Genomic DNA, 144179 nt, shown 5'->3' on the forward strand with positions numbered 1-144179 from the left:
TCTCATTAACATTAACTGCAACTGACTAGTTAAATCCCTATTAACCCTTTGTTCTATATGATACATTTTCATGTGGATTATAGAAGTTAACTTTTTGTTTATGTCACTCCAGTTAAAATGACTTTTAATTTTAATATTGGTCATTTTGATAGCAATTTCTCTTGGTCAAGAGAAAAACAAGAAGGGCTGCAAGTCATCTACCTTAAGCTGTGTCTAAGTGACAGGCAAGTTTTGCTATGCTCATCCCATTAACACAAATAACACCTTTAAGATATAGGTCTACTGTTCAAAAAGAAGTTACAAGTATTCAGTAGCTGGATTCATTTTCAGGACTTACTCCAAACCTTGAGGAATTTTAATTAAAATAAGAATAATTACAGTATTTTTAGAAAGGCCTTTCACGCATTGCCTAGATTTTTTTTTCTTTTGTAGCTACGGTAAACCATCCAGTTAATCTCACGTTCAATTTCTAAAACTGATTGCTAATATGAAAAAAATGAACAGTACCTACAAGCACTTCTAATTGTAGCACCCATAAATAAAGATGCAAGAGAAGCTTGGTAATGCAGAAATTGCTGGGAGGTAGTATTTTTTGTTTTTGTTGTTTTGGTTTTTTTACCAGAAAGTAGATCATTTAAATCTCTTTTGCCAAACACCCAGCCAGAGAAGACAAGTTGATTTTCTTTTCTTTAATGCCATCGTGAAAGTAAGTAATAAATAAAAAGATCTATGTGAGAAAAGTACTCAGAGTTTACTCAAAGTCCTACTTCTGCAGGATACCCTCCTAGAGACAATGTACATTTTTAATGTAACTTTTATGTTGTCATGACAATGGTATACAGAAATAGGAAAACTAAACTGAGTGATTATATGGATGTCAGGGAAAAGTTTTGTGATTTTTAAGATTCTATATATATACAATTTATAAGATTCTATATATAAATGATTAATGCTAAATAGATCTTAAAAGCATATTATAAATATACATAGATTATGTGATCAGTTAAAATTATTATCAGTGTCTGCAAGACATGGTTATAGATAGCCTCTTCAGCAGTTGGACATTAGGCCTGTGTGAAGCAGTTAGTATTCGCTTTGGATTCGGCCAATTCGGGGGACAGTGATTCAATTTGGTGATTGGAATTACTGTCCCGAATTGATTTGGCTGAATCTGATCCAAATCACCCAGGCCCATCTCCCACCCACTCTCCCAGCCTTGCAAATGGCTGCCCCAACCACACCAGCTCCTGGCACTTTGGAAAAAAAAAAGCCGGATGCTGCCGGGGGGGGGTCGATCCTGGCCCCCGCTGGCCCACACTGCATAGGGGGCTCTTCACAAGCCTCCCAACCCTGCTCTCACTCTTCCAGCCCCACCTGCCCCAGCTGTGTGCCTCTAAGAACCACCCCCAAATAATCCCTGGATTTACCGGATCCTGCCTGGCAGAGTGCGATCACCACTGCCCTGTGCCATGTGGGGGACTCTGCACAAGCCCCACCCCCCAAGCCCCAAGGCCACTGCAGGAGTAGTGAATCCTGGAGTTTTCCTTGTTATATTTTTTTTCTAAGGGCCAGAGCTGGAGTGGGTGGGGCAGCCATGGGGGGAGCTGAGGGAGCGAGGTGGGGTCAGGGGCTTGTGGCACAGCTCCGCATGCAGTGTGGAGCAGTGGAGGGCAGCAGGGATTGCCCCCCCACCCAGCAGCACCAGGTGAGTCAGGGCTGTTTTTTAAAGGGTCAGGAGCTGGGGCAGCTGGGGCAGCCATTGCAGGGCTGGGGGAAAGAGGAAAGTGGGGCTAGGGCAGCAGGCACAGGATCAGGGCTGGCAGAAGTCTCCCCATGGCTCCCTCCCACCTCCTCCAGCCCCCACTCCCCCGCCCCTACTTACCAGTTCCAAATCTGGCTGCAGCAGCCTGCTGCAGTAGGCAGGGCCTGTCCAAATCATCATAGCTCTCTGAATCTTTTCCAATGATTCGGAGAGCTTTGAATCAATTTGAACATTTTTATTGGTCCCCTGATTCAATTCAGATTCAGAGATTCAGCCACTGAATCCGGCCAAATCTCCTCTGAATTGAATCAGCACCCGAAGCTTCACGCAGCCTTATTAGACATCATTGTAATCTGTACAATTTGATGAATCACTGATTAAAATACCTAGTCCTCATTAATTATGGTTTATAAATAGAGTGACCATACATCTCAGTTTGGCTGGGACAGTCCCAGATATTGTAGGCCAGTCTCAGTTGGTTGGTGAAATTCAAACAAAAGTCCCAGAATCACAGAGGTGCAGGGTACAATCTGGTGAGGAGGTGGCACAGCATGGTTCACCAGGAAGGCTAGCAGGCAGACACTACTGTTGTTGTGCAGGAGCTAGGCTGGCAGATTGGATTGGCGCCCAACCCAGTCCACCACCCACCTCCAGCTGCTGCTCAGGAGAAGCCAGGATAGGCATTTGTAGGTGGGGTGGTGGTCTGGTCAACCCACCTTGGTCCTACACAGCAGCAGTGGTGTTTACCTGCCTTCCTGGCACACAAGGCTGCTTTGCCTCCCCACCAGACTGTGCCCTGTGCTCCTGCCCACCTACTTCTGCCTGCACAGTGCTGCTGACTTGGCAGGGGAGGAGGCAGTGTCCTGGATTTCCATAAAAGTAATATGGTCACCCTATTTATAAACTAAATACCAGAACCTAAATGTAAAAATGTGACCCAAACTAGCATACATTACTTTTCAGTGTAAAAACTTCCCTGGCTTAGATATGCAATGTGCTTATAACAAGGTTTAAGAGGTAGTAAGGTTCTAGCTTCAGAAAATAAAAAGATGTGTTTCCATAAGATAAACAGGGCTCATCTATCATGTGTACTGCCATTTTTTTTCTTCTTAGCAACTCATTTGATAGGTCTTCCAAAGTAACATGGATGTGAAGATAGGATCCCTTTGACTAAATCTATAGGGGATAGAATACTTGTCTCTATCAGAAAAAAAAAGTACATTTTGTAAGGTAAGCTTGTAATGCCTTTTAAAAGTTTGGCAAGATGCCCAAAAAGCAGGAAGTTCCCTTAATTCTGCCTGGAAGCAACCATTTTCATTCAATGAGCTCTAATTCAAAAGGGCAAGACCCTGGCTGAGAATGATATATTTTCTTCTTTGAGAATATTTATTCTAAGTAAGGTCTACCTAAAGATTGAAAAGATTCAATTTTGATTTCTAAAATTTAATGGCCAATGACTTGAAATTTTGGATAGGCTAACACTGTAGCCTATCACTATCTATTTATTTATATATGGAGTTGAGCTCTTTTTTATATCGAAGCATGAGGCTTGGAAGACAAAATGTCCAATCAGATTTTGAAATGTACATATTTGTTGCAAATGACCCTGAAAGAAAGATGGCATCAGGACAAAAGTATCATTAAAAACCATCCATTAAATGCTCTTGATAAAAGAATCAATAACCAGGGTTCGCATGATTCCACTTCTCCTTATAATCTGTAGAATAAATGAAAGTTTTGTGACATCCATGAGTGATAACAGAGTTTCCAGTAGGATGTATTTATTTATAATGAGTAGGCTACAGATGTCTAATTACCTTCAAAATAGGTTTTGGCTAGAAAATAATTTTGTGCGGATTAAACTATCTAAGACCAAATACTGCTCCAGGGTACTGGATAAAAGGAAAAAGAAGTGACAAAGTGGACAAGAGAGCTATGGGTGAGTGGAACTAGGTCTGATGGCATCTCTGCTGCTAAGCTGGTGGCAGTTCTACAAGATGTTTGTCGCAGTAGACAGTTAACGTGCATAATCGTGAAAATGTTAAATGATAAAAGTGATGAAAAATAAACACTGCTATTTTCTGTCAAAATTATTAAAAAATAAAAATGGAATTCTTTCAAGCCTAATTATGATGACATTTAAATTACCTAATTACATTCCATTGTTTCTTCAGGTTCAATGCCTTATTCATAACCCTTATTCTCAGTCTTAAGCACGTAAGCAGAACCACTGACAATCCCCTATACATCTACATCCATGCAAGAATCTAGAATCATCAAACACTGGACAGAAACACATGGATGCCTATCTTGCTGGGATCATTTGACCCCTGCTGACTGCCTACCCTTTGAGCAGGGGGCTGCACCCAATGATCTTGCGAGGTCCCTTCCAGCCCTAATGTCTATGAAATCTATTAAATAAATGTGTTGCCTCATGTACAACTTTAACATTATCCTCCTAGAGACATGCATTATAATACAGTAGGCCAGAACCACATAACATTATTTCTGCAGAGTACCAGATTTCAGTGAAGCTTCTGATACTTAAACATATGCTTAATATGCTGGTTTAATGCCCCTTTGAGCTTGCTGAACAATGTGCAGTGAAAAAGAAAGTAACAAATGAAGAGAAACTCTCATTTGTGTCCAAAGTGCATTTGTAATTACACCTCTGTGTATCTGGGGTATGTGGTCCAACCTTAGTCTTATGCAACTGAACAAAATTTTCCAACCAGAAGGTGTACACTAATTATTTTAATTTCCAAAGAGAAATTAAAAGTACATGTAAATATTGATAAGCCAATAGGAGTTGTATTGTATGCAGTCTTAGTCTTCATTTCTTTTTCTTAAGAATGCGCTTTCCTCCTCTTCCACATACCATCTAATAATGAGCAGTGATTGACCACTACTCATTCTATAGCACTATATAACCACCTAGCTCACTACTGAATTGATACATATGTACAGAGGGAGAGAATTATTATGTGACTTTAATCTTTGCTGCTTTTTCTTGCTTGCATACATTTACAGTCATAACATTCTCTTCTGTTTCTATGAATGTAGATAAAGAAATACAGAAATACAGATATAATTAGATACAGATTATATTATTAACAAGTTGTGCATCACAGCAGATATTTCATTAACGATCACCTAAGACTAAATGAAACTTTTCCTGACTTTCCAATCTAGTGAAAGGATTATGGGATCAAATGTAATTAAATCAGTGAGAGAAAGAGAAATTAACAGCTCCTGCTGGGTCCCTATCACAAAATTTGCTTCAGCAATTTATTTTTCTTTCCATTTAATGGGTTTAATTATTACACTGCAACTAATAAGAAATTAATAGATTTTAAAGTCCTGCAAGCATTCAAGATCTTATATCTATGCATTATTCTTAATTATAAAAGGTTACAGTTGAACTATTTTTATGAGTGAGTACAAAAAGAGGAAAGCTAAAAAAGAAGGTAAACTCTTCAGCAAAACAGAAGACAAAGTTGTTAATTTCTCAATGACATTTTTAAAACTTAAGCAAAAGAAAGATGAGTTTTGGGCAAAAATTGTAAGACCATATGACTGATAGAGGTGTTCATTTGTATACCTATATTTATGTGAGCAGATTATGGAGTTGTACATATGTGCTATTTAAATGCCACATTTTGTGCATATATATTGTAACTATGGCATAAAATTTTCTCTTTTTAAGATACAGGTATAGTATTGTTGTAGCCAGGATCATCTGGGAAATATGCAAGAAGCAAGATTTATTTGAAATCTTTTATTGAACGAGCTATATAAATGAGAGAGTTAAAGTTTTTGAACACAAAATGCCCTCCGCTTTTTCTATAGGCACTTAATATTCATTAAGAGCCACTGCATAAAATAATAATGCTCTTTCCATTGCAAATATTACAAACATTTAGACATTTGGTTCTGAAGAAAATGTGAATAAAATAATATGTCTAAACTTTTTCTTGCTTAGGCCCTACATCACAAGCAGTTGTGCACTACCAACTTCCCACTGACTTGGGAAAGGTTCCCAGCACACTGCAGAAATAAGGTATTTTCTGATAGGTTCAGCAACTGTCTTTTTAATAATTTTGTTGACAGCCATATAACTGGTCCTGATGGCTTAAGGTTTAACTAAACATTCATGTAAAAAAAATCTAACACAAAGTTTATAAAGATCAGCTTCAAAATGTAAATCCAACAAAGTGCAATTTTTGTATTTTAAAGATATGATGTTCAGGATACTTCTGGAGTCTTTACCGGATTAATTTTTAGATGTTTTCTAACTGCTTTCACTGTAGGTTAATGGGAAGCTACACTGTAGAGTCTGAAATGGTAGTTTCTTAGCTGTCAAATGCATATTTTAATGCTAGTGTTCTTGTGTTGTAGTTTAAGTGTTGACTCATTTAGAAACACTTAAGTAAAATGTAATGATGTGTTTCCCAAGGACTAATTTTTGAGTATATGAAGCAGAGTTGTTGACCCTTTCCATTATGGGTTTAGTCTGTAGAGACTCCACCAAATTCACTTAGACTATACATAGATTGGACCACAGGTTGGTACTTTCTGTAGTTTGTGTTGTATGTATCAACAAACAGAACACTGAATATATAATAAATAAATAAATAAATAAATAAATCAGTTACTGTGCATATTGTCTGTGCTCTGTTTCTGACAAGTACCATAAAGCTAGATGACAGAGAAAGAGAAGGAGGGGGAATTATTATTATGTGAGGCACCCACATGCATCAAACAATCGTGACTTCCCTGTGCTAAACTTGGAACAGACTCATAATTAAAGACCATCTCTGCCCTAAGGAGCTAACAGTCAACAGAATTAGACAAACAGAGGAGGTCTGGATCAAGTTGGCTCATAAGCAGGAATCCTGCTTTTCTCTGATTTAAAAAAATCCCCAATTTTCGGTTACAAAAAAGTAACCCCAAATCTACATTTTTCCATGATTAAAATGGAACACTGCTAATATATATAATGTGGGGTGGGCAGGGAAGTGGTCTGATCTAAGCTGGTGGAGGCTAGGGGAGAAAAGTGGACTGATTAGCAGGGGCACAGTGGGGCAGTGGGTCTGATTCGGGACAGCAGGAGAGGAAGGGAGGTGGGGTGTCTACCCTAATGTGTGTATGTATACATGTACATACATATGTATATATGTGTTTACTCTAATGTATACACATACATGTACCCTAAAGCACCACTGTGTAACGCAGGAAATGAGGCAAGATGGACTTATGGTCTGACCCAGTAAATGGCAATTCTTATGTTCTTAACATGATCTGGATAACATGGATCAGAGTTAAACCTGCCCTACAGTGGCATAACTTTAAACTGCCTAAAGCAGGGGTGTCCAACCTTTTTGAATGTGGGGCCGGATCATGAACTTTTTATCACCCAGTGGGCCAGCGAGCCATATTCAAAGACCTCACAGGAAGTGGTATCACATCAGGAAGTGATGTCACATGACTTTTGACACCAATGAATTTGCAGGAAGTGACAATGAAATGGGTCTAAATAACCAGTTCAAAACTCTCCCTCTATAGCATCCACCTCTGCCACTGTTCAGGACAGGATACTGAGCTAGATGAACCATGGGGCTGACCAAGCATGGCACTTTTTATGCTCTTATGTTCAGAAGCTCTTATGTTCTTTGGCTGAGCTTCCAAACTATGGCTGAGATTTGCAAAAGGGGTAGATAGGCATGTTACAAAGTTGTCATAAAAGATTTGGAGCCCTCTAAATCCCATTCATTTTAATGGAAGTTGGCCTTTTGACTCAGCTTTGAAAATCTCAACCCAAGGTGCCAACCAAATAAGTCAAAATATATTTTGCATTTCTATGCAGTGCATCTATGTGGGGCTCTCCAAGCATTTTACAAACATGAAATGAACCTCAGGATAAGCCCAGCCAGAGGAGCAGGGGCTCAGCTGCACTTTCCCCCTACCTGTGCTGGTCAGTCCCGAGTGGCATACAGCTCCGCCGCTGCCTCTGCTGACTGGTGCTGACCCGGGTGGGTCTGTCCCATCCAGAGCAGCACGCAGCTGAAGCCGGCTTCCCACATGCTGCCGGGGATGGGAGGAGCCCAGCCGGGTCAGCACCAGTCAGCAGAAGTGGCGGTGGAGGCGTGTGCCGCTCAGGACAGGACGAGTCCAGCTGGAGCGGCAGGGGCTCAGCTGCATTTTCCCCCTGCCTGCGCTGGTGAGTCCCAAATGGCACACGGCTCCACCGCCGCTTCTGCTGGCTGGTGCCAACCCAGCCAGGCTCCTCCCGGCCCCAGCAGCATGTGAGAATCCAGCTTCAGCTGCATGCTACTCCAGATGGGACAGACCCGCCTGGGTTGGCACCAGCCAGCAGAGGTGGTGGAGCCATGTGCCATTCAGGACTGACTAGCGCAGGTAGGGGAAAGTACAGCTGAGCCTCTGCTGCTCTGGCTGGGCTCATCCTGTCCTCAACAGCACATGGCTACTCCTTTTCCCACACACACCACGTCAGCAACGCCAAGCTGACGTGGTGCGTGTGGGAACCTTGTCCCTTCCCCAGCCCTTCAGCAGCCATTAGGAAGATGCTGAAGGGGAGGGACAAGGAATGGGAACAAAAGTAAATAGTGTTTACTTTCATTTCCCGTCGCAGCACCACGGGCCATAGAAAATGGCTTGGCAGGCCGCATGGCAGCCCACGGGCCCTATGTTGGACAAGCCTGGCCTAAAGGGTGCTTAAAAGTAGTTTCACCTGTCAATGTGTGGATAATCCAGGGGTTAAGAGCCCCAGAACCCACCTAAAATTAATGTGTACCAAGGCTCTAAGCTACCATTATACAGTCCTATTCTGATTTTTGAGGGCTTCTTTGGAAAGTAAAGCATCCTTAGGGATGTTCAAACATAGAGTCATAGAAACATAGTGCTGAAAGGGACCTCTATAGTTCATTCTAGTCCAACCTCCTGCCTGAGGCAGGATCATCCCTAGTTGGACATCCCATAAAAACCACAATCTAAACTCTACATAAGACTACTGTCATGACACAACATAAACCCAACTCTAACCTGCCACAGGTAAAACTGGGGAACCACGGCAGCAAATGTCTTGTTCCTATAAAATGTTGTCAATATATATTCAAGAGGTCCCAGGTAGAGGGCCATGCCACCCCCTACAGAGGATGGTAAAAACCCCCACAGTCCATGCCACTCTGACCATGGGGTAAAATTCCTTCCTGACCCCAAATATGACAATCAGTTCTGAGCCTGAGTGAAGAGGCAAGACCCTCTAGCCAGAAAACTCCAGCTTGGGTCCCAGCTGGAGTATTGACACACCCCAGTCAAAATCCCAAGCTTTGGCTGAAGCTAACACCTAATGCCCCTGGAAAGGCTTAAAAAACATCCTGACATATAACAGAAAAAGCAGGGGGGGAGGGGGAAAGCAATCAGCAAAGCCCTGAAACAGAAAATATCCATGGTAGAACATAAGCACAGCTACACCTAAATCATCCCCTACTAGTGGCTGGCCAACCTCTTCTTACATAACTCCAATGAAGGGGAGTCCACAACTTCTCTAGGCAGTCTATTCCATTGCCTGACTATTCTAACAGCGAAGACGTTTCTTCCAGATATCAAATCTAAACTTACTTTGCTGAAACTTCAAGCCACTAGTCTACATCCTCCTCTCTGCAGCAAGAGAGAAAAGGTGCTTTCCCTCTCCTTTGTGACAGCCCTTCAAGTATTTGAAGACTACTATCACGTCCCCTTTTAAGTGCTTTTTCTGCAAGCTGAACATGCCTGGCTCCTTCAGCTTCTCCTTGTATGACTTGCTTTCCAAAACCTTTATCATTTTTGCTCCTACCTCTGGACCCTCTCTAACTTATCCATGTCCTTTTTAAATGTGGAGCCCAGAGTTGCACACAGTACTCCAGATGTGGCCTAACCAGTACTGAATACAGAGGCAGTATCACCTCCAATGTCTTGCACCTGATGATTCTATCAATGTATCCCAAATCTGCATTTGCCTTTTGTGTAGCTGCATCACACTGCAGTCTCATACTGCGTCCATGATCTAACAAGATTCCCAAGTCCTTTTCCATAGTGCTGCTATCCAGCCAGGTGTTCCCTATTTTATATTTGTGTTTTTTATTATTCTTCCTATGGTCTAGCACCTTGCATTTGTCTGCATTAAACTTCATCCTGTTAACTCTAGCCTAAATTTCCAATCTGTTGAGATCTTTCTGCACTTACATTCTCCAGTGTGTTTGTAATCCCAGTTGCAGTCATCTGCAAATTTGGTCAAGAAGCTTTCTATGCCAGCACTTAAATAATTAAGAAACTGTTGAACAGCACTGGGCCCAGGACAGACCACTGTGGAACTTCATTCAAACCCTCCTGCCATTCTGATGTGGACCAGTTAATAATTACCCTTTGCTTGAGGCTATTGAGGCAGTTATCTATCCACCTTGTAGTGGTTTTATCCAGCCTACATTTCTCCAGTTTGTTTATGAGATGGTCATGTGAGACCTTGTCAAAAGCCTTGACACCGTATCTACAGCATTTCCTTCATCTACCCTAGTAGTTACTTTGTCAAAGAAGGAAATCAAGTTTGTTTGACATGATTTGTTTGCTGGTTGCTTGCATTCTGCTTTTTCTCCTCCAGATGCTTGCAGGTGACCTTCCTTAGGGTATGTTCCAGTAAATTCCCAGATATTGAGGTGAGGCTAATCGATCTGTCGTCCCCCGGTCCTCCTCCTTGCCTTTTTTAAAGAATGGCATTATATTGGCCCTTTTCCAGTCCTCTAGTACCTGGTCCATCTCTTACAACTTCATGAAGAACATTGCCAAGGGCTCTGAGATCTCCTTTGCCAGCTGCTTAAGGATACTGGGATGAAACTCATCTGGCCCTGCTGACTTGAATTCATTCAGACCCAACAAAAACTCTCTGACTGTCTCTTTTGTTATCTCCTCACTCAGCTTGCCTTCTTCCTTTTCCAGATAATCCCTATTAGGTGTCTGGCTGAAGCTGAACCTTTTTGTGAAGACTGAGGCAAGGTAGCTGATGGATAGCACTACCTTCTTTACATCTTTGATTAGGAGTTCCCCCTGCACCAGTTGGTAATAAATAACCCCACTTCAAATGGGTACTTTGAAGGGGTAGCATAGCACTGGGAAAGATAGTTTTCTGTTATTAACCTACTTCTCCGTGATGGGATAGTTTCATTGGCCCTCTGGTCTTTTAGGAAATTATTATGCTCTCTCACAAGGAAAAGGCAACACTCCCCAGCTTTTAGATAATAGATCCTTCCAAAAACCTTAGGAAACTAAACCACAAGGAGTTCCTTTCTTCCCTTTCAAGGGAATTATTAGAAGAGATGGTATAGCCAATAAACTGAATTGAATAATGATTGACTGCTCTCTGATTCTGCAAACAATTATAATAGAATTGCATGTTTTACTTACTTTGCTTTTCCAGTCCATATTCTCTCAATTTCCTTCCATTTTTATTAGCTATCTCTTTTTCTTCACAACTTGCACAACTCCATTACCACGGAGACTCTCACAATCTTTATGCTTACAACTCTCTGCCCCACCCCAGGTAAAGAGGTACTGAAAAGGAACTGAGGCAAAGAAAGGCTAGGGACCACAAAAGTAGAGGGGTACCTAACTCTCACTGAAATCAATAGGAGTTCCAGGCCTTCATATTTTGGTGAATCAGGCAAATTGCCTAAGAATGTCAGTGGCAATGTGAGGAATTAAACCCATGCTCCCTGAGTCCGTAATTTGGTGCCCTCATTGCTTCCTGATAATCCTTCTTATCATTTACAATCCATGAAATAAATCCCAATAAGAAGTAAAGCTAGGTAAAATATTAGTTGCAGGCACAAAGGGAAATTTAGACAAGACGACAAAGAAAAAGATGAAGACAATAAGGCAGTAAATAACGAAAAGCTCCAAGTTTACATCCATGTAACACTGGAACTATACCAGCGTATCTCCATTATATAACCCTGTAAAAACAAAACAAACAAAAAAACAAGTAGAGAGTCAGATTTTAAGGGATTTACTTTTAACAATAGAAGCTATAGAGTGCTTATCTATACCAGTGGTGCCCAACCTTTCAGCCTCTTGGGTCAGATAAGGGGTGCAGCCCCCAGCCCTCTGAGTCAGATTGGGCCCACCACAGCAGCCCTGGCTCCAACCCTGTGTGAGCACCAGATCAAGCCTGTGGCCCTACCCCAGTCCCATGTGCCCCCATATGGATTGGGCTCATCACCCCAGACCCATCCCCAGCCCTGAACACAGTGGATTGGGCCCATTGCCCCATCTCTAGCTCCACATGTGTCAGATAGGGCCCACTGCCCCAGCCTTGGCCCCATGCATACCAGCCAGATGCCATGCACGGAGCCATGTCACCTACTCCACCCACAGAACTTGGAAATTTGGTGGTGGGTGAGCAGTGGCAGCTTTCATTGCCACCTCTCCATCACCATCAAATTTCTGAACCCTTGGGGAGCATTGCTAGGTCACTCCTGGTCTATACTATTTCATCAAAGGGTTTCAGGGTGCAGCCTTGCTGGTCCTGCATATCCCACCTGCCAAAAACCACAGGCACACTCCAGAACCAGAAGTTCATCAATGAGACCGCTCCAACCTTGTTCCCAGTGGCCATTCTACGGCCTTCATACCTGGCATGTCCCATGTCCCTTTCTTACCAGGAATCATCATTGCAGTGGTATAGACAAGGCCAGAGAGGAAATCTTAGAGAAGGGAAACTGAAAAGCTAAAGGAATAAATATGAAGAGCTTCAAGGAAAGAGAGGCCACTTAACTGCAGTTTAACGCTGCTAGCATAGACAACAAAAACAGTGAATATGCAGCTATGTAGATGTCAGTGCAGGCTGGACAAGCCCACAGGGAACCACAGGGAACCCTGGATATGTATGCAGGTCATTAGAAAATGCTGAAGCTCATACTGCTGCACCTTCATTGCTATCTCAAAACATCCTTGCTAGATTAAAAATAATGTGGATACACCTACTAATGCTATAATCACACCTTTTATTGCAATGCAGACATACCCAGACAGTGGGAGAAAGAAACTGTATTAAGAGAAGATGAGAAAGGAAAAGCAATTGAGAAAAGCAGGAGGGGCGTTAATTTGTATGCTTCACTCTTTACATGTATGCATCTTAAAAGTTGAGTACTAAAGAAATGTTCTCTCTTTCTTCTTGAGACAGATGTCCTCATTTTAAAGAATCCTGTTTTATTTTCCCCCTCCCCTCCCCACACACACCTTTCCTTCACTAAAACTAAGGACTAATTCATATTGATGAATAATTTTTTGAAGTTGCATGAAAGATTCACATGAGTTGCTAGGACTTTCTGTGTCATTTACATTAATATTGTGGGAATGTAAGATACTTCCAAATAAAGTTCCTGAGAGAATGAAGAATCAATTATTTAGGTGGGTAAGAAGCTAAAATGCATGAAAGAAAAAAATATTTTTTATTCAGATAGTATGGTCTTATTTTTCAGTTATTCCTAATTTTGATCAGAATACATGGAAAACTAAACTTGTATTCTCACATCCTCAACATAAGAATCATATATTGATATCAAAATAGTTATGTAAAAGCTCTGATCTAATTAGGTTCAACATTTGTTTTTCCTGCTTGCTTCAGTGCATTTCCAGAACGTTCATAAAGGCAAAGACGACTTTAAAATCCAAATAATACAAATATCTGGAATTTATTGGGTAGAATTTTCTTTGTGCTTTTTTTTTTCCTTTCATGCAATGTGCAAAAACATGAAACCTAAGGAATGCATATAACTTTGACAAATTTAATTTAAATGTAACAGAAGAATAATTTTTCAAGAATGCGACTAAGAGCTGCCCTTCATAATAATCCTATCACAAATGTATGTTTTTCATAGGATAAATAAATAGTAAGTTTATGTTAACTTTTTTTTTTGGTAGGAAAGAAATAAAAACAAAACTGATATATTTCTTCCCTATTTTGATGAAGTCCTAAATAGTCATTGAATTGTATGCTTGGAAGAGTGCTCAAGGATTAGCTGTTATTCCTAAACCATCCCATTAGACATCTATCCAACATATCCACTTCCACAGTGAAAAGGCTGCTTTAGACATCTTTATTCATGTTGTCAGTATGCCATGGTACTATATACTCTAAAAACATAAATAGTCTCTGCCCCAAAGAGCTTGTAGTCTGAATAGAAAATGCAAAGAAGAGATGAATTTTGGGGAGAGGTTCAATCTGAAAAAAAAAAATCATAAAACACATTCATTCAACACATTGAGATTATGTAGATGAAATGGGGGCCCTAAATTGAAGTGGTGGATTTTAAAAAGCACTACTTCAATTTAAGGTTGATTAAACCTCCCATGTCAAGCTCACACCCCACTGACTTACCTGCATGTCTGGTGGGGAGGGCAAGCTACTGGTGGGCAGAGCAGTCCCTCAGTTGGGGGGGGGGGGTTGGGTTTTCCCAGGGGGCACTGCAGCCATGGATGGAAGCACCCAGTGCCACAGAGGGAAGCACCAGGCCCCCATGCAGCTCAGGTAGGCAGGCAGGCAGGCTCAGGGGGTGGTTGCGAGGGAGGGAAGATCAGTCTCACCACTGTTCTTGAGCAAAGCCTGCTTTCCCGGGCTGCTGCCAGGCTGCCTGCAGGGCTTCCTGAAGAGCCACGGAGCTGTACAGAGCTGCACAGAGCCCAGTGCTTCACTACGCGGCTGTAGGGGCATCAAACTAAAACTCTTTGAAGGAGTTTTAGTTTGCTGTGCCCCAAGTCATTTAAGGTGCATTACACTGCTGAATTTCCTACAGTGGCTGGAATTAATGCACAATAAGCCACCAAGGCATGGAAACACCAACACCATTAATGTGGTGCAAAAGCATTTAGCCCGCTTTAAAGTGTTGTGCACACACACCTCTCATTTCATCTATACATAGCCATTGTTCCATAATTTCCTATACTTACATAAAGGGGAGAAAAGAACAAAGAGGGTAAGATAAAAAACACATAAGTAAGCAAATGGGAGCAAAAAAGAAGGAAAGCCAAATAATGGTTTCATTTTAATATTTCATAGATTTCATAGACATTAGGGCTGGAAGGGACTTCGGAAGATCATCGAGTCCAGCCCCCTGCCCAAAGGGCAGGAAGTCAGCTGGGGTCATAGGATCCCAGCAAGATAAGCATCCAGGTTGCTCTTGAAGGTGTTTAATGTAGGTGCTTGAACCACCTCCGGTGACAGGCTGTTCCAGACATTGGGGGCTCGGACAGTAAAGAAATTCTTCCTTATGTCCAGCCTGAAATGGTCTTGTAGTAGTTTATGACCATTCAACCTAGTCGTCATCCCTTGGGGTGCTCTGGTGAACAAACGTTCCCCCAGATCCTGGCGGTCACCCCTGATAAACTTATAGGTGGCCATCAGATCACCCCTGAGTCTGCGCTTTTCCAGGCTAAAGAGCCCCAGGGCTCTCAGCCTGTCATCGTAGGGTCTGCTTCCCTGACCTCTGATCATGCGCGTGGCTCTTCTCTGGACTCTCTCAAGCTTCTCCACATCCTTTTTGAATTGTGGAGCCCAAAACTGGATGCAGTACTCCAGCTGTGGCCTCACTAAGGCTGAGTACGAGGGGAGAATGACGTCCTGGGATTTGCTTGAGAAGCATCTATGGATGCAAGCCAGCGTTTTGGTCGCTTTACTAGCCACAGCATCGCACTGTAGGCTCATGTTCATCTTGTGGTCAATGATGACCCCCAAGTCTCTTTCTTCCATAGTGCTAGCCAACATAGCACTGCCGAGCCTATAAGGATGCTGCGGGTTTTTCTTCCCAAGGTGGAGAACCTTGCATTTATCAGCGTTGAACACCATCAGATTCTCATCCGCCCACTTGCTGAGCCTGTCCAGGTCAGCCTGGATCACCCGCCTGTCTTCTGGTGTGGATGTTTTGCCCCAAAGTTTGGTGTCATCGGTGAACTTGGCCAGTCCGCTTCTGACTCCTGTGTCCACATCATTAATGAAGATGTTGAACAGTATGGGTCCAAGGACAGAGCCTTGGGGGACCCCACTGGTCACAGGACACCATGATGAGTGACTTCCATCAATTACTACCCTCTGGGTCCGACCACGGAGCCAATTTTCCAGCCAGTGGATCGTGGAGGACCCAAGGTGACAATAGGCCAGTTTCTCCAAGAGGTGGTCATGGGAAACCAGATCGAAGGCTTTTTTGACGTCAAGATATATGACATCAATCTCTTCTCCCTTGTCCAGGTGATAGGTCACCTGTTCATAGAAGGAAATGAGATTGGTCAAGCAAGACCTACCCGCAACAAACCCGTGCTGGCTATCCCTTAAGATGTTGGCGTCGGCCAGTCCATTAAGGATGGCATCTTTAATAAACTTTTCTAAGATCTTCCCCCGGGATAGAAGTCAGGCTAATGGGCCTATAGTTAGCCGGATCCACTTTCCTCCCTTTCTTGAAGATAGGCACCACATTGGCCTTCTTCCATTTAACCAAATTGAGTACCAAAGTAATGGGAAAAGGCACTGTCCTAGAACTTGAGAGACCTAGATTTAATTCTCAGAAAAGGTGCTTATGTGAGGACATGATAACAGTCTTCAAATATGTGAAGGTCTGCCATAAAGATGAGAAAAACAATCTTTTCTCTCTTGCTGAAAAGGGGAGAATGAGGACCAGTGGCTTGAAGTTGCAGCAAAGTAAAGTTATATTGGATATCTGGAAAAACTTCTTCACTGTGAGAATAGTGAGGTAGTGGAATAGCTATGCCTGTTTTCTCCAAGTATTTCCAAGCTTTTGGGCTTTGCTGGTTGCTCCCATCTCCACTCCCTTTTTTTCAGCTATGTGTGTCAGAGTGTTTTTAAGCTTCCACAGAGGCATTGAGTGTTGGCTACAGCCAAGGCTGGGTACTTTCACTGGGGTGTGCTAATTCTCCTGCTAGGAGGAAAACTGGAGGCCCTTGACTAGGGGGTCTTGCCCTTCCACTCAGGGTCAGAATGACTGCCATAGTTGGGGTCAGGATGGAATTTTTCCCCGTGGTCATATTGGTATGGACTGTGGGGGGGTTTTGCCTTCCTCTGTAGCAGAGGGTGTGGCCCTCTATCTTGAGCATATATTGACAACATTTTATAGAAACAGGACATTGGCTGCAGTTGTTCCCCTGTTTTACCTGTGGCAGGTTAGGCTGTTAGGTCTATGTTGTGTTAGAGTTAAAGGTAGTTTTATGTAGAGTTTAGATCATGGTTGAATGGGATGTTTTGGATAGAGGTGATCCTTTGTCAGGCAGGGAGTTGGACTAGATGACCTCTGCATGTCTCTTCCAGTCCTACTTCTCTATGACTCTGTTGTGCCACAGACTGACATATGAACATAAGAAGTGCCATGCTGGGTTAGACCAGCAGTCCATCTAGCCCATTATCCATTTTTCCAACAGTTCCAGAAATGGATGCTATACTTGGAGAGCACTGAACTGGATAGATCTAAAATGATCTATCTTCTATTCAATATCCTCCCTGGCATCCACCATTTATAGGGTTAGATAGGCCAAAGGAAACATCTCCAACCAGTCTGTTCAACAGTCATTAGTAGATCTATCAACTATGAATTTACCCAGTCCCACTCTGAATATGGCCTCCACCACCTTCTGCCTCCACCTGCTTCTGCAGCCCTGAATTCCACAAGTTAACCACACATTGCATTAAAAAGTACCTTTTGTTATTATTTTTAAACCTGTCACCTACTAATTTCAGCAGGTGCATCCTAGTTTTAGTTTCAGTTTCCTGAGATTTGCTGAACAGTTTCCTATTCACTTGGTCCACACACTTCATGATTTTATAGCCCTCTATCATATCCCCCCCTCAGCCTTCAACTTTCCAAACTGAAGAATCCTAGCCTTTTTAGTCTCTCTCTCTTAGTGAAGCATCAGAAGAGATGTGCGGGTAAATACATAGACTGAGAGATACTCAGACGGATGGCAATGAAGGACAGATAGCTAAGTCGATATTTTGAATGTGTAGTTACCTGATTTAGAGTTGCCAATGTTTGTTTGGTCATGCAAGGTTTTGGAGCTCAGCATAGGCCTTCCTGTTTGAAAGTTTGTTTTCAATAGTATATAATATATCTGCAGTATGCAAAATGTTGACTTTACTCTTTAAAAGCTTTCCAATTCCACCTTTGATATCCTTGTGTCTATCCTGTATTGAAGGTAAACACTTTCACTCCTCAAAATATACATAATAGCAACGTGGGATGCATTATCCACTACTGTGTATTCTACATTCATCATCATTCTACATGAATTATGTTAGGGCTTAACAGTCTATTTACTCATCTGACTAAATTGTGATTAATTGGTAAAAAAAATAAATAAAGCCAGGTACAGAATTGTACTTACCACATGGGTGTATTGCATTCTAATGCTGACTTGCAGTGGTTGTGATTGTTGTTTCTTGGTTTCACTGTTTGTTGGAATTATGTCTTGACCACCTTATCTTTTAGTCTCTGACAACAGAGAGTGACTAATAGTTCTGAATAATTACTTTATTAATCATCATGGCAGGACTAGTAACATTGCAAGTTCCTTCTAAAATATCATTGACTAGTATTGCTTCAGTGTACTCCATGCATTCCTTGCTTTTGAAAAACACATTATAAAAATGCCTAGAAATATAATTAGAATGTTTATATTCAAAACTACTAAAAGATATTATAAGGTGTACCTATGTTTTCCAATGTAATAAAATATTACTCTAAATTTCTGTGAAAAAAATGCAGCTTTTATTAGTCAGGACACAAGTCTCATTTTATAGTCTAGAGATATATTAGAAATACCTTTAAGGAGAAACGTCACATGCCATAACCCACCAGTCACTTGCTGCTTGCCGAGAGCAAGCAAGCACATACTAAGCCATCAATTCAGAAAGAGAGGATGATGAACTACCTAATAAAAAATAGAATTCAGATAATAAAACCTTCATGTCAAAATGCCAGTGAGTTGGTAACCAGTGAAGGTTGACTAACAAAAGGGTCATACAATCTGATTTCTTATTTTTAACAAGGACACAAGCACCTGTTTTTTGGACGAGTTAAATTTAATAGACCCTATTCTGGGCAAGAGCCATATATTATGGTATTCTGTTTTGATAATATAAAACTACACAGACTGTGATCTAGGAGTGTTATAAAATAAGTGTGAATAAAATGACATAGGTAAATGCATTTACGTGTACATAACAGGTGTACAAAAACCTGAAAGGTTTTCTGCCTTGAAAGGAAAAAAAATGTTAACATTTAATGAAAATAAATATAGTTCTCACAGCATCCTGACAGAAGACAGGAGATCAGACGAGGGCACAGTAAAAAGAAATGATAGAACTGAACTTCAGATCATGAATCTGTCTCCGGTTCTGTACTGTGTTACATGCATATCAAGACTCCAAAGCCCAGAAACTTCACTTAAAAACTAGGTAAGATTATTCAGGGATGACAGTGGACTTAGCTAGTACATCTTTAACAAAATCCAAGCACCAAAGCAGTGTAATCAAGAGTTAAGGATAACATAAATCTCTCACAGTAAACATGCACATAAATTGTCACCTTACATCTCCTTTAAAGTGCTCTCCCAGCTTAAAGGGAACTTAAAACAAGTAGAAACAGCACTCAGATAAGATAAGTACAAAGGGATTCTCTGGCTGGCATGGAGGCAGGCAAGCAGCTCAATGATCAACCTAAGAGGTGCATCAGAGGAGGGAATCAAAGGATGCTGCGTGCTTTTCTTGGCTGCCTTTTGCCCAGGGCCAGTGGATGAAGTAGCAGTGAGTCCTATAGCAACACAGGACTGGAATAAAGCCTCCCAGGTCATTGAGTCCAGTCCCCTGGAATCACTGCCAGCCATGCAAAAAAATATCTGATGGTTTCATCTAGGGCTGTGCAAAGCTTTGGGTGTTGATGCGATTTGGAAGAGATTTGGCCTGATTCAGTGGCTCAGAGGAGGGAGCCACAGCCACTCCGAGCTTGTAAGTACTAGAAGCAGAGGAGGGGAGGCTGGGGGAGGGGGGAGGGAACCATGGGGGGACCCCTACCAGCCCTGCCAGCCCCCCCACTGCCCCAGCCCCCTGACTCCTGCCCACTCCCCCAGCCCCCCCCCACATGACCCCCCTAACCCCCACCCACCCCAGCTTGGTACTTTAAAAAAAAAGCCCCAGTGCTCACCAGGTGCTGCCGGGCAGGGGGTGATCTCCATTGCCCCCCACTGCCCCATGCTACATGGGGGGCTCTACACAAACCCCCTCAACCCCCCCCCATGCTCCCTCAGCCCCCAGCCTGCTGGGGCTCTGGCCCTTTAAGAAAAAAAAGCCGAGAAAAACCCTGGGACATCTTAAAACCCAGGTTGTTTTTTTTCTTAAAGGGCTGGAGCTGGCCCATGCAGGGCACCCATGAGGGGGCTTGGGGAGTGGGGGGGGGGGTCGGGGCTCATGTAGAGCCCCCATGCAGCATGGGGCAGTGGGGGGCAGCAGAGATTGCCCCCCACCCAGCAGCACCTGCTGAGTCAGGGCTTTTTTTCCCCAAGTGCCAGGAGCTGGGGCAGGCGGGGCAGCCATTGCCTGGGAGAGGGGCACGAGATGTGCCTGGCTTGGCTGATTCAGAGATTCGGAGATTTGGCTGCTGCCGAATCTCTGAATCAGATTTGGCCAAATCGAATCAAGACAGTGATTCAAATCACCGAATCGAATCACTGCCCCCCAAATTGGCCAAATCCAAATCTGAAGCGAATACTAGCCGTTTTGCACAGGCCTAGTTTCATCCCCATCCTGCACACTACAGCCACACAGCACCTGGCCATAAAAAATGCTCCAATTTTCCACAAAAAGACAGCAAGAAGACCAATGCCCTAGCCACTGAAATAGCAAGGAAATTATATGTATTAAAATGATCCTAGGAAATTGATCATGCTCCATGCAATAGAGGAAGACAAAAAAACCTGCAAAGTTCCTTGCCAAGCTGACATGGTGAAAAATTCCTTCCTGATCATCAACCTGGGCATCAGGTTAACCCTGACCATGTGAGGAAAACCCACCAGCCAGGTAACTGAGAAGCTATTCTCTATCCTTAGGACGTACCCATGAAAACTTTCTATCTCCAGCCAACATCCACTGCTTCTGAGGACATCAAAAACAAAAGCAGGAGCCTAGTAGCTCATTCAAAGGAGGAAAATAATTTTTCCTCATGCCATCAGGTGACTAGCAGAAGCCTCAACCTTAGGATTGAGACAGACATCTGGGTATCTGCCAGAATGCCACACAGAGATCAAGTTTCTATTCAATCCCTTCATGGGGACACCAAACACTCTTAGAAAGTGTCAGTCATCTTTAGAGGGAATATGAGGAATACCAAAGACATCTTAAAGCTACCTTTGCTCTGACTGCCTGTTTCTACAAAACCCCAAAAAAGGGAAGCTTATAATCATGGCAATTATTATCAAACAAATACATGTTTCACCACAGTAGATCCCCCTTTGTCAACCAGTACTGTACATGTTGGACTGGAGGAAATAAAAAACATCTCAATTCCTTCTCCAGGGGTTAGAGTTTGACCCTGGAATTTAAGGACTCCTACACATGTGCAGGATGGCTGCTCCAACACACCGTAATTACAGTGCATCAGATGAGATTCGATTAATACAAGTGATACACATGACGCTCTAGGTGCTTTTAATTAGCACAGTTCTCAGGCATTTACAGATGTACTCTGGGAGGTGGGGAGAGGGGGCTCTTTAATTAGTGCAGCTCCAAGAGCTGCGCTAATTAAAGCACCCAGAGCATCATGTATATCAGCATCCCTGTGCTGAAGAATGGTAGCAGAATGCTTTGAACTAAAGTTCATTGAACGAGCTTTAGTTTAAAGTGCCCTGCCATTGTTTTCAGCTCAGGGACACTGATACATGTGACACTGGAGCCTGCTGGAGCGTGGTAATTACCATGCTCCAGCAGACTTGATTAACTGAGTCTGCTACAACGCGTTGTAATTACAGCGCATTGGAGCAGCCTCCCTGTATGTGTATAGGAGCTCTTGGAGCTGGGCTAATTAAAGCACATCCCGCCCCCCAGCCTCCTAGAGCACATCTAGAAACACCCTAAGAGTCCTGTGTTCCTTGCCTTGCTACAGATTTCCTGCACAACACTGGGCAAGTCAGTTTGGTCCAGGTCCTTAAAAGTATTCAGCAATCTAACTATGTTCAAAATTACTGTAGGCTCAATGGACATCCCAATATTGGTATATCTTGGCTTTTTGGTCTCTTTCTTTACAGCAGGTATAATGATACTGTATTTACCCCTTACTGCCTGCTATTCAGGGAGCCAAGGAACAGGGCAGAATCCATCACAAAGCCAGGGAGTGGCAGGGGAATCAGCTCAGATCCAGAAAGCGAGACCCAGTGCTGATTCCCTCCCTGCTCTCTGGCTACGTGATGGATCTCAGGCTGCTTTCTGACTCTGGGATTTACCACTCTCTGGCTCCCTGCTTAGCCAGGCAGAGGTGGAGAAATCAGCCTGGAGCCAGAGAGCAGCCCAAGTTCCAGCACATAGCCAGAAAACAGGGAGCAAATGAGCACAGTGTCTCAATCTCTGGTTCCAGGCTGGTTCCCCTATTCTCCATGGCTCAGTAGGGAGCCAGAGAGCAGCAAGGGAATCAGCCTGGAGCCAGAAAGCAGCTCAGCACTCAGCCCTGCCTGCAGATAGTGAATTCTAAGACAAGGCTTCATTTTCCCTGATGAATGGCGGGGAGAGCCTCATCTTGGAATCAAGTAAATATGGTACTTCTTGGTACATTAAAGATTGAGAAAGCTCAAAACTGTGATAGACAACCTTAAATAGGGCAAAAACTCTGAATTTTTTGATAATTGCTCACTTCTAGTTATGATTAGCAGTAAGCAGTCCTAGCTAATATACCCTTCCTAGCTAATCGACCCCTCTGTGCAATGCGAAGGACGTGTAAGAAAGCAACACAAAGCACAATATGCCCTAATATGGAATACAATGGAAGTGAAATAAAAAGATGAGAGGGATTAAAACAGCAGGAGGATGGAATACACTGAGGATTCTTAAGTTTCTGCCACAAAAACTGGCCTATTAATAACACAGGAACAGTCAACCTAGGCCAGGGATTGGCAAAATATGGCCTGTGGGCCAGATCCAACCCACAGACGGACTTTGTCTGGCCCACAGCAGGTCCTGCTCATGGCCCTGGGGACTTTGTCTAACCCATAGCCTTGGTCCCACTTGGCCCCTGGTGCCATAAAGCCCATGACATATCCTGCCACTCCCACATGTGCAGCAGGGCTGGGGAAGCTCTATGATTGGACTCTATTTCCCAATAGTTCCAGCAGTGGCTCCAAAACATTGGATTCTATTTCCCAATAGCTCCTTCTGGCTACTGCTGGCCTCAACCCCATGGAGAGTCGGGCTGAGCACACAACCCTGGCCCTGGCCCCGGCCTCTGCTCTGGCCTGCCCCGTGCTGGGGTGTGGGGTCCCTACAGCACCCACTCTGGACCCACTCACCCTGGCCATGATGAGCAGCAGCAGTGGCAGGAAAAACCAAGCCTCACCAAGGCTGCCCTGTGGCTCTTCCTCACCACCACTTCTGCTGCCACCAACACCATCTCTGGGCTGCCCCAGGCACCTGGTGAGGTGGTAGGGAGGATCCACAGGGCAGCCCATGACAGCTCCCCAAACTTCCCTATATGGCCCACAAGCCCAAATAATTGCCCACCCCTGGCCTAGGCCCACCCAGAAATTATAAACCTCCCTTAATCAGAGGGAGGCCACTAAATGTGTAGCTACAAATAGGGGTGGAAGTAAAGGTCATAGGTTGATAATGATGGCTGTGAGAGGGAACACCAAGCAGAGAACAATGCCAGTACCCACTGCCCTTTAAACTTATCCTAGGATCCCGCAGAGGCTGCGCAATAACACTCTACCCAGAGACATACATAGAATGACAGGAAAACAGCCCCATGCTTACTTGGGTTCCCCCTGGTCAAGGCTCCTTTCTTCATCTGGAAGATATCAAGTTTGGTCAGAGCCAGAGAAGATAGACCAAAAGGTTCAGGGACGCAGTAGGAGGTTGACTCAAAGACTGGAGCTGAAGAACTGAAAATAAGAGATGGGGGTGGGAAGAGTGCATACCAAATAATTGTGCCCTTCATGTGCAAACACCCAGGAATGGAAGACTCATTCTCAGCTAATATGCTGATCCATCTCTGATGCATATTAGCTTTTTATTGTAACAGACAGTTCACTGGACCTCTTGTTGTAGTTGCAACACCCCAGAGAACAGAACTTCCAACAGCTCTCATTTGCATTTCCCTCTCCTCCCAACAATAACAAGTTGGCATGTATGAATATTACTGTGTGGTATTGTTGGAGTATTCCCTTTGTATGTCTCACTTATTATTTTCACTAGAGTGAAGCAAGTACTACAGTTTTCCATCCAAATTTATTCAAATCAAACAAATTCACTATGAGTGTGTTTACATGACTTCTGAGAACTTTTTAGGAATATCTAGCAACATAAGTTAACTGACTGGAACACCTGTGTGAACATGGGGTTTGAGCTAATATTGCAAAGCACTTCCATTTATAGTCTTTATATTCCACTTGGAATTCTCACTCCAAACATCACTGTCATGCAGTCAGAAAACAGCAACATGTCATATGCTGTTTGTGACCAAACACAATGGCTTGATTTGAAAATGGTGAAAAACTGGTTATAAACAAAAGACAAAACAAGAAGTATCCATAGCAACTTACCAGCTAATAATTTTGAGAAATTAAAATATTAGAATAATGGGTTCTAATCATGAAAAAAATAGAGGTCACATTTTTTCCAATAAACTATTCAATAAATTACTTTTTTAGCTTTAATTCTCATCCCACAGGCTATATTAGCAAACCAATATTTCACCAAGGACTTTGGAGACAATTATTATCAAATGCCTGGTTAGGAACCAGAGTTTACTTCATCTCTGATTAAGAGTAAGAAAACCTTCTATTTAAATGCCTTAAACAACTTTTAGCAGCTTTATAGACTGAAATCAAAATTAATTAAGAAAGCCTGATATGTAAACTGAAGAGACTTTTCAGAACTGCCAATAAATTCATCAAAAATATTTCCCCTGTATCAAGTTCAGTAGATGGCAAAGCAATAATCAGAAGCCAAACAATAGTGAAACAGAAATAAATATAAGGAGTGTCCCACTTAGTATGTGGAACATAAATTAAACTTTAAATTGGAGAAGACTGGTACATGCTCAGGCAGGGACTGAGTCTGAAAACTCACAGGAGCTTCAGAATCTCTTTCTCGAAGGTGATGTCTTCTACACCTGTGTACCAAACCCTGGAAACTGCACAGACGCCAAAAGGAGAGTTCTCTGATTTATACGGGGCTTTCAAGGGGGAGAGGGTTATAGGCCAGCAGGCTAAGGAGTCTGGTAAAAGCAGGTGAGCAAACATTAAGGTACATCTGCTTAGAATATATATACATAACAGACAATAACAATGATTCTGTGATAAAATCCTTCAGAGACAAGCAAGATAACAATTCAGGAACATTAACAATATGATGCAATACACTGAAGAAACCTTAAGCCCTTCTTTAACTCTCAAACCAGTCTTAAGTTTCATGGAGCACTCAGTTACTGTATACCCGGGCTCCCCATCCGAGCCTCGCTGCTGTGGCTTGCAGAGCCAGCTCTGCTGCACCTCCTGGGTCTCAGTATGCATCTCACAGGCTACTGTTTCCTGCTTCTCTGTCTCCCCCTGCCAAGCCATTTCTTCACGCACAATCCAATCTCCCCCTCTGCTTCCTTTCTCTTCTCCCAGCAACCTGCTGGGAATGGTAGTTCCTGCCATGTTACAGTCCATACACACACATCCTCCTTCTTCCTTTTCATCTCCTTTTGTTGCCTAAGACTTTGGAGGCTCTGATTTTTATAGATTCATAGATGTAGGGTCAGAAGGGACCTAAGTAGATCATCAAATCCGACCCCCTGGCCTGGGCAGGAGAGAATACTGCGCTCATATGACCCCAGATGCCTCCCCAGGAGGCTTTTTGATAGAGCTGCTAATTAAAAGATGACTATTTCCCCAAAACCTGAAGGCTTCTATTTCCCCAAAACTCTTGTTTTCCTCTACCACACACTAGTGTAATTGGCCCTTCATTTCACCAGCACACTTGCTTCTACCATTCCCCTCCAAGCAGTCCCATACTCAACAACGTAAAAAGAAAATGTGGCCACTACTGCCACTTCTGTTAGGAATTCTGTCCCTTTAAGAAATAAAAACATCATAATCCTTGGCAAAATTGTGAGCAGAAGGGGTCAGTATTCCCTAAAAGTGCTCTATGATGTATATCACGGATGCAAGAACCAGTCAAAATCTCATGAAGTGCCAAATTTTAAGATGAATGCTTCACATAGATTCAAAATTGTGAATGCAAGATTTTTTAAACTCTATCCCTGGGCCTCAAAAATACTGGCTGCTAAAAATTACTGCTGAACTGTTAGTATTATTATTTAATAACATTTTAATAACAGTGATGAATAAGATTCTTCAGAATCATCAGGGTACAGAAACATTATGTCCATTACTAAAATGCATATAATCAATTATTTATTACATTGTTATAGACCACCACAGGTACTGAAAATGTATTACAGAAAAAAAATAAAGGATCCTTCCTTATCCAAAAGCATTTCAGATTCAGTTTTAGCACAATATAACATGCACTTCCATTTGTTGTCTGCACATTTTTTTAAATATTCCTCCTATTCACTCTCTTTTTCCCCTTTTTCCTGTGTATGTTACATTGAAGCAGACGAATTAGAGTTGCATGTGTTGTTTGTTCAAGGCATTCAGAAATGTTTCCAGCCACAAGTGTGGGGAAAAGTGTTGACATACTGGTCAGCACAGAATATATTGTAGACATAAAGTAAAACTATACATGCATTGACATCAACAGATTCAACAAAGTAACTTAAGATTCATACATGCCTATTCAACACATTTATATATCTCACAGCATGACTTAATATTCATGGGTTTTGTCACAGCCCTAGCTGAGTATCCCATTCTGGAAAATCAAGAGACTATTATTTGAACCCAACTTTAGGATCTCAGACGCATCTAGTTGAGCCAGCAGAATATGGGCAGAATCTATCCAGAGCATCTGGTCCCAGGGTTCATAAGGCATTTTACTGAAATAAGACCTTTTGCATAGCACCCTGCCTAAGGAACTGTTGACACTGCAGTTCAGCTGTTATAGGTTCCACATCAAGTACTGAAACCTTCTATGGACATCCAGCTTTTTGTACATTCTTCCAGTGGCCTTCATTCTTAGTTGACTAATCAGTGACCATGAGTATGTGTATCCTGAGTCCCCAGCCCTCTTAAGGAAGAATACTTTCAAATATGGCCCAGACTCTTACTTCTGAAATCAAACACATTAAACCACCAAAAATAAATCACCCCAAAGTAGGAATATTCAGAATTAATGGCCACTTGCATTCAGTGTCTCAGATATAGTCTGGTCCAGCAACAAAATGCTCCACACTGAGGGTTTCAATTAAAAATAAATATTTCATAAATCTATATGCAAGTTGTAAGTTGACAGTGACAGTTTCCTCAAATTATCACATGTCATGGAAAGGATGGATGTTTGGAATGAAAATGAGGACAAAGAGTGGCTTTCTAAAAAAGGATGGGGCATTTCTTCTATTTCTTGGTTAGGAAAAGGACTCACAAAGTGGAGCAGAGGAAGAACATGAAGAAAATATTGAGGTTAGCTTTGTTGGTTGAACAAAGAGAATATTACAAGAAATGAGATCCAGCACCACTGGGACAGAATTGTGTAGGGCTTGAAGAAAGAAAAGAAATTTAAACATCCTTACATAAAGTTTTGGAGGAGGATTCAGGCAATGGCCTGACTGGCAAAGAAGGTTGTTTTAATTGTTGTGATTTCGATAGTTTGAAAAGTAATGACACTGACATTAAGGAGCTAAAGAAGAGACACAATAATCAAAGAGATAGAAGACAGGTACGGACCATAAGGACTGAAAGGAAGGGTCAAAGTTATACATTATTACAGAGTAAGGAGCAAGATTTAAGTAGCAAGTCTATTCCTCTCTTATGAGTATTTTTGCCCCATGGCTCAACTGGAGATCATGGAAGGGAGGGGTATAAAGATACAAATCCCAAAAGAGCTTCAGGAGGCACTGTATCTTGGCCTGGCACATTTAATGAAATCTTGGTCCTCATGAGGTCAATGACAAAATTCTCCTTAACTTCACAGCATCGGCATCATGGTTCATGCCTGCTGATGCTATGTCGCTGTAGTGACGAGCTATGTCTCCGTTGCATCTAGTATAGATGTGCCCACTAAGCATGAAGGCGAATGGAGAATTTATTTACTTTTTCCTTCTCAGATTTTCCAGGCTTAAACCCTTTATTTTCAGCCACAAAATGCTGCTGAAAGGGCTTACAGCTCTGTAAGTGCTCTGATCTAAAACAGATATAGGAAAGGAAGAAAACATTTGAGAAGTCTCTGCCAGTGGTATAGCTTGAAACTCTTAGTCCTCAGGGAATTCAGTTGACTAGACAGGCCTCTGTGATGAAAGATCTGACTTGTAGTGCAATGTATTGAGACCCTTTATTATTCTGAGACAGTTTAAATACTTTCAATCAAGAAATGTGATCTGATATCAATAAATGGTGAGAAGATATAAGAGTGTGCAGGGACAGCATATTCTGATGTCTGGTGATGCATTGACACGCTGTGTGGGCTGCCCCTGGAAGAGACTGTTAGCTTGGTTTGAATGTTTCATATATCAGAGTAGGGCACAAAGGGCTATCTACATATTAATCTTTAATCCTGTTTCAGAGTGAAAGGAAATCATTGTGTGGGGGAAAAGTCAGATAATTGTATATGTCAGTTCAAAAAAACTCCTGAAATAAGATTGGCTAAGGGATGAGAAATGAAAAGTAGACCAGTTTGCCCAGGGAAAGAAAATATGGTGTTCCCAGAAATACAGTAAACAATGTGTATTGCTACAAGAAAGGGACAGATATTCAATAACTTTCCAGAATAAGTCAGTTCTGCAAATTTAATTTGCCGATGCCATGGATAGGAACAAGCTTAGTAGGGTTATAACAATTCATGTTCAGACATTTCAAAGAAGATTGGGGTATGAATGAAAAATTTCCAAGAAAGGGGAAAGTCTTCTATAACTTCATGGTGTAATATGTCACAAAGAGAGGCAGAGCAGATTAGCAGCCTAGAAAACTAGACAGGCAGAACTCTAGCAATCTAAGTATCATATTACATGATTTCTGTAATTTAAATGGTTTGGGATATTTTTGGTAAGTCTGGAGAGCCTGATAGCCCCATGTGCTTTTCACAGATTCATAGATTTATAAATTCATAGATTGTAAGGGGCTGGAAGGGACCTCACAAGATCATCAGGTCTTGCCCCCCTACACTAGGCAGGAAAGACAACTGGGTCAGGTAACCCCAGCAAGGTGACCAACCAGTCTCCTCTTGAAGATTTCCAGGGTAGATGATTGCACCACCTCTAGAGGGAGTTTATTCTACAGTCTGGACACCCTAACTGTGAAGAAGTTTTCCTAGTGTTAAGCCTGAAATGGTCTTCCAGGAGTTTGTGGCCATTACTCCTGGTTTTCCCCTCAGGTGTCCTGGTGAAGAGTTTTTCACTAAGCCCTTGATGTATTCTCCTGATGTAGCAGTAAGCTGTTACCAAGTCCCTCTCAGCCTTCTCTTTTTTAGGCTGAAGATACCCAAGTCCCTCAGCTTTTCCTCATATGGCTTGCCTTGCAAGTCTCTGATCATATGGGTGGCTCTTCTCTGGACTCTCCTAAGTTTTTCCACATCCTTGTTGATGTGCAGTGCCCAGAACTGGACACAGTACTCCAGCTATGATCTCACCAATGCTGAGTAAAGCAGAGGAATCACTTCCTTGGTTTTGCGTGAGATGCATCAGTTCATGCATGTCAGGGTATTCTTTGCCCTGCTGGCTACAGCATCATACTGATGGCTCTGTTCATACTATGGTCTAGTATTACCCCTAGGTCCCTTTCATTCATGGTGCTAGTCAGTTTGGCACCACCGAGCCTGTAAGTATGTTAGGGATTGTTCATCCCCAGATGGAGCACTTTACACATTTCAAAGCTGAACTTCATCTGGTTCTGATCTGCCCAATTTGTCAGCCTGTCTGGGTCCACCTGTATCTGCATCCTATTTTGAAGCTTGACCACGCTCCCCCATAACTTGGTGTCATAGGTGAACTTGGCCAGTGAGCTCTTCACCCTTACATCCAAATCATTGATAAAGATGTTGAAAAGCACTGGATCAAGCACAGACCCCTGAGGGTCACCACTGGCCACTTCTCACCAGGATGACATAGATCCATTTATTAGAATTCTCTGCATCCTACACCACAGCCAGCTTTCTACCCATCTGTCAAGCAGTTATCTGCACAGTCCTCCAATTTTCCCATGAGAACATCATGGGATACCAGGTCAAAGGCCTTTTGGAAGTCTACAATGTTGACCTCCTCTCTCTTATCCAGGTGATTGTAGAAGAAGATGAGATTGGTAAGACAAGACCTGGCCATGATGAAGCCATGCTGGCTGTCATTCAGAACTCTACCTTCTGTAAGCATATCACATATAGACTCCTTGATGAATTTTTCCAGGATTTTCCCTGGGACAGAAGTTAAGCTAATTGGACTATAGTTGCCCGTGTCCTCTCTTCTCCCCTTCTTGAAGATGGGCTCAACATTGGCCCTCTTCCAGTCTTCAGGGACTTCCCCTGAGCACCACAAGTTTTGGAAGAGTTTGGCCAGAGGTCCCACAATGACTTCGGCCAGCTCCTTGAGCACTCTCAGATAAAATTCATCCAGTCCTGCTGACTTATAAATGTCTAACTTTTCTAACTGATCACCAGCTCAACATTAACAGTAAGAAGGCAGTCATTCCCATCACGCCCATTCTGAACCTTTTCTAGTATTATTTTCTCCTTAGTCCAGTGAAATACTGAAGCAAAGTAGTCATTCAGGAGCTCAGTTTTCTCCTGAGTGCTGTCCTGAGTTGTTAAGCAATGGCCCCATGCTTCCATTTGTTTTCCTCCTGTTCCCTACAAACCTAAAGAAGGACTTCTTATTGTCCTTGATTTCGGTTGCTAGTTTAAATTCAGTCACCACCTTAGCCTTTCTAATCTGCTCCCTACAAATGCGGGCCATTGTTGTATAGCCCTCCTTGGGGACTGTCCCAAGATTCCATTGTTTGTATTGCTCTTCCCTCTTTTTCAAGAGGACTGTGATGTCCCTATTAAGCCAAGAGGGCTAACCAGTAGGGCTGTGTGAAATTTCACCAGCTGTTTTAATTAGACACTGTTTCAACTCATTTCAAGCTCAAAACAGTCAGGCTGTGGGAAGCTGACACAGCACAGAGGAAGGGAACTGAGTTTGACCACGCTGCAATCAGGCTGTGAAGTGCTGCGATCAGGCTGGGGAAAGGAACTGAGCCCCATTGCTCAATTCCCCTCGCCAGCCCTACAATCGGGCTGGGGATGGGAACTCAGCCCAGCTAGGCTGACTTCCCTACCCCAGTACAATGGTCAGGCTGGGAAAACAGCCCAGCTGGGCTGTTTTCCATTTCCCCAGCCCAATGGTGGGGCTGGGTTGGGAACTCAGCCCAGCTGGGCTGAGTTCCCTTCCCCAGCATGATCGACCTGGGGAAATGAACTCATGATCTGGCTGGGCTGAGTTTGTTTCCCTAGCCTGACCATTGCACTGGGGAAAGGAACTCAGCCCAGCTGGGCTGAGTTTGTTTCCCCAGCCCGATGGTCCTGCAAAATGGTGAAACAGCGTTGAAACAGCCTCACTGTTTCAACAAAGCGAAACAGAACAGCTGTTTCAACTCAAAATGAAATTTGAAATAAAACGCTGTTCCATTCAAACCTCAAAACTCAAGTCAAAATGAAACAGTGCCATTTCACACAGCCCTACTTACCAGCCCTTCTGCTACCTTTCCTCCACACAGGAATGGACTTCTTTTGTGCTTTGAGGCTTGTGTCCTTGAGGAACAACCACTCTTCATGCACTCCTTTCACCTTCAGCCCCTGGTCCCACAGTGTTCCCCTCCTATTGCTTTTCTTTAAGCTTTTCTAATCTTTTTTTAAAAAGAAAATACAAAATAAAAACTCTATTTGCTCTAACTTCTTTGGGTCTGCTCCCCTTTTCATCCTCAGAGAAGAAAACAATACAGATCCCACTCTCTATGGAGAAAAAGATGAAAGTCATGAAATTTGTCCTGAAAGAATACAGTTCCCCATTTCTAAGTGTTAGTAATATGCTGACTGAATTCAGCAATGCATATCTGGACACCTGGTGGCTCTAAATAAGGACTAAAGTTTTCACAGACACGCTAGTGTATAAGGGATGAGGACAGGGGTGGAAATTATGCTGCAAATGCTGTTGAAATAACTTTCCACAGATTACTAGGAAATCTCTCCCTACTCACCATCCCCTAACTAAATGTAACATTCAAGTAGCATGGTAAAAACCTGAATCCCTGTGATGATCAATGACACAAAAAGGATAGCCTATTATTGTTTGAGAGATTCAGATATATATTAAACTGTCAGTGGAGTTGAAGCCCAAGTGAAATTTGCAGTAAATGAGAACAACAGTGAGGAACAGATTCCCTAAGACATCAAAATGGAATGCTTATGTAATTAACCTAATCAGTCAGTGAAGATCATCCTGGTAATACAGAACAAAATCTCAAGAAACATTCAACAGCAATACTTTGACTCCTGGAGCTGTTAGCATATTCATGTTTTGAGAAGCTGTTAACTACTACTAAACAATGTTTATGTCAATGTTATATGCAGACTGAATATAATAGGATTGTTTGTGGAAGTGACTGCCCACCAATATGATTAGAAGCTTGCCATATAATCACAGGAAAATTTTGTCAAGATAAATTTAGATCAGAGATTCTCATTTTGAGTTGTAAAATAGCTCTTAGGTAGGGAGCAGGTGAGGAAAAGGAAGCAAGCATGAATTAGTAAAGATAATCTTATATAGTTAGTTACTAAGCATCACTTTATTTCCAATTAAATTAATCATACACACACACACACAATATATATATATATATATATATATATATATATATATATATATATGTTTATATCTATATCTATTTTATGTCTTCTACAAAGGCTTGCGTATATGCTTAACTTGATTCAACCTGAGTAACTCCAGGGAAGTCAATATGTCTAGAGGTATGCATGAGGAACATCACACTATAGCATGCATGAGTATCAGTCTCAGGCTTTTTTTGTCCCTATAGGTTCTTGAGATCTTTTCTGTGCCTAATAGACAAACTAGAATCTTGCCTTAAGTATATATAAGACTAAACTGTGGCAGCAGACATGGCATTGCATATAAGTTGGTGTGGAATTCTTGCCCCCCAAACATTACTTACTAACTACTTTAACCTCATGAAATCTACTTCTGGTTCAAGTATTACAATTTCAGTGCATCTTAAATGGTGATTTTCAAAGCCTCATATCTTGTTCATATCAAAGCTAATTTGTAATAGCCGCTCTCTCTTCTTTCTCTCTTTTTTCAAAAAAATTAATAAATAAATAAACCATGCAGAAGCAGATTAAGCCTGGAAACTGCCAGGGAGTCTAAATTATATTCTTGCCATAGATATCTTTGGTGAAACTGGGGGGAAGAGGGCTGTCTTCTATGCATGCATATATACATGCACACACGTGCTTTTCCTTCTTTTTCTTCTCCCTCTATTCCCTCTGAGCTTCTGGTTTGGCTTCTTCCTCAAATGAGTTTTAAATAGAGCTTCTCAATAAAGTTCTCTATTTCCTCAAAACCTGACATTTTACATTTCTTTATAGGGGATCTGAGTTTTTTATAATCATTTCCTGACAGTTGATATACATGATTTTTCCTGTATTAATACCATTCATTTCAAAGGTACAAAGTTTTTTAAAAGATCCTTTGTTCTGCAGCAGAGAAAAATGAAAAAAATATAAGTAAAAATGAAAAAGAAAAAAGCCTTCCTGACCTCATGTTTGTTAAAATAAACTTAAAAGATTAATTTCTTAACTTCTACTTTTCCCATTTAGGCAATGGCAAGAGGAAATGTTTGCTAATGAGTCGTATGATTACTACCATTGGGCTTGTTTAGAGGAATTTCACATATGAGAGAACACTTGAAGTGAACACACCAAAAAAGGAAAATAAAACAAGCTGCTTGAATAACAGCCTCTTCATCATCATTAAAACAACAACATCCTGACACCATTCCATACACCTCAGTTACCATCATTTCTATCTAAGGTTTTTTTCTTTTCTTTTCTTTTTGTTTTTATCCTGGCTGCAGTCTGAAAGCTCACAGCAGAATCTATGCTTGCAGGAGCTTGTTCAGCTTCCCACACACTAGACACATGTGGTATAAAACCTTTAATTGAAGCATTGTCATGGATTGCATGCATATGATTAGAATTCTGCTGCCATCAAGAGCATTTTTCCTTCATAGCAAGTCAAAAGCATCAATAATCAGATTATTGCCATGGCAGTTTTAGCTGAAGAAATACCAATATCAGCTTCCACATGCTTTTACAGAAACATCTCCAAATATCAAATTACAACTTGCTAATTGATTGCTATGCAATAAACCAAAGTATTTAAATTGAAGACCAGTGCCATTAAGCACTTACAGATAAATATTCAGCCTCTTACAGATAAATTATCAGCTGCCAAAGGTTGTAAATCATATTGTCTTCATTTTAAAACAACAATTTTTGCAGGCTTATATTTTGCTTTTGCAAACAGAAATTTCATTTGCAGGAAGCTATGACCAGGGAAACAAACCAAAATGATTTTTTTTTTCCCCCTGTCCTTTATGTCTATGGCTCAATTGACTCATTTCTATTTCTATTATATTTTGCATAGAAAATTGACTGGATGCAGAGCAATCTCGCTCATACCACAGGTATGGTATCAGAACTGAAGGGAACAGATAACTTATCCTCACCAAGTAAATTTTGTCTGGGCTTTCTATCAGAGGCACTGAATTTACTGAACAAAATTAAACATCTGTGACATGGATGCTGCTCTTATCTGGCTAAAAGCAATGAAATATGGTCAAACCGATACTGGCAGAAATTGTGGGTATTTCTCTTGAGGTTGCAGGTGCTTCCCATAGCTGAAGCCCCTAAGTCAATGGCTTAGGAACCCCGGGGGGGGGGGGGGCAAGAAGCAGGTGCAGAAAATAGGGATCCTGCTGCTGTCCCCAGCTGATTTGGGTGCAGGGGGGATCTCCAGAGATGCTCCCATGTGCTCTGCTTCAGGAATTGGCAGCACAGGGTGGTGGCCTTGCTGGATAGAGTGACAGCAGTGGGTGAGTCCCTCCTTCCTATGCCTGCTCTCCAATGGGCAGGAGATACCTGGAGTGGGTAACGTGAATACTTTTAAGAGTGCTATGTAGAAGTCATGACATTTTCCCAGAGATTGCAGGAGGGAATAGTAGATCAGTAGACTAAGTAGGCTGTCCGAATAAACACACTTTATCAGTTTATAAGTTTAACTCCTTGGTCTTTTGAGAATAACACATGATGCCAGGAGTAGGGTGTGAAGACAAAAAATGGAGCATCTCAAAATTCCAGAGGAGTTAAAGCTGTCCAGCAATGTAGCAAAAAACTGGAAGAAACTTAAGCAGAGCTTCACCATATATATGATGGCCAGTGGAGCTACAGAGAAGGAAGATTCACTCAAGGTAGCCATTTTTTTTAAATATAGCAGGCCCAGAAGCTCTGTTGCCTCTGTATAACAGCCTACAGCTGTCAAAAACAGAACAGAAAAGCTATGGCGCAGTAATAAAAAAGTTTGAGGAATAATATATACCCAAACAAAATGAAACCTGTGAACAGTATAATTTCCACATGAAACAAAACAAAGAATGTGAGACAATACAGGAGTTTGTCAAAGACCTCAAACTGCTAAGCCAGACATGCAACTTTGGAGACCTAAAAAAGTCCATGATCAGAAACCAAATAGTATTAGGTATAAGGGGTATAAGCCTCAGGAAGATTGTTAGAGGATCCTGAGCTTAATTTGGAAAAGGCAGTTAGAATGTGCCAAATGGCTGAGATAACAAATGCCAGGCTGCAGAAGCTGGAGGAAGAAACAGAACAAGATGAACTAGACAGAATTACAAAAGACTGCAAAAACCTAAGGCAATACACAGACAATACAGAAAGGAGGACCTTACTATGAAGCAGGCAAGTGGAAGCCAAAGAGACTTGCTTCAAGAAACAATGGTCAGCTGCAGATGGTGTAGGGCAGGGGTTGGCAACCCCCAGCACATGTACCATTAGTGGCATGTGGAGACATTTTTCCTGGCACGCTGGGAGGCATGCAAAGAAATTGTTTAATTTTTTTTTAAGTTACTGCTCTGGGTTCCCCTGTGCAGCCACAAGTCCCAGTGCCATGGAAGGCACCAGGGTGGAGCCAGAAGAATGCAAGCAGGGACACTGTCTTTGTTCTACTGCCCCCACCCCTTGCTCCCAGGCTGCACCCTCCAGCTCAGCTGGCCCCTAGAGGCAGCTGCCCAGGCAGGCAGGCAGACACCCTGACCCACCTGAGGCAGCACTGAGGTGCCAAAAGCTGGGGCCAGGCAGTTGGGGGCAGGGTCTGGGCAGTGTGGGGGGAGGTGCCATGGGCAAGCCAGCCCAATTGAGCCCTTAGGAAGGTGGGGCTAGGCAGGAAGTGGGGGATGCCCTGGGGCTCTGTGGGCTCAAGCTGTGGTGGGCAGGCAGGCAGGCAAGGGTGCCCAGCAGCACCTGTGGTGGGGCATGGCCCAGCCCGTGCAGCTCCTCAGGGATGGGTCACAGCCACCCTGTGCATGAGGGGATGCTGCCTGGCTGGGGCAGAATGCCGGGTTCGAGGGGCTTTCCCCTCTGGGATCAGCTTCCCTGCATGCTGGGCACAGTGCAAGCAGGGCAGAGCCATCCTCGGTGCAAGGGCCTGCTGTGGGATCTCCCTGGAGTCTGGAAACAGCCACTGTGGCTGCGCCAGCCTGCCCAGGCCCTGGCCTTGCCCACCCACAGCTCCCTTCAAGGGGCCAGGGCTGGGGCAGGCACTGCACAGAGCTGCTGCACTGTAGGCTCTCAGCTGGCTCAAACCTGAGCCCCAGCTGCAGCAGCTGTTCCCAGAGCCTGGGGAACAGCCTGCAGCTGTAGCTCCCACTTGCACTATACCCAGCATGCACAGAGACCAAGCAGGGAGCCCCCTGAGTCTGGTGTTCTGCCCCAGCCAGGCAGCATCCCTTCATGGGCAGGGTGTCTGTGCCCCATCCCCATGGAGCTGCGCAGGCCAGCTGGGTCCCACCTCTGGGGCTGCTGGGCCCCCCGCTGTGGAGCCCTGGGGCAGCCCCCACTCTTTGCCTGACCCCTGCTCTTCTCCGGCTGCAGCCTTCCCAAGGGCCTGGCCAGACCAGCCTGCATGCAGTGGCTCCCCCAGTGTCTGCTGCTCCCTGCTCCTATCTCCCTCTCCTCCCCCTCTCATCATAACATGCTTAACAAGAAAGAAAAATTCACAAGTACACAGACAGTGCAGTACATGAAGTTTTACTATAAAAAAGCAGCAACATTTATGATTATTAACTGTATTAAATATGCAGTGCATCCTGCCAGGTACCTCCCCACCACAGTTTTGTTTTTGTGGCATGCCAGCACTCCAGCACCTTAAAAGGTAGACATTGTGGGGTTTTTCAGCACTCCAGCCAAAAAATATTGCCTACCCCTGATGTAGGGGTTACCATAAACCCATGCAATGTCTTGCATTTGGTAAGCACTGCAACAAATGCAAACAATTCAATCACTTTGCAAGAGTTTGCAGAAAGGATCAGGCTTCAATGCACAAGAAACAGCAGGTGCATGCTCTATGCAGTGAGGAAAAGGAAGAATTCCTCATTGGCACAATGCAAGTTCATTCTTCTGAGGATTGGATAATCAGCCTGGACACCAATGGACTAATGGTAATTTTTAAATTAGATACAGGGGCACAGGTCAATGTGATACCAGAATACATTATTAAAAAATGAAAACTAAACCCGTGTACTATGAAAATATGCAAGTGACACCGAGAACATATAATGGGAACATGATTGCAACCCAGGGTGTTTGTGCACTGCATGTTAGATACAAGGGTAATATAGTAAAAATTCAGTTTGTAACAGTTCCACAAAAGCTAATGGAAACTATTGGGTTGCAAACATATATAAATCTAGGTCTGATTAAGAAAATGGATGCTATTGAGGGACTAGAGAGCAAGAATATAGAAGAAAAGTGTTATGATGTGTTTCAAGGAGTAGGGAAACCATCAACTGAGTTTAAAATATAATTAAGAAAACCAAATACTCCCACCATACATGCTTTAAAAAATGTTCCTCTTGTACTAAGAGAGAAACTGAAAAAGGAATTAGATAGATTAGTTAACATGGACATAATAGAAAAAACAGAGCAACCAACTCCTTGGATTCATTCACTGGTCATAATAGAAAAAAAAAGATGAATCCTTAAGATTGTGTCCAGATCCTAAGCAAATGAACAGGTACATCAAAAGGGACCATTTTCTCATTCCTACCAGAGAAGAGATTTTTGGCAATGTGGCAAAAGCTAAATATTTCTTCACTTTGGATACCTCTTCTGGGTTTTGGCAAGTTCCCCTAGAAAAGAATGGCTCTAGATTATTTACCTTCAATACGCCCTCTGGAAAGTATTGCTATTGTAGGCTTCCTTTTGGACTGTGTTCTGCATCTGAAGTATTTCACAGAAGGGTGCAAAAATTTTTGAAGGCTTGATGGAACTATGGTGTATATTGATGATGTATTAATTTGGGGAAATACTATGGAAGAACATGACTTGAGGCTAAGAAAGGCCCTAGAAAGAGCTCACTGAGCAGGTCTGAAACAACAAACAAAAATACAAATGCAGGGTCAAAGTAATAATATATCTGGCAGAAAATCTCTCTGAGAAAGGGGTGCTATAGACCTGCAAGGGTTAAAGCCATTACAACATGCTACCCACTACAGATAAGGAAGGACTACAAAGATTACTGGGAATGATCAATTTGGTAGAGAAATATCTACCTACCTTAGCAGAGTAGGCCAAATACCTTAGAGCACTCCTACCAAAAAATGTTCAGTGGACCTGGGAACATGAAGCTGAATTTAAAAACCTGAAGGAAAAAATAATGAAAGCTCTTGTACTAAGATACTATGACCCTCAAAGATCCATTAAATTGTCAACAGATGCTTCTAAAGAAGGCATTGGAGCACCTTTGCTTCAAAAACATGGGGATAGCTGGAGACCAGTAGCATATCCATCTAGGGCACTCTCTAAGACAGAGTGTCTATATGCACAAATTGAGAAAGCTCTGGTATATGTCTGTAAGAAATTTCATATATTAATCTGTGGGAAGCCTGTGGTAGCTGAAACTGATCATAAACCTTTGGTAACTATAGCAAAGAAAGGGTTATCAGACATGCCATCCAGATTACAAAGACTTTTCTTTCAACTGAAAATGTATGATCTAGGGTTTTTGATTATAACTGGGTTGGTCTAAGGATATGGGCAACCAAGTTTCTGTGAGTAGATATATCTTTTATTAGACTAACTGATTAGTTGTAAAAAAGTTTTTGCAAGGTTCTGGGCGCCATCACCCTTCTTCACACACAGGAAGTCTTTGCTGTTCTGAGATTCCTAGGAATGAAAGAAGCTAAAAGTATGAAAGATGTCAGTGAGAATGTAAATAGGTAGAAATTAGGAAAGCAAAAGGTAGACCAGGGAATGGAGGGAGAGAAAGTGGAAGGAGGGGGGAAGGGGAAAAACCAAAGGTAAGAGAGACTCTACAGTAGTAGTAATTCAAGGTAGAAAAGAGGCTGTCTGTGAAAAAGGAAATAGCTGGAAATTATGAAGACAAAGGGCAGAAAAGTAGGGGAGGGGAGGGAAGAAAACAGGAAGGGAGAAAAGTATCAGAGGTCAGGTTTGGCTCCAATATCTATATTGAGTCCATAATATTTTTGTATCCAGTAGATTTATGAAGTGAAGTTCATAGGCTCATCTATGAAAAGTGTTTTGTAATTTCCTTTTGAGGATTAGAACTGAGAGATCAGAGAGGGAGCAATTGTCTTGTGAGAAGTATGTCCCCACAGGTCACTGGGTATTCTTGTCTTTGATAGATTTTCACCAGAATGAAAGCACACTGAAAATCTACCAAGGACAAGAGTACTCAACAATCTGTGAGGGCACAATTCTCACTTCAGAGTGATGGGGGAGTGACAGTTGTGCAGGAGCCCAGAGCCCACAAATTAATCCCTCACAGGCTGCATGCAGCCCACAGGCCACCAGTTGTACGGCCTGGGCCTAAATAATATTTTCTCGCTTGACTGAGGGTATCTGCTCACCTATTATCAAAGTGTCTAAATGGACCATCCTTCCACCCTCTCTCCACTCCTGGTCTCTCTGTGTGGCTGTAGACATGAGGGGAGACTGTTCCAATGCATTATAATTAGCCCACTCCAACAACCTCTGCATCTCATGTATCAGCATCCCGACACTTCAAAATAGCAGCAGGGGTGCTTTAACTAAAGCTTGTTTGACAAGGTTTAGTTAAAACACCCCCACCGCCATTTTGAAGGGTGGGGATCCTGATACATGAGTTGCTACAGGCGCTTTAATTAGAGTGGCTCTTAGAATGCAAAGATTAATTAGAGCCACTCTAATTATAGAGCCCCTCCACTCTGCCCCTGGAGCACATGTAAAAACTCCCTCAAATACCAGGAGTGGGTGGAATGTAATACTTTTTTCACACAACCTTAATAACCCACATTCTTTATTAATTCAGAGATTTACAGTCACGTGCTATCCCTCGGGCTGATATTGAGGGACAACCATAAAAAAAAAAAAAAAATCACAGCCATAATACCTACTCTTCACCATCCTCAACTTTTGAAATAATCTACATAGCTATAAAATACCTGGGCCCAAGCCATTTAATATTTCCTTTTTATACAGGAACTCCCTTGTATCCAGTAAGTGCATTTAAAGGGAACACGTTGGAGGAGAGGTATGTGAGATTAAAACATTAACATAGGCTATTCCTCACTTCTGGAATTAAGTCTTGCCAGATTTATGATTTATGTCTGGGCCTCACCTTGGTAATGTTCAGGGCAAAAGATATGATACATCTCTCCATCTGGCTTTGTAATAACGGCAGGTGCTAAGTTCCAGTAACAGTTGAACTCAATGTAACCCATTTTCTGGGTGTCTTCAAGCAATCCATCTGAAAAAGAAACCAAATATGACTGTCTTTGACCCCATACCCATCATTATGATGTTTTTGAACAATTATAACATGTTGATATATTGTAGGGAAGAACTTTGTGTGATTGATGCTTAGCTACTTCCTTAAAAGTACACAGATATTTATTTAAAAAATACTCTGATTGTTCAGCTTTCTAGAGTATGGCTCATACTATGGGTCATCATCATGCAAACAAGGAAGGCTATCATTATCTTGAAAGGATGCAGGAAAGAATAACAAGGATCTAACCAAATGAAATACAGGATAACAAAAGGGCTTTGAATTATAAGCATTGGAAAAGAAGGGCCTAAAAGGTCATGTAACAGAAGTCTGCAAAATAGCAAGATGAATTGGTAACATCATGTGCATTAAGATAAATCATTCACAACAGTGATAGTTTGAAAACCCAGGGACCATAATAAAAAATTAGGAACAAAAATGCAGGCAGAAAAAATGAATGTAGAAGACGATGTATATATATAGACAAAAAGTAAACATTTCAAAAGTGTCAAAGAAAATGATCAAGCTAATGGAATATATGAACCCTTGAGAAGTGTTGATTTGTTTCTGGGGAAGAAAAATACTGAGAAATTTGGTGAATAAACAACAAGCTGAGATTCAGAACAGCATAAATAGGCAGACAAATTGGACCAGATGGCCTTTTTCTCTTTCTGTCATAACTTATGTTCTTGGAACCTGCCGAGCCTAAAAATGAATCAGGTTACAAAAAAATCTCTCCCTTTCTCTATTGCCAGGCATTGATGCTTCTGGCTTTTCATGAGCCTTTTCCATCCCCAGTAATTACAGAACATAATGCCACATCTCACCTTATGCCCTTTGTAGGAGGAATCAGTTTATATGGATAATGGGTTCAAATCCAAAATGACAGTAAAGTACAGACTACACTGAGCAAAGTCCTGACCGAGGACTGATGCATAAACTACACACCTTGGGAGCCACCCTGGGAATCAATGGGCAGCAGAGACATCTTCCTAAGCCTCAGTGATTCTCCCTAGTGCTAAAGGAGTGATATTTTGTTGCTGTTCATAATACACAGTAGGGATGTGCGAAGCTTCAGTCACTGATTCATTTTAGTGGAGATTCAACACAATTTGGCCCCCTGGGGGTCCCACACTCCTGCGGGATGCTCCATCTGCCCCAGCATCTCAGCATTCATGAGCCATGCCTAGTGCCTTGAGGTACATAGAAAAAACATTTAAAGCTGTGTCTGTGACCAAATCACTGATTCTCTAAATCCGCATCGAATCTTCAGATTCGGATTTGGCCAAATTGAATCGGGACAGTAATCCGAATCAATTAATCAATTCACCGTCCCCAAATTGGGCTGAATCTGAATCGAATATTGCTCACTTTGCATACCCCTAGTACACACCATTATAATTATTGCATGCAACTGAGGACATCAGCAACTGGTGGGCACACTGACTCAATATTTATGACTCGCTGGCTACAACTACACAAGACGCTGACTGTGCAGTAGCTTGTGACTACTGCACAGTAGTGTCGCATGGCAGAAAGCGTGATGTGATGCTACTGTGTGCAGTAGTCCCGGGCAGTAACTCCAATTACTGCACAGTCATTTAGTATTTGTTTGCACAAATACTAAATGACTGTGCAGTAATGACATGTAGATGTGACCACTTAAGAGCAGAGGATAAATCAGTGATCTAGCGATAAAATGTTCTGTCTCCACACCAAGAAAAATCTTTGGATATATTAATATCCTTGGGGTGCCAGATGCACAGAAATTTTTCCACAGAAATGTTAATATCTTAGTAGCACAAGACCCAGCAAATTCACAGGAGTACTACTAAAAATTCAACCACTATGTGCTTTTGTTCTGTATTTAGAAACCTAACTTGAAGCTTCTATTTGTGAAAATGTTGGCTATATTTACCCTACTGCTTGCAGTATTGTCTGTTTTTTCCTACTGCCTGTTTACTTCTCAAATATTTAGTAAATATTGCAAAATTATTTGCAAATAAACAAAACTGCATTAACTATTAATAAATGTATAACACAGCTGACACATTCCTAAGAGGGACTCCTAAAATAATAAAAATAATATAGATGGTCTGGTAACACTTCTTCCCAGATGGCTGAATGTTATTTTTCAGCAGTGGGGGAGATTTCTCAGTAAGGAATTTATTGACCATCATGTTCTAAAAGTGTGTTCCTCCTGTGGAGTAGTAGGGATGGATGGAGGTCACAACCTAGCTCTTCTATGGGTTACCGTTGCCTTTTGTGCTTGAGAATAAAAAACGATTAGGGTAAGAAAGAGTTTCATTGCTCCATGTGTCATCCAAAGTTTTTCAGTTTTTCAGCTTGCATCTCAAATTCTGTGGCCAGCTGGCTCCCAGGCATAATACGAGCATCATGCCAGAACCCAGGGTACTTGGCACTTATAAGTTGTAATGACATCTCTGTGGATATAGTTTAATAGTGTATTATACTTTACGATGTTTCTTTGTCTCCTCATCGTTATACTGCACCACTGCCTAATAGTAGTACAGTCTGTTATAACTTAATGTACTTGTACCTTAAACTTCCATCTGGGAGACATTTTTAAAAAGGAAGTAATTTGGGGTTGTTCCTAGTTAAACAGGTGCACTTATAATTCCTTTTCAAGATGCTGAATTAACAAAGCAATTAACAAAACAACTACAAAATCAATTTGATAAAGAGAAGCAGGAAAATAATATTGGCATTAATTTTCTGTTGGTACATATAACTGAAGTTCCAGTGACATCCGTTTAGCCCATTTAACACAAAGAGGGAACATGGCCCCTGGGCTGCCAAATAATCAGAGCTGTGAAAATTGTTCATCATTGATGTTCACATTTAAACCACAAGATATTTGTGAGTAGTCAAAGAGAGGATTTGTATAGTGAAAGACCTTAAAAAAATGTAAAATCTTATCCAGTCCAAACAAAAAGTTTGCTTGTTTTTTAATATCAGTCAAACAATTCAGAATCTTGGTAGAAAAGTTAGCTTATCACCTAAAAGACTGCCTTTCAATTTACAACCAGCCTGGAGTAATTTGAGTCAAAAGTGAAATCATCACAAACAATTCATTTGTGGAATCAATGACAATAATTGTTGTTGTTGGTTTTGCAGAGGTGCAAAGTTCTCCTAATAATATGAGTAGCTGTGATCACTTGGACTGAAGTATATGGCCTTAATTGTATCTTTGCTTTCCACTAGGTTATTCCCTTTGTAGACTGAAATGACACTTTCTGCATCCTGCTCTCTAGCTGCAATGCAATCTTTAATTGGCATTTATGCCCTATTGAAACTGATATAACACCTTATGGGCAGGCATGGTGCCATCCTGACAGATGGGTATGAGTGTAGGTGACAAGCGTGCCAGAGAACAGTATGTGCATCAGGTTTGCCTGTTAAGGGCTAGATTCCCATCCAGGGGTACTGAAAGGGCAGTTTGTGCAGATTACTAGTGCTTTATGAGGAGGAGATATGCTCCAGCTTGGGTCCAGATTAGCTTTGAAAATTCAAAAATAGATACTAAAGTTACTTTAGATGAGCTTTTGGCTTTTTTAAGCCATGATTAGAAAAGAAAAAATACATCACCCCCTTTTGGCACTTTGCCGGCAGTATTCATTAACCCCGTCCAAAATACTTCTACAACACAGCTGAACTTTCTGCCAAAAGCCAGTGCATGACCTCCCATAAGTCATGCACCATGGAAACCTGTCTGCTAACACATGCTTCAGCTGTATTTTATACTATTGTATAGTCTGTTGAATCTGCTACACAAACTAAATAGGGATGAAAAATCACCTTCTTTGATTATCACTAAATAGTTCACAAATTAACACTGAACTGCAAATGAGGAAATAATGTGTCTCTTTGAGGAAACCATATGCTTTGTGTTTTAAAGTACTTGTGATAACATGGTGGAGTAGTTAATGTACAATGAATGCCATCTGCTGATAATATAAAGTATTTACAAGGGCAAATATCTTCTCTTGGTAAATGAATACACAAGTTAAAGCAACAGGATTTGGACAACAACCTGGATTAAGTCCAGAACTTTTTTTCTTCTTATTATTATTCTTTTGCTTCTGAAGCCACTGTTAATTTGGGTGACACCTCACTGAAGCATTGTTCTCATAACAGCCATTACTTATGTAGAATAAATGTGAAAAGCAACCAAGTTTTTATAGCATAGACAGCTGAAGCAAAGTAAGCCATTATCCAAAACATCAGGTGCATGCAAGGGTAAGTTAGGAATTTGTACTACATGGGCAGAAGAATTGTTCTAAAGGTTTGAAGGGCACACAAAGGACTGGCTATTGCTTGAGAAGCTGTGTAAGAGGAATGCACCATGGAGAGCTCAGCAGCCCCAGACTCAGCCAAAGGAGCAGTCAAAAAAAAATGCAAAACCCTAAGAGAAACATGTTTGGAGTCGAATGCTAGTTAGAAAGAGGCCTGGAATTAGAAAAAAAACACTGCCTCCTACTGTTTGATTTCCTACTGTTTGTTCAGGGAAAGAGGACTTTACGTAAACTCTTTATAAAATAAACAGGTTTCTATAAGCAAAAAAACTAACTACCATCATTTTCTCCTCCACACATATTAGCTAACTACGTAGGAGTTATGCTATGCTTCGACATTCAGTTTAGTTAGAAGCGATTCAAAAATAGCTGTCGTGAGGTTAAGCAGAATATCAAGTTTTATCCTGTCAGGAATCAGATTTTATATTAAATTTATGGGGTAAAAATCAGAATGAAGCAGTCTGTATGTCACCACGCATCATAAGTTTTTGGTGGGGAAGGGTGAGACTGATCCTATAAATCTTATGTCTTACATATATAGTGAAGTCAGTTGTGCTCTGATATGTTAGCAACATAGGTATGACATACAAAAAGAGTTCTTTGTGTAGAAGGTTTGTGCTATGACCTCTTAGCTGTTTGCGTGCTTTGCTTTTGAACAAATCGTATTTTTGAGGACATTTCAAGTTTCAACACTTCTTGAGGAAAACTCACGGTCGGCACAACTACACATGTAATTAGTGCAGCTGAATAAATTCCAGCACAGTCCGTGCTGGAGTTTATTGCTCTCAGACAAGGAGTTTATGTGCGCGCCCAGGACCACAGCACGTTGAGCCAGGGTAACACAGCCCCATGTGGCAGGGCTCTGGGGTGTCAGCCTGCCAGCTTGGAGCTGCTCCACTCTGGCTCAACGTACTGCAAAGGGGCTGGCTGGGGCACAAGGGTGCTATAGTGCAGGGCTAGACAGAAGGCAGCCGCTGCACTGTAGCACCCTCATGCCCCAGCCAGCCCATCACCGTCTACATGTGCATTGCAGCAGAGTAAATAACTCCGCCATAGGATAGTACTTGTATCAGGCAGTACTATCCTATGGCAGAGTTAATTAGCTCACTCCAGCCTAATAGGGGCACAGGTGTAGATGGTGATGCTTTACTGCAGAGCTAATTAGTCAACTCCGCACTAAAGCTCATGTGTAAATGCCCCCAGTAAGTAGTATAAATTAAAGAAGGTGAAAACACCACAAAAAATATTAGAATCAGATTAATTGCTGTTTTATCATTTTAATATTAAATTGAATAGAAATAAGAGGTCCAGTTTACCTCTTCAGTAGACTGCAGAAAACAGATATTCAAGGACTATCTCTATGAGCTATAGTAGCAATCATATCAAAAGTAGCAGCTTTCTAGACTATGGTACATAGGTTCACTCCTTTTAATTTTTATTCTTAGGCTGTTTTATACTCAGAACTAGCACTCTGAACTTCTAATATGTTGCCACTTTACAAGTGATAGACAAAGGATTCAACAGTTTATTTCTGAAACAAATAGACCTAAACATTTAAACTTATCACATCTTTGTGCAAAGGATTGGGATGGTTGGACATTTCTGAAAAACAGATATTTTCTGATCCTAAACAATTCAGAAAGATTTTAGGTCCTTTTCCCTTTTTATGTGCAGATAGTTATGCCTGAGTATACTGGGTTTATAAATGTTGTCTCAGTTCAAGGATAACTGTCTCCTGAATCATTGTTTCTTAAATGCAATACCTCTTGATGACTGTCTCTGATCTTTCATTTCTTTGGGATGATTCTCCCACTCTAGACCAGATCACTGGTCTATTATGTTTATCAGCAACGGTTGCTCATCATACCTAACTGAATTTGGGTGCTCTGCAAATCTCTCCTTTGGAAGCTGTGACAAGTGAATCAATGCAGTGTCATGAAAGAGCTTTTTCAAGACAAAATATTGATTAATCTCAATAAAAGGAGGACAACATAAAACAATTGTTTCCATTCATCTGTCAATCCAGAGCTTAAGTAGGTTTATCTTATCTAGGCCTTTCTTGCAGATTCCAGGACTAGGTTTTTTGTCTATTTGAGAGTTCAGAGTCACAGTTTGTTTTCTGAAGGCCTTTTTGAAGAAACAGAGAGGCGTAACTGAGAATTTTGGCATGCTAGCGACATAGGGATGGGAAGAGCCAGGGAGCAGGTGCTGAGCAGTAAAGCCTCTTACTGGAAATTCAGAAGATCCCACCTGCTGCTACCATGGAGCAGTCTTCTCTCATACTGGGGGCTGCTGCCACCACTGCCACCATTGCTATATGGGCTCCCTGCCACTGCTACTCCTGTCGCATGGGCTCTCTACACACTGGCAACTGTTCTTACTATCTGTTATGGAACTCCTTCTAAATTGGTGCCTACAGTGGGTGTCCCACTCACCCACCCCTGTTTATGCCACTGCTGGGAAAACTTCATTGTCCTATTAAATATTAGCAAATGGGGATATCTGAAGTTGATTGTCCCACTTCCCAGCCTGCACTTACTTGTTCCTGTACACATTACGTTTTATAACTTGTAGTCAATAATATAATTACAATCAAACACTATTTGTAACATATTATAGGAATCTTCCAAGGCCTTCACACCGATTATTTCCACAAACCTTTCAATCCAATTTGGATCTATCTGTCCACTTTCTATATGTTCTGATGATTATTAGGGCTGCTTTCTTCTCAGATAAATGGTCCTGTGCTGGGTATAGTGCAGAAGAGAATGGTACCAATCCCTCTTTTTTTTTTTCATTCCAGGTTTGGACAATAAACAGACATTGCCAAATACAGTGGATCAGCTGTACCTGGATGTAGTAGAACATCAGTAGAAACTCCAGTGCCCTCTGTATTGCCCTGCATTTCAGACCCGTTAATCTACAAAATGGTGCCCAATTCCAGTCAACTTTTTAAACAGAATACACCAATTTGTGTTTTCACCATATTCTATCTGTGACCCATGTACCAGGATGTGTACTGCTGCCTTCCCATCTGAGACTGTTTTTGAAGACATCCTCATGGATACAATGGATACAATTCTGTAAGACAGTGAGGACTCCTTAGGATATAAACTGACATCACCAAACAGAGTGGATCAGCTGTGCCAGGATGTGTCCCAGTACAGCTAATCCACTCCATTGGGTGAAACACATCACGTGTTGTCCTGCAGTGTCAAGCCCCTGCCCTTCTTGGGAGTGGCTAGGGACCAATAATCCTGTAGAATAATACTCAGGACACAAATCTACAAACAGGGGAAACACCTGAAGCCTTAGGAGCACCCAACTGAGTTTCCCCATCTGCAGAGATGCATCCCAAGTCAGTTTCCCCAGGCAAGTGAGATTTGGCATGCACCTCTGCAAACAGAGAAACCCAAGCATGTGCTCTAGGTACATCAGAGGCCCAGTCCCAAAGCCCTGAGAACACCTGCCCAATGTAGCTGGAGAGTGTGGGCTACTCTGGCTTGCCTGCATTCTCCCACTTTAAAGGAAACGGGTATCAGCCACAAAACAGCAGTACAAATCCATATCACATATGTCACAGCCACAAGTTGTAGGCATTTGTGGCCCAGCAAGGGGCATAGATGTCTGTTTGTTTGGGCTTTTTGCCACCATAAACATTTTTATGGCAGCACAAAGGCTATGTCTGCAAACACTCTTAGAAAGTTGCTCCTGTAGATTTAATGAAGATTTTAATGGTGCCTCATCTCTCAGATGGTTATTAGTGCTATTTGAGATTGTGCACTTCATTAATTCTTATAGGACACATCTACACGTGCATTAATGTACCTTTTCTAACACACATTAAATTTAGTACCTCCAATGTGAGGTCCTAAATTTATGCACATTAGGCTGCCCTAATACATAGTAGTGCTTTTGCATGGCTTTTAAGTGTTTAATGTGCAGTAGATTTGCAAGGTGCATGTTTGTATAATGTCATCTTTTTATGTGATGCTTTAATGCGTAGTAAAATAATCTACTGAACATTAAAGTGCATATGTGGACACCCCCATAGATTAGTAAGAAAGTGGTAGAACAGAGGTGATCAAAACCCAAAAGGAATAACATTTTGATGCTGACTATTCTAAATAGTATAATAACCTAAATCCTTTATCAAGTCTAATTCTGCATAGTGTAGATAGAAATAATAGTGTTCTTTTATATGGCTTGAATCACTACTGTGACTTAAGGTCCAAATGTATTTCTCTACGTTGTTACCATCTGGTAAAGATTAGATTTGTGCACTTACTGACCCTTCTTAGGCCTTGGAAATAATTGTTTCTGTATCTCCCAGGGTGCCAACTTGTAACATGCTCTCGTCTTCTCTAACCTTCAAGAATCACCCGTTTTTGTAACTTGTCCATTCCTATGGCTCCTAGAAAATCCCTTTTAATACATATCCTACAGCATACAATCTCCTGCCATAGGTCGTATGGCCTGTCTTGTCAAAGATTCATGCATGATTCTTAGCATCCCTAGACTACAGGAAACTGAAAGATTATATTAGAAGAGCTAACCACACCTAAGAGACCTCACACTTAGTAATAGGATTACCACTAAGAAAGATGCTAAATCCACTGGGAAGCTGAAAGAAAGGGTTGATGTGTGATTGCTGAAAATGGGATTTGAAGAAAAGAAACTGAGGATGTCAACAAGTTAATTCTCAGAGGAAAGGAATGATGGGAAATGAATAGAATGAATTTTCAGAGGACATTTGCTAGTTTGACTGTCCTTAGAAAATGCTAAAGAAATTTCTGCCTTGAAAACATCTTTCCATGACAGAAAGATATGCAACATGGATTACCTGAACATTTACTAAATGTGTGGGGAAAAAATAAACAAGCAAATCAAACAACCAAGAAATACATTTAAAAATGGCACCAAGAAAGTATCTATCCTAAAAAAAGGAAGACCAGGGATTTCAGAAGTTTCCCAGGAACTTTTCAATTACCATTCTCCAGCTGTAAATGATAGTATAAATCCCTGAACTAATAGAAACCCTAAAATGGTTGATTGTACTGCACTTCCCCAGATCTTTCTTGATCACTAAGGCAGTGTATATGTGCATTTGTCCTAGTATTTGTGGGTTTGTTTGGATTTATTTCCTGTTGTTGTTAGTTTCAGTTTCCTCTTCCAGCCTTTGACTGAAGATATTTGATTTTTGAAGTGGTGGTCTCCACATAATGTTTTGATTGTAGTGCAGTGTAGGAGAGTAACTGGCTCTGTTAGTGACCAGCTGGTGTGTTGTCCTATCGAACATGCTGGGCACATCTACATGAGACACTAACTGTGCAGTAGCCTAATAACACTGCATAGTAGCACATCACAGCATAGACAGTGCTAATATGCTACTGTACAGTATTATTAGGCTACTGTGCCATAGTGTCACTAAAAAGGCATTCTCCACCACTACTGCACAGTAACTGTGGGTTACTGCACATTTATTTAGTACTTGATTATACATATACTAAATTAAATGCACAGTAACCACTGCATATTAATGAACATGTAGACACGCTTGCTGAGTCTAAATCTGCAAGTCTATGCATTAAAGTATAAAGCAAGGGCCGATGTAGAAAAGAAAACTAAAAAGTGCCATTTAGATGCACAAAGGTTATAGAATTCTGCCCTAAATTACAAATAACCCACATATTTTATACATCTATCAATATTTTTCATATAGTTAAGTTCCTTAACTGCATGCAAAGATAAAGGTTTACAAATTATCTGAGTGTATAGCAAATAGCTGTGAAGGATGACTGCTGTCTTGCAGCTGATTCAAACAGCATCACCCTATGAAGTAAAGTTACAGCAGCATCTGACTATAGTTTAACACAAAAAGGGCACAGCTACACAAGACACTACTGAGCAGTGGTTCCTGTGGATTTATTTGTTACTTGTATAAGCAAGTACCAAATAAATGCTCGGTAACCGCAGTTACTGCGCAGTAGCACTGATGAATGTTTTTTAAGTGACACTACTGCGCAGTAGCCTAATAACACTGTGCAGTAGTGTATTAGCACTCTCTGTGCTGTGAAGCTGAGATCGGGACTAATCCAAATCCAAATAGAATACTGCCTGCTTCGCACACCCCTATTATCACCTTCCTCAATATCTTAGAAATATTCATCAAATCTGTTCTCTGAAGGATTCATGAAATTATAGTACAGCCAATTGCCAATTAACACAGTGCTGTTGTTATATGCCTATTATTTGATACCTATGGACCAAAATAATTGTTGTTATGCATGGTATGACTCAAATTTTCTTCAATTCCTGCAAAAACTGATTATATTTGTCAATCATTTCATGCAGTATCAATTGTATATTCTGCATTTTCTTGGAAATAAATATTCCACAAAGAATCAAATTATTATTGTCACGTCATTATTGTCATGATCTAAATTCATATAATGTGCTGGTGCATATATAGAACATGTTGGGCCATAAATGGGCAACTCACGCCTGCTTGCTTACAGAGAAAGAATCTTCTGGGTATCCCTTGCCATGAATAAGCATTTTTTTTTTAATTTGTTGATGGTATACTCCATTTCCAGCACATTTAAGGTCTTCACAGTTTACTTTAATATAACTCTATTTGCCAGCAACACTGCTAGTACCAGCCTCACCTTCTTGAGGCATCAGATATTGGTACAGACCTACTTAAACAAAGGTGAAACAAGGGTTTTTTTCTGGTCCACCCATAGCACATGGAACTAATTTTGTGGGTATTTTGCAACAGCCTTTACCATCACCACTGATTGGCCAAGAGACAGAAATTGTATAATTAAATAGCAAATTCCAGGGAAATATCATAGAAATTACCATATTATTATGAATCTAAGTATTAAATTTAAATATAAATCTCTATATTCAGCTATATTTATATTGCAGGGGGTGAATTCTCAGGGAAACTGCAGCATTCATAGAGCTTGCCATTTTTCACGGCTTCCATGAAAATCACAAAAACACAGTTTAGTTAGGTCATTAAATATCAGGTCTTTGCATTTTCTTAACTTTTTTCTGATGATGATATGCATATTGTTATCTAGTGGGACAGCTATGCTAATGGGCATATCTATATGTGTTGCTATGACAATATTGTTACTGTGCCATGATTTAGTACTTCCTTTTGCAAGTATTGTATCACGGTGCAGCAACAGCCCATATTGCACTGTACATGTGGCACAGTTATTTTTAGCAGCTACTTCGCTGTAGCATCGCGCTATAATGGAGGAATGAGTCCCTACGGCAAAGTAGCTGCTGGTCACATGTAGACCCCTGTGGATGCTACTTCAGCATAGTGCACTGCTATGTAGTATCACATGAGCAGTATGTGGGTGGATGTGCCCAATGAGCAGTAGTGTTGTCCTAGCTTTCTTATCCACAGCCATGGTGTCTGATCCATTGTTTGGTACAGTCTGTGATGGTTGTCATACCACAATAAATGTTAGCCATTTCATATTCCAGCACTGGACATATGACACCACTCTGTTCCTTTCATTCCAGTTCTGGCTCTATTCTTCCCATTGGTAAGGGCACAAAATTGTGATCAGTTCTAACAACTGCCTTATGCAACAGCAAGTCTTTGTACTAAAAGTTTTTTTTCCAAAATTTCTGTGTGACCATTATAAAGCTTCTTGTTACTCAACATGCTTCTTCTGTTCATCTGATGAGGTCTATGCAGCCTCTCAATGGAGCTTTTTGGATGATATATGTGATGACTTCAACATCCTTATCTTCCTGGCTAGGGATTCTGGATTTGCCTTGAGACATTTGATCATTCCAAAGGTAGAAAATAGCACAGTTATAATGCAGCTCTTTATTGCCTCAGTTTTGTTTCAAAAATGTAATTCACCCCTCAAGACACATTTCAACCTATTTGATGGCTAGACAATGATACGCAGAGGTTTGCTTTTAGGAACTGGCTCGTAGGTAAAATAGATGTTGTATTAGAGCAATGGTCTAGGGCAACAGCAAGGGTTAATTGATTTCTAAAAGTCTGTTTTGTCTCACAGTTCCACAGCCTTCAGGGAAGACAGAGTATCTGCAGCCAAAGGATACACACATCCTGGGAAACTGAAAACATCCAAACTTTATTTTTATAATAGAGATAGGCCTGGCTCCAGGACCACTGTGCCCACTTTCAAAAGCCCTTGGGTTTCCCGGTTTTGGGGAAACAGGCCAAATTAAGACATCAGTAAAACTCAAATTAGGTTGTGTGTATGTGACAGGTTTATGAAAATGGGATTTTGGCTAACAAAACAGAATGTGGACAGGATGACAACTACAGGAAGACCAATTAACGATGCCCAAAGATTAAGAGTCATCAGAGAATAAAGAATACAAAAGGAAGAGTTTTCAAAACAGCAGGTGGTCAGTTGGCATCAGCCCCCAACCTCCAAGGTGACATCGGACATTCAATTGCTGACATCAGACATTCAAGCAAAGAACCTCAAGGTGCATTTAAGTACCGGACGGATGGACCGCACGCCATGTGTATATTTTGGGCTCTTAGGAATTTGGGTAATGTATGTAGTAATTATCTTGCTTGCTTTGCCTACATTGATCTTATTTCCTATCACTATGTATCAATAAAATTCACCTATTATGAACCAGAGGAGCTGTGGTCAGTCTGAAGGTTGTGCTTACCTGGAGCAAAGTATCAAGGCTGGGTTGTGAATCTAGTGCCAGTTCTTTACACTGTTAAAGAACCTCTAGCTCGTTGTTCTTTGTATCTCGGTATACTTGGTTTTCAATTCAGCCCTAAGTGTTTAAATTCCATCCTTCCATATCCAGTTCTTTGATGCTGGTTTCATCCATGAGCTTCATGCTGAGTTCACCTAAGCAGGGAGTGAGGTCTGTCAGGGGATACACCAGCACTCTCAGGGGGTGCATGTGCACACTTGTGTACCCCCTACGCATCGCCACTGTTACACACTGTAATAGCAACAAAATACACAAAATGGTATGTGCCATCCATTTTCATTTAGCCCAATATACTTTGTTAGCATGCAGTCAGTGGGCACATCTACATGATATATTTACTGTGGAGCTACCTAATTAACTCTGCAGTAAAATCTCAGCATCTACACATGTGGCTCTATTAGGCTCTAGTTAACTAGTTAACTCCACCATAGGATAGTACTTGCCATAGGTGACTGGTAGGGGGTGCTGTCGGTAGAGTTGGTGCCACCCCTGACAGGGTGCCACCATTGGCAGCTTCTGCGGGTGCCCCACCAAATTCAGGAAGCGCCAGTCACTCATGGTACTTGCAAACACAAGTACTATCCTACAGTGGTATTATTTAGTATGCAGCAATGCATGTGTAAATGCTGATGGGACTGGCTGGGGCATGAGGGTGGTTCAGTGTGGGGTCTGCCTGCTGCCTGGGGCTCATCTGACCCAGCTCAACAAGCTGCAGTGTCAGGCACATGTGTAAATGTAGTGCCAGGAGCAATAAACTCTGGCATAATACATGCCAGAGTTTATTGTGTCACATTATTTGCATATGCAGACATACCCAATTAGCTTTAACCTGACTTTTTAACTTCCAGAGAGTTACTTCCATATAAACACAGAACAGAGGTTCTGTTCCACAGGTCAATTCCATTATACTGCTGTAAGAAAGATATGAAAGATGTGGTAATTTCATTTTTCAAATTATATAAATTTAGCCTACCAAATATTGGTTGTGGTTCTTTCCACAACTTGACTATCTTTTCTGTGTCACAGTTCTTGGTCTGTTGTACTTTTGTAGCAATTAAATAGCCCTGCATGACCTCCTTATTTAATTTAATTGCTTAATTCAATGCACATGGTACCATTTGTTCTGAACAAATAAGATGGGATTTCACTCTGACTACCCCAAATCACGCTTGAGAACTCATTCTAAAAAATCATAGTTTCATAGTTGGTAGGGTAGGAAGGGACCTAAGCAGATCATTTAGTCCGACCCCCTGCCATGGGTAGGAAAGGATTCTGGGGTCAAATGACCCCAGCTAAGTGGCTGTCTAGCCTCCTTTTGAAGACCCCCAGGGTAGGGGCAAGCACCACTTCCCTCAGAAGTTGGTTCCAGATCCTAGTCACCCTGACAGTAAAGTAGTGCCTCCTGATATCTAGCCTGAATCTACTCTCAGTCAACTTATGGCCGTTGTTCCTTGTTACCCCTGGTAGTGCTCAGGGGAACAGGGACTCTCCCAGTGCCTGCTGGTCTCCCATGGCCAGTTTATAGATGGCCACCAGATCCCCTCTCAGCCTTCTTTTGTGGAGGCTGAACAGGTTCAGGTCCTGTAGCCTCTCCTCGTAGGCCCTGCCCCGCTGCCCCCTGATCATGTGAGTGGCCCTCCTCTGGACCCTCTCGATACTGTCCCCATCCCTCCTGAAGTGTGGTGCCCAGAACTGGATGCAGTACTCCAACTGTGGCCTGACCAATGTCATATAGAGGGAGAGGATCACCTCCTTGAACCTGCTCGTGATGCATCAATGGATGCATGACAAAAGTGCAGTTAGCCTTCCTGACTGCGTCCCCACATTGGCTGCCCATGTTCGTCTTGGAATGAATAGTGACTCAAAGATCCTTCTCTGCCTCTGTGCTGATGAGAAGGGAGTTCCCCAATCTGTAGGTATGCTGCTGGTTCTTCCTCCCCAGGGGCAACACCTTGCACTTGCCCGTATTGAAATCCATCCTATTCTCATCCACCCACCTCTGTAATGTGATGAGATCTAGTTGTAGTCTCCCCCTCTTCTAGCGTGCTCACTTCTCCCCACATCTTAGTGTCATCTGTGAACTTGAACAAGGTGCTTTTCACCCCCTCATCCAAATCGCTGATGAAGATATTGAACAGTGCAGGCCCGAGGACCGAGCCCTGGGGAACCCCACTTCCCACATCTCTCCAGGTCAAAAATGACCCATCCACCACCACTCTTGGGTTGCAAATTGGCTGGAGGGCCGCACCCAATCTGACTGTGTAGGCGTCATCACCACAGACACCTAATTTTTTAATGAAGATGGGGTGAGAGACAGTGTGAAAGGCCTTCCTAAAGTCCAGGAAGACTACGTCTACCGTGACACCTGAGTCCAAGGCTTTTGTGACCTGGTCGTAGAAGGCCACCAGTCTGGTCTGACAGGACCTGCCTCTAATGAACACACGTTGATTTCCCCTAAGCATAAACTCCCCTGCCCCCTGGCCCCTCGCAGATGTGCTCCTGGATAATTTTCTCAAAGAGCTTCCCCAGGACCAAGGTAAGACTAACGGGCCTATAGTTTCCTGGGTCCTCCTTCCTCCTTTTTTTGACAATGGGGACCACATTGGCCCTTTTCCAGTCATCAGGCACCTCACCAAACCACCACGAGTGCTCATAAAGCTGTGCCAGGGGTCCTGCAATGACCTCTGCCAATTCCCTAAGCACTCTGGGGTGGAGATTGTCAGGACCTGCTGATTTGAACACATCTAGTCAGAAAAATGGAAGCAAAGAATCTGTTAAACAGATTAGCTTTGTTATCTGGTGCTACCACCAAATTACCAAGCATGTCCTGCAGAGGACCCACATTATTTGGTACCTTCATGGTTAGTCAGAAATCATGGCTGTGATGCAGACTACAGCACCTGCATCTCATTATACGTGCATCAGGTAGGAGGGGTACACTTGTCAGACAGGTCCTGACCCCAGACCTGAACACAGTCACTATTATTGCACCAGCTTTCTAGCATATGGCCCTTATGTGAAGAGGAATTGCAGACAGCTTTAAAAACACAAAATTAGTAACCCAACTGCAGACAGAACTGAAATGCAGCCTCCCTTCTTTTTCTTTACATTGATCAAAAGAAATCCATTCAACATTTATATATAAATGTTTAAGGAGCATCAGAATTCCTGAAGAAGTCTCTGTTATACAAATGCATGTCTATATTGATGCTGAAGATTTTTACTGTTCCACATTAAAACAGCAGATTCACAAGTTCAAACTATTAAGTTATATTAAGATCAAGAAAAAAAACCAACATTTTCAAATTATTAATGGTTTTCCCCATTTTAATTAACTTAATATTTAAGTACATAGTACTGTAGGGCTCAAAGATACCAGTAATCCTAAATACTTTGTGAAAGCTGAAATTGGTAGTTTCATGCCTGAGGGTAAGTACAGATATTACATTTAGATCAACCTAGCTAGGATTAGGTCAACTAAGTGCCAAACTCTACATACATTCAGGGAGTTTAGATCATGCAAAAATGGTCAGCCCAATTTAACTTAGTTCACCTGAGAAGATGCATTACATAGATGGGGTGAACACATGCCTTATCTAAGTAAATGTGTATACATGTTCAGAGCACAACTCCACAGCTGGGAAACCACTCAACCCAGCCCCAAGGCTATGCTTTTCTTACACCCCACCACCCTGACTCTCCAACTCCTCATCTCTGGAAGGACAACCTCCCCTGTGGACCCACCAACCTCCCTAAACATGCGCACAAGATAGGACTCAATCTATGATCATGCTGTTTAAACTAAGCTGTGTGAGTGTAGATCAGGTCATGGGAATGACTGCATGTGCTCTGAATCATAGTGTTTATGCTTTTGGCAGGACTATAGATAATGTTGGTCTCACCATTTTAAATCAAATGAAAATCTATTTGTAACCTGCTTGGAAATCGATTTATATCTAGACCCTGATCTCATTTGCAGTAGTGGAAGTATGAAGTCATTCCATTTTTGCAATGGAGTTATTCCTGATTTAAATCAATGTAACCAGGATCAGAATCTGGCCCCTAAAACCTATTTTTACAGTTGCAGGTTTCTCTTTTTTGAGAGCAGTTCCCAGTCACTTCAAAGACTTCAAAGTCAGGAAACTCCATAGACCTCTCTCCTGCATCTGCTATCTTTGAAGTATTATACATATGGTGCTCCTCTCAGCAATTTCAACAGCTGTAAAAAAAAACAGCACTCTACACAGAAATTTTTCTATTCCTCTTTCTCAATTTCCTTTAGTATTTTTATTAAGCAGATTTTTACATATTGATCTAAAAAAATTGAAGACATCAGAAGACTGGATTGAGAGAAACAAATAGGCATGCACTAGATTTAGAGGTTTCAGTTAGGACTGAATAGCTATCATAACTTAGTCAAAACTTTTGATCTAGAAATCAGGCTTCAAGTCTCTTGAGGTCCAGCTTTCTACTTAGCTCATGCAAGTATATATCATGGGAACTGAATAACAGTGAGGAGTTAGGGAGCCAATGTAGTTTAGCATTATCAATGAAAACTGCAACAGATTGCAGCAGATCTGCAGCTGTAACTCCACTGAGTCGAAGAGTTACTTCTCATTTACTCTGGTGTAAGAGCACCATTAGCAGCCCAGTTACTTCCCTAATGAATGAAACGCTTTTGATTCAAAGTGGAAGTTAGGTGCCAGGCTTCTTCCTTATAATCCAAGCCATTATCAAATGTGAAGCATAGAATGGTTAGCAGAGAGAGCAGTAAATTATAATGAGCCATCAAGACATTTTCTATGTAAAGGCAGCAAGCATATTTGTTTCTGAAAATTGCTGTATTTCACATGGGTGGAACTAGTGGTGCAAGACTGATGCCCCTTAGTCAAGGCTTCTTTCTGACAACTCTTCCACTTCAACAAGTACCAAATTTAATTTGGAATTGCTTGAAAAGGCATACACGCAGGAAATTTGTCTTGGAAACTGGTACATCACAGAAGATTTTGGAGTCACTCTTGAGATGCACATTTGGATTCCTTTAGGGAAGGAATTTCTATAATATTACCACCCCAAAATTGCTGCTTTAAATATGTTCATATTCTTATAACTGTTTAGTGCAAGGCTACGAATATAGCCAAGGCAGTAAGACTGTAGCTAACCCTTTCATAACATGTATGTCACTAGACTGCCCCTGAGATTAGCTATTGGACAGCACTGAGGACCACTTTAGAAATATTTCACACACATTGGTCTAAAAAGCTTTAGCAGCTCTGCTTCCAGTGTTCACATCACTGTGAGCTATTTCTTCTTCAGGAACTCCTTTGTGAATAACAAATACTAAGCAATGTATTATGGTTGTGGCTTAGGAAACAAGTATTGCTTTTTCAAGGCTATGGATCACAAGTTCATATCCTGTCTTCATTATCATTGTGTGCTGTGCCTTTTGGTGCCTGGGCCAAAATGGAAATGAACTATGCACAGGGCTGGATCCAGAGGGACTGAATCCCTTTGGACTGGGCCCTTTTCAGACTGAGACTTTCAGTCTGGACCCCACCATAGGAGCCTCTGGGAACTTCTTTAAAGTCCCAAAAGCAAGTGAGATTCCCCTCCCCCCCCACACACACGCACCTTTTGCCCTCTGTACTCAGAGGCATATCAGCTTCCCTCCCCTCATTCCTCACCTGCCTGGTGCTTTCTCCACTGTCCCAGGAGCAGGAGGGGCTTCAAAATCTCTCCTGCTTTCTCCAGCTGGGCTGTGCAGGGGCTGAGCTGAGCTGGGACAGCAGCAGTGGTGATGGGCAAGGGGATTCCCCCTCCCTGTGCCTGCCTCTGGGGGGACCAGGCAGGCCATAGGAACCCACTCCCCCACCCATCACTGCTGCCCCCGTCCCAGGTATGCCCAGACCCTACACAGCTGGGATGCTGTGGGGTGGAGCTGCTCTGAAGTTTTCCCTGCTCCTGGACAGCAGAGAAAGCTGCAGCAGGCCTGAGGAAAGGAAGGGGATATTTTTAGCTGCTTTGAAGACTTTAAAAAGTCTCTAGAGTCTTCTGCTGTGTGGTCTCCCTGTTGAGGGGAAGGGGCTGGGACTGCGGGTACAGCCACCTCTGCCCCAGAAGTGCTGCTTCTGCACCTGTCTCTGCCTAATTCTGAATCTGCCCTAGGCTTTGTGCAATATTGAATAAGTTCATTCCCCTACAGCTACTCACCAATGATATCTATCCATTTGTCCTAGTCCCACAAGCTGGGGAAGTTTGGTGGCTCATATCACATCAAGGATATGAAGGTCAGGATGGTGGATTAGATCTGGACTAATACAAAAAGACAACCTGTCACATTGAAAATGACACCAGAGAGGTCAGCATAGAAATCCTGGCCATGTTCAATTTTTTTTTTTTTTTTGCCAGTAGAGGCTCACTGACCTCCTGCTAAGCAAAATGGGGCAAGTGCTCCAGGCCTTGCTGGGAGCTGTATGCATCACATAGCAGTGACACCAGACAGGACGAATAAGAACACCCATCAGGATTAATTTTTACAGGTCATACATCTCAGAGCTATGGTTCCAGGCTGTATTCATGTACATAGCATGTTCCCAAAAGAGAACATCTCATAGCTGGTTACTTCACACTCCTTTGAGTCCCTTTCCCTGAAAATAACCCCTGAAGGGGAGTAAGGACTCACAGGTTTCTCTGCTTTCCCTCCTTGCAATCTCTGGCTGGTAAGTGGTGATGCGGCATGCCCCAAAAATCCCTTATGGCATTTCTCACAAGTCTGTGCACATACATCACCCTCGATACATACACTATCTCAAATATACAAGGAAAATTAAATTTGACAAAGCTTCATTAATAGGGAGTTAAAGTTATCTAATAGGGATGTGCGAAATTTCACCGGCTGTTTCAATTTGACACTGTTTCGACACATTTCAAGCTTGAAACAGAGAAATTGAATCAAAACGAGGGGCTTCAAAACACCCTCGAAACAAAATGAATCTAGTCAAAATGTTTTGAAAGTTTAGAAACATTTCAAGTTTCAAAGCCAGCAGCAAAGTGGTGGGAGACAGGGGAGAACCAGGGCTGTACTCTCAGCAGCAGCCAGGAGTGCAGCCCTGTCTCTCCCCATCTCCTCCTCCCGGCTGCAGGAAGCTGATCACAGCAGAGGGAAAGGGAACTGAGCCCGGGCTCAGTTCCCCTCCCAAGCGCTCCAATCGGGCTGGGGATGGAAAGTCAGCCCAGCTGGGCTGAGTTCCCATTCCCTGCGCAATGGTTGGGCTAGGGAAACAAATTCTGCCCACCTCCCCCATCTGGCAGACAGATTGGGGGCCCACAGCCAGATGAGACAAGCTGTTTCAAGCTTCCTCATTATAGCTAATGGGCAAAATGTCGAAACAGCCTCACTGTTTCAACAAAGCAAAATGGAACAGCTGTTTCAAATCAAAATGAAATTCAAAACAAAACACTGTTCCATGGAACCCTCAAAACTCCAGTTGAAATGGAATACTGCCATTTTGCACAGCCCTACTATCTAATGGAATCTCATCACCTTCCAGAATATGCAGAGCAAGTAAACTTAATTTTTTGAACACTAAAAAATATATCTAAAAATGTCTTTACCTCATACCCTGCACAACCTTAACCCTACTGCCTATGAAAAATGTCCCAATAAGAAACTTAGAATTGGGTTCCATAGTCTTTCCATTTACTGCCAAAAATACTTTATTAATGCAGACTTATTTTGATAGCAACAAAAAATGTATTTCACGCACATGAAACAAAAGTCTGTTGTGTGATGAATTATGGATTTGGCCCAATCATAACAATAGTTAATACTTGTGCTGCTTCATACAATGGAATCTATGCACTATTCAAACAATATATCTATACAAAATAGGAGTGTTTGACTTAATCTAAGCACGCAGCACACTAAAAAATATGTTAGGATTGAAATCCCACCTTGGCTTCAATGCATCCAGGATTTCAACCTAGCGACTTACTTAAATAACTGTACTGCAGAAACATATTGTTTTAGAAACAGGTTGAATCGTATCATAACTTTTCCAGACAAAAAAGCAAGTACCCAGCTTTACTCTATTCTTTGATTCTCTTACTCTGACATACTTTTTCCATTTTAGGAAATCCTTTTTAGGAATTTGGGTATTTACTACATGTCATCCTCTCCTTTACTCTTTCCTTTCCCTTCTTCTGAACCAGATATGTATTGTTCTCTTGAGTGAGAGAAGAATAAGCTTTTTACCTCCAGTACATGCATCCACATGCATCAAATAATGATTATAGTTTTATACTGTTTCTCATCTATATACCATATTTACCCAAATCCAAGATGACTTTGAATTTAAGACAACCCCCACCCCAATAATTAGATTCTATACACAGAAAATTATAATAATTTAATGTATAGAATCTAATTAGTGGAAGTTTCTCTTAAATTTGTCCCTCCACTGCAGTAGTGGGGAAAGCAGTGACAGGGTGCGAGAGGCCAGACCCCTGCAACTTGCTGCCCTGCCCCTTGTCCCTCTGTGCCTATCCCTGTACCCATCCTTCCATGCCTGTGCCTGCCCCCTGCTGCCATCCCCTCTGCCCCTTGCTTTCATGCCGGTGACTTCCCCCAATCCCTGCTTTCCCTGCCCTCTTCTCCACCCTACAGCCTGCCCTCTTACTCCTGCCATTCCCTGTTCCAGTCCCCTGCCCACACCTCCTCCTTACCTTCTGCTGCAGTTCTGCTCCTCTGGAGTGGTCAGCTGCAGCATGATGCCACCCGAACCTCAGCCCAACTGGGGAGAAGCAATGGAAGCTCCTGGCCTATCCAGGTCAATGCTGGTGAGCCCTGGAGGAACCAGAGCCAAGGCAGAAGGTAAGCAGGGAAAGAGCAGCTTAGGGCCAGGGAACCAGAGGGAGGAGTCAGGGGGTGGAGAGGCAGGCACTGGAATGGGTTGCCAGGGATCAGGAGGCAGGCTGCAGGTTCTCCTCACACACACCACATGGTATCCATAGCATTCCCTTCAGCTGCATGCCCCCTCCACACAACAAGCAAACCATTCCAGTCAGGACAATGGCTCAGATCCAGCTTCATTCCCAAGCTCAGGTCTGTGCAGGCCGGGTCAGGCCCCGGGCCCTTTTCGTCGCTCTGCATGTGGGCTGTGGCCGGCAGCCCAGGCAAGCCAGGTCGGAGAGGGAGGTCGCCAAGCTAGAATTAGGCACAGACACGTAACGGTTGATTTTAAGATTGTTTACTTACATCGAGATGGTCGCGGTGCAGGCTGAGAACTTGCTTGAGTTGCGGTTACAACAGAAAACACGAACACACGTGGAGTTTGCTAGGCTCCACGCAGACAAAACACGAACAATCACGTGGAGTTTGCTAGGCTCCACGCAGACAGAACTCTGGATGTCCAGGACAAGCGCGCATAAAACTCGTCGGTACGTCTTATAGTAGGCTCCGTTCGAAGATGGGAAGAGGTGGGCGGTGGATCAGGCCACCAAACTCCTCTGAGCAACACACAGGGTTTCTATTACCCTGCCGCGTACACCCAGAGTCCCCACGAGATGGATGCGGAGTCCTCTTCGGCTTGGGCGGAAACTGCTCAAGCTTCTTATACGACTAGCAGGCCAATCGCTAGCCGCCACGTGTGAATAATTTAGCACTAGCCAATTGTGGGGCACGAATTTGCATACGATGAGCAGGAACTCTTTGCACCGTGCATTTCTGTGTTGCAAAGGGAAATGCACCCTGCAAAGACTGCTGCAAAGTGGCGGGAACTCTCCTTTGCACGCGGGTTCTCTGCGCAGCAGAACTCCTCCGTGCAATGAAGCTGTAAACCCAAGGGGATAATTCTTAGTGCCGAAGCACACACAAAAAATCAGACCTTTGGGTCATGACAAGGTCCAAAACTAGTATTGAGCTGCCACCTGCCCTGGCCAGTACTCCAACCTAAGTCAAAGTCTGTTCCCCTCCCCGACCTCCCCATTTTGATGGGGGGTGGGAAGGGACTAATCTTGGATTTGAGTAAATATGGTAAGTCTATTTTCTCAGCCCTGTCTCACTAATTGTCCATCCTCATTAAAAAGGACTCTAGTCCATACACTGTAAGGCACACATTTTTATGCACTATTTTACCTAGCCTAATACAACCTTCCTATGAATGTATCCCTAGAACTGGTCAGCACTTACATAAAGTTTGTTGCTTCACTGGTTTTAAATTTATCAGTTTTTCTCCTCCCACAGATACATTTAATACCATAGACCTTCTCTAAGACTTATCATTACCTTAGCTACATTAACTTGCAGCTTATGATAATTTGAAATCAAAGTCAAGAGGTGATAAATACCTCCTTCAATATTACATCATGAGAGAAGAGGAATGTGGGAGGCTGAAAAGGCAACCTCTATTCTGATGTATAGGTTGTAGCCATGTTGGTCTAAGGCCATAGGCAGGCAAGGTTTTTTGGATAAATTTGATATCTTTTATTAGACCAACTAAAATAGTTGGAAAAATTCTTTTTTGTAAGCTTTCAGATACAAACAAGCTTTATCACGCTGATGAAGCATCTACAGTTCCTAAAAGAGGAGTTACAAAATGCGTTTTGCAGATGAGCCTACAAACTTCAATTTATCAACCTACTGGATACAAAAAATCACAATGGACTTATAACACATTATAACCTGCCTAACATCTGGTACCCTAGGTAACCTCTCTATCATTTACCAGCTATACTCTTACCACCGGGTCTACATTCCCTCCCCCACACCCCACCCCCCATACTGGCCTCTGGCTTCTATTCCATCCAGGAAGAGCACAAACCAACTGCAGACACTTGCTCAGTGTGATGAAGGGTGTTTGTACCCAAAAGCTTGCAATGAAGAATTTTTCCAAATATTTAGTTGGTCTAATAAAAAATGTTGTAGCAGAAATCCCCCTTTGTGCATTTCCCTTGTGGACATTGATTTAACAGAAGATCCTTCTTGTCTGCAACCACCCTCCTCCATTTTGTAAATATCTTTTCCTTCTCAGTATTGGCAGAGACCTAGCACACACATTGCATGGGTGTAGCAAAGCTCAGAGCAAGCCAGAAAGCTGAAGTAGCTTTCTGTAGGAGAAACCTAGAAACTACATCTACATATCAATTAAGCTCAGTGTCACTAAAGAAAACAAAAGAACTAAAATATCCACTGCAAAGACTGCAAATGTAACCTAACCTAGCTCACTTACTGTCCCCAGTAGCCTTTGTTCCTCACTATCTCACATTGCATTTTTATTTATTTCTGACTGTGCATTTTTATATTTCAGCTGTCTCATCTTAACCATGGCTTTTTGTATTTTATACTTTATACTTTTAAACCCTTAAGGAATATACTCCCTGTAGAACGAAATTACACCCTGGACCATTGTTAAAAACTGCACTGAAATTGTAATTGTAAAGTGATAAAATCTGCTATATTGGGCGGTCCCTTGAGTGAATGCGAGTGTATGGTGATCAGTATGTAATTAAATTACAATAGCCTAGGCAAAGGAACTTAACAAGCCATTTTAAACTAATCAAGCCAAGGAACTGATTCCTGTAACTGAGCATTCACCCCATAGACTATTCCTGTAACCCATGATAATACAGCCATTAAATCAATAAATCAAGGGTAGACTTCTGAAACTTCAGGTACCAGCAAGCAGAGACCCCTGTGACTAACAGCTGTCATGTACTACTCAAAACCCACGTGGGACAGCAGCCTCCAGATTGGGTAGCCAAGATGATGCTGGGGGATCACACACATCTGCCAGAAAGGGATAAAAGGCAGTGATGCGTGACCCTCAGTGGTGCCCTCATCCAGCACCTGACCTACTGAGACAGAAGGACAAGTAGGTGGCCCCCTTCTGGAAAAGACATCATCTTGAAGGAAGCTGACCATCAACAGCAGACTCAAGGGACTTGGATAGGTAGATAGACTGAAACCAGTACTCTCACAATCAGTAAAGCAACTACTATACACTATACTATATGGGTTTGGAGGAGTGCATGCATGTGTGTGTGTGTATGTGCAGTGACTAGTACTACCCATAACTCAAAGTTTGTACTTATGATTTTATTGGTAACTTCACATCCCGTCCAATAAACTAGAATTTATTATGATCCCGTGAGTTGGTCCTTTGTAGCCAACAATATCAGATTTACCCAAAGAACCTCTATTCTGAGGCAGTCAGTCATGCCTGGATCAGAAGTAACCAAGATCTTTACTAGGGCTGACTACTTTTCTTTGAGTTTTTGTGTAGAACTGTCACAACATTTTTGCCCAGTATTCATAGCAGGCATTTAATCATTAGGATCTTTAAGTTACAGACATATTTCCCAGTAACCTTTGCAATATTTCTGTGGCTTTATATTCTAAGGCCCTGTCTACACCTGAAATTAGCTCCACTGATAGACATCAGTGTAGTTGCACCAATATAATCTGTACAAAAGCCAGGGCAGCTGTGAAATAGATCAGTGGAGCTCTGTTTTAAGCAGTGGCAGTATCCTTCATCATAAATGCCATCTAGGCACCTGTATTTCGTCTACAGTAGGGCATTTGTATCATTGCAGCTACATTAGTTATTGATATGCAGATTAATTGCAAGTGTAGGTGAGATCTTAGAAGGGACAGCATCCTTGCTGGGATCTTCAAAGTGGATGCACAGTGCATTGTACAGGGAGAATAACAAAGGCTTAGTGATTGTATGTGTATTAGTCATAGGCACACACAGGCTTTGATTTTTCCCCCAACAGTGTGGACATACCTAACACTTAAAACATTTTAAATGCACTTTAAAACCCAAGACACTAGACATACCTGCCCCTTTAGACTAGCTTAACCTTCCTAAAATGTTTCAAAAGCACACTTGGAAAATCAAGTACTATTTTGAGCTGGTTCTCTGAACCAGTTCAATGTTATGTGAGGACACAGAGCAGTTCATGCCTAGTGCCTGGTCAGTCCACTAGGCACCCCACACTGCACCACTTCTCAAACCCCACAAATCCAAGCTGCTCTGGGGTGCAACTAGAACTCTGCTGCCTAAAGATCTGTTGCCTATAGAGACTGCAGTCCACAGGAGTAGGGAAGCAAAAAGCCTCGGTATCAATCTCACTTCCCTGCTAGGGACCCTGGTGATGATCCTAGGCTTATTTGGGATGGGGACATAGCCAGGTTGTGGGATGGGAGGATTGGAGGCTTTTTGACCGCCTGTTTGTGGTGGGTGGGTGGTTGTGCCTGTAACAGAAAACACCTGTCAACTGCTGGATCATGGTAGTGGGGGGGGGGAAACAAAGCCATTGCACAAAGGACACTTAATAGAACAGAACAATTGTCAATTCCATGCTCAATATGAAATGAAGGCTCATTAGCTATTCATTTTTTCTTGTTGTTTGTGCTGCACTCCTGCAGCCAGCTCTGCCCCGCAACATCCACCCTGCACACAGGGGTTGGAAAAGCCAGGGAAGTCTTGTTGGGGGGAGGGGTAGAGTACCCAGCCACCTGGGAACCATAAGCAGGGGGACACAGAGCTTCCCCCATCCCCCAAAACACCTGGCAACCCTCTCCATTACAACCCCTTGCAGGAATTAGTGTTTTCCTTCCCTAGAAGAATTCAGGGATAAACTCCAGGAACCAACCCCTGAAAGGCATGATGGTCTGGGTACTCTACCACCTTCTAGTGGCATTTTGCCAGCAATGAATTCCCTAAAAGGTGACACTTCTAATAACCCTTTAGCAGTGTATGTGTGGACACTTCTGTCCATGAATATTTGTGAATCCGTTCCCAATCATTGCCATCTTGGAAAATGGTTCCTGTGTTATGTCTGCCTGCACTCCAAGACAGTTCCAAAGAAAGGCCATCAGATACTCATGTGGGAATAAAAATAACAAGTGACTTGAAAGTATAGTGGCTATCTTTGCATTTGAATTGCATGTACTTGCTATTTTTTCACCCAGAAAAATCAATTTAAGCATGTTAATGAATGGAAGAGTAGAGTTAAGCTCTTGGTTGTGGATAAACCGTTTTCATGCCAACTCCTTTTCTAAGGATAGGGTTACAAGCATGCACGTAATCTCAGAGGGTGTTTAATTAATCTTGTTGATAAAAACATGAAAACGATTAATACCTTCCTGCTCAAAACACACCACTAAACAAGGCATTTTAAGAGCTTTTAGGATTAAAGCTCTAAGTAATTCACCTGCTTTGAACTCTGAGGAAATGAAGCAAAGTCTGTGTCAGTAAAGTGACTTTACCATCATTAATCACACTGTTCAATATCTACTTTTCAGTAGTAACCTTTGGGCAACAGCCAACACTAAACCTAGCTGTACTATATTAATTAGGAGAAAGCTGCCAAAACATGTAGTATTTATTTAGCTTAACTGTGAAGACATAATTCATTTCATTGTTATGTAAAAGATGTACCAAGCCAAAAGATAAAGCTTTGGGGGTACAGCTTTTATGTTTAAAGAGGGACTTTATTCCCTATCTTGGTAATGGGAATTCCCATAATAAGGCTACATGGCAAAATATCTCCACCAGAATGGCAATAACACAGTGGCCAAGTTCTCTTTCACCAAGCCTCTGAGGTGTTGTCCCTTGTACAATGTTGTTCTGATTCCAGCAATAAATTAAATCCATGTTTGAAACTGAAGTAAAGTCCATAGAGCAAACCAGGGCTTTTATCACCTAAACTTGGAGATCGCCCTGGTGAGGCTACATCATTGAGTGGCTGCCCTCTGCTTGCTAAAACAGAGGCAAATTTCCAGTGCATGCAAAGGCTTAGATGGAACTAGAGGTAAGAGTTACATTGAAAAGACTAACGAATTTGAGGGGTTGATTCACCAGTACATTATTTACACCTTGTTTGGGTCAATGCAGTTACACTGATTGGTGTGAATCTGGAATAGCACAGTACTGAATCAAGGCCATGGACCAGATTCCTCAACTGATGTGAATTTTATTTAGCTGATTGTGTCCATTGACTTTAGAGAAAATAAACCAATGGGCACTAGCTGAAAGTCTAACATTAAAAAATAGTGTTGGGAAAAAGGTAGTAAAAAGGATTTGATTTCATTCTCATTTGCTACAACTTTACACAGCCATAACTCCACTCTGAGTCAATATATTACTTCATAGTTACACTGGTATAATCGCGCATTAGCAACCCAGTAACTACCCTAATGAAAGAAATCCAGCTATATAATTTCAATACTTATGGCAAGAATGTTGCTTATATCAGAAGGTATTAGATCAAATGCTTCCTGCTGAATTCTGCACACCTGCATAAATGGAGCAGTTTTGAGTCATCAGTTGGGTTACCTTCCCAGACAGTAGCAATGTAGGAGTATTAAAAGAAAAGAGGACATCATTATATACTTTTAAATACAAATAATGCTTTCTACTTAGAGTGTGAAAATGTCAGTTAGCACAGACAAATATTTTGAAGTGCATTTGATTCAAACATCATTACAGTAAGTTAGCAACCTTTGTACTGCACATTATGTTTCTTATAAGTGACCAGTTTTGTAGGCATTTATCCTCCTAGTGGATATCCTTCATGGAATATAAATTGAAACAGATGTCAGTGAGCAAACTCAATTTTATTTTCTAGCAGGTTCATTGCAGTGTGTTTGAGAGAGGCCTGTTGCCAAGATCAGAAGCCTGTTGTTTGCTTGCATATTTACCAGGTGTGCTGAAAAAGAGTCTGTTCACAGTGCCCTGCTTCTGAGGTTTAATCACTTAATCTTCCATGATGTTTTGAGCAGACAAAACCATGAATAATACCTCTGAGAACGACAAGGGGAAAAGTTAATGTAAAGATCAGATAACAAGGAGCAAGACCCCGAAGTGGAACACATCACGCAGAGAGCAAAAGTCAAGTTGCATTTTTCTTAACTTTAAAATGAATCCCTTACAGAAAATAATGATATAACTCCCATGAGCTTCATGCAAATCAGAGCATTAATCTCTACCAACATGTTTTATGTTATAGAAACCCACAAACAGATTTGATTCAGCAACAGTAAATCAAACACAGTGGGCAGTTCTGTTTGACTGATGAGTACACATGCCACTGGCAGCAGGGCAATGACACATACAGAATACCAATAAATATTTTCACTGGCAGTTCAGCAGCCCTTGCTCCGTGACACTAAAAGAAGATGGAAGGCTTCAGGAGAAAGTGCAGCAAAAGAGCTATTTTGCTTCCCTGCAGCTCTTCTAGTACTGTTCTTTTCTGCTGAGCAAGAAACTAAAGAATTGATCCTTCATAAGATTTCTGTAGACAAAATGCAAAGCATTTATCTACAAGGCTTGATACCATTCCCATGAGTAGAAAATATGGAAATACTGTACTAAAGCCTACTACATCACATCCACCTGACATCACTACATGTTTTTATGGACTTGTCCACTATGGCATTCCACCCACCCTGCATAAGCCCATAAAATCAATGAGTCATCAAATCATATGGGATTTTTCTTCTGGGAGTGAACACATAGGGTCCTTAATACTGTTATTCTTATTTTTATTTTTTTTGCTGTGCTGTTGACAGAGTGAAGTCAAGGACTCCATCTCATACACCTGCTCTGAATTTTAAAAAATGGCACATCCAATATGTTTCTTCCTCCTATTCTTGCTCCCCAATAGTAAGGGTGATTTTTGAAAAGTTGTAAAGGAATTTGAATGCTTTTATGAAATCTAACATAGTGCTGGAAAAAAATGTGTAGTAGCTTCATTAATAAACTTGACTACATATTCTATATTTGCTAGATAAGTATATTTTCCATTAACTGAGAGGCTCAGATTTATTGTTCTCTATTAGTTCTCTCCTTATGGGGATTAGTGGACTTTAAGGCTCATTAGGAAAGGCTTGCAGGTACGTAATAACAGTTCATGTGTTAAGCAATGTGTATCATTAATATGCAGTTGGGGGTCAGGTTTGGCAAGTCAGAAGGCACAAAGGCACTTTTTATTGAAATATTTGCAGGCACCCAGCACAGTCTAACTTTGCTCAGGCTTCTGAAAACATCTATTTCTTGCTTAGTGCATTATCAGAAAATTTATAGAGTCTTACTCAGGCTTCTCCATACATCATATTTACTCCAAGGAAACAGATGTTGAAGGAAGGAAGGGGTTACGTTTTGAGGTGCTGTTGCAGTTGCTAATCAACTTCAGCTGAAATTTGTTTGGGAGCTAATACAAGAGGAGAGACAGCAGAAGGCAAAGAAGAATTGATTTGCAAAGTGGATTAAATGAAGGAAAATGGTATGTTAGTTTTTCCCCCCTAGGCTAAAGTAAGATGCTAAGTGATAAGGCTTTGTGTCCGAGGCTGCCCTGCCAGAATGAGCAGTTTCTGTTTATCTGACCAGGCTACAAAATAAGTAATGTATCTTCATAGAGAAACTGATCCTCTGGTCTGTTCAAAGATGGAACCTAGAACCTTGGTGTTATTGGCAGAACAGCCTATTCTGCCAAGCTAATAGGTCATATTAGATTGCTCTACTGTTTTTAGTAGAATTATTCTGAGTAGAGAACATTTTATGAGAACAGAATTACTGCCCAGAAATTCTGAGTATAAACAGAAAAGACTTGAGACTGAGAGCTATGAAGACCAGTTAAAGAGAGCATGATAGGACTGTTGTATTTTAAACTATGAAGAAAAGGATTTGGGTTACTAACTAAAATCAGAGAACTGTCATTGGTACTAAGAAGGAGGATTAATATAATGGACACACATGAGTGAGAACAGGACCTTTCTGCAGAGCTATGATGGTTGTTAATTTGGACTACAACTCCCAGAACCCCCAAGGGCTGGAGAGTAAGAAAGGGAAAAAAGGAAGTGGCTGGAGTAAGTAGAAGAGAGAGCAGCCTACACATGGAACCTGGCCAGCCCTACACAAGAGGATGCGCAGTGGAGCTGGAGATCCCACTGGCTTGGTGAGTCAGGACCATGTGGACTGCAGGAGTCTTGGGGGCAGCTGTCTGAGTGTCTCTTCTGGGATGAAAGTTTTGTTTGAGGCTATCTCTGGAAGTATGTGAAGGGGAATTAAGGTGTTGAGTGTGTGTTACCACAGTATTCATGTTTCTTTATCTTTTACCTCCCTTTGGTCAGTTGGCTTGTGACCCTAACCCTTATAACTTTCTATGTAAAAGTGGGACCCCCCCCCCCGTTTCGTGTGCCAGTTTCTGCAGGATTGGCACACTTTAATAGACAAGGCTCTTTCCTCTATTGAAATTTCCCAAGTCCAGAGGAGACACTGCAGTTCCTGCTGCACAACTGGCACATTATAATTAGGCAGGCTACCAGACTTCCCAATGGTATTTATTAGTAGTGAAAATAACTTATGATTTATTTAAAGAAGACCTAGAGAATGCAAGCTTGGAAAAAGTAAACTGGACACAGTTAGCACTGCAAGCCTTTACAAGAGTCTTGAATGTGGTAAAGTGGTGTATAAATGAACACGTTTGAGTCGGAAGCTCCAAGCATAGGGTCGTCATGGGAACAAGCTTAAGAAAAAAGAGGAAAAGGGCCATATTGAGGGTGGTGGCATTAGCAGACCAAAAAAATAAAATATAAAAGGAAATATGGTCATCTCAGAAATGTGCACTGAAGTTATGCAAATTGAGCTTCAAAGGCAAGGAGAAAAGTGTGAATTGTAACATGCGGTGTGGTGGGGAGCCAGAAAGTCATTCGTATTGTTTAGTGACTTGATTATAATGACACTTGATGGAGCAGTCTCTGGTGGTTAATTTATCCTTTGTAAGGCAAGAAGTGTTTTAGGGAAACTGGAAGTCAAGAGAATCAGCTTTCAAAATAAGACGGATGCTAATAATTGTTTGACAAGGGACAAAATATGGAGAAGAGGGAGCCTTTACAAATCTACATAATGCCAGAGCCCGAGTACATAACTTGCATATTCACAGTGGAACACATTCTTTTGATGCAGTATCTGTGTAGTAAGAAAAGCATTTCTTTATCCGGTTTATTACCACAACACCACAGGAAAATGTTGTCTTCATTACAGCTGCTGTTCTAGATACTGGTTAAGCTAACACGTAGCAATAAACTAAAACAATGATTTATTTAAATGAACTATGTATATTGACATCCATATCGTTATAATAGATAAATGATGGCTATTGCAACAATCCTCTACCCTTACATCTTCACCGTAGGCACCATTACCAGCTATAAAAGGCATGCTACTTGCTAAAGAAGTCCGATCTGTAATATGAAAGATTAAGACTTTCCAATCACACTATTGTTTTTTTTAACTGTGCCTATGTAGAAGTTCTGACTTTTTCTTTGATACAAGGCAAGAATTTGTAAAATAAAAGAAAATGAAACTTGGTGAATATGAACCTGTATGTGATTTCAAAAGTTGCTTAAAGTTGCTGTTATATGGTAGTATTTGTTACACACCTATATCATAGTATGTCTGAAGCAGTGCATAAAGCATATAAACTGTATCCACTGGAGTGTGTTTAAGATAATAATTTTTATTCATCATCTCTTTTGAGAGTGTGAGGCCCAAAGGATACTCTGCTAGGATTAACTGTATCTATTCATACATATTTGTTACATTTCCCAGATATTTTCTAGAAGGCTTGCCTTCACTGCAATATCACATTCTTTTTTTCTCCTAGACAGTTTTTATTTTATTAGACATTAATTTTTGTTGTTCTTTAGTTAAGCTATCAGGCGGTGCTTTTAAGTTCTAGCAATAATATTAATAGCTAAAAATTAACATATTTTTCTTGTTCTGAGTAGCTAATCTACTCTACTCTAATTTTTTAACCCAAATGAATGCAGTTAGTGCCTAAATAAACGTTGCCTGATAATTTAAAGACTGTGAACACCTGCAGTTCCTTATGACTTCAAGATAACAGGTATAAATTAATCGTTCTTCAGGAAGACCCCAGATGAGTTCACAGCTGCAGGGGGTATTGCCACACAGTTTTTTTGTTTTTTGCTGATAGCGTTATGGTTTATGCAGGCTCACTACCAGATGGCTGATGGTAGCTGAGCCAGTTCCTCTCTTGAGCAGTAATGCAACTTCTGGCTACAATGACAATGGCAGAACAGCAAAGGAAGGAACATAATCTAGTTGACTAAGGAAGGGGCTGACAGGAAAAGACTAATTCCAGCTTTGCATTGACTCCCTCTGTTGCTTTGGCCAAACTGCGAAGGCTCTTGAGTTTGAAAATGGGATTGTAAATCCTAGCTGTCCGTTGTCTCCCAGGACCTGCTTTCATGACACTACTTTTCTCTTACTTACTCCACATGCCCCTAAGAATTCTTTTTATTCCAAGTTAGTTGAGTTTTGAAGTTTGTGGGCAAGGGCTGATCACACTTTAGAACACCACCCTACTGAAAGGTGTGGGAGGTGCTTTCAGCAACTCTCAGGAAGTCCTCTGCAAATTGCAGGATTAAGCTTTTGATTGATGCTTTGTATCAACAAAGCAACCAAATTCCATTGTTTCATGCAAATTTTCCCAGGTGCTACTTCTCCCTGGACTATTACACAATTTGTAAGATTTTTTTCAGTGCAAAGTGAAAATGTTGTACGCAGCTCTGGCGGAGTAAAAATGGTTTTATCCACGTGAGTTTAGGATAACATTTAAATCCCAAGGGATGAAAAGGTAGGGCTGCCGGAAAAAATAAAATTTCATTTTTGAAAAAGCTTCAGCATATTTTCCTGCAAGGGTATTTTTAATCATGTGAATGGAACTATTTCATATCCAAGTCCCTAGGAAGCCTCACGTATAATGAGATTAATGTTATGTTTCTCAGAAAAATTGGAAAATTTAAATCAAATTATTTATAAGAACATTAAAGGGTGTCTCCAAACTATACAAGCAGTCTAATAAAAGATATCTCCCACAAAAATCCAAATGGCTAAAATATCACCCCAACACTACCAAGAACCTTTCAGAATGGCCTAAAATTAATTTAAATAACAATGCTTGATATATCTATGTTTTCTAGGAATAAAAGCACATGTGTAGACTTTTAAGGTGACCAGCTGCAGTGTTATTGGATCCTTTTGTAAAAGCTGGAATCTCTCTCTCATGTTATAAAGCATCTGGTCCTTGCTCCCCAGATCCTTATATGTCTATGCATTCGTTAATATGCTTTTGCTACTCTGCATTAAAATTAGTACCTCAAATGTATGGTACTAAATAAATGCACATTAGACTGGCCTAATGCACAATAGCAAAAGTGCATGCTTTTTTACTGACACGTAATGCGCAGTAGCCTATTTTTACTGCATATTTAGCATATTAGCAGTTTTTTATATGATGCTTTGATGTGCAGTAAAATAGGCTACTGTGTGTTAAAGCATGTGTAGATGCACCCAGTGATGTACAAATTAACTTTATCTCTTGTGTTTCTTAAAACCTGAAATTCTGCAAATGGCCCAGAACCAAATATTGGTTCTTCTCCTGCACTTGGGATTAATGCAAACTTGGAGAAGGGGGTGAGAGGAAAAACAGAAACAATTAATTATGTGGGTTTGAGAGTTCCTAATAGATTTTTGGTGTTGAGAAATTCCTATTTATTTCTAATTGAATGATGAATATAGACATTCGATTTACGACACATTATAACCTGCCTGACATCTGACTCCCCAGGTACATCTTCACTATTCATTCCTCTTTTCCCCCCCTACCCACCCTGTCTCTCACCCACTGACTCCTCAATTTACATCTTCACTGACTGCCTATCTTGTATGCAGACCAGCCCAGCCTCTGGCTTCCTTACTTTTCATTGCATCCAGGAAGAGCGCACACCAACTTCAGAAACTTCCTCAGCTTGATGAAGGGTTTTTAAACGCAAAAGCTTGCTTAAAATTTGTTTCCAACTATTTAAGTTGGTCTAATAAAAGATATCAGATTCACCCAAATAACCTTGTCAACTGAATGATGCAGTTGAAAGTCCATTTCACTTTATAATATTAGGGCAGGGTGCAAAATTAGATTCATGGATGGAAAAGGGACAGTACTGGACAGTTTTGAAACTCATGTGCCACACTGAATGGAAACTGGAAAGTGTCTGTGCAGAAGAGGCTTGTTGAGAAGACAGTGTAGCTATACAGCCCCACTGGGCACAGAGCTACCTCAACACAGCAGCAGCTATGTGCATCACTTGTAATTCTGTGGCACAAAAATTTCATTGTGTTTAATGAGATAGATGAAACAGATCGTATGCTCTTTACTTAAAAGTAGTATAGAGAAATCAACTATTGGTGCATGGGAAAGACGTATTCCCAAGTACTTAGAACTTTAGATGCTCTTCATTTACTTGTCCAAAATCTCATCATCTTTCCAGAATCTTTACATGCTTTAGGGACTACAATTCAATCAAGTTAAATTGTATAAAGACAGACATTAATAAAAATAGAGTGTAGTAAATACAGAAGTATACTCTAGCTTTTTAAGTCACAATTTTGTAATTCAAGACTGCAAAGTAAAATCTCAAGTTAGATCAAAATATCGGCTAACATTTCTACTACAGTGTATGTAGCTTTCCTTAGGGCTTTGATGGCTTGAATTTCAATAAAATAATGTGAGAAAACAAGTAGTGGCCTCTGGCACTTAGACATTTGCTTTGTCTTGTCTCTTGGAATTGCTGTCTGCACCCTTGTTTCAGATATGTTTTTAAAGGCAGCACTTAATAGAAAATAGATAACCCTTAATTCTTGCTAAACATCTTATTCTACTTCTTCTGAGAGAAAATAAATGAAGGAAAGGGGAGTTGAGGGGGGAGAGATTCAGCCAGCAGGAATACTTAAATTAATTCTGCTCCCCTTCTTCTCCTCCCTACTGCTGTGCTCCATTCCTTAAACTTTTTTTGCCTTAAAAATAAACACCTGCCTAAAAATGCCTGGTCCTTGTCCTTGTCTTGTATTACTACCCATTTCCATTAGTAATGTACCCAAGCAGAATACCCCTTCTAACATTTACAATTTTAATTACTTGTATTCAAGTATTAACACCCAGAATCTCCAGCTGAGGCAAGTCTCCTACTGGAACAGCTATAGAAACACATCATAAGAGACAAATTTTTGCTCCAACATATACAAATAGGTCAAATAAAGGAAGTATCATGATTCTTGTTCTACAGACAGAGGGCTGAGACACACAAAAAAGCTTAAGGCCCAGCTTTTAAAGACATTTAGAAAACTGTTTAAGTGTGGCTCTGCTCAGCTTTGCCAAACCTATACCATCTTGACAATTTATCCCATTTACACAAGTAATTTAGATACTTACAGAGGTATTCAAAATATATTTAAGTGCTTAAAGAAGAAGATACGGAGCCATGGCTCATCTGGAGGGTGCAGGGAGGGACGGGGGCAGCTGCTGCCACTGCACGCCTCTTGGGAGCCTCTTGTCTGGTGACTCATCCAGTGCTTACCTGCTCGTCTGACTCCCACCGCTGCTCCCGCCACTTGTCCAGGAGGGCATGGGCCTCTGAATCGGCATGTGGTGGGGTGGGAGAGGGCTGGGTTCAGGCCCGCACCAAGCTCTTCCCGGCAGGGCTGTGCGGCAGTGATGAGAGGGGGGGTGGAGGGGCTACAGCGAATTTTGGGGTGGTTGTAGCCCCCCCGCCATAGCCCCCTCCCAGCACCACAAATACCTGCTCCGAGTGAATCCACGCCTCTCCGGAAATAATCCACCCTGCACAGATCTGGGGGCACAAATCTACCCTCATTTTCTCCTGGATGAGTGGCAGGAGCATTGGCAAAAGTTGCCCCCCCTCCCCGTGCCTCCCCAGACAAGCCACAGCTGCATCCCACACCCACCCTGCCCCAGACCCACTCCTCCCTCACAACAGCCCACCGCACCCCACCCCACGCCCCTTCCACCACACCAGACTTACCAGCTGCACACAGCTCTCCAAGCTGCTGGGCTGTGCTCCTCACTGCCTATGTGCTGAGCTGCAGCTGCGCACATGCACGAGCCACTGATTAGCCAAATTATCGGCCATATAAGGCCAGTTTTCTGATACAGAATCTTCTTTATATCTGTGCCTATCCGATATTGGACCAATGTATCGGTGCACCTCTAATATCCTCTTGATGTTCAGGTCACAGCAATAGATTCCTTTGTCTTGTGTGATCAGATATGACCTAAGGTCTTCTCCAGTAAACCTTCTCTTATTATGAACCTACTAAGGCTAGATAGATAGATTTGTTTTCATAATATATACACGATAACAAAATAAATGCACAAAGTTTAGAACTGAGTCTCCCACTTGCATTTCCCTATACCAGTTCCAGAAAAATGAGGATTGTTTGCCTTATCAAGATGTTTTTGACCGAAAGGACATTATTCAAATAAGTGGGCAATCAGAATGTCCAAATTGGATGAAACAAACTCCAGTGCTCAGGCTGAAGTTGGGCAGTTAAGGGGTAGATTGGTATCAAAGCAGGACAGAAATGTTAAAGAAAGAACTGAATATAAAGATGGAAATGGAAGTACTGAAGATGCCTAGACCTGGCATGTACGAATTTATATAATATAGGGTGCACTTTGTCCTATGGCACTTTGTCCTATGGCACTTGCACTTTGTCCTATGGCAATGTAGTGATGCGCTACGTCACTGTCTGGTGCACTATAGCGACATAGTGATCATTTGGGTCTACATGTGATCAGCAGCTACATCTCCATATCAACACGCTTCTCCAGTACAGTGCACCACTACAGCGATGGAGCAGCAAAATAGAACCGTGCACTGCACACATAGTGCAGTATTCGTGTGTACTGCTCTGTGACAGCTAAAAAGTGTGCCTGTGTGACAAAGGTGCTTGCTGAAGGCTCTATGAAGATTAGACCAAGTGTTTTGATATTAAGCTATATGTTGTTGCTAAAAGCCTAATTAAAGATTAAGATGTAGTGAGGCCTTATATAAAGTAAGGCCTAGTAAATTTAGCAAAGCCTTAAAGTAGTAAGGCCCTGTGCCATAGTTAAAATTACCTTATCAAAGAAATGCAACGCTTGTACTGCTAATTGGTCAGTCTAAGGACAGTTGAAGTAAAAGGAATCTGAGTGGTTGTACGTTATCAGTATTATTCAGCAGCTTTAAATTGGCTGGAATATCTGGAAACCATTCAGAAGGAAGAGACAGCTCTGTAAAAGAATTAGTTTGCTGTTGCCTGGATCAGTGGGCCCGTGGACCTCAAAGAGCCCAAGAACTGCATCCCAGGGTCCTTTCTGGTACCCCTTTGGACAGTGTCATTCAGGGACGCCTGACTTCACTGAACTTTGAGGAAAGAAGCTTGCTGTGTATCAGGCATCAGAGGGGACTGCCGATAAGTTGCCGATGCTAATTGCTTTTGTCTGTCATTGTTTGTTTTGTTACTACGCGTAGTTGTGTTTTTGTTAAGTCAATAACTCTTTCTTACCTTTCTACCCCCGACCATACTCTCAATCCCGAACCCTTCGCAGGCAGCTGGGACACTGTGCTGTGCTTTAGGACTTCCTTTTGGAAGTGGTGCACCTTTTTGAAGTCCTAAAGCACAGTGCCATAGCAGCGGCACTGTACAACAATGTGTAAACGGTCCCACGGACTACAAAGCCTGGAAGACTAAAATTGTCAGAAAGAAGGGTTTCCAGAAATGTTCTTTGAGCACTGGAGTGCATAGATAATGCCAAACTGAAAACACAAAACCTCGAAAGAAGCCATGGGAAATAGCCCCAGCTGTGTTCCCAATGTCTGTTTGATCTTGCTTTGGCCCATTTGCAGTTTCTTGGATAAGTCATAGCAGCAGGAAGGAAATTGCCCAGAAAAGCTAGAGCCCATGTGCATCTAATGTTTATATCTGATGTTTGCAAGTTAAAAGGCTGAACTCGGCAACTAGCTCCATCTAGCTTTTTAGAATTAGTTGAATGTTTTTAGAATGTTCTAGAACTTCCACTGCAAGTAATCAATATCATGCCAAAAATATATTTGTCTTTCTACATAATTTGGAATCCAGTTTTTCTTTTCATTGTTGTTGCCATCTCTTTAATATATTTTTTTAGTTACATTTGCCGAACTTTCACATTAAGCCTTGCCGTGTATAAAAAGTGAATAACTCATGTTTCCATTATTTGAACAAGGTTTAAATTTAAGATCATGTATCAAAGTACATATAGTGTCACAAACCAATTGGTTATGATGGTATGTTTTACTTCCTTTTTTTTTTTTTTGCATCGATTATGCACTACTTTTTAAATACTCAAATGAAAAAAAAAAAATTGCACATGGTACACACAATGGTCCAGATTATTCAAGAGAAGCGAACACATAAAGAAATGAGAAAGTTATACGTAACTAAGTGAAGGGGTTCAGGATAGGTACATGCAAGCTAATGCACATTGAAAGGAACAACTAGTACGCTCAGTGAAAAGAATCAGATATCATTTGGTAGTTCAAAGAAGATACAAAGGAAGCAAGTTATTACACTTCACCAAGAAAGGTACAGACAATAATAGCAGCAGTTTTAGTATGTCACTTCATATATGCATGGTACTGTTTGTACTTGAATATAAGATGAGATGTTTCCTGCCCAATCACCATGGGAGGAAAAAAGCTCCTCATCTTATATATGCATACAAGGAAGTCTCATTAAATATGTTGTCTATCATTGAACTTCTGCTAAAAGTAGCATGTGCTCAATAAGGGAAAGTAATTATGAAGCTGATTAAATGTAGCCAACCCTAAGCATGACTACAAAACCCATGGCCCATATTGGGCTAACATACTTATTGAAACAAATCACAAGGAAAAGTTAGTGCAGCCTATCTGAATAAGATATATGGTAGTGACCATTGTGCTCAGTCCCCTGCAATGCTAACTCTTCTTTCAAGTCATGGTCAGCCACTATTCTAAATACATGTAGACTTCCTCTTCACTCCCCCACTGGAGTTTTTTCCTGTTTCCACTGATTCCTATTTCTTCACCAGCCTTAAATATCTGGCAAACAGGGCCCCAAACAGTTCACCCATAATCCTTCCGTCACCCCTTCTTTCAGCCTGTCGCATATGATTAGTGTGGACCTGCCTTCCATGAGGTAGAGCCAGACCAGGTTGCCCTGTGCCTCATCTGGATATAAACTTTTGGAAGATCCCAGGACTCATGACAAGAACACCCAGGCCCAGGCATGAGTGGGAAGCCAATCAGCACATGGATCCTTTGTTCAGATACCCCCAACTATACACACATACTGAGCAGTGCTAAGCTATAGGGTCACCATGGCTTGAAAGACTGTGGACTCTGCTGGGCCCCAGCCCAATGAACTATATAGTATGTCATGAGCATTTTGGGAAATTAAGGTGATGGAATAAGCTCTAGTGTAGTTCACCCTGGAGTTAACTGCTCCCAGGCACAGAATCTACATGTGCACCTGGGACATTAGCAATCTGAGCCAAAGCAGAGCAGATCTGGGTTGACAGCAGGCTTCAGGAGGTCTGGATCAGGCAGCTTAGAGGGTGGCTAAGACCGAAGGCAGGGGTCTGGTCCCCTGCTGCCTGAGTTGACCAGACACAATTTAACACGCAGATCAGCATTTACATGAACATTTCACTACAGTTAATAACTCCACCATAAGATAGCACTGTCTTTGACAGTACTATCTTACAGTGGAGTTAATTAACTATGCCCTAATACAAGCATTTGTGTAGACAGTGGGTGCATCTACATCTCATTGTACTAGCACTGCTAATATGCTACTGCACAGTAGTATTGAGCTACTGCACAGCAGCATCACTTAAAAGACATTCACTGGATCTACTGTGCAGTAACTCTAGTTTCTTGCTTATACAGTTTGTACTATATATGAGTAGGTACAAAAGTCCTGCTTAGAAGTGTAGAGTAGTTTCAAAAAAGGTAAAATGCATCAGTTCTGGATAAAAATAAAAATTAGATTCTAAACCTGGAAAATAATAACAAATTTATAAATTTTCCATACATAGAATAAAGGGAGGGGTTCATCTTGTATTTGAGTAAATGCAGTAATTAAGACTCATCCTCAGTTACTGTCAAGGAACACACAGCAGTATGCATATGTATGTTGAAAAAAAAAAATCATTCAAGATTGTAAACTGAAACTAAATTGACAGCAGTACTTTATTTAGACTGTCAGAAAAATACTGGTATTTTATGCTATTTGTGCTATGACAGCAGTCCATTCAGGCTCTTTGTCTTGTGCAAAAGTCTACAATGGCTCCTTTTTTCCTTGCTAAATCTTTTTAACTGGCTTTGGCTGATAGAATTTAGTTCTCTGCCAACTCAGGATGCTTGATTACTCATCCCCATCTTTCTTTATTACAGTCTGTGTTTGGCTAAACTCTCTACAGGTGTCTTCTAGACCTAAAGCATCACATTTTTGTTAGAGCAAGCAACAATGCCTCACTCTATTGCCAAGCTCTAGTTAAACAAGATCTTCAAAAAAGAAATAAATTACTATTTCTGTTTTTAATTGGAATACTGTGAAACACAATATTATAATTTATTTCCATTTTATCACTATTTGTCCTTTTTTTGTTGTTTAGAACTTGTTTTAGTTAGTTTGGTCTGCAAAATCAGCAGGGATTAGCCAGTCCCTCCAGATACCTTTATTTTCTAGTAAGCTGCCTACATGCCTTCAACCATCTCACAACTACTGTTTGATTAAAGCAATAAAAACAGCTAAGTTTATGGTTCTTAGCAATGTCAGGGCTTTGAGACGTGAATAAATTATGTAACAGAAACACTGAGTGGTTCAGAGATGCATTTCTCAAATCACTGGGACTATGCACAGAGAACCATCGTTTAAATTACGTTCTGTCAGTATGTCTTGTTTATAGATGCGTTTGTTTGCATTTAATATGCAGCTTTAGAATACCTATACTGGTAGCAATTGCTGTTTCTGTTTGAAACAAATTTGTTTTTGTGACTAGGAATAACGTTGGCTAAAATTCACTGAAGCTTATTCTGCTTCCTTTGGCTTTCAGCAAAAAGAAATGCTAAACACATGGTGGTGTTCTGTAGTTTTATAATGCTATTTAATTTTAGGCTAACAGCTTAAAAACCAAAGACATCAGTGGCAATTTTTTTTCCATCTGAAAAGGATTACTGCTATTCTTTGGGCGTGGACAGAAGTGCAGCTCCCCGCTGTAACTGAGAATGTTTTGCAGAAAGTGTTTTGAATTACAACAATCTCCAGACCAAACAGAAGTTCACTATTAGTACCAGTGGGGAGGGGAATCTATCTGCTGGCTACAGCCAGTTTCCCCTAGCAATGACCCCTCCTCCCTCCCTGCCCTGGCTCTGTTGTTAGAATGGGAGGAAGGGAGCAGAAGGAGCTCATTCTAGGGGTTCCTCAGCTGGCGCTGGAGGGTGTGTTGGTAGATTGGAGCCCCCCCCCCACTTTGGGGGAGGTCCAGTACACCCACCCTACCTTCCAGAGTGGACTGAACCCTGCCCCCTGCTGACTGAACTCCCTTCTCTTCCTTTCCTCATTCCCATTCTGGCAGAGCAGACAGAAGTTATTGAAGATGCTATGTTTTGAAACATCTTCATCTGAACGTTCTTCTTCATCTGAACCCTCACAGCAGAAGTGACCTGCCGTGCACTTCTGTTTGGTCATGGCTATAGAATACTTTCATGGGGCCAAATTGGGTGAAAATTGTCACTTCTATATGCTCCCTTTGTTCATTTCCCCTAGATGGAGTAATTTCTATGTTATTTCTCAGATTTAGTTATCTGAAATAGAAGTTAAAAAGCACTATTTTTTCTCACCCTGTAAGAAAGACACTTCTGTGCAGCATGGATGTCAAGTCAGATATTGCTTTCATTTGAACCGGTGCAAATCTAGAGCAACTTCACTGATATTGCTGAAGTCATTTCAGCTGTGTATAGGAGAACAAAATCTGATCTTTCAGTTTTTTATCTCTTCACCTAAGAAGTTCAGGAACAGCAGTAAAACTGCATTTCCTTGATACATATTCATATATAAATCATCTGACCATGTGTCTGTAAAGTCTCTGAATCCATAGTAACAAGTGTTCAGTATTTCTTATGTTTGCATCTATTCTCACTGCAATTTTTTATGGCTCATGGCTTACTTCCATTAAATTTAAATGGCAAAACATCTTATTTTTGAGAGAGCAGTATTGGGAGCCCTACTCAGAAAGATGTAGCATAAACAATCCTAATACCACTTCTATGGATACATCTAAAGAGACAATGGTAAAAAATTAAAAAGTGCCTAAATCCTGTTTTCATTTTAAAAAACCTGTGTGTCTAAATTTCATACAAAGTCTGTGGAATTTGAGTCCCTAAATAGACCTAGGGAATAGGGGAACTTTTTAAAAGAAAATAAATTTGGGACATCTCCAAAATATTTCATAAATTTGACCTGGGTTAAAAATTGGTGGAACAGAGAAGAACCTAGGTTCACTGACTCACAGAAGGTGGAGCATGGCATTGGTGTTCTCCTTTTGCTCAGTACTTTACTTGTTTAGGACTCTCACCCAAAATATGGGACACTGCTTTTCAGTTCCCTCCCCTACTTCGAGGGAATTGACCCTATATATCTCCCTTCTACAAGTTGCCTAAGCGCCAAGCAACTTGAAGGGAGGGAGGATCTTTATCTTTCCTGTTGATGGCTTTCTACTTTGGATTAAATAATTACACATTCACTGGAGTGGGGACTGGGACCACATTCTCTCCTCAGGATAAGATTCTTACTACCAAAGTTACACAGTCATTCAAGCTTCTTTCTTTTTTCTCTTTCAGTGATTATTTAAGTATCTATACAAAGCTCCAACTGGCAGAATTGCATTAGATTCCTCTCAGAATGTTGTATATTTTGACAGTTTAGGGCAGGCACCTGAGATGTGGAAGACTAGGTCACATCCATTTGCTCTCTTTTCTTTTGGAACTGTTTATGGAGTTTGACTTCCAGATATATATTTTTCTCCATACACCAAAATGAATATGGTTTTCCTTTTCCCACTTTTTTTTTCTTTTGTTCAGTAAATAGACCACAAGGGTAATAAAAGGATCAATAGAGATAAATAGTGTTATGACATATTGTTTTGCTATGTTCCTGCAAAGTTAATTATACTAGTATTAGAGCATTAGTAATAGCTAAAAATCATGAAATATCTAATTACATTGTGTTTCTGTCTTCTGTCATTCAGAAGAACCAAATAGTTAAAAACAATGAGATAAACAGGGAATATTATATGTAGCATATGAAGCATAAAATTAAAGTATTCCTTTTATGTTCCCGTATTACTGATAACAGTAAGTGAATAAGTAGACATCCTGATTAAAATTTTCAAAAGCACCCCAGTAATGTAAGAGTCAAAATTGAAGTGACCAGCAATGAGACTTAGGCTTCCATGTAACTACCACATTTTTTAAAATCTGCTTTAGGTGCTTTTGGGATATTTACCATACAGGCCTTGCTTCTTAAAGTCAGGCATACATGTGCAAAGTTAAGTAAAAAAAAAAAAAACCCCACCAATCTGATGGAACATTTTGCTCTAAACAAGGACTTTTGGAGAATCATGTCTGTTGCATGCTTGTGTCGCATAGTACCCAAACCTAGAACACATGGCTACCATATTTGGATAAGCTATATGATGGAAATAATGTAAATTGATACTTCTGTAAATGTTTGCAAGCTGTTTTCTGAGGGCTGCTTCCCCCTCCCTCATATACACACAAATTTTATGTTGCTTGTCAGGTTAGACTTTACATATCATTGGCAAACCATAGTCCATGGGTGTCATGTTTCCTGTCTGACCTTGGACAAATTTCTCTATAATTCCTTTGCAACTTGTAAAATGGGAGTAATATTATGCTCATACCTCACAGATATGTTATAAGGAGAAACACATTGAAGGTTGTAAAGGACTAAAATATTACATTTATCTGGAACTATCTAAGTGCTTAACATAGTTGGGAACTGGAACCACCAGGAATGGCTTCCTTCTTCTTCCAATCACTACTTTCCCAAGTATCCCCATGGCAGTCTAATGCTGTATCCTACTCACTCTCCAATATGCTTATCTTTGTGTTGGTTAATTTAATTGTTTAATCTTTTTAATATGGAGCAGAAAAGAAGAGTCTCCAGAAACAAGCCACTGAACTGGGCCTTTTAGGTCAGAGTGAACAGGGAAACATTATTTAACTTTCATGCAGTTCCTAAACTATCTTCAGTGGGTGTGTCTACAAGTGCCATTAGTATTTGGCAGTAAACTGTGGAGCTTATTGCTCCCAGGAAGCTCCCAGACATGTGGTTTACACATGCAACCAAACAGCAGCACACTGAGCCAGGTCGCAGCAGCCCTAGCCGGTAGGGTGCCTGGTGGGGTCAGCCTGCCAGCCCAGGGCTGTGCTGACCAGGCTCAATGTGCTTGGGGGGGCAGGGGGGAGGGGGCTGGGGCACAAGGGTTCTTCAGGATGGGGCTAGCCAGCAGGAAGCCATGCCCCAGCCAGCCAAGTCAGTATCTACATATGCACTGCTGTGCCCAAAAAAGCCTCTGCACCAGGGTAGTAATTGTATTTACATACATTGTACATTTACATACATTGTAAATACAAGTACTGCCCTGCTGCAGAATTTATTAGTTTCATGTGCCCTAATAGGGGTGCACATGTACATGATGAGATATTTACTGTGCAGTTAATAGTCAACTGTGCAGTAAACGTCTTTTGTAGATGAGCCCAGTGTTCACCAGGGTCCCCATAAAGTTTAACACAAAATTGAAGATGTGCCAAATATTAATGATGGTAAAAATATTTTACTAGGCTATTAAAAATATTATAATATCTTTTTCAAGTTTAGCTTGACTTTGGGCATATTTTCAATATGATAACAGCCATGAAAAAGATAAATGCAATCTCAGGATGAGTCACCTGAGCCATTTTTTTTTAAAGTAGGAGGCATTGTACGAAGTATTCACGAGACCTTATCTGTAATATTATGTCCAGTTGCGATCACACATGATCCACTTTGAATTTATCTTTTCTGAATAGATGCATGGGAAGTTCGCCAGGATAATCATAGTGAATGGAGAACCTACCTAATAGAAGGAATTAAAAGAGTTTGGCTTGTTTTGTTTTATGGTTGCTCTTTATAAATATATTGGGAAAGGAGAAAATTTGAAAGAGGGCAAAGAGCTATCAAGATAAAATACAGTATTGATTCACAATTCATAGACCATGCCTATCCAGTTACCACCTGGTAGCAGCAACATCGCAGTGCCCTGGTACTATGTTGTTCCTAAGTGACTTTTATGAAAAGTATCATCTGAATGCATGGAATGGAAAATGTTCTAAGGGTAAATGTTGCTGGTAAGAGGCACTTGATCCTGAAATGTATTGCTGCAAATGAGCATTAGCTGTATTTAGAATATATTTAAGATTAAATATGGTTATTTAATGAAATATGATTGTCTGCAACATCAGCTGACTAGCCTTGATAACCAACAAGGTCTCCTCCATTCCTTGCAGTCCAGGATTTTTCCACAATTACATATATTAGTGATCAAGTGTTGCCTGACAACATTGAATTCTGTATTCTTTCAGTCTATGGCAATACCTTTAATACTCTTCAGCCACATGGCATCAGTTGCCAGCATGTCTTTCAGTTAGATCAAGCAGTGCATAATAAAGTACATGAGCATTCAACAAATTAACACACCTGGATATTACAAGATTATTTCCAGCCTTGAAGTACAGAAACTGGTTCAACACTAGCATTGAGGTGTCAGTTGGAACCTTTATGCACCATTCAGTCCCTATGGCCAGGTCCACATGTGTGTGCACGTGCCTCTTGCCCCACCTCAAATCCCTTTGAGGTGGGGCAACAGGCATGTGTGGGAACCAAAAAACGTTCACCGCACTGCAAACTTGCAGTGTGGGGAGATAATTAGACCCCTGGATATCCAGGGGTCTAAAAAAATTGAAGTTTAAAAAAGTGAAGCAGGGCATGGTCCCGAACCATGCCCTGAGACAACCAGAGGCTGGGTCCTCCATGGAGATGCTCTGGCTGCCAGAGCGTCTTTATGGTTGGCCACTCATCCTGCTGCTGGTGAGTAAGGGGTCAGGGGGGCTGGAGCAGGGGGAGTGGACCATGAGGGGGGAACCCTGATGGCCCTGCCCACTCCCCCAGCCCCCCGGACCCCTACTGGGTCCAGCCCTTCCCCCGGCCAGCCCCCCGCCAGCCCCCCCACCGGCCCTCCCAATCCCTGGCGGGGCCAGCCCCTCCCCCCACCAGCCCCCCAAGGCCCCCTCCCCCTGCCGGGGCTGGCCTCTCCCCCCGCCATTCCCCCCCAAGACCTCCGACCCCTGCCCTGGCCAGCCCCATCCCCCCCAAACCCCTATCCCTGCCCCCCCACCCCATAGTTAAAAAAAAAAAAAATTAAAAAAAATCAGAGAATCCAGCACTTACTGGCAGTTGGAGCTGTCGTGCGGCTGACTGGGGCCCAGCCCACACAGTGCAGGGCTAGCTCCAATGGCCTCAGCCCGGGCCCTCCTGCCTCCCCCCCGGCTGTCCTGTGCTGCCTGGGGGGCTCTGCCCCTGCTTCTAAGGTAAACAGAGGCTTTTTTCCCATTTTTTTCTGGGTTTTGTGATGGTGCCTGGGGTTGTGGAATTAGCCATGGGGGTCAGGGAGTGCAAGTTGAGGGGTGGAGCTGGGTGTGGAAGCCATTGGGGGGGTCTGGGGGAGTGGGGGAGTGGGGCTGGGTGGGGCACCCATGGGGGGACTGCAGCAACTGGTGTGGGATGGGGCCAGGGGGGCAGCAGTTGGGGGGGGCGGTAGCCCCTGCGGGGGCCATTTGGCCCCCATGAGGGGGGTGTACCTCTTGTGGGGGGGCAGAACCTCCCGTTAGGGGGTTGAACCCTTTGTTTGGGTCTGTACCACTTGTTTGGGGGTTCAAACCCCTGTTGGGGGGGAACCCCTTTTTGTGGGGGCCGAACCCTCTTGTGTGGGGGCCATCTCCTTGTGGGAGTACAGCAAAACATGTATTCATGAATTCATGAAACATGTATTTAAAGTTCACTTTATTATGATAAGACACTTGCTTTACCACTATAGATATATCAATAAAACATTGTCCAACTGATCACTGTCTCTGTGTTGCTCTCTCTCTCTCTCTCTCTCTTTATAGCGATCTTTTGTTTTACTTGTGGAGGAACATGGATTTGGGGGTATTTTACAGAATGACTTCAGGATTTTCATCAGGGATTTTTCAGTTTTCCAACAGGGAACACCAGAATTCTTGCTAGGGAGGCCAGTGGCAGGAGCCTGCCTGCTCACTGCTGGCACCTTGGACCCATCTGGCTGTGGCTGACCTGGACAAATGGGGCCAGGAGGACATGCTTTGACAGTTCAAAGCAGGCCACCACACCCAGAACATCTTCTGAGACATAGCTGCCCAGATGGCTGTGCAGGGTGCACACATGGCTGTAGTGCCATACAAAGGCCAACCCTGCAACCGCAGTCCACTGGCATCTGGCCCAGAGGGGCAGATGCCTCTACTGGCTCTGCAGTCCCCATCCAAGTCTGGCAGGTGCACAGCAGGTCACAGCCAGGCAGCAGCTCCCACTGCCAGATGGCTGCAGTGGGTAGAGGGTACAGGGAACTCTCAGGGCTGCTTCAGCAGTCCAGCTGGCACAAGGGGTAGTGTCCCCAGGGACCAATTGACTGGGCCCCAGAAGCTCCTGAAAGCTAGTAGCCCTGAGCCACTTGCCAGGGCGGCTTTTTATACTGCTAGGGCCAGGACAGGGCAGCTTTTTATATTGCTGTGGACAGCACAGGTGCTGGCCCCAGGCTCTAGCTCCCCCTGGCTCAAGATCCAGGAGGAGCCACGCAGGGTTATTTTGCCCCAAGTGGCCCAATTTGCTCTACAACAAAGTGCATGTCCGAGCATGTGCACTGAAGCAATAAGCCCTGGCTCAAATTTGCACCACTTCTATTTGAACTGCTGTAAGTGCACGTGCTTGCATGTGTGGATGCACCCTATTTGTTCATTTCCAGACAGTGAATAATAGCTGCCCTTTGAAAGAGGTAAAATTCTGTTACTGTCTTATGGTCTGGAAATAAAGTTCATTAGGCACACTTGTTCCCAACAAGTCAGTTTGATACAACTGATGTACATCATTGTCTGGCACTACTCGTGGCAAGAACTACTTTCTGTGTCAAGATCCTGCAACGTTTAAAAAAGTGAAGCAGGGCATGGTCCTGAACCAGAGGCTGGGTCCTCCATGGAGACGCTCTGGCTTCCAGAGCGTCTCTATGGTTGGCCACTCAGCCTGTTGCTGAAACGCATGGCCGGTGAGGTATGCACAAGTTGCATACTTCAAGACAAGTAACACCAGTTTAAAGAAAGTCGTATAAGCAAATTCTGAGAACAGAGAGACAATTGGCTCCCATCTAGCTAGCACAAGGAAAATTCAGTCTATCCAGGACTGTTCCAGTGATGCTCTCTCTTCTTTTGACATATGGTTAAGACGGTCACTGCTGCAGATGGAAAAGTTTGACAAAGACAGACTTTTTTCTTTTGCTCAAGCTACAACACTCCTAAAACAGCTTAGCTTTCCCATCTGTCTTGAAATATTGGATCTGATTTAGACTTTGGAAAACAATATTAGATCTGATTTAGACTTTGGAAAACAACATCATAAGTGAAAACAGCGTTATTAAGAAAGAGCAGAAATGATGAGTCTGAGAAAAAAGGAGGAATCCCTCTGAAAGAATTCAAGTACTATATCTATCTATCTATGATGTGATCACATCTTTTCTTTTAAAAAATACCTCCAGTTACTGTATTTTCTCACATACCTTAAGTAATAACTGCACCTTGTTTTGAGAGGACAAAATTAAAAATTTTTTTTTATGCTCATAGCCAAAAACTGACCACATAGAGCAGGGGGGAAAACTACTCTTCAGCTCACCCACCCTCCCCTGACTGCTTGGACAAAAGCGAGAATTTTAACCATTTCACAAGCATTGTTTAATTGGCAGCAGGCTTTGGCTGCTCATCCAAACATTACTACCAATTTGGCAGCAGTTGTGAGAGAGTTAAAGTCTAAGTCTGATGCTGAAGAGTGGACCTTGCACCTGCTGTCTGCTGGATGGTAAAGAAGCTCATTGCTTATAGCCATTCCAGGGCCTCCATGCTTCCATTCTGGTGAAGAAATCATTAAGAAACGCGTCCCAATTTTGAAGATCATTAAGGAACACACCCCAATTTTGGTCGGCTAATTTTTGGGAAAAGAGTGCATATAGTATGCAAGCTCATATAACAATTGCAACATCAAATGTAAATTTCTCTGTTCTTTTTATTTACTATCCAGCACACAATATTCATTATTTTAAATTTATTAAAATAACAAACTCTTTGTGCCTAAGGATTTCTTTTATAATTTATAAAACTCACTTGAAAATCTGATATATCTGGATTCTTTTAACTAACATATACATTTTACAAATCAAACAATATATTATTTATTTTGTTGATTTTGTTTTGGGAAAGATTTCAGAAGACCAGAATGCCCAACCTCTTATTTTACTGATTATAACAATGCATAATGTAATCAAAGAGCAGCAACATTCTGGTGAAAGCCCAAAGGATGACAGTCCCAACACGGACCAAAGGGGGCAAGAGTGCTCAAAAGACCCCATGGCTCACCAAAAGCATCCAGGAATGTCTCACAGCTAAAAAGGAGGCATACACCCAATGGAAGGAGGGGCCATCACCAAGGAGGATTACACCTCCATTGCTCAAGATTGTAGCGGAACTGTTAGGAAGGCTAAGGTGGACTATTGTCTCAGATCAAAGATAGCAAGAAGTCCTTTTTTAAATACATACGGGGTAAAAAGAAGGTACCAGGTAATGTGAGGCCTCTGCAGGACATGCTTCGAAATCTGGTGGTCACACCAGACGACAAAGCTAACCTCTTTAACAGATTCTTTGCCTCCATTTTCCTGAGCAGAGACAAGGACATCCCCCACCACCGGAATCCTGGACAGACCCAGGGGAGGTGCAGCCAGGCCCAGGGTCAGTGAGGACTAGTCAGGGAACTTCTGGTGGGACTAGATGTGTTCAAATCAGCAGGTCCTGACAATCTCCACCCCAGAGTGCTGAGGGAATTGGCAGAGGTCATTGCGGTGCCCCTGGCACAGCTTTACAAGCACTCATGGTGCTCTGGCGAGGTGCCAGAGGACTGGAAAAGGGCCAATGTGGTCCTCATTTTCAAAAGAGGGAGGAAGAAGGACCCAGGGAACTATAGGCCTGTTAGTCTTACCTTGGTCCTGGGAAAGCTCTTTGAGAAAATTATCCAGGAGCACATCTGCAAGGGACCAGCAGGGGGAATCATGCTTAGGGGCAACCAGCATAGGTTCATTTGAGGCAGGTCCTGTCAGACCAACCTAGTGGCCTTCTACGACCAGGTCACAAAATCCTTGGATGCAGGTGTTGCGGTGGACGTAGTCTTTCTGGACTTTAGGAAGGCCTTCCACACAGTCTCTCAACCCATTCTCATTAAAAAATTAGGCGACTGTGGTGTCAACGCCTACACAGTCAGATGAGTCAAATTGGCTGGCGGGCCACACCCAGAGAGTGGTGATGGATGGGTCATTTTCGACCTGGAGAGATGTGGGCAGTGGGGTTCCCCAGGGCTCGGTCCTTGAGCCCGCACTGTTCAACATCTTCATTATCGACTTGGATGAAAAGCACCTTGTTCAAATTCACAGATGGCACTAAGATGTGGGGAGAAGTGGGCATGCTAGAAGAGAGGGACAGGCTACAACTAGATCTGGACAGGTTACAGGGGTGGGTGGATGAGAATACGATGGGTTTCAATACTGACAAGTGCAAGGTACTGCACCTGGGGAGGAAGAACCAGCAGCATACCTACAGGTTGGGGAACTCCTTTCTCATCAGCACAGAGACAGAAAAGGATCTTGGAGTCACTATTGATTCCAGGATGAACATGGGCCGCCAATGTGAGGACACAATCAGGAAAGCTAACCGCACCTTGTCATAAATCCACAGATGCATCAGGAGCAGGTCCAAGGAGGTGATCCTCCCCCTCTACATGACATTGGTCAGGCCACAGTTGGAGTACTGTGTCCAGTTCTGGGTGCCGCACTTCAGGAGGGATGCAGCTAGCTTCAAGAGGGTCCAGAGGAGGGCCACTCACATGATCAGGGGGCAGCAGGGCAGGCCCTATGAGGAGAGGCTATGGGACCTGAACCTGTTCAGCCTTTACAAGAGAAGGCTGAGAGGGAAATCTGGTGGCCATCTATAAACTGGCCAAGGGGTACCAGCAGGCAATGGGAGAGTCCCTGTTCCCCTGACCACTACCGGGAATAACAAGGTGTGCGGGCTGGGAGCGGTCTAATGCCCTCAGGGGTTTTTCGTGTGGCGGGCTGTGGCCAGCAGCCCGGACATGCCAGATCGGGGAAGGCAGGTGGCACGCTAGAATTAGGCACGGAAGCTTAGTGGTTGATAAAAATGATTTTACTTACACCGAAGTTGGTCACGGTGCAGGCAGGAAAACTTGCTTGAGTTGCAGTTACAAAACAAAACAAAACTTGAACCTGCAGGGCACGAGAGTACGTCGCAGAGGGTTTTCGGCGAAGGGAAGATAAACCTGCAGGACTCAAACCCGGACAGAGCTCTGGATACACTCACACGAAGTTTGCTAGGCTCCGTGGAACTTGCGCGCAGGGAAGGGTACGTCGAGGGATCAGGCGGCGACGAGGAGAGGCGAGAGGCTGATCAGACCCCTATAGCCTTCTTGAGGTATACGCGCTGGGTTCGATAGGCCCCGCAGCGCTTAGAGATCTTAACGAGACGTGAAGTTCTCCTCCTCCTGATAGTCGTGGAGTCCTCTAACTTGGGCGGAAACCGCTCAAGCCTCTTATATGGCTAGCAAGCCAATCGCTAGCTGCCACGTGGGAATAATTTAGAACTGGCCAATAGTGGGGCACAAATTTGCATGCGAATGGCAGGAACTCCTTGCACCGTGCATTTCTCTTTTGCAACCTAGAAATGCACCCTGCAAAGAAAGCTACGAGTGGTGGGAAATAATTTAGCAGTGCCGAAGCGCACACAAACAAAAATCACACCCTTGGGTTGTGACACAAGGAATAATGGCCACAAGTTGACTGAGAGCAGATTAAGGCTAGATATCAAGAGGCACTACTTCACAGTCAGGGTGGCTATAAGCTGGAACCAACTTCCAGCCTTCCTGGACAAGGGAGAAGAGATTGATGTCATATATCTTGACTTCAAAAAAGCCTTCAATCTGGTTTCCCATGATCACCTCTTGGTGAAACTGGCCAATTGTTGCCTTGGGTCCTCCACGATCCACTGACTGGAAAACTGGCTCTGTGATCAGACCCAAAGGGTAGTAATTGATGGAAGTCACTCATCATGGTGTCCTGTGACCAGTGGGGTCCCCCAAGGCTCTGTCCTTGGACCCATACTGTTCAACATCTTCATTAATGATGTGGACACAGGAGTCAGAAGCGGACTGGCCAAGTTCACCGATGACACCAAACTGTGGGGCAAAGCATCCACACCAGAAGACAGGCGGGTGATCCAGGCTGACCTGGACAGGCTCAGCAAGTGGGTGGATGAGAATCTGATGGTGTTCAACACCGATAAATGCAAGGTTCTCCACCTTGGGAAGAAAAACCCACAGCATCCTTACAGGCTCGGCAGTGCTATGTTGGCTAGCACTATGGAAGAAAGAGACTTGGGGGTCATCATTGACCACAAGATGAACATGAGCCTACAGTGTGATGCTGCAGCTAGTAAAGCGACCAAAACGCTGGCTTGCATCCATAGATGCTTCTCAAGCAAATCCCAGGACTTCATTCTCCCATACCCGGCCTTGGTGAGGTCGCAGCTGGAGTACTGCGTCCAGTTTTGGGCTCCACAATTCAAAAAGGATGTGGAGAAGCTTGAGAGAGTCCAGAGAAGAGCCACGCGCATGATCAGAGGTCAGGGAAGCAGACCCTAGGATGACAGGCTGAGAGCCCTGGGACTCTTTAGCCTGGAAAAGCGCAGGCTCAGGGGTGATCTGATGGCCACCTATAAGTTTATCAGGGGTGACCACCAGTATCTGGGGGAATGTTTGTTCACCAGAGCGCCCCAAGGGATGACGACTAGGTCGAATGGTCATAAACTACTACAAGACCGTTTGTCTGGCTGGACATAACGTTGGTTGTATGTCAGGCTGGACATAAGGAAGAATTTCTTTACTGTTCGAGCCCCCAAAGTCTGGAACAGCCTGCCACTGGAGGTGGTTCAAGTGCCTACATTGAACACCTTCAAGAGCAAACTGGATGCTTATCTTGCTGGGATCCTATGACCCCAGCTGACTTCCTGCCCTTTGGGCAGGTGGCTGGACTCGATGATCTTCCGAGGTCCCTTCCAGCCTTAATATCTATGAAATCTATGAAACTTCCAAGGGAAGTTGTGCTCACTCCTATCCTGGGGGTCTTCAAAAGGAGGCTAGATAATTACCTAGCCGGGGTTGTTTGACTCCAGCATTTTTTCCTGCCCATGGCAGGGAGTCGAACTTGATCTGCTCAGGTCCCTTCTGACACCTACCAACTATGAAACATAGATAATGCATTGCCCACTATTAGATCTATTGATGTGCTGGGAATTCATAGTGGAAGCATAACACACCTATCCAATTTACTTCAAGTTAACTGACAGGATAAATCCATATATGATCAGGAATTTTCCAAATTCTTCATACAACTTATCAATGTGATGCAAACTAGTTATTTATCATCAGGGATCCTGGTTTTCTGATTGAAAAAAAAAAATCCCAAATTTTCTGATTAAAAAAGATAACCCAAAATACACATTTTCCGTGATTAAAATTAAACACTATATAGATACTGGTGTTTCATTTTAAATCATAGAAAAATGTAGATTTGGGGTGACTTTTTTAAAATCAGAGACATTGGGATTTCTTTTTATCAGAGAAAACCAGGGTCCCTGCTTATTAGCTAGTTTCTGATCTGGTCTTGAACAAAGCATTCCAGAAAGTTAACAAACCTAAAGAAGTTGAACAGGGACACACACACCTCTAAACAGCAACTGATGTTGCCTTAAAACTTTTAAAGATGAAACATAAAAGTTGCCTTATGCATGACACAGTATGCTCCTGTTTTAAAACGAAACTTAGAGCTACAAGGGAAATGCATTTACACTATTAAACGCAGGGCATTGGTTTATAGTCTGCAATTGAAAAGGGGTTTTTTTCCTCCTTTGACTATTGGTGACTCCTTAACTAAAGATTTTTAAAACCTTTTTGTTTCTTACTTTGGTATTACTTGTCTAATATACACTTAACAACACTGAAAGAGTTTACATGGTTCTAGACAAATATTTCTCAAAACTATCATTCCTGAGTTAGGGCATAAAGGAGGTAGACAAAGGCCAAGTGCACTCTTATCTAATTGAAGATCACATTTTAGATCTGGCACAATCTGGATTAAGGTCAGGACCTGGACCTCAAACCACTTTTGTGGTGGTTATAGATGAACTTCTGTCATTGGGTAGGCAAACATTCCTATTCTCCTGGATCTCTCTATTAACATTTGATGATACTGACTCTGTGATATTGCTGTCTCAGTTGAGAAATCTGCCAAGGGTCCAGAATGATGTGCTAAAATTTCTTGAATCCCTGCAAGAGTAATGGGAAAATGCATATCTACCACTAGATGCCTCATTTGTAAAGCCTCACATATAAAAATCTCTCCCCAGAGCGCCTTCAGTATCTGCATCTACTGCAAGGATTTGTTTGATAATAGAGATTCACATATTCATAATATGAAGATGACATATAGCTCTATCTGTTCTTCACCAACCACACTGCTACCACCGAGAGGGCTGAGTCTTGGGTAATATCAGAGCATTGATAAAGAACAATTGGTTGAAACTGAATACTAATAAGTTGAAGATGATGCTGGTGGGAAGCATTTTCTATAGCTTGATTGCATAAGCCAGACTCCCCTGGTTGAAGGTGTATATACATAATTGGTCAATTCAATCTGCAGTTTAGGAGTGTTGTTTAATTCCTCATTAATACTAAGCCCTCACATAGCAGTATCTATACAAATATGGTCTAATGTGTCTGATTGTCATGGTGTCATTATCATGATGTAATGGATGATGTCTGGCCTCCATTATCTTTGTAGTATAAAGATATGCAGCCTACAGCAATGCCTTGAAGCTTCCAGCTTTCAGGAAATTCCAAATTATATAGAAAAATACAACTCATGCTTATTAGATTCAAGAACAAATGACACATGATAGCTGTGGTTATATAATGCAATACTGGAAGAGATTCTAATTCCACAGTGATGAGTGAAGCATAAGAACCTACTTAGAAACAAATTGAATAGAGAGAAACTGGGTGTGTGTACATGTGCATTAATGCACTTCAGTTAATGCACATTAAATCTGGTACGTCCATGCATTTTTACACGTGGTTTACAACACTGCACCGGGCGCTTTAATTAATGAGCTGGGCTAATTCAAGGCACCTGCGCATCACGGGTATCAGCATCCCCACAGTGAAAAAAATGGGTGCAGGGCACATTGAACATGTTTTATTTTAAAGCACCCCGTCATCACTTTCTCAGCGCAGGGACACACAGGGACACTGATACACATTATGCGGAAAGCTGCTTAAGAGTGTCAGTTTCCATATTCCAGCTTGGTCAATTAATCAGCATGTCAAAGCAGGCTGCCTGAATGTCTGTAGGAGCCCTCCACCGTGAGGTAATAGAAAAATGTGCGTTAGTCTGGCTTAATGTGCATTTATTAAAGAGCATGCTTTTTATGTGACGCTTAATGCACATTAGCTTATTTTCATGCGCATTAAGTAAAAAGCATGGTTTTTTATTTGATGCTTTAATGTGCATGAAAAGAAGCTAATGCGCATGAAAACATGTATGTAGATATGCCCACTGAGGACTAAAATGTCAAGGCTTGTTTCTAGCTTAAGACAATGATCCAAAATGATCTCTGTTACCCTTTCTTATCAAGGACCTACCCCTACCAAACTTACTTACTGGGTATAAAATACTAAGTCACTAGGATTAACAGTGGTGGTATTTTATATTGTAAATTTCTATACAAAACAGGAGAAAAACAGGCCTAGGGTTTTGTATCTATGGGCTTTGTTACACTTCACACTGTGAGCTGCACAAATGTTGATGGTTGTAGTGGTAGTTTGAGCCCAAAGCAATCACATTTCAGGCCAGCAGGGGCCCAATGGATGGAAAGGTAAGAATCTCCCCCTCTCTATTCTGGGCTTCTCCCCATCCCTGCTCCTCAGAGCTCTGCCAGTTAACCCCACCTACTTGTAGCTTCCTGGATGTCTGCCCCAGGGGATTAGGCAAAGAAGGGTTAACCATCTGGCCCTACAGCTGCTGCTGGGATGCTGCTCTTCTGGGGCTGAGCCCACCCACAGAGCTGCAGTGAAGGCTGGGCAGGCAGGTTAACCCTTCCCTGCTTGCTTCCCTGGGACAGACAGTATAGGCAGCTGCAAGTAAACAAGGGAGCAGGTGGTGAGCAAGGAACTCAGGTGCTGGTGGGAGGCATGCAATGCGCCTTTTCCAGGTCAGTCAGGAAGGGGGAGGTGGATGAGGTGTTCATACAAAGGTGTAGCCTATAGTGGATCAGAGCATGAATCAGAGATAACCCTGCCCTGGAATGGCCTAACTTTGAGCTGCATAATGAGTGCTTAAAACCAGTTTCAGCTCTATGTGAAGACAATCCAGGAGTTAATTGCTCCAGGAGCCATCCGATATTACTGTGTAACAAAGCCTTATCATTCTATTTGATCCCTTATTTGCATATTTTACTTGAACTTTTTCTCCTTTCCTTTCTTATCAAGGACCTACCCCTACCAATCCAGAAGATATACTTCTCAAAGACCATGGCTAGGTACAGACAGTCAAACGCCTGAGGCTGAATCAATTCAGTCTTTGCAGGTTAATTTAAACTGTGCAGTTTAAATTGAAATAGAAGTGAACAGACATTTACCTCTGATTCAGGAAATGCAGCAACATGCCTACAGCGGCTCAGGCCAGAAGCTGGGAGTCGATAGAGCACAACTCTCTGGCTGTGTGTTCACTTCCTCTTCCTGCTGCCCCTAAAGTCTCTGGGATTTGCAGTCCAGAATTACATCAGCAGGACTTTGCAGGATTTGCTCATCACTTCCTCTTCCTGCTTCCAGGTGCTTCTGGGATTTGTAGTCCACAGTTGCAACCAGCAGTAAGTTTGAGCAGGGGAAGTGGTATTTAACCCCCCTCCCTGGCCCCAGGTCCCAGCTGGGGTTTGCCTGGGTGGGAGCAGCTCTTGTCAGGCAGCCCTCACTGCTCCAGCTAGAGGGGTGGGGCCAGCCCTGCTCTCTGGACCAGACAGCCCAGCCCAGCCCAGCCCAGGGCTGGAAAGTATGCTGGGATGCTGGGGACCGTGATTTAACTTGAACACAAAAGGGATCTGGGACAGAAGTTTCATAAACCGGTTTGGCCTAAATCAATTAAGTCTGATACTGCATTCAACCAGGTTTATCTTAAGCCAATTTTAACCATTTTCAAACTGATTTATGTGCACTGAGCTTCTGTTCTGTTACTAGTTTCTGATCACTTAAACTGGTTTATGTGTAACTTCTGTCCCTAGCCCATGTAACAATGACACCTTCTGTTGATTGTTAGTGGCAACCTCACTTGAGATCCCTTGTCTATGAGGACTTGCCTAGTCTTTGACAGCTTTGTCATGCTGATCAGAATGCATTTCTTAATTCCATACATTCTATAGATAGCTAAGTGTAGCACGCTAGCTCATTATTCTGACAAGCATTATAAAAGTTCCCTTTTCAAACACTTTCTCTGTATATGTCTTTACCATTCACATACTTTTAATTTGACTAGATCTGCTCTGTGGTTTCTTTCAGAATTTTTCTTTACCATTTTTTTATTTCTGAAGTATAATGAACTAGGAAAACATAGTTTTTAGCCTTTCTGAGTAATCAGTATTAAAAAAAGTATAGTCAGCTATCAGCAAATATTGTTTCAGACAATAATTATAGCAGCTCCTCATTCATCACCTTAATCATCTGCATGTCTTGGGATGGAAATACAAATATCTTAAGTACCCTGGTATTTTGCTTCAGAAACATAGTATTTTACACAAATCCATTAGCTGGGTTTGGTTGTGTATAGGTTCTACGCTTTAAAGCAAAATGTTGCCACTATTAGCAGAAAGTGGTCCATTCTGTCATCTGTTTCTCAGCATAATTGCTTCACAGATGACAAATGATTGCTCATACTATTAGCACAGTGGTTTATTGTCTCCTTGCAATGGAGCCACTTCGACCAAATTAAAAGTGAAATACTGCTATTGGTTTTCCAACTTATTAACAAAATAGCTATGAGGATTTGAAGGAAAATGCCTGGTGAGCAATCTTGAGACTTAAATTTGGGAAGTGCATAGGTCTAGAGGGAATTATACTGAAGTTATGAAAAATGAGAGCATGCAAGCAATAAGATTCAAAACAGATGCAAAGAGGTTATCTTCACTCCTGCAAATTTTAAAAATAAAATGAAAGTGGTCTTTTTGTGTAATCCTTTCGCTTGCTACTATTAAATAAAAATAATTGGTAAAGCAGTGCTTCCCAAACTTTTTCCTCAGAATGACCCCATTTATGGCCCCTCACTCCCAGCCCATGTGCCCTCACCCCCGCGACCCCATCCACTGGTGTTGTGACTTTATTTGCAGTTGTGACCCACAGTTTGGGAACCGCTGAGGTAGAGGGTATAATGAGGCCAGATCAGGACCTTGGACCTAACCAGTCCCAATCAGAAAATCAGGGGAGGGGGTGCTCTGAACAAGCACAAGCTCAAGACAGTGCCCTGGTCCCAAATGGGCTGAGTGAGGCAATAAGGACAGCCAGTCCCCTGAAGCCACAGGCAAAAGGCCCCACCCAGACCCAGCCTCCAGTATCCTTTTCAGGGCAAAGACAAAAAAGTTCTTGCCCTTGACCTCTGTGCACTTCCTTGCTGATTCTCTAGTTTTGACTCCTGGTTCCAACTCCAGTTTATGATTCTGGTAGGTCCCTTGGGATCCCCTGATTCTGGTTTTCTGCTCTTGATTCTGGTATGACCTCTGGCTCTGGCTTTTGGTTTATGATCCTGGTACACCCTCGTCTTACCCTGTCTCTGGCTCTGGTGTTTGACCCTGGTCTGTCTTGGCCTGTGCCACAGCTCCTGGTTCCAGTTCTGGCAACAGACCCCCCTGTACCCCCAGCTCCTGGGAAACCATCCTGGACTACACATGTGCTTCAGATGCCTAAACTCTAGGCCAGACTGCCCTGGTCACTAACAGGGTTTGTGATGTTTATCAAAAGTTGTCCCAAGCTTTGTCCCAAAATGGAGTAGAGGGATAGGTACTTGGAGACAAAATGAAAATCCCAACCATGATTTGCACTCAGAGATTACAGCCCTCTCTAGGAAATGGCACAACATATATATTTTTAAGAAAAGTATTGAAAAACTTATAAAGTGGAAACATAACATAAAAGGCCACTAGGAGAAGGATCAGTTTCAAGAGTCCTAGTTCCTTCGTGTTCAGTTTTAAAATGTCTACCACCCTTTTCTTTCAAATTCCTTCCTAATCTGTGAGAGGCACTATTTTTTATGAAGTCTCTTTCCCCTTTCCTACCAATTTGTCAAAGATATACTTAAAGAGATAAGCACCATGACTATATTTCCCAACCTTTCTTTCTTTTTCCAAAATTACCTATAAAAACCCCAAAGCTAGTTTAGCCCATTAGTTTCTTGAGAGAAGTGGGAAACTCCAGACAAATTCTAATGTTGGTTCATAAAAGTGATTACCCAATTGTACATATATTTTCATACTTACTGTCATCCTCTTCAAAAATAAATATTCACACATGGTGTAGAATGCTTGGGATCTCACTCCCTAGCATTCTCACCAACAGGATTATGAAAAGAAAAAGCATGAATGTGCAACAGTACCAACAGCTTTTATTTCTGGATCCCAGAAAGGTCATTTAAAAGTACTGAAGAGAGTCAGAACAATGAAGACATTAACATTTCAAAAGAAAATTACAGTACTTATCCTAAAATATGCCTGCCTAACAAAAAGGATTCCTGCGTGAAGTTCATTGTGCTGCATACACAATCTTTCTGAGGCAAAAACAACGTTCATTTTTCCCAGTCTTCAGAAAATGCTACAAAATTTGCCAACCCCAAAAGGAAGAAATTAGGCATTAATCTGGCAACAGCACATAGGAATTGGATGAAGATGGATTTCCTGTTAAGTATTTTCCATTTCACTAAGAATTGTGTGGATGCCTAAATTTCTTGTAGTCTTCTTCTTCAGTGACTATTTGTGGTGGTGGGATTTGGAGATGGTGTCATTGTAGGATTTTTTTTTTAAATAATGTTTTTTCATAGCTCATTACTATTTTCTTATGCTGGTTCATGGGGATAGGAATTGTGGTGCAATGGCACATGTAAATAGACAAAAGATATCTTGATACAAGGTAAAGACAGTGTTTGTGAGCATTCTTATTTTTCAGTGCTGTGCATAGGTCAGATCCTATTTTTCTTATGGGAAAAAATGGGGTGAATATTTCGCCCTGGCAGCAGTGAACTTCACTGCCACTCTAGAGAACTACAGTTCTCTGCAACTTCATGACATGTGCTGCCTGGAAAAATCTTACAGAAATAAAGACTACAGAACTAGTCCCATTCTTGGACTACTGATTCTTTTCTATCTATCTGTCTTATTTTTTTATATACATCTGCCCATCACAAGGGCATCTGAACACCTTCCTAGTGGATTTCATAGACTCTCTGGCATTTCTTCCTTTACTGTGTCAGAACTGTGTTTAGGGTAGGCTTTTCTTTCCTTTAGAGCATCGTAATTTGAATAAGAGAGACTACCAAAAGCATCTCTGATAATCTCCTTCCCAAAAGCAAATTAATATTTATCCTCCAGGGTGTATTGTACTGAGCAGTACCACAAGTAGGGAGGAACAAAGTGGCAATGCAGATGTCTTGTGGAGGGAAGTCAAGGGGGTTGCCTGTAGTATGGTGACAGATTGGTTTCTGGACAAACTTAGCTTATACCTGGACCTCAGGAATGCATAGTGGGGGCTAGGTTGCTCTCAGTGCAAAACAGTGGCCTCCATGCACACTCAGTAGAGATCAGAGGTATAACATTGAAAGAATGTATATTGCGTAGTCTTCTCTCACTTCCCCCTGTAGCCCATACCTTTTGGGCTTCTTGGCTCAACAGCCAGGCAGCTCATATAAAGTGCAAGGTGTTCTCAAAAAGGTAGATCTGTAAAGTGACAGCAGAATTTACTACTGCTAGCATGAAACTTTCACCCATTTTTTTCTACCAAAGTCCATATTGAGGGGACAGAAAATACAGACTTCGGCAGCAAAAGTGAGGTTCAGTTCTCCCAGGAACATCAGACTCCATTGCTTCTCTATATAACTATGATTCATAGAAAACTTTGCACTCCATGGCACGCAGGGTGCTGAAAGCCATGAAGGTCCCTGTTCTAACTCATGCTGCTTCACATAAAGTGCAATGAGTTAGAGCAACCCCCTTAACCCAACAGATGTTTGCCTGTTGGGGTGGGTGGGGTGAGGACTGAGATCCACTTTAGAGCCAATCCAGTGGAGGAGTCTGCTTACAGCCTCTCTCCTCACTCCTCCCACCCTGTATCAGTCCAGTCCCAGTCATGGGGACAGACTGACCCTAGGGAACACAACATCCCTAAGGCACTACACTTTGAAACATCTTCATTTGATCATTAGATGAGGATTGTCATGTGATCATCCCCATTTAAAGCACTCTGCAGCCATGCACATGTGACTGTATGGCTATAGAGTGCTTTCAGCGGGGCCATCACATGGGAAATGTCACTGTTTTCAGTGCCCTCATTGCCCGCACCAGTTGCTTCCCACAGCCCTTAGTGGAGATGGAGTATGGGACAGAAGGGTAAAGTCCCTCCCCTTAGTTGGTACCTGGGACATGTTCCCCACTTGCCCACCCCTTGTTAGATCATTGCTAGAGATCTCACTCCTACAACTCAGCCTACACACCATGTCACTTAATGCAAAACAGGAGTACACACACTTGTTTTTCTGAAGAGATATATTGAACAGAAGACAACTTTGCCTAAAGATCATTTTCACCTTGATCCATATGTTATATATTAGAATGTTGCCCTTTGTTTAAAGACATTTGGAAATAAATATTCAGCACCCTTCCAGTGTTTCCTTCCCACTTGAAATAAGGGGAAAATACATAAACCATAGACATACAGAAGAGGAAGAACCAGTGAGAAACAAAAGCCACTATGTTTATTACTTATGGTTTGAAATTGAATCCTTTTCTGTCCATTTATTGAATTGTATGGTAGGAATTATCTAGTCCTGATCCAGTGCTCCTTTTGAACTTGGTCCCTCAGGCACCCAGTAGAGGTGGAAATGTGGGGCCAAGAGGAAAACAACAAGACAGAAGGTTTGTAAGTCAGTGAACTGGCTCATGCCATAGGAAAAGATTCTAGCTTTGACCATTCCTTTCATCAGGGCTAACACTTCCCCACTGTTACCTATCCATTTTATCCTTTAACTATTAAATGCAAGGGATAGTGGACAGCTTCAGAAAGACCACAGGAGCAGGTTCTGGATTATACCTGACCTGTAGTATGGTAGTTAGCATACTATGCTTGGGAAATCAGAGAGAGCTTTCAAACTTTCTCCGGGCAAGGAGGGGCCTAGAACCTAGCTCACTAGCTTTCTGGGCAAGTCCCCTAACATAGGAGGCCCCCCTATTATTTTCCTGGATTTACTATCAGGTACATGCAAATATGCAAGTACCAAGGCCTACTTCACATTATCAATCTATGCATGCATACTTACACTTCTACATTGTAAAGCCAGGGGCAAAAAATGAACAAATAGATGGCTAGAAAACTACCATTTAGATTCAGGGGGAAAGTAAAATAGTATTCTGCCCCTAGTGGCTAAAAATAAACCATAATTTAAACAGGATGTAGTTTGATGAGGGCACAGGAAATTAGTGCACAATGTGCTATATTTACTTAAATATAAAATGACGTCTCCCCCCCATTTAGCACAGGGGGAAAACCTCTCATCTTAGATTTGAGTATGGACCAGGAAAGCTGATGCTGTGCCTCCAGACAGGGCCATGGTGGTTCCTGTGGCAGGTAGGGGGTACAAGGGAGAGTGTAGGGAACAGAAGCATGGTGTAGGGGAAGCACAGGAGAAAGGATACTGGGAGGTATTGAAGGGCAAGGGATGTGCAGAGTGAAGGGGAACAGGGAAAGGGACACATGGAATGAAAGAAGCACAGTTTGAGGGGGAGGGCAAGGGAAAGGGTGCATGATGTGGGGGGGGGATATGGGGATGGGGCACACAGTGTGGGGAGGCATGGGGGAAACAGTGGTAGGGGTATTATGAGAGAAAGGATGTGCAGAGCTGAGGGAGTGAAGGGAAAGTTTGCAGGGAATGGGAGTGTACTGGAGGAGCACAAGTGAAAGGAAGGGCAGGGAAGAGGACGTGTAGAGCACAGGGAAAGGGGTGCAGGGAGAGGGCATGCAGTGCAGGTGGGGAGCATGGGGGGAAGGGTGCACGGTGCTGGGGGGAGCATAGGGGAGGGACATGCAGTGCAGAGGGAGTGCAGTGAAAGGGATACCTAGGGAGCAGGGAAAGTGGATTGTGGAGTAGAACGCCAAAGAAGTGCAGTAAAGTGGCATGGGGAAGGGGCACATAGTGCAGGGGGAGTATAGGAAAAAGCTACATGGATTGGTGGGGGAGCTGATGCAGCCCTGACCCTGTTTGGGGGCTGGAGGCTTAAGCCAGAGCTGCCAGTATTCCCTGGCCTGGCTGGGTGCTCCATGCCCCCAGCAGAGATAGAGCAAGAGTGGCTGAAAAGGTGAGGGGGACAAGTATTAGGAGGGGGAAGGCATGGGTGGGGGGGTGGGGGCAGGACAGATAGCAGGGGGTCAATCCTGGGGGACAAGTGCCAAGGGAAAGGATAAAAGGCGTTCTTCCCCCACCACTTTTTTCCCTATGGCGGTGATGGAAGAAATGATTTTAAGAGGGCTCTGCAATAACTAGATTCTAGATATGGAAAATTAAAACAAATGTATATTTTTCCATATCTACAATCTAATAACTGGGGGTTGTTTTAAATTCATGCTCCTCTTAGATTTGACAAACAAATAATTCAATACCAAACTGATATTTGATAACTTCTACAAGATATACATGTTCTGCTCTTTGATAAAACATACTTGCTGGCTGATTTGTTTTCTGCCACATTTTCTAAACTGACAACTTACTATTTATGATATGTACACAATATTCAATTAAAGATTCCTATCAGATATTCTAGATAAAGCAGAAAACACAATGATTTACTTACAGTTTGCAAAGTACAGGCTAAACAAAAATAATATAGAATATTAAAGCAAAGCATAGGTTATAAAACTACCTTCAACAACTGAAGGAAATATACTTGGAAGTAATAAAGGCAGTTTTATGATCTAAGAAAGTGTTATCTTCCTCGACACTTAATTCCTGTCCCTGGATGACAGAAAGCGGAGATTTCTTCAATTCTTTTTAATTAACTTGAACATTTCACATAATTAAATAAGCAATTAAAATATATGTATGTAAGCAGTCGTACTCTCTAAGCAGCATTTCTATTACATTAAATATCTTTTAAAATTCAGTAATAGCAAAGACAAGTTTATAACATTATAAAATATAAAATTACAAAATTAGCATAATTTTTTCTTATAACATGATTTTAATAATGATTTTTGCATCCGTATTGAGATTTATCCCCAACATTACCCCACAAAAACAAACTTTAACTACAACCAAAAATTCATTATGTGTATGTATTAGGCAAGTCTGGATGGAGAGACACTGTAGACAAAGTCAATGGGGCAGGTGGATTTCTTAACTAGAACATAGTTCATTCACTTTCCACTACTTGAAAACAGTTTTATTTAGAAAATCTTCAGGTAGCATTTCAGAAGGGTTCTAAAAGTGTATTTTAATGCTAGTTCATTCTTTTTCTTTCCTGTGGTAGATTTTATATTTGTGCCCTATTATTTGTTGAGGTAATATACTATTTTTAGCTAAGGTAGTTAAAACGCATTAAGAACAGAATTTATCATTCCTGTTGCAGTCTTTAAGACCGAGACAGAAGATGAAGTGATTTGTCTGAAGAGTCAGAACCTCCTGCCTCTTACCTTAACCATTATGCTTATACCTGCAGACCACAAGCAAGCATCTGTTCAGTCAGGATATGGAAATGCTGAGCTGTGAGTCTAAGGGAATTGTAAAATGCAAATCTGTTTTAAATTCCCAGAAGTATAGCTGATATTAAATCCAGGGGGTTGATTTTGCCCTTCATAAAAACAGGGCTGACAGCAAAATGTAGATCCAGATCTGGATTCTGAACCTCTGCATAATTCAGAGATACTCAAGGCCAATTTAACTCAATCTCTGCATGACATGCACAGTAACTACATCTTGCTCATGATTCATTGGCCATACTTTGTCCTTGTCCTTTTTTTATTTGTTCAAGGCATAAGATCTCACCAGGAAAATGGTTTGGGTCTCAATTGACAAATTTGAAAAACTGTTCATAATAATTCTTCTGGTGATAGTTTAACTTCCTCTAGTAATATGTACCAACTATGAGAGGGTTGTCCACATCTTCCTCATCCTTCATCCTTCAAACCAAATAACCTGGCTACTATTATGTCTGTCAGTTCCTCACCTTCCCTTGGAAAAGACTTGAGGGTTTGAAGAAGAGTGAGATACCCTTGCTGTATCAAGCGTTCATGTTCCTACTCCTTTTCCCACCATTTTTGAGGTTGTCTGACTCTGATCCTAACTCTAATTCTGGTTTATCAGAGAACTAGCTCTCACCTGCTTGGGGGCTCTGGGTATGTTGCCTTAACTTATTTTTTAACAAGTCCTCGAGCTATTGATAGGTTAGTAAAAAGCAAAACCAAGCGAAACAAAAAATATGGCTTCTAGGCCAAGAGGAGAAAAAGTCTCGGTCCTAAACGAAAGTTTTACCCATATCACTGAAACTTCCTCCAACTCCTATCCCAAGCACATTAAATACTACCTTAAGAAGAAAAAAAGGACTTTTTATTAATCCTGTCCTTGGTCATAAGGGAGCTGGTAGTCTTCCCCCAAGCCTTTCCACCCAGCCAGTCAGCTACAGTGTTAATGTCCAATTAACAGTCCAGTCCAGGCAATTGCCCCACCAAGGCCACAAGGGACACTTGTCCATGTTACACCTCTCCTGTTTCCACATTACACTTTTCCTGTGTCCACGTGACAAAAATTGCCATTAAGGTATCTAAATCGCATCTGTGTATCCACGTTATCAGCTGATTTTATCGCTTTAGTTTTTTGGCGGGCGGGTTGTGGTAATTTAAAACACTTCTGACATGTTTTATTTTTAGTTCCCAAATTTCTTCCATGAGGGTTTTTTTATCGTTTTAAATTTTCAACATGGATCTGATTTATGCCTCAAAATGGGATTTTCCCTGATTTGCAACAATTTCACCACCAGGTGCCACTTGGATTCACTTGGTAATCCATGGAAATCCATTGAATTTTTATTGCAATGCCGCAACAAGACTCTAGGGGCTAATTTTGCAAATTTCTACTGGTGATTTAGTTTAAGGTTCAGATTAATGAAAAATACAACTTTTTTCTGCTTCTGAAAAATAATTGTTCCCCATGTTCGCATGCACTTCATGGCAAAGATCAAATTGTTATGGGTCAGGCAGTTCAAGACTCGGGTTAATTAAAATTACTTTTTGTTGGCCTGGGTTTTTGGTTGTAGCAGCATTGGTCTAAGGACATAGGCAGACCCCTGAGGTTTTAAACGGGGGTTTTTGTTTCCCTGCAGTTCAGGAATTGTGGGTCAGGAGTGAGGGGCACCAGCCTGCCTGGGGAGGCAGGTCAGGGGTGAGGGGAGCCAGTGGGGCTTGGGGGGGAGGGGCAAAGGACTGTGGATTGGGAGTGAGGGGCATCAGATAGGCCGGGGGGGGAAGGTCAGGAGTGAGGGGGACCAGCATGGCTGGGAGGGTAGAGGTAACCCGGGTAGTAAATGTAACCCAGATGGTACTCAGATGAGGTACCCACGCTCCAGTGGAAGGGATTTAGCAGGTGTTAGTGCATTATTAGAGGGGTGGCCGCTTATGGGGGAGCCCTAAGGAGCAGAGCCGAGCCCGATTGGAACTTAACCATATACGGGACCCATAGCACGCCACTCCGGGGAGAGTAGAGGGCTGCAGATCAGGAGTGAAGTGTCTTCGCAGTGTATGGTGAGGGCTGTGCTAAACTGTTATATGTGGCCATTCCACCCAGCTCTCGGATGCATCTCAGCCCTCCCCATACACTGTTATATGCAGCTGTTACACCCCAGAGCTGGATGCATATCTGCCATTCCCATGCACTGTTATATGGGGCTATTAAACCCCAGAGCTAGGGCTACCCCATGCCATGCCTCTGTGGCACTGGGGGGACTCTCTTGGACACCCCTGACATTGTTCTGACATGCTCCCTAGTGCATTCTACTAGTTATAGCATAATAAGCCATTATATGGTAAATCACATCCATGTTACTGAATTAGTCGTCACAAACTAAGAAAGGAAAATTAACCAGGAACATTTTTAGCAGGTAAATGCCGATTATGTAGACAAGCACCCAAGGATGTCAAACACCTACTTAGGAGCAGGGGATAGTTTTGTTAAGAGTTTCAGGACTGTTTCTCCCTTTGCCACCATGAAGAAAAACGCACACATCACTGAGGCTGCCAGCTGGAGAGGGATTTGTTCATTATCGTTACATTTTCACAAAAATCTCATGACTAGTTCATATTCTGTTTTGAATTTGAACACATTAAGAGAAAATAATCTTAATGTATGAAGCCAAAACCTTGCTTAATGTTCACCCCTAAAAGCTGTATGTATTATAATTCAGCAAATAAAGACTACCTTAACAGAGGTGTTCCTGACATGTCTACATTGAGCTCTTCATCCCTTACTCTGCTTTCCTCTTGTTCCTGAATTTGATTCTGATTTGTTTCTGATACAGATGAAGAAACTGAAATGTTTTATGAGTAAGGATTTATGGTCAAGGAAATGGCTATATTAAAACAGCAAGTTTCTCACCCAACAGATATGCATCTTTTATGCATTCCAAATCAGATCTGCTTATTTCTTTGACAAAACTAGGTAGTTACTTGTATTTATTTTGACCAATGCAGCAATGCAGTGTCAACTGAATTCTTTTCTGGTTCACTTATTAGCAAAATACCTATTAACTAGGTTCCAACTGAAAAATCTTTACTGTTGTTGATAATGATATGTGAAGCATAGAAGCAACATAGTTTGATTTTCAGATCTTTGAACTGAATGTTTATATCAGCAATTAATTTATTATTAATGCTTTATTAATGCAGGCTTGCAACCAAACTTCTATTCTCAGACTAATTTTTACTTATCCTAAGGTCTCTCAGGAATACCATTTTCCATTAGAGGCTTTTGTAGTGAATGCAGGGAAGGATGGGAGTTTCTACTATCTAGAACAAATATTTTTTCAAGTCACAGGTCACTGAAAATGACTACATTTTCCAGAAGTAAATCAAGATTCATCAGCCCTCCTTCACTAAGGAAAACAAGGTCTGTGTATAGACGGATTGGGGATAAAAATGACTCTGAAAAAAATGAACAAAACCTGGCAGCTATTGTACCCCTGTTAGGGAAGCTGCTACATAAAGATATGCATTTGAGTCAGTAGCAATAGGCAGCTGTTCAAGAGACCCTCTTGGTCATAGAAGCTTCTCAAGGCTTCAGGAACTAATGGGTAGTTTCTGACTGCTGGACTGCTTGAACTTCCATGCTTGTACAAGTATTACTAGCTTAGAGTTCAAGCAATTTAGTGCTTCAGCACTTCAAATATTATATGCATAAAGCTTAATGCTTAAAGATGCTAGGGGTGCTGTAAGTCACTTGGCTTCCACAACCTTGAAACCTTAAGGAGCTCACTAGGGCTAGGTGATATCACTCCTTGCAAAGCTTAAGCCTGGAAGCTCAGTGACCCTGGAAATAGCTTTGCAGGCCTGTAAGCAGTATGGATAGTCCCTGATCCTACTATCCTCTTCAAATGTTATGGTGGTAGAAGCAAAGCTGGCTGCAATAATCATCCGGAGAAGTGCTTATGTGGCTTCAAGTATTTCCTTACTAATTTGGCTGAGTGCTATTCCAGTTTGCCTGTACAAGCCCTCGAAGCATAGTTCTGTCCTTTCACATTCTATAAAGCACAAGAGGAAGGGAACTTCTAAACCAACCTCAATAAGTTTGGTGTCAAAAACAACCTTCTATTCACATCATATATTGTTTACAATGAATGTGTAATTTCTGGAGACCCTTTCTTTCTGTATCCAATTAAGACCCTAGACTTGCACCAATGCAAGATAAAAAACTAAAGACCAGGACTAAGTTTGCTAGATTCTTATTTACAGATTGTTAATTGCAGATACATTTGCAAACAAAGTAATGTTACCAGTGTTAGTCAAATTTTTCTGAACTTGACTCAGTTCAAGTACAAAACCAAGTAGGCTAACATTAGTTCTTATTTTTGTCTATTTGATTTATCCATCCTGTCTTTTTCTTGTACATTCAGAAAATCCTGGATGTACAATCATTAAATTAATCATAAGAATTACAAATATAATGAAAGTGCTCTTAACTCTGAATACATTAGGGTTTCAAAAAGCTGGTCTTAGTGTGCCAACTCACGTAACAATTGAATCATTTCCAAATGTTACTGATTAGGAATCGGTTCATAATTGTATATGAAGTGCTATGGCTCCAACACCAGAGGGCAGGAGTAAGCACCAAGTCCATCATGCCTCCCAGCAAATGGGTAAGGGAAAGGGTCATAAATGCCGACACCATGGCATGCCGGCACCATGGGTGCTCCAGGGCTCAAGCACCCCCCAAAAAAATTAGCAGGTGCTCAGCACTCACAAGCCACAGGCAAGATATATAATAAATAAATAAATAAATGCTTTACTGGAAGCAGCAGTGCGTTACTTCAACCTGGCTCTGTAGCATCTGTGTAGATCAGGCACTTTAGTGGGGCACTCCGGCACTTTTAGCTAAAGCTGATTCAATCAGCTATTAGATAAAAGCACCAAGAAAGCTCCACTAAACCACCTGATCCATACAGATCCATACAGATACTGCAGAGCCAGGTTGAAGTAACGTGCTGCCTCTTTTGGGCATGTGCAGGGCTTGGAATGGGAATGTGCTGAGTTTAAATTAAAATGCCATTTTTGGGGGGTATTTTTATGTCTGCAAGTACCCACCAGAAAAAAACAAAGTCATTGCCTTTGCACCCCTGCTGTGGTGCTCCCAGGGGATGGATGACCTGTGGCATATTCACTTTTCTCTGTTCCCTTCTTTCCTAAACATGAGTTCAGTAATCTTCAAAATCTCGCAACTGACCAATCTCCATTGTTCTTGCCTGATTTGTAGGAAGCAGGGTGAAGAGACTGCTTGGCTGCATGCTTTTGGGCTCCCAGGGGCTAGGGGCATGATGAGGGGCCCTGATAGAGTAACAAATGAGGGCACTGCTAGACAGTTGAGTTTTGGCTGTATACCAGAGTAACCAGCTATAGCAGTTGGGGAAGGAGGGGAACTGTGTGCGATGCCTGGAGGCCCGACCAGACCTGTATCATGAAACATTTGGTATCCATGCATAACACTGAACCAGTTCACAGTGACCCAGTCCAAAATAGTACTTGATTTTCCAGGTACCCTTTTGAACCATTCCAGGCAACTTTAAACTGGTTTGAAGTAGTTGAACCGGTTAAAAGTTCACTTCAGGTTTGAAACATATTTCAAGTAGTCTAAGTGTACCCATGCCTTTAGTAACATAAGCAACTATGAATCCCTTAACTGTATAGTACTAAATGTAGAGTGCTTGATACCTATCCTATATTTGTGTGCACCCAATACTCCCCATTTTCAAGAATCAGGCAGGATATATGCAGAGTAACAACCAGTGAAAATGTACACTTTTAAGATAATAAAAGTACATTATTTCTCAATAAAACTCTGCTTAGATAGACCATTAAACAAGATTTCCAGAAATCATTCAATTTGAATTTTTTCCTTTTTAACATTTTAATTTTTAGTTTTTTTAATAAGATTATAAAGAAGATCCTGACAACAAAGTGCAAAAATCCCATGCCAAGCCATGAAAAAAGAGTTTGGAAGTCAGTTTGGGAAGGGTCTAAACATTATGTGCAGTCTAGTGGAACTCAAGTACTGTGATCCAAGACCCATAGTGCATGATACCACATAAATAAGTACTACAAAGGCAATACCTGTCCAGAAAAACAACAGTCTGGATGTTGACAAAATGTAATAGGGCAGGGGTTGTCAAATTGTGGGTCACAACCCCCTGGCAACTTAAAAGGGGGTTGCAAATTGACGAGCGGAGAGTAGCGGGGTCCCCAGCGTCTGGCCAGCTGGACTTAGGCGTGGGGAAGTGGCACATGGCAGTGGCATGGAGTGCTCAGTGGCAGCGGCCCCACCCTCCACATCACTGCTTCTAGGGGGGGAAGAAAAGTTTGCAGCCCCGTTGCTGCAGTATCAAGAAGTTTGAGAACCTCTGAAATAGGGGAATGAAACAAGTAAATGGATTTGGGAAGGACAAAAGAACGAGGCAACTGAAGCGGTTCAGTTAGTTCAGCATCCCAGCAGTTGCCTTTATTATGATATACTGATTATTGCTAGTGATACATCTAGAGCAGGGGTTGTCAACCAGGGGTGTGTACACCCCCGGGGGTACTTGAGAAGGCCCTAGGGGTTATGTGTGGGCAGGTGGGGATGGAGTGCTGCCACGTACCATCCTGCACTGCCAACCCCTCCCGCTGCTCCACGTCTGTCCGTTCACCACCCCTCTTCCTTCCCTGCTACTCTGCATCCAGCCGCTGGGTGTACACTGGTCCCTGTCCGGCTGCCAGAGGTACACTGATCTAAAAAGTTTAAACACCCCTGAACGAGAGTGTTTTAAAAAGTGAACCTGTTACTAGTTTAGCTTACAATGAACATAAGGCCCCTTGTCTTTTCAGACAAAAGTAGTTTACAGGCCTCCCACTGGGAATTATTATTAAATATGTTAAACATTAGAAATAAATTATAGTATTAGGAAATCCCAGTAATGACACAAAAATTGAATTGATGTGGGAGGAACCTACCGCTTAACCTCTTTTTATTGCCCGAATAGTCTAGTAATGTGTTGCCAAGTGTGTTCCGTATTTCAGTGGTAAAAGCTATATCATGTTAAGCATTTATTGCAGCAGAAGCAGCAGCACCATCTCCTGGATGAAGCAAGGTGAAAGAGAGCAGAGATCATAATGTAAATAGCAATTAGAATGAAAACAGACATTTCCATTTCTTTTCCAGCTTTCCTGCTCACAATCTCTGATGCATCCTTGTCCAGATTCATTTGAAGTGAAGGAAAACACAATATCGTAGTACCACATATACCCGAATCCAAGACAACTTTGAATTTAAAATGATCCCTCCTATAATTAGATTCTATTCACTGAAAATTATAAATAGTGGAAGGTCATCTTAAATTTGCTCCCCAGCCTTAATGCAGTGGCAGGGAAGCAAGTGGCTAGACCCCCCCCCCCCCACCTCTTACTCCCCTGCCCCTCCATATCTGTGCCTGGCCCTCCATCTCCTGCTTACCCTTGCATCCTGGCCCCCTACTCCCTGCCCACTCCTTCACCCCTTACTTCTGTGACTCCTTCAAGCCAGTCAGCAGCAGTAGCAATCCCAGGCAAGTCTTGCCATGGAGAAGCCACAGCAGCTCCTGGCTGGGCCAGTTCGAGGCTTAAGGAACCAGAGTGGAGTAAAAAGTAAGGGGTGAGGAGGCGGCAGCTAGGAGAAGGGGAGCAGGGGATGGTGGGGCAGGGAATTGGGGAGCAAGCACAGGCATGGGGGGAAGGAAATAGAGGAACAGGCTTCAGGTGTCCCCACACACTCCTGTCACTATGTACTCCCTCCTCCTCCAAATGAGCCATTCTGGCCCAGGGCCCTGAGCCTCGGGCTAAAGCCAGAGTTGAGCCACCTGTCTGAGGCCAGTACTTGAATCCAAAATGGGGCTTTGCTTTCCCTATGTGGCTTCAAGGAAAAAAAACCCTCATCTTTGATTCAAGTAAATAGTGTATGTCCTGAAGAATTATCCAAAACTCTGTAGATGCAGTATTGCATATCTTAATATTCACAGGTCAGTCATTTATGTACTACCTTTTGTGCCACATTCAATGATGTGTACAAATAGAAATGTGCCATGCATTTATATCCAAAAAATAAGGTAAAATTGAGTTAGAGAGAATTCAAAACCATTGTGAATTCCCAGAGCATTCCCAAACATGATCAGTGTCTTTCTCCCTACAGTTGACACCTAAAAGTCAATCTAACAAATCAAAAATCAATAAAGTACATTTTCAGGTCTTTTTAAATTATAAAAAAGTATGTTGTTGCTTCTTTGCATTGCCAAATGAAGGATCGTAGCCTTTCAGTCCTGGAAGAGCTGTGTTTAGATAAGTTGCAGATGCTTAGAATAAAAGGTCTAGCAAATAGCTGTGTTTTGTCCCCAGATGTTAATAGTGAAATTGGAAATCCAATTGAAGGATAGACAATGTGTCAACACTTACATATTCAACCTAAAAAAGCATTAATACACCTTTAGGGGTGATAGAGCTCACCATAGTAGTGCAAACAAATGAGTTCCATGAAACCTTACAGAAAAGAAACATACCTTGTAACTTGTGACTTCAAAAACCCAGGAATTTTGTATGTTGTTAAATATATTACCACTTGGTAGTGAAGTATAAAGCTTTGCAAAGATTGTTATCTCAAAATAGATTATCAGTGTAAACAGCCTTCAGTTTGTTCTCAGAGCAAGGGCAACTACTGGCATTAACAGATATGCACAATAATCCAACATGTTTCTTTTGCTTCAGAGACCTAAGATAAGTCATGTCACTGGAGCCTGTGTATACATTTTGGTTTCCTACGGTCATTTGTCTGTGTCCTACTCTCACTGTGGTCACTCCTTCAGGAATCACAGATTTAAATGTAACAACAGATCACCTGGCTTGGCTTGGTGGGTGATTTGTTCAAACATTAAAAAGAGGATTATGGTTTATGGAATTAGAAAAGGGAAATCAGAAAAAGAAATTGGCAAACTTATTTACCCACAGAAGTGCTCCAAACAGCAGCTATGGTGAAGCACCATCTGTTGTAGTTTTTGGATGAAATATTAGTTCTCCACTGGATCTTCTAAAGTCAGACCTTTGAGGATTAATTTATAAACTGCAAGTTAAACAAGCTGTCACTGGACAACATTCCATCATATGTAACTGTACATTGGCCAGCAAGTTTATGCAACACATGGCCACTGAGACTAAAAGCAGGTCCAGTTCAATGACAATTGAGCGAGTGTTGTATACAGTAAAAATGGAAGATCACCAAGTCTGGAAAAGCCATATTGGCCAATTGCTGTGGCAGCCGCTCCCTATTTTTTCCAGCTTGTAAACATCTTATTCCACTGTTGAGCTACAACATAGAAATCCACACACACTCTTTTGCGCAAGGAAGTGCAACAAAATAACTAAACATGCCGGAGCCAACTCCAAAGATCGCAGTTCACAGGTCCAAGAAACTATACCAAAGGAATAAAGAACAGGGATAATATGAAATGCATACATCCAATCTGAGGGAGATTTGCCTAGCTATCTCAATGATCACTTGTAAATTAAAATGTTTGCCTTGATCCTGCTAAGAATTAAGCACATGCTTAACTGTACAAACTATGGGTATTGCCACAATAGCACATAGTTAGGCATTTACTTAATGTTTTCCAGATGAATAATGAAGTATGTGCAATGAGTGCATAAACTAATTCTTAACTGCAAACACCAGTGAAAGCAGAGACATAATATGATAAAACGTAGAGAAGCTAGAACCATTTAGAATTTTTTTGTTTTGTTTTGTTTTCTTGCGAGAGAGAGAGAGAAATGCAACTAAATCCCTTCTGAGTACGACCAATGGGACAGAAATAAGTGGAAAATAGAAAATTTAAAAAAAGCAAGGGTGATTAGTGGACCACAAATTGCATATAAGCTTTGAATACCATGCATATAGCAACCAGCTATTTCTGTCAAGTTTACCTCCACTGCTATGGCCTATGGCAGTATAATACTACTACTGAATGCTTCATTATCATTCTTCCATGATAGAGCTAGTAGTGGTTAAAAAAATAAACCACTGGCTATTGCCGTTATGTCCATTTTACAAATGAGGAAACTGAGGCATAGGGAGATGATGTCACTAGTCCAGGTTCATACAGCAAGACCATGAAAGAGCAAATGACACCACTAGAAAATGCAACCTCTATTTAAAGAAAAGTTCCATGAAAGGTTAGCTTGGTAAAAATGCTGAGGGAAACAATATAACAAGCATCTACAATTACCATGCAAGTGCAAATCATTAACAAGAAAAGGATGTGAGATGAAGGGACATATAACCATAAATAGAGAAAACTGCAGCAAAGGAAGAGTTAAGCTGTTTATCCCAGAGAAGTTTTCTTAACAAGAAGTCTAGCAGATTCAGGACAACCTCCAAAAGGAATTTGTAAAAGTCTTCTTGCTAAACTTGCTCAAAATTAAACCAGAAGAGGCAGTGAAAAATATTCAGTATATTCAGGAACAATTTTCATTGGTGAGGTTATGTACAATATGACCCACAGCAATTTGTATTTGCTATTTTTAATGTCTGTGACTGTCATTTGTAAAAAGCTCAGCAGCAGTAATTCCTATACAACCTGAAGAAACCATTGGTCTATTTTCATGGCTGATTTCTTCCTCAGGCACTTAGATTTACTTTCCATGACCTATTGAGACTTACAGGAGGCACTTTACTAAAATGACATAATTAGTTCTTTCTTGTTTAAGACTTGATTGCTAAGCATAGATTTTATGATCACCCTGTTTTTATAACACTTTAGCCCCCAGAATGATGACTCTTTTACTATTAGCCTGCCATTCTATAGCTTGTATTGTGGAAATTTAAGGTCTTAGACTCCCATAAAATCAGCCAGGGGAGGAAAGACAGAAATAAATCAGGAGTCAATTATATATTAATAATATTATATTATTTAAACCCCATTAAGGACAAATTAATTCTGCTTACACAAATTCAGGTTAGATCCTTTCAGGCACTGATTATGTTCTCCAGGGGCTCATTTTTATTTTACAGCTCCTGTTTGGATTTGAACCTTAGCTAGAACTAATTTATCTAACCATAGGAACCAGTTTTGCAGCCTTAAGCTTCTACTGATCAGCTTCTGTCTGTCTGCCCCTTCTTCAGTAGCATAACTAGGGGTACCAAGTTAGGAGGGATGCCAGAGTCACCCCCCATCCCTGCAAAGTCTGCACCTGGGCAACATACCTATGCCAGCTAGAAACCCCAGAACAGTTCCCAACTGCTGCAATAATAGGTCTGCTGGAGAGTCTTAGGAGTTCCCAGCATAGCGAAGACTGCTGCGTTCCTCCTCCCCAACCCTCCCAGCCCTGCCCTGGCTCTCTGAATCTGCACATCCCCTCTCACTGATCTCAGAAGTGTGTCCACCTCCTGCTCCTTCAGGGTTTGCCCTGGGTGCCAGCTCTGCTTGTTACACCACGTCCCTCCCCACTTTGCACACACCTTCCATATTCTACATCATTTCTTCCACTACAAATAATTTGTCACTTTGGCCTCTGAAGGCCTAGAAGAAGTAATACCATCAGCACCAATCACTTATAAGAACACAAAAATAAAAAGCTAGGGTTAGTACAACCCAAACAAAAATACAACAAATCAGGATTTAACTGTTTCCCCTTTCACCTCAATTTATTCTTGCCAGTATGTGATGTGTGAGACTAAATATCAGCAGCTTTCCCAAGTCCAATCTAAGCTGGTGTCTCCTACCACACAGAAAATAGTACAAAATACTCCACTGTGAGGGTAGTCATGTTAGTGTTGTTGTAGCCATGAAGGTCCAGGAAATGTACAAGAGAGAAGAGTTTGTGTGTGATTTTTATTGGACCAAGCCTGGCCACTAAGAAAGTAAAACTTAGGTCTTTCATCTTCATCAAATAGCAAGCAGAAAAAAAAAAGGCAGCTCTGTTGACCCTATTATTAGTTTTTCCTTCTCCCTCTTCTCTTCAGTCTTCATATAAGGTTTAAAAGGTTTTAATTAGAGGTAGTCCAAAACTTGAGGTACAAAATTGCAGGAAATTTCAAACCTCTATTAATGGACCAACTTTTCCCAGAGGTTTGATATTTTGTTAATATTTTCATTAAAATATCATCCATGTGTTTTAAGTGATCAAACATCTTGTTGTAATATAATGGTATTCATATTACATGAACACGGCCAATTTTAAATTCAGTTTTGAAAAAATGTAGATATAAAACAAATCAATAGAACTATCATCATTTTCAGTGCACAATTGAACATCTTGAGGCAATTGACAAATTATTTTTTGCAAAACTTGTTTGAAAAGAGGTCATTTCCATTTAGAAATGTCTCACCAGTTCTAGCTTGACTATTATGAATTGCTTCTGTGTGAATCCTTTAATAGTTCTCTCCTATGCACATTGGCAGATTATTCTGCCCCAGCACCTGTACCTTATTCCTCTTGTTAATGAAAAAGAAGTTGTGGCAATTATTTTTCATTAAAAATTGCATGTTCTTAAATTCATATTAAATGGGGGCATGATATAGATATATATATAGATAGATAGATAGATAGATATATAACATTTCCCCCCTATAGGTCTAATGGTGGCTTTTGTTGAAATGATTCCACCAGGGATGAATGACTGATTACATTTTGCTTCACATAAAGGAACATTAGTTACTTTTAATTGGAAAATAAGAATTGATGCTTAAGGCCTGCACACGATGCAACCCATCGGGGTTTGTACCATGCCACAGCAGTAGCACAAGGGGCCCCACTGCAGGCACATCTTTTGCAATAATTATAATTCAACATTTCAAGCCAAAACAGCAGAGAAGATCATTGTTAAAAGTGCATACAAGTGTTCTACCAACCTTGTTTATATTTATTATATAAGGAGTATTCTCCTGCCCCAGCTCCTCTTTGCCCTAGAAGAGGATGAATTTCTAAAGTAATTTAACTTAATATTGCAAAAAAGTCTCTCTTGATGTTACTGGGTGACACTGTTATTCCTTTCCAAATTAAGTTCCTACCATGATTGATCATTTTACTTGCATACTGTATACTTTCCCACCCAATCTTTGTTCTTTTTTCTTTATTGGCCCTGAAATCTGAGCCATGAGGGCACCTTTTTCTCCATCTTGAGACACATTGCAATTAGTGGGGCTCTCAGTGGACAAAGATGTCTGACTATCCCAGTGTTTATCAAACTTTTTGGACTCAAGGTACCCCTTACTGGACACAAAGCACCATAACTTGTGAACTGAGTGGCAGCCACTTTCAAAAACTAGTTTATACTACAGTGCTTACTTCTTTACATAGGGACTGGGCAGTTGGGGTGGGATATCAGCCAGGCAGGAACATGCCTGAGCCTGCATTTATCTGTTTATCTCCTCATTTATCTTCTCACACCTCAGGGTACCCTCCAAAGGACCTCGTGGCACCCCAGAGTCCCACAGGGATCTGGTTGAGAATGACTTGTCTATCCTCTTTGTATTGCGGTTTAAGTGTGTCAATTGCAAGTTCTTTGAAGCAGAGATAATTTCTTCTGGGTATGTATATAGAGCCTAGCCTGTGAATACTAATACAGTGCAAGCAACAATAATAATAAATAATTTCACCCAATTTCTGATGCCAACAGTGCTGCTAATTTATGGCAAAATCATTAACATTTCTTAATTAAATAAGCACAGCACCTTGAGCACTGCTGGAGAAAATGTTTAAATTGGTATATTTCTTTAAGTGACTGAACATTTTTTCTAAGAAAGAAACATTCTATATTTGACTTTCTCCAGCAGCCTGTTCATAGTGATGCAAATTTCTCTGCCAGCTTGGCAGGTTATACACATTTATCTTTCTCCCTTCTTTATGCTTGTTTCTATAACTCAGATCATGTTATGGTTAGTATTACATAGCTACCTTAATGCAGGCTTCAGATGCTCATATATATAATTTAAGGACCCCTGAGTTCTATCATGTAATTATGTGCTTTCAGTGGCCCTAGATGTGTACATTTATGTATCTTCTACCAACAATGATTTTTTGTAACATAGACATTAATAATACATTTAAGATTGAGACAGAGATTGTGAGTTCACTGTGCAGGTGATAGCTAGCGGTGATAGTCAGATGAACTATTCTCAAGGCCAGAGCAGAAAATAACAGAATTAGTCCCTTATCTCAGTCAACAGCTATATTCTTGCTTTTGTAGCAGTTTCATAAAACTATGGGGTATTTGTATGGTTATGGTTTATGGTTTACAAGAAATAAAATGAAAAACGTTATTGTCTACAAAATTATTGTCCTTCAGGGGCTCACAATTTTAGGCTACCATATTTGGAAATGGCCTCTGAAAGGAGTTTAGAATTCAGCCTTACTGTAACATAAAGCTATACCGGCTAAAACTGAAAAAAAAATCACTAGGCATTTCATGTGTTTGTCAGACTCATAGGATAGAGCTCTTTGGCTATGTCATACATTTAGCTACTTAAAATCTTTCAATATGAGGGGTACATGCAGTTACTTAGTCTCTCTTCAGGCATCCTTAACTTCTATTTCTGATATACAGTATTTGATGGAGTAGGAATGAAGCATTATAAAGAATGTGTGTGTGGAAGGGAATATTCTGATCATTTATTCAGAGATGTTTGTGCGCTGAGAGGGAGGGCTATGGGGGCAGCTACAGGGAATGTTGGGGTGGCTGTAGCCCCCCTGTACCCTTCCCCTTCCCAGTACTGCCACCTGCCCCACCCTTACCTGCCCCAAGCAGAGCCCTGGCTCAGCCCTCGTGCTGGGAAGAGGCTGGCACAGCCCCCAACCCCAAACCCACAGTGGGCAGCCTGCCCTCCCCCCATGCACAAATCCAGGGGCACATGCCTCCCATGTGTCACCCAGGGGTGCACACAGCAGTGGGAGCCACACCCCCCACAACTCCTCTGTGCCCTCAGATGAGCCTCTCATGGCTCTGCCCCATGCCCCACCCTGCCCCGCCCTGACTGAGCAGTGCCTGCCCATGCTCCTGCCCCTGCCCCACTCCCTCCCTCACTGCAGGGGCCTTGATCTGCACCCCCATGCCCTTTCCCTCCCCCATGCCCATCCCCACCTCAGACTTATCAGCCTGACACTGCCATCCAAGCTGCCAGGCCTCATATTGGCTATTGGATTGGTATTGGCCAATATGGCTGGTTAATAATTGGCCATCAGTATCGGCCAAAATGATCTTTATTGGTGCACCCCTATTTTTAAGTTTATTCTTTCATTCATCACCATATCACTGTGCAGCAAGTTCTCAAAAGAAAATGTTTATTTGACCACGTTCACAATTCTTTCATATTTGTTTTCCATAAAAGTGGAAGCACTCCAGCTTTACTCTTAAAAATACTTAACAAAAGCAAATATTACCTTGAAAGCTCACAAATGCATGGCACTCAAGAGAGTAGGGGTTTTTTAATTTTATTTTTGTTATACATGTAATCTGGTCACACTGCGTAGTGACATGAGTCATATATCTCTTGCATTTGTCTCTTAAATAGCCAGCATGGTGAAAATTGTTAATGATGCATTAATTCAAACATTGTTTTTTTATTACCTTTATAAAATAACCAATTAGGAAACACCAGTAATATCATGTGCTACATCACTAGCCAACACAGAAAATGGATAACAAAACAACTTAAAAAGCTTATAGCTTGTATGTCCTGTCTCAGTTGTTTATATCCATAACCAACAAAGCATAAGCTGCAAATTAGATTGATTTTCAATGGTGAAATATTACAGTTAACAGAAAAATATGTCATATTATTTAAGTGATCTGTTACAAAGAACAAATATCAGTTTGAGGAGAAGAAATTATACAATGAATACTAACAATGAATAGCTCAGGAAAACCAGTAGCTTTTATCTTACTAATACAAAATATTAAAACTATTTTGCATAATTATTGTGGGGGGAAAAAAAGAAGTTTGGAACATCCACAACAAAGAGGGGAAAAGCTAAATGTGTCAAATTACTCGTGACAAACAATTCAACCATCTTGACTGAAGTTCTGGTAGTTTTAAAAACAGCTTGAAGTATATCATTTCTCTCAGCTGGTCTTGCAGCTATATAAAAACTTGAACACACTTTTATTTTGAATGCTCCACAGATATTTACTTATAGCATTCTTATATCAATATCTAATAGTACCTGAACCATTCAGCCTTCACCATGCTGAAAGAATGTGTTGAATGGGCAAACTTATAGGATCCAATCTACTATCGTTATAGGCACATAAAAGTGGCATATAAATGACTTGCATCTATGTTTTTCTTGTCACTTCTGTATGTGCAGACTTTTGAGATAATTTTTCATAACATCTTTTTCAAGGTGTTACAGTAAATCATGTCATTGTCAAAGTTAATCTGTAGATCTAAAGAAGTGTTACAATGTAGACTGCCAGTGCAGGATATAAACATATGGGTCATACAGTGAATGATGGGTGTTGGAAAGCAAAGAAAAATAGGGCTTTGTCAAAAATAGAGGATCTATTTATCAATTTTGAAGTAATAAAGTACAACAAAAAATGTATTCTGAGGAACCGCTGTCTATCTAATGCAGCAGTGTCAAACACACCCTGTGCCCTAGACTGGATCCAAACCGCAGAGCTGCTCACATGACAGATCTGTGGGGCAACTGGTAGCAGTGACTGTGATGGAAGCAGCAGCAGCAGAGGAAACAGAGGCCATGGAGGGGGCAGTGGTGGCAGCAGAGGCAGCAATGATGAGGCCAGCAGTGTCCACAAAGCCCCTGCCACTGAGGGCCATGTCCAACAGAATCATGAGGCCCCAGTTTCTGCAAAATGCCTCACAGCCAGTAGTCGCGCTGTTAAATTCCCTGGCCCAGCTACTAGCTCAGGGGGCCAGATAAAGTGTCTCTGCAGGCCAGATATGGCCTGGATATTTGACTATCTGGTCTAATGCATTAGAAGGTATGATGCCAAAGGAGCTTTATTATATCTTCATAATAAAGCACAATATTACTCTGTAAGATTAACACTAGACTATCCTATTCTTTTAAAGAGATCATGGATATGTGCAGGGAAAGGAGGCAATTTACCAAGTGGCTCATGAGATTAGACATGGGTCCTAAATTACAAGATCAGACTGAATTCAAAATTCCTTAGGTGTAGTGGTTATTCCAATTTAGTCCACTAGAAAGAGAGGCTAAGTTTAGATCTTAATTTAACATCACATTTCCTTAAACTTCATAAGGTAGAGGGCTTACTCCATCCATTTGATTGTTCATCTCTTAAAAAAAGGAATATTTCAATGATTTCATTATAAAGAACAGTAATGCCAGGCTTTTATATATAAATTTTCACATCTATAAAAATGTGTACTAATATTAACCAGCCCTCAGAATATCACAGAATGTATCCAGGTCCTTTTTTTAGGGCAGTCTTGCCACTCCATATTCCTTTCTTATTTTGGAAGGCCTTGCACGAACTCTTTCTAGAGTGAATATTATGCAAAAAATACATAATTCTATACAAAGATTTTAATATATAGCAGGATCATACCAAGAGGGGAAAAAGTTATTCACAAATATATTTAAATTTGTAAAAATTCAGAGGATAAATGGGTAATCACTACCAGCCAACATAGATTTGTTAAGAACAAATCAGGTCAGACCAAGATGATTTCTTTTATTGATAGGGTTAATTGTTTTGCTGATTAAAGGGAATGCAGTGAATGTAATATACTTGAACATTTGTAAGGCTTTTGACAGTGCTATGTGACATTCTCATGAAGATAGGCAGGATAGATAGAATAACTTGTGGACGTATTATTTGCTAAATAACTGCAATAATATTAATGGCCCAGTGTCCAACTGGCAGGAGATGTCAAGTGGCGTTGCACAGGCATCAGATGTAGTCATGCAGGAAACAGCTACTATCACTCCAACTTTTTGGCAGGTGTGACACAAATTAGCCCCATAGCCTCTCTGATTGCTACTCTGGTCCCCTTCCTCTGCTCAATCTGCGGCTCTGCTTTCTGCTTCCTACCCCATTTGCCACTGTGCTGCCTGTTCCCTTCCCATTCGCAGACTGCATGTGACACTCAGGTTTGCCAAACAAAGTCAAAATTTACCGACAATCTCTCGAATTTTTACTGGCAACCAAACTTTTACTGGTATATGTTTTTACCGACATATGTTTTACATAATGTAGGTGTAACCCTTCCGCCAGACCTTGGGCAAGGACTGGGTTGAAATTTAGGAATTTAACATCAACCAAAGTAAAAAAATTTGGTTCTCAGTAAAAAAGTTTGCAAATTGTCAGTATTAAAAAAATTCTTGAGTTGGCAACCTTGATTGACTGCAAAAGTGGTTTTATGCCCTGTTGTCCCCACCCCAGGGGTCTCCTACTCACCCCCACACTCTTAAACCTCTGAATATACCCTGCACCTTGCTGCCTCCCTCCAGCCTACCCCCATATCTTAGCACCACAGGTTCTGCTATCCCCATTCTGGCACAGATCCCCAAACAAGGATTATGTCTGCCACCTGCAAGGGAAACACTGTTACAGGTAGACAGGGTGCAGCAGCAACACATGGCTGGGGTGGGGAGGGAGCAGTGGAGACTCTGTGAGCCACAAGGGTTTGACAAGTGTTCTGTGTAGGGTGCTGCACTCCCACTCAGACACCAGATGGCACTGCTCTGCTCTGCTACCAGCTTCAAGACGTTCAACTTCAGCACTGTTTAAAGCTGCTTCCAACTTCAATCAAGCTCCAGTTGCATAGTGTTTCTTTTACAGATTTTTTTTTTTTTTTTTTTTTTTTTTTTTTTTTTTTTTTTACAGATTTTACAGACAGCTGTCTTTAGCCTATGGTGTGTCCATAAATTTACAGACAGTTGGAAACCCTGATACCCTGATGCCACTTGTGGCATGCGTGCCACAGGTTCACAAGTTGGTCACCCCTACTCTAGTTGATGCTGATTGGGCCTTGACTGGAGTACTGTGTCCAACTTTAGAGATAGTATAAGAAAGATTTAGAGAAAACAGAAAAGATCTAGAGACAAGAATGATAAAGGGATTGGAGTGCAAGCTGTGTGAGGAAAAATTAAATAAAGTGTGTGGGTATGGCTATTAGAAGAAAATAAGACTGAGGGATATAATAGCTGTTTCAAATGTTGGAAATGCTGCCATAAGATGGAGAAACCTTTTCCTTACCACAGAAATAACACAAGACAATGTATATAAATAACAGCAAAGCAAACTTAGATCAAATATCAGAAAAAGCTTCCTAACTGAAAGAATGGTAGGATAACGCAACAAGCTGCCTAGGGGAGTTACAGAAACTTTCATTGGAGGCATTCAGGAAGAGGTTGGATAGGAATGCAAATCGCATCTATGCAGGGCCTTATACTAGAAGACCACTGAAATATCTTCAAATGCTATGATTCTGTGCTATCTAATGTATTTTTAATAAACTTAAAGATTTGTACAATGTACCTAAAATATACAACTATATAAGTTTTATGGCAAAATTTTGAAGTACTCCTGTGGTCATAGGGCAGAAACCTATTTCACTGTACACACCCAAATGGCAGTTTTCCTGCTACATAACTGGCAGTTTCAGCATTTATACATAATTTGAGATCTTCCTCTATGTTCAGTGTAGATGTCCACATAGCTACTGAGGCTATATTCTGGCCACACAGGTACATGCTTCTGTACAAGCACATATTCTGAGAGTGCAAGTCCTGGCAAAACCTGCGATTAGCTGTGTAAGGATTAGATGTAAGGGTGTTTTTACAAATGTAACCCGGGTACCCCCAAGGGTGTGCCCTATTCTCAGTAGGCTGGAGGTGCTGTGAGAGGTATGCCAGAATTTTGAGCAGATCCCTCTTTCCTCTATAGAGTTAGCCCAAACCCAAAGTTCTTGATTATATACAATTTATTGAGTTATAATATGCATAAACATAAAGCTAAATATCATATACATATACTTACACAGTGAACATTAACCAATAATCAAGGTCAAACCCTAAATAACACCATTTACAACATCACAATACAACTTTTCAATCACAAAATATAAGGCACAAACATGAACAATCTTAATAACATCTATTTCCTTAATATAGTCCCTGACCCATGGCAAGAGATAGTCTTTCTTCCAATGGGGTCCCTTGTGGGGGGTGTCTAGGAAGCACCAGGGGCCCCTCCCCTTAGGGCCTTGACTAGGTGGGGGGGGCTGCTCGCCCAGCCCCTTCTCTGGGTTTGCCCACCCCAAAGTCATTCCCCTGTGGGACCCATGGGCTCAATGACTCACACTCCCTCAGGTGGCAGTGGTCAGGGTGCAGCTTGATGGGGTCTCCTCAGCTAGAGTGCCTCTCCAGGCCTCTCCCACACCGCTGGGCTCCTCCCTGCCCTGTATCCCACTCTGGGCACTGAAGGCTCAGCTCCTCTCAGCTGCCGAATCACTGCTGCTGGCTTCTGGGTGCTGCAGCACTACTATTTCCCTGTGCTCGCGCTTCAGCACTGAGGGCTCCTTTAGCACAGGCTGGGCCCTTCAGGCTCTGGCTGGCTATCCTCATGCTGGGTGGCTAGTAGTATATGGCTCTCCACCCTTCAATGCAAATGTGACAGGTGGGCGGGACCGGAAGTCCTGCCCCCTTTGCCCCACCCCTTTCCCCTTTTATGGTGTGTGATGTCATCAGCCACACCCCCTGACCCCGGTCACGTGGTGTATGACATCAGCAACTCCGCCCCTGACCCCGGTCACGTGGTGCATGACATCAGCAACTCCACCCCTGACCCCGGTCACATGGTGCGTGACATCAGCAACTCCGCCCCTGACCCTGGTCACATGGTGCGTGACATCAGCAACTCCGCCCCTGACCCCAATCACATGGTGCGTGACATCAGCAACTCCGCCCCTGACCCCAAACACGTGGTGTGTGACACCAACACCACATGGTTCATGACATCAGAAGGACAACCCAGGCAGACCCTCAAAGCCCAACCCATCATGCTGCAAGATTCGCCCTAGATCACATGGTGCTGTTATGGCCTATCAGGTCCCTGACCACTCTAACCCCCCTACGCCGGAGCACAGGCGTGGCCTATGGGGTAGTAGGGTGGTGATGTGACCCCTCTAACAACCCGCCCCAACACCCCCAACCAATTGGCAGGGGTTTCAGAGGCCTCAGACCTCCCAAGAACAATCCTGAACCAATTGGAATGAGTACAATGGGGGGGTGGGGTTTAGGCGGCAAACCCACTAGGTCTATCTGCTTTCCCAAACGACCCCTCTGTTTATCTGAGACCGTGCTAAGGCAAGCAAGGACAGATATGGATTCTTTCACAACGCCTGTAGGCCCACTCACTACACCACCAAGACGGCCTTATAGAAAGCGTTACCGTAGAAATAGTTTTGAGGAGGACACCCGACTCCTTGCCCAAAGACTCTTTGAGACGCCTGACCCTGTTGGTGAAGAGCCTGTGAACAGGCAATTGGAGGAGACCCAGGACCTCGAAGCAGATGTTGAGACTTTGGAAGATGGTATCTTTGTGCCTGAGCCTGCGTGCGAAGTAGAGGTCACTGCAGAGGAGAGACCGGTAAGAGACTTGGAGCATGAATGTGGGGGTCTTTGGGTTGTGACGGTAGTGGTGGGGTTCACTTCATGGCACATGTGTGTTTGGAAGTAGCTAACTTAGTCCTTTATTTGAATTCCTTTGCAGCTAGATGAAGCCTTTTTAATGACACCAGAAAACCTCCTCACCAGTACACCAGAAGGAAGTGTATGCTTCTGCAGAGAACAAAGACCTGATGAGGCTGAAGAGTTAAGAAGTGAGCTCGGCATCGAATCTACACAAGCTCTTACATCACGTGAACGTAAAGTTTTCATGAAGTCTCTTGTTCGCTTTTCCTTTTATGGCATAATGAAATACTGCTTGAGGCAGAGACTTTTTGACCTATGCTGGGGGTGCACATTTGACTTAGGGGGTCAAGAAGCCCACGAATGTATTACTTGGTTAGATGAAGACATAAATAAAATAATTCAGGATCTTTGCCAGGAAATATGTCTTGATAGCATTTTCAGTGCTGTTATAATCATAGGGTTTGCCAGGAACAGTCTCAGAATTACTGAGAAACACTTAATTCAGGTTAGACAGCTTCTAAATACTGTGTATTCTGCAGAAGATCCTAAGGCTGCCCTTCATGATTTGATCACTGAGGAAGATGAAACACTCATACCCCATATTGAACGCTTAATTGGTGCTAGAGATTATAAAACCCTGCTTAAGAGAAGGGATTAGCAAAACGAGTTTGGGGCGTACCTCTGTTGCTGTTCTGGGTGGGAGACTGGGGAATGTGAGGCTGTAAAACACAACAACAGTTTTCTACATCTAATGTATTTTAGCATTTGCTTTAGTGTCTTGGATATCTAATCACATACATATAGGGTTTTTTTGTAAAAATAAAACAATGAGACTTAATGGTCATTAGAAATGATAAAAATCCTCCTTAGGAGAAGGGGTAACAAAATAAACTAGTAAAATATTGTAAAAGTTTTAATGGAAATAAAGACTGAATTTAAAAACATATATTCTCACAGCTTTTGTATGGTATGGGTGGGGTGGGGTGGGGGTCTTGTTATAAAGATAAAACAGACCTCAAAAAAAAAAAATGACGACCATAAGTTATCTCTTACCAAAAGGCCTGCTGTAAAGATAAGGCCGACAAGGCATAATGGTCACTGGATATGATAAGAAACACTTCTTAGAAGAAAGTTTAACAAAATAAACTAATAAATATTATAAAAGTTTTTAAGGGAAATAAAGACTGAATTTAAAAATATATATTCTCACAGATTGTGTATGGTATAGGGGTGGCGGGGGTGTGTATCATAAAGATAAAAAAACAAGCGGTCTGGTGTGTCCAGATCGCCACATATTTTAAGACTAAAAGGGAGTGGAGGTGTCTTTTAGTGCTGACTATTTTAATACAGTTATATTTTACTTTATACATACACTATTTTCCGGTCGACAATGCATAATGGTCACTGGATATGATAAGAAACACTTCTTAGAAGGATTAACAAAATAAACTAATAAAATATTTTAAAAGTTTTTAACGGAAATAAAGACTGAATTTAAAAAGATATATTCTCACAGATTGTGTTATGGTATAGGGGTGATGGGGTGTGTGTTATAAAGATAAAAAAGAGGCCTGGTGTGTCCAGATCACCACATTTTTTAAGACTAAAGGGGGTGGGTTGTCTTTTAGTGCTGACTATTTTAATACAGTTATATTTTACTTTATACATGCACTATTTTCCTTAATCTATTATTTAATTTTTAATACACAGGACTTACTTATTGTATCATTTCATTTATATTACAGAGAGCTTATCAGGTGGGGAAGCCCCAGGCCATTTTACCACAATAAGGTAAAAATTATTTTAAAAGGATTGGGTTATTTGTGGCAGTGTTGCTATAATCACACTAAGTTATAACAACTGTTTGTTTTCAAACAGAGCCTCTTCTTCTAAAATAGAAAAGCAGAACAAGCACATACAGTCATGTTTTTACCCAGTAGTAAAAGGTAATTTTTCTGAAACTGTGTGTTTCCTGTGGGAGGAGAATCTGTGTGTAGGGGTTAAGCAAATTTTAAATTTACAGTGTGTGAGGAAAGTGAATTCTCAATGCTGAGATATAAATTTTATATTTCCTAAGTGATCACACGCACCACACCCAAAGAAGAGCAGGGACCTGGGCAGAGACCTCTAAAAGCACAGCCTGCAGATCATAACACCCAAGGATCAGAAGACGGATGGGACAGAACAGAAGGGTACGATTCCTCGGAGGAAAACAAGCCACATACCTCTGAGAAACTCACATGTAAAAAGACTAGGATTCACACCCCCAAAACAGGTGATCTGAACCCTGTGAATAAGAAACCCAGGACTGATTGCTTGCACAATTTACAAAAAGAGGAGAGTCTTTCTCCTTTTTTGAAAGATCATAATTATTGTGAAAAAAAGAAGGGGGTTTGGAGTGGTACACACAGGCGTATACGTCTCAGAAAGAGTGTGCAGAGCCCTTTGAAAGATCATGATTATTGTGAAAAAAAGAACGGGATTTGGAGTGGTACACGCAGGTGTATACATCTCAGAAAGAGTGTGCAGAGAGCTTTGAAAGATCATGATTACTACCAGCGCAAAAGGGTAAATTTTACTCAGAGAGGAGGTAGTCTGTGTAATTCGGACAGCAGGCATAGTCTGTATCATAAGAGGGGGAGTCATGGTAAACATGGGGGTAAAAATGGTTGGCCAACCAGCAAGTGGCTTGCGGGGAAAAAAGTAAGGGCCTGGTTAAAGAAGAGCGTAGGGAAGGCTAAACACCGTTTGAGGGGAAAAAAAAAAAAAGATCCCCTAGGGATCCCTCAAACACTTCTCCTCCTATCAGTCCTGACCCTTCACCAGAACCCCCGGAGCCAGAGAGAGGGGATGGAGAACATGGTTTAGGAACCCCTTCAGAGGGTCCCTCAAATGTACCCCAGACACCCAGATCAGACCTTTCACCAGAACCCACAGAGCCAGAGAGGGGAGATGGTGACTATGGTTTAGGAAGCCCCTTAGAGGGTCCCTCAAATGTTCCCAGACCTTCCCCATCACCGAGACCTGAGGGGTCAGAGGGTTGGAATAACGAATCTGTTGTAGAAGACAGTTTAGAGGACCTCTTAAGCGCCCCCCGGTCTCCTGAGTCATCAGAGGATGTTTTACCGGATGTACATAAGGTGCGGGTGAGAAGGCAAGAGTGGTCTGTAGCCAGGTTTGGAGGCATGAGGTACACTGAGGAGTTCCGTTTTGTGAATCTGGAGCGTGTGCTGTTACACGTGACATACGAAGCCATAACCCATGGGGTGGAAGAAATTATGGCAGAACTCCGCCAGAGATTCACAGGCAACGATTATGCCCAGTTACGTATTCAGGCAGATAGTTTGTCAAACTGCTTATACTCTCGAGCTATTAATTTAAACAAGATGACCCCTGAGCTGTTTTTAGAGTGGCTCAGTAAGCTGGTACAAAGCCAGAGAGAAATATTGCTCGATTCAACATTTCGGCTGGTTGTGATTGTTGTGAAAGGCCGGGGAGGTGGGAGCCGTAGAGTTATAAGCTCTATCCCCTATTCCCAGATCATTACTAAAAAGAGGAAGTATTTAATAGACTTGAATACCTATGATACTAACCTGTGCTTTGCAGGCAGTCTATTGGCTGTTACAAAACGTAGAGGGGCCAGAGATGTCGAACTGCTAGATGGTGCCAAAGAACTACATAGGAAATTAGGACTGTCTATATATCAAAAGGCTATGCTCCATCAAGTACCTTTGTTTGAAGACCTTGAGCAGGTTAACATTCACATAGTGATGCATAAGGAAAAAACTGGGTGGAGTTTATTTAAAACACAGGACACGCCCAGATACCCCGACACCTGTTCTCTTCCGCTACATGGTGAACATTATTATGGTGTTTTAGATGTGAGAAATGTGTTTGGCATGAGAAATTATTGTGATCTTTGTCAGACGTTGTACAGCCATAGCCACACGTGCAGGTTCCGATGTCGTCTTTGCCTGAGCCCAAACTGCTCTGAAAACGTGGGTAGGACACAGCGGTGCCCTAACTGTAAACTGTTCTGTCGTTCCAAAGAGTGCTTAGAAAAGCACGTGGCCCTGGCCTCTGAAAATAGGATTGAATGTCTGACTAAAACTCTGTGCGATGAGTGTAAATCTTATGTGGACAAAAAGCACGAGTGCAAAGGGCGACAGTGCAAACAGTGTTATGGGAAAATCACGGATGTTAACAAACACTGGTGCTTTATGCGCCAGATTAAAGAGCCTGAAGAAGGTGAGGGTTACATTTTTTATGTTTTTGAATGTGTGCAGGAGACGGGTATGCATGTGCCCAACTATATTTTTGCAATGGAGCTAAAGACAGGGGAAAAAAAAACCTCAGAAAGACGCAGGCAAAAACCCCAAAAGGGTTTGTAAAGCTAAGCCCAAAAAGCCAGAAAGCACTTGGGAGTTTAAGGGTGAAGAGTGTCTGTCTGATTTTATTAAGGTTTTTATGGATAAAAAGTTCGAGAACTACACCTTCATAGCTCACAACGCCAAAGGCTACGACGGTTACTTCGTTGTCAGCCAGTTATTGAAGGAAAAAATGGGTGTGAAACTAATCACTCAGGGTGGTAAACTCATGTGCATTGAAGTGACCAGGCTAGGCATCCGTTTCATAGATTCTTTAAACTTTTTGCCTATGAAACTTAGCAGACTTCCACAGGCAATGGGATTTGAAGGATGCAAAGGTTATTTCCCACATTTTTTTAACAGGGCAGAAAACCAAAACTATGTGGGACCTCTCCCAAAGATGGAGTACTACGACATTGAAAATATGATGTCCAGTGAGAAAGGACAGTTTTTAGAATGGTATCAGAATAACCGCGATAAGACCTTTGACATGCAGAAGGAGCTGGCCTATTATTGCCAGCAGGATGTAAAAATTTTGAAAGAGGCCTGTTGTCTCTACAGGGATGAGATTATGAAAATGACACGGCGGGTAGACCGAGTGAAAGTAGATGGTGAACTCCAAAATGTAGTACGCTGCATAGATCCTTTTCAATACATCACACTGGCCTCCGTCTGTATGGCCATGTACAGCTTTATGTTTTTGGAACCACAGACCATAGCGCTTCTCCCCCCCGACAACTATCACAGGCAGAAAAAGAGGTTTTCAACCCCATCTATTCAGTGGCTAATGTACATATTGGAGAAAGAAAATATTCAAATTCACCATGCCTTACAGGGTGGGGAATTTCATGTAGGTCCCTATTTTTTAGACGGTTATGCCAACATTGGTGGGGAACCTACGGCGTTTGAATTTAATGGATGCTTTTTCCAAGGCTGTGTCACTTGCTACAATGAGAAAGACCAGAACCTTTTGACAGGGACGACCTTCGGGTTTCTGAATTATTAGGCATTGCACAAGACCGATTATCTCAAGAGAGAAGGGTTTACCGTTAGGACCATGTGGGAGCACGAGTGGAGGGCTCTGTTAGAAACGGATGGGGAGCTGGCAGATTTTTTAAGCAGAACCCTGCTGCCTTCTCCACTGGTGCCTAGGGATGCTCTTTTTGGGGGCAGAACTAATGCCATCTGTCTATATTACCAAACTAAACCTGGCGAACAAATACACTATTACGATTTTACCAGTCTTTACCCCTTTATAAACAAAACGAAGGAATACCCAATCGGACACCCTGAAATCATTCATGACAATTTCCAACCCCTGTCGAGCTATTTTGGAATAGCCAGGGTGAGACTGTACCCACCGCGAAGTCTTTTTTTCCCTGTGCTACCCACTAGGATGAATGGGAAACTTATGTTCACGCTGTGCCGCCTCTGCGCAGAAACAAGACAGCAAAAGTGTGACCACACAGATGAAGAGAGGGCCCTCCTGGGCACATGGTGCACACCAGAATTGAATAAAGCTATCGCCAAGGGGTACAGAGTAGCTCAAATCTATGAAGTTTGGCATTTTGCTGAGAAGTCTAGCACCCTTTTTTCAGAGTACATAAAAATGCACCTCCGTCAGAAGCAGGAAGCCTCGGGCTACCCCGCCTGGTGTACTGACCTAGAAAAACAAGAGAGATATGTGACCAATTGTTGCAAAAAGAAGGCGTGACCTTACGCCCTGAGCACATCAAACCCAATCCTGCCAAGCGCCAAATAGCAAAATTGTTTCTAAATTCTTTGTGGGGTAAATTCGGTCAGAGAACCAACTTGCCCAACACCAGTATCGTTAGAGACCCCGAAGAACTCTTTGGCTACCTCTTTTCTCCCGCCTATGAAATTTCATCTTGCGACTTTATTGATGATGAGGCAGCCTGCGTGTCTTGGAAACACGCCAAAGAGCGTTACACGGTCTCTGGTAACACAAACATCTTCATAGCCTGTTTCACCACCGCTTATGCACGCTTAGAGTTGTACTCGCTGTTAGACAGCTTGCAAGAATGGTGTCTGTACCACGACACAGATTCTGTGATATTTGTGAGCCGCGATTTCAAAATCTGGTTGTAGGGCTTTTGTTGGGGTTTGATCTCCATCAACGTAGAGGGCCACAAAATTAATATTGTAATGTTTAAAATTAAAGGGGTTCTTAGCATAATTCCCACTAAAGGCATCATTATCCACGAACCCGATGACGATGAGTTTGGGTAACTGTCCCAGAAACAGATTCTCCTGGTTGCTGACTCGGCTGCCGGCAGGAATGCTAAACACTTTCATACCCACGCGGTCTACGGGGTATTTAGCGTTGGCCGTAAGCAAGGCCTCTGCGTGGCCCAATCGGACACCCGGAGCTACCTTCACTTTTTTCACAAAAAGTGAGGCAGATGTTATTTTTAGTTTACATTGGCCAGCTGCTACATTGCCCATCAAGCAGAAGGCATCTTTGCTACGTGTCAGCTTAATTTTCACATCCACGCCGTTCAGCAACAGTTTTTCTTGAAAAAACAAATCGCTGTGGAGATGACCAAGCAGCTCTATCTTTTTGCTCCAGTCTGTCATATTTGCCCATCTTCGAAAACCCTGATTATGGCCATCCCTTGCAACCGATTCATGATGCCCGGGGGTATCTTTGTAAAACAGGCCGGCAGAAAATTGGGTGGCGAGGGTGTCATCGCTGTAGTTGAGAACTGATTCGATGAAGGCTCGGTAAGGGTAACAGTTGTTGCTCTGGCTTATGAGACGGTCTCCCAGAGTGACATCCAGCTGACTGAAGACAGAAGCTAGTGGGTAATTCACCAGACCCACTGCAGCCCCGGCATCAAGATCCGTTCCATCACCTTTTACAATCTTGCAGCAAAGGTACAGCAGCGTGTTGTTCAAATCCATGTAATCTTCACCATTCCTAGCTAATAAAAAGTCAAGGGGGCTGGACTCGGTAATAGCCGAGAGTGGGGGGGATCTCAACATACAGGCTTTTCTCAATGCAGGTCTGCATTGGGGCTATTTGAAACACATCCAGTTCGGATTTGGCACATTCTTCAGACCCACAGTGAACAAAGGCCATGGCGGTTAAAATATATTTCTGTTTCCTCCAGGAGAGCGCCCCTTCTTTTTCCCAGGCTGCTTCTTGGTTTTTTGTGTCTGGCTTCCCCGTCGACTTACCCTCTTCTTTTTAAAGGGTCGTGGAGGTCCTGCACGTCCAGAGTCCGGTACGTCTCTCTTTCTTTTAAGGCTCTTTCTTTGAATATACATGAGACCAGACCCCTCCTGCTTTGCCGGCTTGACCACTTTATCTAGGACAGCTCAGGAGACATGACCGATCACATCTTTGGCTATGTTTTGTGCCACATTTTTACCGTGGGGTTTAATAATCTCCAGACCCCTTCTCAAAAGTGGAACAGCTTTTCTAAAGAGGCTGCGAAATATACCTCCCACACCAGCCCCATACATCACGGGTACCCCATGATATCCGGGAAGGCCATACCCAGCCTGGGCTTTGTAATAATTTCTGTACAAATTAGGGTCCCCATAGTTTTTTACCATTACCATTGTACTTTTACTTATTTTAAAATCTCAAAGTCTTCCGGGGGCGTAGGTGAAGCTTAACGATCACCTTACCAAAGCGAAATGAGACGTGTTTGTTCTGATCCGTCTTTATTTCAATGCTGATTGTGTCGATGTAACATTGACTGATGGGGACATAATGCGGGTTGTCATACGTGATGGTGACAAACTTGTTGTTGCTTCCACGGACCGGGACACAACGTAGCAAAGGTACCAAAAACTCCCCGACAAGCTGATGTTCCACAATGTCTGTGTAGACATACAGCGAATTAAATCCTCCGGTAATATCAGCTGGGAAGGGTGGTTTTTTAACAGAGACTCTGGGTAGCATTCCCAAAATATAGGCTAGCTCACCATGCGTATAAAAACCATAAGAGTTATCTTTGGCTTTAAGTCTCACTTTCCCGAACGTTTGGTCATAGTGCATAACTAATTTGGGCGGAGTAGGGTTGTTGGTGATTGTATTGTTTATAAGATCCAGTAACTCTGTGATGGATGTATAATACCGCCGAGGCAGGCTGTACCCCCATTTTTTAGTCCCAGAAATAATTTTGAAAGGGGTGTCTTCGTTGATGTTGTTCTAGCTGTGTGGGTATTGTATTTCTGCTAACCCTATCTCCCAGTTCCCCAACAGATCCAGAGGTTTAACCAGTTGTATGGTAAAGTTTGAGCTGGTGTTCTGCGGAAAAATGCTGGAGCAAGCGTTGCTGGGTAAAGTAATGTAAAAGTCACCATCACACATCTCGACCTTTTGACTGAGGTACCCCTATATGTTACAAACTTGGGAGACTTCCACCCAACTGTTAAATTTAGATGGCCACCCCAACCATTTTACCAACAACTGCTTCTTTCTTCCTTTTCCTTTCGTTGCTAGAACTTTTTCAACCCTGTAAACTCTGTCCTGTTTGGGATTCACTTTTTGTAGTTCTTCAGGGTAGAAAGAACCCTCAATAGGTTCATCTTCGTAATCTTCTAGGTGGTATACAGATGTCTGCACACGTCTAAGGACTTCATCCACTATGAAAATCTCATTGGTGAATGTTTGTTCATAACCTTTTTCAAACCGCCCTTTGGCTCTAGACACCCTCACGTGGTCTCCTTTTCTAAACACAGGTGCTGCTGGTTTTATTTTGAAATAGTCCCCGTACACGACTTTCCACACCCGTGGAGAGTTTGAGAAGTTCGCGTCAACAGGCCTGGTGCGAATAGTTCTGTGAAAACTGTGGTTGTAGCTCTTTATAAACTCTGGTAACACATCAATGTAGCGAAAGGTGTTGCGGGCTGTAAAATACCTCCACATCTTTGATTTTAATGTTCTGTTAAACCTCTCTACCACCGCCGCTTTCACTTCACTATTTGTCACAAAATGGTGAACATTATACTGTTTTAACAGCTTACTTAAAAACTTAAAAATTCTTTTCCCTGATCAGTCTGTAATTTTTGAGGTACACGGCCCTCTGTAAAAATGGTTTTAAAGGCTCGAGCTATTTCACCACCTGACTTGTCTTTTAGACCCACGGCCCACGCATACTTTGATAATATGTCTATCACTGTTAAGATGAACTTAACCCCTCTGTTGTGTTTAGAAAACTGCTGCATATCCACCAAATCTGCCTGCCATTGTGCATCAATATCTGAAACAACAGTCTTGTTTCTTTTAAAATGTCTTCTTGCCAGTTTGTGCAGGGTATAAGCATCCTGGTCTGAAAGCCAGGCAGCCACCCCACTTCTGTTCAGAAACTTATTCTGCCTTTTGGTAGCTTCAAAAAACGCGTTCACCCCACCAAAACTACCAGCTTCACCAGGAGAGTAATAAACTTCCTTTAACATAGCCTCCTGTGTAGACATGTCTGTTGACCGTTCCCCCTACACTTACCCCCACGCTAACACCCGTGTGGTGCATTCAAACACTTGTGGACAAATTTAAACCACAGCACAAAGACACCATCTTCCAAATTCTCAACTTCTGTTTAGTGGTCAGGGACCTGATAGGCCATAACAGCACCATGTGATCTAGGGCAGATCTTGCAGCATGAGGGGTTGGGCTTTGAGGGTCTGCCTGGGTTGTCCTTCTGATGTCATGAACCATGTGGTGTTGGTGTCACACACCACGTGTTTGGGGTCAGGGGCGGAGTTGCTGATGTCACGCACCATGTGACCGGGGTTAGGGGTGGAGTTGCTGATGTCATGCACCACGTGACCGGGGTCAGGGGGTGTGGCTGATGATGTCACACACCATAAAAGGGGAAAGGGGTGGAGCGAAGGGGGCGGGACTTCCGGTCCCGCCCACCTGTCACATTTGCATTGAAGGGCGGAGAGCCATATACTACTGTGGCTAACCCAAGCAGCCTCTGCTGCTCCCTAGCTCCCAAGTCTTGGGTCCGTGCACCACCCTGCACACCATGGGACCTGGCTGCTTGCTGGGAGATGGGGCCTGAGCCACCTCACTGCAGCCCCCAAGGCCCTGCTGGGGTTGCAGGCTCAACCCACCACTTGTGGCTCCCAAAGCCTGGGCTCCGTGCACCAAACCATGTAGCGTGATGGGCCCAAGCAGTCTCACACTGCTCCCAGGGCCGGGTCTCCACGCACCATCCCTGTATGCCATCAACAGCCCGAGTGGTCTCACACCACTCCCAAAGCTGTTCCTCCAGTGGCAGCTTCAGGAGCCTTGGGCCTATTGCCCACTGGGGGAGAGCTCCCCAGCTTTCCTTAGCTCCAATTTCTTGAGTCCTTCACTGCATCTGCCCCTTGTGTTGGGCACACAGCTCCTTTTATTTGCTCCAGGGCTCTGCCCCTGAAGTCTTCTGGACCTGACAGTTTACAGTCTTCAACCAGGTCCAGGGGAGCTCTTCTCCCCCCCTCCCCCCCCCACTCAGGAAAGGGGCATGACTTTATTTCTCTTGCTGGCTCCTGATTGGTAGATGGGCTCCACCAATCAAAACAGTAGGATCTCAAGTCTGGGACTCAACCCAAAATCTGAAAGGTGAGCCTGCTACACAAATTACACTCAGGCTATACTAAGAGCTTTTAATACAGTATTTCCCACACATTAAAACATGCAAACTAGTGCTAAGCATCCTCTAGGCTTCTTAAAGTGATACCACTTGGGTAAGGTTTATCTTTGAGCTGTATTACCCACCTTGTGCTACAGTAACATGTGATCACTCTGTGGAGGAAAAATGACTAAATTTCCATCCTCCATCATCCCAGGATGCACTGTCTCCCCTCCCCTCCCCCCTGGTCTCTGTGGACAAACTTTCTACCCCCTGAACTCTACTCCAAGTTGGGGCTTGGTACTAGCACCAAGGCAACTTCCCCTCCAACCTCCAAGGGGTTGATCCCATGCAATCAATGTAAACAGCCAGCAGTGGAAGCAATGCAAGCCAACTATTACCTACCTACCTTTGCCAAGCAGAGGCAGAGAATGAGCCAAAGCATGTCCCCTGTGGATGACTTACCACCAATGCTAAGGGCATGAAGGGCAACAGGCAGAACCAGGCATTCTGTGAGCAGATTGCAGCTCAGATGGTGGCTTGGGGGCACCATCAGGTCTGGCTGCAGTTCCATTTCAGAATTAAGTCCCTGAAGTCACAGTATGTATGGGGCAGAGGCACCATCGAAGTGTAGGTGCAGTGAGGACCCCTACCCTGAGGAGATGGCCTAGATCCTCAAAAATAAACATGCCGTCACTCCTTACCACATCATGCACTGCGCTTTTCAAGGGCCCAGGATAATGCAACGATGACAACAGCAACAGTGATGAAATTGTCACCCAGCAGCTGTCTGCTGCCCTGCACAAGTAAAAGGATGTGGCTCCTAGTCATGCCCCTTTTTACCCTCTAGTGACAAGTCACAGCTGTGCAGGACAAGGATGGCATTAAGCCTTAAAATATGACTACTCTAAGCTTGTTCTAACATTAACACTGCTCATCCTTCCACAGCACTTAGTATAGCCTAAGGGTAACATGTAACAACATGCTTTGACACCAGAGGAGCACTGTCCTATATTTTAATTCTCAGAGGGCATGTCTACATGTGCTATTAATTCACATTAGGCTTACTACACAGTAAAGTACTGTGCAGTAAGCCTTCCCCTTGAATACGTCTGTTCGGTAAGCCTTCCCTGGGAACTTGTCTACACATGTTCCTTATTGAAAGCAGATTTTCTTCCCATGGGAGTAGCCTGGTACAGGGATGCTCCTGCCTTGCTCTGGCCCCCTGCAGCAGCCAGGGGGAGCTCCAGGCTCCCCTGGGTGCTAACCTAGGGGCTGACAGGAGGCATGAGGCCAATCCCAATGCACACAGGACCAAGAGAGTTCTGCTGGCTGCAGTGGCAGCTGTCTTCCGGCCCTGTGCACATGGAGGCAGCTCTGTACTGGGAGCCAGGAGCTGAAACAGGGGGCAGAGAGCTCCCCAGCCCCACTGCTGATCAGCTCCTGGAGGGAGCTGGAACTAAGCAGTGCCAGGACTAGGGACAGAGAGCTCCCTGTCCCTTGAGGCCCCCTGCTGGCTAGACTGACAAGGAGCAAATTTGCTCCCAGACAGCAAGCATCTCCATGAGTTCTACTGCAGAGTAATTACTGCACAGTTAATCTAGTACCTGTATATAAAGGTACTAGATAACTAATTTACTGTACAGTAAATGCCCTCCCCCCACTTGAAGTGATGGTGATACTTTACAGCACAATAGATTAGTCTACTGTGCAGTAATGCGTCTTGTGTAGATGTGCCCAAAAAGTGGGAGTTCTAAGCCCCTGATCCAAAAAGGGTTTGAACTTCCTCTAACTTTCCAGCTCAGCAGTCAAACCACTAAGCCACAGACAGCCATCATGCAGTCTCTTCTCTATCCCTGGCTCCCTGGATGGCCAAGAGAGAGAAAGATGTGGGGTCAAGAAGAAGAGAGCAAGCTAAAGGGTATGTGACTCAGTGAGAGATGGTGGTGTGTTCTAACCTGTGCCCTTGTTCCTGCCCTGTCCCTGTGCAGAAGTGCCAAAGCTGGCATTACACAGCTAGAAAACTGCTATATGGGGACATCAAGTGAAATAGGATTCTGCCCTTGGTGTTCTAATTTCAAGTCGTTACTGCAAAGTCACTAACACTTTGATTTTCTTTAGCTAGAAAGGGTTGTGATTTTAATTTTTTATGCAGTCATCATGAACTCATTTTGTAAAGTGCCAAGTGGATTTGTACAGACATCTATAACCCATCTTGTCACAATGGAGAATGACAGCAGTATTCTGGTTTTAGGGGATTTTTTTTTTAGTTGATTTGGTTAATGAGAGATGATGTTCCATTTTTCCCTTGCAATTTTAAGTGTTTTAATTTATTCTACAAAACATCCATGGCTGACTAAAACACAATGTCTGCAATTATGTTTATAAATTGAGTTTAAAAAATTGCAGGTATGTGTATAAGGGAGATAATTCAAGCAGTAACTGCTATCATCTCAGACATAATAATACTCAGAGTTAATATTATACACTGAAGCTATCATTTCTGCTTCATTTTATGTCAAAGTCAAAAAGTAAAAATTGCAGTTCTATTTAGCCCACCCCCAGAGGGTGACCACAGGGTACAAAATGTATCCACCAGTTACAAGTCCTCAGGAAACCAAGCAGGGTGCAGACCACTGATACTTGGCATCTCCCCAGTAAGCATCCTCCCAGGGGGAACCAGGAGGGGCACAGGAGTTTCAGGGCCTCCGGTGTCCCAGTTTTGTTACTCTGGGCAAATGGAGGTGGAGCACACAGAAGAGTGCTCACTGGTAGACCACTCTGCTTCTCCAGGAAGGATGGGGAAAGTGAAGCCACAGGATGCAGCAGCCTCCTGATCTATGCAGTCATGGTGATTTTTAAACTCTCCAGTTGCGGGACATGGCAGGGGGTTTAATGTGTGTCTGCATCTGTAGCACTCCATTTTTTTCAGTCCTTCAAAATGGGGCACCCTCTGAAGTGTTTCAAATGTTAAAACTCTGTCTACCCAGTCATGATATGCCAGTATCCTCTTTACTTCCCAGAAAATTTACAGCACTATCTCCAATGATGATCATGTCAAATTTCCTACATAAAAAGATAAGGTGTTAAAACTGTTGGGATATTTGGATAGGAGACTTTTCAAGCACATCTGTTCAGTAGGTTGAACTCTTCTAAATCCGTTAGCACCCTGGTTTTGCTAGGGTCATCATCTCCTAGATGACATATAGAGCTGGGTGAAATTTGTTCAGAGAGCAGCAAATTCACCAATAAAGTAGAGTTTTGCATGGAGCAAAACCATTTGAAAATGTTACTAAAATTCAGTAAAAAATGGAAGAACTTTTTTTTTTAATTTTGAATCATTCCATTCAGGAAACCTCTACCATTTGGCATGTCTACACACGATGTTTACTGTGGAGTAGACTAATTAAGTCTGCAGTAAACTTCTCAGCATTTATACATGCAGGGCTATTAGGCTGGAGTAAGCTAATAAGCATTGCAGCAGGGTAGTACTTGTATAATATAAGAGTAGAATGTAAGAGCATTGATTGGGCATGGAAGGATGAAGTCAGGAAGGCCAAAGCGCAATTGGAGTACTATCCTGCTGCAGAGTTTTTTACCCTGCAGCCAACCCCTCTGCGGTACATTGAGCCTGTTTGGAGTAGCCCCAGGCTGGCAGGCTGATCCCTGGGCTCTCTAGCAACCAGGGCTGCTCCAACCCAGCTCAACATGATGCAGTCCCAGGTGCACATGTAGATGCTGTGCCACGGA

Source organism: Alligator mississippiensis, chromosome 1 (assembly GCF_030867095.1).
Source record: "Alligator mississippiensis isolate rAllMis1 chromosome 1, rAllMis1, whole genome shotgun sequence".
NCBI classification, from domain to species: domain Eukaryota; kingdom Metazoa; phylum Chordata; order Crocodylia; family Alligatoridae; genus Alligator; species Alligator mississippiensis.